Source organism: Poecilia mexicana, unplaced genomic scaffold, assembly GCF_051168715.1.
Source record: "Poecilia mexicana isolate PSO_F unplaced genomic scaffold, ASM5116871v1 scaffold_8, whole genome shotgun sequence".
NCBI classification, from domain to species: domain Eukaryota; kingdom Metazoa; phylum Chordata; class Actinopteri; order Cyprinodontiformes; family Poeciliidae; genus Poecilia; species Poecilia mexicana.
In genome coordinates this window covers 11519386-11659179 of record NW_028263377.1, presented here as the reverse complement: position 1 = coordinate 11659179, position 139794 = coordinate 11519386, and the positions used below count along the sequence as shown (strand labels likewise).

Genomic DNA, 139794 nt, shown 5'->3' with positions numbered 1-139794 from the left:
GGCAACAGAACCAGAACCTCACAATGTCTCCATCGTACTTCACTATCGAAATGATTCGGTTATAATTTGAAAAGGTGTGTTTGTTTTACGACGCAAACCGTCCAAAAACATCCACCTTTCTCTCCCTCGAGTCCAAGGAATACTTTCTAGAAAATCTTGGGAAACATCAGGAAGTTTTATAACAACTGACTATATAACTTTCACCTTTGAATGCAGATTTTTGCTCAGTCTTTTGTTGTTGACCCATGAACTCTGACCTTTCCTGAGGCAGGTGACCCCTGCAGTGGATGGAATGTTGCCGTGGGATCTTTAACGACTTCCTGGACTAGTCGTCGGTCCGCTCATGGAGTAATTTTGGAAGAGGAGCTTCACCACCGGGACATGATTCGGTTCCATTTGTTTAGTAACCCTTTGTAGATTTCTGTTCATTTATTTCTCATTTGTTCTTAAATTTCTTTAATTTGGGGCATGGTGTGTTGCTTTTAGAGTAACCAGGCATGTGTGTGACGAGTGAAGTACGTTTTGATCCCTCAATAAATGAAATTATCCTTGAAAACAGTTTTTGTTTTTACTCCCGATTATTTTTGTCAGATGTAAACTTGTGTGTTATGAAATGCTTTGTCACAAAAGTGCATTATTGAGGACACATTTTCCACATTTCCCATGTTTGTGTTGGAATAAGCAAACCACAGTTTGCCTTCATGCATTCGTGTCACACTGGAAAAATTTTCCACCTTTTAAGGCGCTCGCATGTCTGCCCGAATGTGATAAGAGTGTGTTAAAACTGTGCTAAAGAAACCAATATCCTTCCCATCGTCTAGAAAACACACACACACAAAAAGAAAAAAAAAAAAAAAGAAAATGAAGCTTTGCTCACCTTGTTGCCGAGCAACATGATGACCACATCCTTCTGGGCATAGTCGAATATTTCAGTCAGCCAAGCCTTCAAAAAGTACAGAAAGAAGAGGAGATGTAACCAAAACAAACAGGGACCACTTGAAGAATGCGCTTTCTTCTTCTTCTTGTTTTCCTCGCTCTTCTCCTGAGCTGCGCTGCATTGTGAGCGCGCTCTTATCAATCATGCCGACACTGAGTCATTCTTATCCTTGAGCGCTTTTATTGCTTTTCATTACTGAAACTGGGGAGCATGGAGCCAGGCAGACGACAGCGGCGCGTCATTTCTAAATAGGTCTGAGAGGAAAAGTTACAGGCCCAGGTGGGGCTTTTGCATGTGGAGAGGCGGAATCGTTCAGCGTGAGATTTAGGAGCAGGAGGGGGGAAAAAAATAATAAAAAATAAACAGAGAGGGAAGGATGATAAGGAAAGGAGGTGGAAGGGGCGTCTTACCCTGATGTTGTCAAAAGATGGCTTGTTGGTGATATCATAAAGTAGGAGTAACGCTGCAAAAGAAGAAGAGAACAGCAGATTTTACCGTCAGCGCCTTCATTCACGCGTGAATTTCGGCTGCTCCATCACCGACACGCTCGCACACACACGCTCACGCTCGGCGTGGAGAAGTGGAACATAAACTGCAAAGGTTACCCTGGGCATCTCTGTAGTAGGCGTGCGTTACGCTGCGGAATCTCTCCTGACCAGCTGTGTCCCAGATCTGCAGAACAAGCGGCACAATTACACAGGATCCGACAGGGAAAGACCTCCCAGCTAATCCCAACCAGCCCAGGGACGAAGCAGCACCATGGAATATTAATGATCTACAAGCGCAGTACAAAGAAAGCGCAGATCATAGTCTGAGGAGTCCTTTTTTTTTTTTTTTTTTTTACTAAATGTAATCTGATATGCACACTGCTGAAAATACCATAGCAGAAGTTTTCATACCTCTTGATTTTTTTTTGTTTTTCAAATTATTACCACAAGCCTCAACAGTCTTTGTGTTTGGAAAGACTCTCAATTAAATTTCAGTCTGAACTTTGACTAGACCATTTTAAAATAAGAATATATGATTTAAACCATCTGACAACTGCTGGAACACAAAACATGTAACTCCCCGATAGTTTGTAATTCCTATTATCTGAAGTTTTACTTATAGATGTATTTTCTTTTCATCATCTAATATTTTTGGTTTATGTCCCATGTTTTAAGTGTATGGAAAAAAAACATATGCCACTTGAAAGTAAAAGCAGAAGATAAATATGTTGCAATACATCAAATGTGTCTGGAAAAGAAAAAAGGATTTTCTGCCAAGTTAATAATTATTCTCAAACTAAAGGTTCGATTTCTAAAAATGTAATTTGTGAGATTCTGGTTCTGCAATAAAAGATAATTTGTTTTATGGTTTGCAGATCAAAAGTAAACTTCATCCTGAAATATTAATGGATTCTGGCTGACTGATCCAAATCAAATTAACATTTATTCCTTAATCTGTTTGAGAATAGCTGGTAAGCCTTTACCACTATGGCCGCCTGACAAAAAAACACATGAAATGTGCAAAACATTTCATGTTTGCACATGTTTCATAAAGCTAAATGTTTAGCTTTATGAAACATTTAGCTTTAATGTTTCATAAAGCTAAAGAAATTATAAAACTACTCAAAACAGAAGTTTAATAAATACAGCTGTTTTAAATATAACTTTTGAACACAGTGCCCTTCCTCTTCATTGGCAGACAAGCTAAAAATGTAGCTGTCATAACATTAGCATGATCCCAGACTTAAAATGTCAGAAATGTCTGCTTTATTCTAACTTTATTTTTTTTTTAAAAACGGCATGTTATTAGATAAATATTTTTTTTTCCAAAAGCGCAGCTGTTATAAATACAAATACCACTATTTAATGGTAAAATGAGTGTACCTAAAGTATTTTAAAGCTTTCCAAAATAAACTTTACATTGTGCATTAAGGATTAATTAGTGATTTATCACTTCTAGTTTCACTTTGGTATAAATAAGGAGAAACTACAGAGGCCAATTTCCTGAAAATTTCTTCAAAATAGGAAATAAAAGAGAACATTCCATTCAAATGATCAGATTATTCACAAGACAGGAAATTCAGCCTAATCAGTATTTAAAAAGTGAAAAAAAAATCTATGAGGAAAAGGCCTTTATGCTAAAGTGTGGAGGATTCATTTCATTACATTCTGCTTCCCTGTCCGTCTAAAATGATAACACAGACTTCTTAAATCTCACTTTCCTTTTTTGTTCTCGGGGCTAAATTTACTGTCAGAGTCTATTTATTACCAGAGCAGCTACTGTGTCATGTGAAAAACGTGTGGAAGAGAAACTGATGATTTACAGGAGCTACTGAAGGGAGTCTAATTTTGTCACCTCCCACTCAGTGTTGAATGAATGGGTCATGATGAAAGTGGGGGGGGGGGAGTGTGTGCGCCTTGGGTGGAATGGATTAAAAATGGCAGCCGGGCGAACCAATTTAAAGCACGTTTCACACCGACGTGTTTATTTAGCTCCTGCGACACCTACTTGGACGAGTGTTCAGCTTAGGTCACAAATCTATCAGCGAGATGAGCTGATAGGATCTGAAAGGAGCAAAAAAGATAACAGCGCTCTCACCTGCAGCTTGACTTTCAGGTTGTCAACATCCACCACTTTATTCTGCGGAAACAAGAGGGAGCGGGAGTGAAAGACAATCCGGCATATGTTTGGAAAATGGCACGGAAGCGGCTGACGAGCGTTTTTAACGGGGCGGGCTAAAAAAGCGCAGCGACTCAGCGTGCGGCAGGAGAGACAAGGCGGCTAAAAGTGGCTTTGAATGCTGGCAGAGAAAGTAATTTGCAACACCCACACAGTAACAAGGTCCCGGGATTAGACTTAATTACAGCAGAGTGAGAAAGGCGGCTGGCAGCATAACAACGGACTCCCCCGTTAATTTCCTGCAGCCCTGTAGGGGTGCCCTCTGATTTCCTGCAGACCCAAGGCAAGTCTGGAAAAGTGTACGACTCCCAAAGTGTTGCAGACGGGCGCTCTGAGAAGAGCGGCGATACTCTTAAGCATGAGGATTTCGTATTGCTGTACAGAGCCATGTAAACGTATTCGCACCCCTTGTGATTTTTCAGGTTTCGTTTCGTCACAAACACAAACCTTGATGCGTTCTGTTGAGGTTTGATGGAATAGACCAACACAAAGCAGCCTGTGGGTTTTCACTGTTGGTAATGCAATATGTTGACCGGCTTAGAACCAAAGTACATCACAGACCAGGAGTTACTGTGTCAACCTTTCAGACGACTTCGGTTTTCTGGTTCAAGTCTCCTCTGCTTCCCCCATTACCAGAATCAAACACGGAAAAGCAGCATTCAGTTTCTATGCCACAAATCTCCAATAAACTTCCAATAAACCTCCAAAAATGATAACGCACAAATTCGTTTAATTCAAGACTAAAAACCCACCAGATTAGACTTGCCCGATTAATAACTAGAACATCATAAACTTGTCCGTCTTTCCACCCGTCATCGTTCTCTCTTGCTCTTTTTCATGTCGTTTTATTTTCCTCTGAATCACATAAAGCACTTTGTGTTGCTGAAAATGTGTCATACAAAAACAGAACTTCCTTTCCTGCAGCTCCTCTAGAGTCACCAACAGAGTGTGGATTGCTGTGTTTGTCTTTTCCACATTTGCTCAGAGCTTGCGATATCGCTTCATAACCCGACTCTTCTTTAACTTTCTCCCTGACCTGCCTGCTGTGCTCCTCTGCTCTTCCTGATGTTGTTTGTTCTCTGTTGTTCTCCAACAAACCCCTGAGGTCTTCAGAGAACAGCTGCTTCCTTTTACTAATTAGATGACTTCTGATGGCATCGCTTTGAACTGGATTTCGTTTAGCCATCTCAGATTAAAACGGGTTTTTCTGTGATTTTTATGTGCAAGAATTAAAAAAAAAAAAAAAAACATGCATTCTTCTTCTGTGACTTCACAATTAGATTTTAGCTGGTGTTGGTCTACCGCAGAAAATCTTGCTAACAAAAGAAAAAAAAGTGATACAGCTCAAAGGGTGTGAATTCTTTGTGCAGCGCTGTAAATGCACCACGGTTTGGATGCAAAAGCTCTGTGCTTTCTCTTGGTCGTCATGACCTCCGAAACAGGTCGCAACCAAGAAGCAAAGTAAAAACCACAACAGAAAAAAAAAACAACAACAAATTGCTTACAAGGAGGAAGTGAGGCAAGAAAAATGCACTTCCTGGAGCACCTTATCAGTGACAGGTCATGACTAACAGCCCGCAAAAAAAAAAAAAAAAGGCCAAACATCCACTTGCTCAACGAGGAAACGCAGCAACAAACTACCTCAATGACATTGCTGAGGCTCAGTGTTGCGCGTCGAGCCGTCGGCGACAGCGAGCACCGCCACCCGCTGAAGCCTCAGCCTTGGCAGAGGGAACACACTTCAACCCTTGCATTAGTTGCCATGGGTTTCCTTTTTTTTTTCCCCTCTCCCCCCCAATTATGACGTGAAAGCAGCCTGCATGCTGAGAAACTGCTACAAGGAAGCGGGCCTAAAATAGACCGGCATGTAAAAGCTGCCAGCCTTGCCTGCCTAACCATGCAAAGAGGACATCCTCAACATATTGACTCAACTGTTTATCTCAAATTGCTTTGTTACCAAGCAGCTTCGGAGGCCTGCTTGTGAACGAGCATGGAGACAGAAAGGTAATTACACCCCTCAGCCACTTTTTCTCAATGAACGGTGTCGAATAATTATGGTTTTTAATGAATGTAAGCCAGCATCCTTTCCCCCTCCTCCGTCGTCGGAGCGTCTCGGTGGAAACTTGTTGCTTTTGTACAAGCAAAAGTGACATTTTGAGGCATTTAAAAAAAATAAATAAAAAAATAAATCTGTCAGACACGGACAATGTTCTTTTGTGTCCGCTGAGAGACTAAGCATCACTTTGGCTAATGCAACACACTTTCCTCTCAGACCGAACACCCCTATACTTGACTTGCCATCACTGCACATGTTTTTCTTTTGACAGGAGGCGACGCAAAGCTCGAGGCCCAGGCGCCTATTTGTTGTTTTTTTTCTTTCCCCACTCTTGCACAGACGAGGATGATGCACAGTAGTCATTTGCTTGAAATCCACCACCAGCCGCTGCCTTTGTTCGCATGTGTGGCGTGTCTCTTTGTGCAACAGATGCGTGTGACGAGGTAGGAGCTCATCCGACAGCAGGGTGACTCCTCCAGGGCCGAGCTGAGCCACGACCAATCTTTCCAGGAGACAGAGACGTGGGCAGGCATCTGCCAAGACATTTACGAAGCCGTTCAAAGCTCCTAGCAGCACAAGTGGTCTGTGAACTTGACTGATTGGCGAGAGGATTTGTACATTTGGTGCTATCATCGCAGAGTGACGAAGCATTCCACGTGGAAACAGGCGCTAATTGGGCCGATGGCACTCCTGCCAGGGGGATCACTTGTTGTTTTTGTTGATTTCATTAGAGAAAAAAAAAAATTACCTCATTAAGCTAAGTGGAAGCGCACGCACACACACACACACACACACACACACACACACACACACACACACACACACACACACACACACACACACACACACACACACACACACACACACACACAAGCACAAAAAATAACGAGATGGTTCACACAGGTCAGATGTATCGTTTCTCACCCTAAAGTCTATTCCAACGGTGGCTATAAAGTTTCCTCCCAGAAACGCGCCGTCTTTGAAGCGCACCAAGACGCACGTCTTCCCCACCGCAGAGTCTCCGAGCAGCATCACCTAGAGACACCCGGCCAGCAGAGGAGAAGGGTCACAGGTCACATCTGGTCAGTGGAACGAATGTTACGACACGAGGTTCAAATTATTTAAACAGAATCTGCAGCAACTGCGAAAAAACTAAATTGCACAAGTTGGTTTATAATGTTTGGGAGCAGGCATGGGTCGGTCGCTGCGGTCAAATTATATCAGCGCCTTAACTAGAGATGTACCGATCAATAGACCAAAGTTTGAAATCAATAAATTTTTCCTTACACAGCTCTGAAAGGTTAAATGCTGAAAAATGTGTATGTTCTCCCCTAGCTATTAAAGAAATCCAAACAAAAATCTCACTTTTTTGGGTGGAGATGCAATGACCAATCACTGAACATCCGTCAGCCATCAGCATGCACTTTGACGCAAGTTTAAGGAATAAAATCTGATAAAGTCCAGGAACCTGCACTGTGAGGCATTGTTGTTCCTTCTGTCAGATTAAAGCTCTTTTAAAGAACATGCAGCAGCGTTTAAATACAATAACCCCAGAAAAAACAAAAGATCTGAATCAGCAGGTTCAACCCAAAAGAAAAGCAAACATAGGGAAACCCTGACTCATGCAACTTTAATATTTATCAGAGCTTTACAAAACTTAAAAAATGGGCATCAAAGAGCATGCTGAGCTTGAAGTCTGAATGATGGGAGTTTGTTTTTTTTTGGTTGGTGTATTTAACAAGAAAATATATATTTTTTCATTAGTTAGCCTATTAGCTCAGCAAATTGGCAAGATTTCATCTGTGGTTAATTGATTGGTGCCAGGCAAAAATATCTGATTCAGTTAGGAATCAAGTAGACGTAGCAACTTTCTACAATATCCTCTTTCATTCCTTAAAGTTCTTAGAATAAAATAAATAGATTTTGGCCAGTGAGGCCATTACAGAAAACTGGAAGTAAATATTACCCAGTAAAAGGCCTGATTGGTGCATATCTAGTTCTTAAAAGTTACTTTTCAGGAAAAAGTGTCAGAAAGTTGCACCAGTTGCCTATTGTCTGACTTTAAAGTCCTGCAGGATTTGAAGATGTTACAGTTTGTGTTTAGGATTTCTTGCTGGAATCGAAACACTCAGAAAGATTTCACAGTTATCAGTTCATCAGTGAACATACAGCAAGCAATTAGTTTCAATTTTAGGTCATCTTTGGTCAGGAGAGCCGTCGGTGTCGCACTGAACGACCTCAGATCACAGATTCCAGGTCACAACCAGAGATTTAATTATGGAAACTATGAAAAACATCTACAGTCATGGAGTGCCAACTACTGGAGTGTTTTATGATGAAAAGTGACCAGCTGCATGTCCATTCATCAGTCAGCACCAGGCTACACGTGCAGATAGCTTGACTAATTAACCATTTTAAACAGGAATTTAAACAAGAATTTTAATGCCGACACTCCCCACAGCTCAACTAATGTCAACATCCGTGTTTAAATGTCTTTGTAGTAAACAACATAAACATTTGTATAGTTTACAATTATAAGATAATATCAGTCATGCAGCAATCAACGATTACGCTACATGAAAAGGCGGAGTGTATACTTGTGAAATATATCTCCGTATTTGAGCCACACAGGTTGAATAATGGGCAACAGATTTGCCTGTGTGCAGGTGACATATTGACATAAATATGTCTCATCTGAACAATTTCTTTTAGGTTCTGATTGTATGGGCTTCCCTGTCCCTGCTGAGGAAAAAGCTTTCCACAGGATGATGCTGCCACCACCGAGCTTCACTGGATAGGTGGTGTGTTCAGGGTGACGTCCACCACACACAGCATTCTGGTGTGGAGAAAATGATAACTTCCTTTAACATGTTTGCTGTGTCGATCTGAAAGGGGAATTCTTATGACTTTCTAGCAAGAATTACTTTGGTTACGCCTCTTTTGCATTGAGGTGAGCTGTGAAGTGCACAACTAGCTTCCTCAAAGTTACTGTGACATCTCTGGGTATACAACCATATATGTCCTAATACCAATTTGCACACGTCGGTGGTTTTAGCTCAGCACAAGTAGTTTCCAAACCAGAAATTCATGCGGTCAGCCTGAGCCGTATCCGCTTGGGCCAAACATGTTTGTTAGATCTATTCAACAACAAGATCTAACAAACATATTAGTGAACTAGCTACTACAAAAGACGTTCATGCAGCCTCCCTTTGCTGATTTACATGTCAAATTTTAAATATAAGGTATCACAAATTTTGTTTTGCGCAATTATTACACGTGTTAGCCTAAATAAGAAATACATTTGTAAACCTGACTTGATTGAGAATTCTAGTACTCTTGGGCTCCCCCTGTCGGTTTGGAGGACAGCTGTTCAGTTTGTTTATGCCTTGCGCTGGCTTTGATTACTTCATAAAATCCCAAACAGTAAAAATAAGTACTTTTTAGACCATTTTTGCTTCTGTCTGAGAGTAAAAATTCAAATAAAAATAAAACAACACGTAAATGTTACAACGAATATGTTGTGCTATTTCAGCAGGGATAGGAATAAAGCTTTTTCAATACGTATTTTTAAATATTAAGCGTCATCGTGCATTGAGAATCGCACACCGACCCATGCCCACAAACTGTCAGCTTTCTAATAAATAATTAGAGAAAATGATCGTTGCCAACTCTGCATTTACAGCATGCATCGCTCTCTCTCTCTCTCTACCTCTCCAAAAACTAATCAACAATAATTGCAACAGCAGGACGAGCAATTATGCAATTATTTCAGTTACATTTGATTCAAATATTACACGTCAGATGAGAGATGCAAACGAGAGATCACCCACTTGTCTGCTCGAGTCTCCAAGCAAATATTCAGGAGAGAAGCAACAAGTACACCCTTGGTAAATATTTGAATCAGTACGATTTCCCAACCATCTGCTGGCTGACTTGGTGTTAACGAAGGCAATAATAACACAAGGGAAACCAATCAGCTGGTAGTTTAAGGTCCCCCGTACTAGTGCACATTCTCCTAATGCCCGTTTGTTGCGGCGTCTACACCCAGAAAAGAACATGCAGAAAAACGACACACTTAAAACGGAAATACACACCTTGAAGGCAACATCATAGTACTCGTTAATAGAGGCGCATCTCTCCAACACATATTTTGACGTGCCGTTTTTAGCCTGCTTGTCCGTCAACGACGTCTTTCGCGCGGACATGGCACTACCAAGGAGATCCGGAGCAGCAGCTTTTGTACCTCCAAGACGCGTCCGAGGAAGAGGAAGAGGTGCGCGGTGTCAAGAGAGCGATCAGTCCCGGGCTGCGCCGACCTCCAGCCCCTCTGCTCGCATAGTAATGTACAGTATACAGACACTTCCTGCAGGGGCGGCGAGATGGGAGAAAGGGAGAAGCGGGGAAGATCACACCTGAACAGTGTTTCGAAACACGGAGGCGCACGGTGGAGAAACTTGCGCGTCGGGCGAGCTGAGGCGGCGGCGGCGCGTCCGCATCCAGCAGTCAAGAGAGCGGTAATGACAAGCAGGCGGAAACATTGCTCTGCTTTGGCGAAGCGGCGCGGCGCGGCGCATCCTGGCGTGGGCAGATAATTAGAGCTGTGGCCACAGATGCGCTGAAGGACGTCGACAGGTTCGCTTATTTGCGCCGCGTCTCTCTCTCATTTATTTATTTTTGTTATTGTTGACGCGGAGCTGAGGAGGAGAAAGGGGTCAGACTCATCCGACCTGCTGCAGGTGGAAAGGTCACAGGGTCTCACACCCACCAGAGGGGAGGCAGGAAGAGGAGGTGAGAGTTTAACATCTCAGAGCGCATATCTGACCCCACGGAGCATGCACAGACTGGACTAGAAAATCTCATTCTGCCATCAAGGGATTCTCATCTAGTCTTCTACCTTTTTTTAGTTTTCTGGGTCACAGCAGGCAAATGACCGATTACCCCACCTCTTCACTTCATACATATCTAAAATGGTCTCACAGACTCAATTTCCTGATAAAGAAGCCCGTGAATGGATCTTTTTCTTGCAGTGTTTGTCTCCCCCTAGCGGCTCAATCACACATCCAGCTGTCCCTTTCTCCTTTTGTGTTAATGACACAGGAGCAGAGATCATTAAAGTTGCATAACTGGCATGTATATGAGCTCCTGACTCCCTGCGTGATCTGAGCCGGCCCGAGGGATAAGCAGAATATGCGGCTGCTTAGGGGAATTGGGTGAAAAGAATCACTTGAAGGCGTAAAACGTTACAAAATAAAAGCTAAAGTTTCGTAGTTGTGTCAGGAAACTGGAGGCTGCTCTCCGCAGGAATCGCTGCTCCTTCTCCTGTCTCCGCACAACCAAACATTGACCTGTTCTCCTGATGAAGTCAGAACATTGATGAATGGGTACAGAGTTCAAGAGCATAGGGCTTTTGTCCATTTTAGTCTTAGTGCTTGATTGAGGTACAAACCCTGATCAGTCAGCCTCAGAGTCCTGGTGGTAGCGTACAGCTGTAGAAGTTCAAAAACGTATAAAAACTCTTCGCCAAACGGAGACTTAACGTGTTCAAAAAATAAAGTTTAGTTAATTTTGTGCTGAAAACCAGTGCAGAGAAATCAGCAAAGATAAAGAGTTTACAAGTTGTCAAAAGCTCAACATTAATGTTACCATCAGAGCAGTAGCAGGGGGTCATAAACTGTCTTAAAAGGTGATTTAATGGAAGCAAATGAGGCACAATTAAAACAGGTCTGAGAACACAGCCTTGTGGAACTACTGGAAAAGTATTTTCATTTGATAAATGATAAATAAGAAACAAAACAATTGTGATCTGTATCAGACGAGCAGAGTAACCAAAGGCTGCGTTTCAATTTCTGGACAAGAAAACGTCATTAGCCCTGAGAAGAGCTGACAAGATCTTTAAAACATGTAGGAACCTGAACTAAGGTCACAGAGCAGTTAATTACAAAAAAAACATTTATGGTGCAGTAAAATTAAATATGATTTACATTGATAATAACTTCACCTCCTGACACTTGAAATATTGTTTCCTTTCAAATATTGCGTCCTTCCTTTGTAATTTCAACACCTGATATTGCAATGGGGATTATAATTCCATATGCAGATTTTTAAAAAATAAAAAAACAGAAAACTTTATAAATGTAAAATAGTTTACTTTTACCTGAAAAAAAAAAAAAAACTCAGAATTTCCACATTGGATGCCTCTGTTTTAAAAACAGCTAAAACGTCAAGAGAGTCACACAAGTTTGACATTGCATGGTAATGCACTTTCATTGAACATCCTGTAAAAAATATACTAGCAAAACACTTTATAGAATAAAAAGTTTTCTTCAACTTTAAGCAACAATAGCCTGTATAAAGGCAGTTGCCCAGGGCAGTACTCAAAGGGGGAGGCGCCATTCATGCAAGCTGGAGAATAGCTAGCAAAGACTGAGGCAGAAAAGGTCTGAAATGTTAAAGATGAGAAATGTTCTGAAGCAGAGAAAAGCAGGAATCAGCCATGGATGAGGTTTTTTTTGTTGTTGTTTGTTTTTTTGACTGTGCTGTGAATCAAAAATGACACCTGATGGCTTCACAATAAATACGATCAAACTCTTCTTCCCAGGCTCTGGCTCTAAATCCAACTGGATTAAACACATCAAAGTGTTTTAATTTCCCCCCTCCCGCCCATCTCTCTTTCTCTCCCAGTCATTTTTTTCCCCTCACAAACTTTGAGTCACGCACGCTCTTACTGTATATGCATAAACATATGCTAATATAAAATGGCAAACCAATTTCACAGCACCTCGCTGATTCTTTTCCCTTTTATTTGTGACGGTCACAGATTTTTCAGTGTCACAGCAGATTAATCGCTCCTTAAATAACCACCCCCCACCACACCACTACACCTCTGCGTCTCGGTGTCCCTCGCCCATCAGCTCCCACCTAAAAACTTGTCACAGAGCATAAAATCAGCCCCGTCTGGCACAACTTTGTTACACGTCTCCCGCAGCACGCTGCTCGGGCTCTGTGACATTCATTAGATGCGCTTTCTTGCCAGTAATTTAATCGCAGTGCTGAGATTGTTGACCGTAATAATTCTCCTCTAACGAACTGTTAAGGATCGTAATCAATGCGGTGAGAGAAAAAGAAAAAAGAAGTGACATCCCACTCAGGAGAGCACCACTGATTCAGAGAGGATCTGCTCGGCCGTGCTGTTATGTCACGACTTAAGTGCAAACAGCCCAGCGGAGTGACATGTCCTTCTCACTGGGATGAAGTCAACAACATAACAGGACGGAGGAAAAACACAGACAGTGGGAGTGGAGGGAGGTCGTGTGTGTGTGAGTGTTGACTTACTGTGAAGCCAATGCCCACAGTGGAGGTGAATGACTCCGAGATGAACTTGCCCTGGTCAAACTGAACCAGCAGAGAGGTCTTGCCCACGTCGCTGTCTCCCACCAGGATGGTCTGCAGATTGAGTCACTCTCACACACAGACACACACACACACAACAGGAGACGTCATGCTCTGCAGCCTCGTGCTGTGTTAATCGCCCGAGGCCGCAGCGCTGTGTGGGCATGCGGAGCGGGTTATTGTACGAGTTCATCATGTGTTGCTCAGCGCGCCGCGCGCCGCTGTCTGATGCTTTGTGACAGCTGGAGGTTGGCTCGGTGTGTTCAGGAGGGAAGGACGGCGTGGCCGCGAAGGCCGGACCTGCTTCTCAATGAGCTGGAAGGTCAGAAAGAAAAAAAAAAAACTCCCAGAGGGGAACATAGAGAAGTTCTTCTTCTGCTCTATGCATGTTCATGATCTGTGCAAAAGTTTCAAAGTTTCTTCCAGACTTTCTGGGAAAATCATAGAAGTTGGTTAAAGCTATAACTCCTCATACTTTGTGAAGATTTTTTTAGAGTGTTTTCTTTTCTGTTTGGCTCCTAACAATGTTCAGAGGAATATTTTTTTTTATTGATTTCTAAAGCCAAATAACTCATTAGACTCCCGAACAGAGGGGAATATGTGTGGTTTTCTTACCTTTTTTTTGTTTTTTGCTTCTGTTCCAGGTAGATTTTATTTCTTTGATCTCAACGTGTTCAGTTTCATCCTTTTCAAACACACACACACACACACACACACACACACACACACACACACACACACACACGACACAACACAACATGTTGTCTTGATTTAGGTCAAGAATTAAGCAGAAAATGGTTGAAAAGCTACCAAGGTCCAAAGAAACTGTTCTTCGGTAATCTTATGAAAACTAAGCAAAATAAAAGTTAGAAGTTCAGGCTGCTAAAGTTACAATAGGACGGTTTAGTTTAAAGCAGGGAGTCATAGAATGGCCTAGTTAAAGTGCAGATTAACCATCTGAAACAAGACTTCTGAGGCCTCTTGAGCTACTTTGCAACTGAGTCTGATGTGGTGAAAAACTTAGACAAACAGCTGAAAACCACATGCAGCTGTATTTACAGCAAAGGAGGTTATAGGAGCACAGATTCAGGCCACTGAATACGAATTTATAACACATTTTATCTTTCTATTTGGAACAAAATTATATATATATAAATATATTAAAAAAGAAAACATTCTGCTCGACATTCATTGTTGGCCTTTGATATTAATCTCCATCCAGCTCAGATTCAGGTCTGAAAGTTGCAGGTTTGATTCCAGGCTTCCTCCTCCTCATCGCTGCAGAAAGATGAAGATGACTTTTAAAAGTTTTAAAAACATATAAAGGTTTAGTCCATTTACTTCATGGATGAGTACTTTTGCGAGGCTCTGCATAAAAACGTCTGTCCACTAATGAGCCACGTAAAGCTTTAAAATTTGTTAAATGCTACAGCTTATTAAATGTGGGGCTAATGAAAAACATATTTTTATTAGACTCTGAGCAATGAATCTTCTCTTCTTCCTCCACCACTTCCTCTGAAAGCCAGCCTCAAACACATTTAGCGGTCTGCAGATCTGAAAGCGTTGCTCCGGATGTGGGCATCAGCTGACCTTTTTATCTCTGGTTATTGCCTCTCTCGAGCCGGAGCACCAATAGAGCTACTTGGCAGCAGATGTTTACTTTTATTGTGGAAATTTATCACCTTACAGCCACAGTACTTTCTCTCTCTCTCTCTCCTTTTCACTCCACATGCAGTAAGCCAGAGTCTTCTCCTGCTTCTTATCTGCTGCCTACAAGAGCAAACGTACAGCAGAGAGTGACAGCATGCCGGGCTCTGCTGCTGGTAATACGCTCACTTTAATCATCCTCGTGCGTGTACGACATGTTGGCTTTTGATGTTCCATTAAAACGGACAAGTTGGTGAAGGTTGGAGCGGATCTAAATTTATTCGGTCCACGGGAGTCGCATTCATGCTCGTCTCTTCACTTGCACTTGAGCACAGAGCGAGTGGCCATTCATCAGATGAAGAAAGAGGCTGGGAAGATGCGTTTATCAGTGTAAACTAAAACTTTGCTAAGTGGACAACAACATCTCCACAAAGAGCTGACCACACTCAAGTAAATGAAGAAATAACATGAGTACGGAGATAAAAAAAAAAACAAAAAAAAACGCACACACCAGACAACTGGATAGTCAATACCATAAGATGACACAAAATGTCAACAAGCGTACGCACTGGCTCGCAAATGTCTGCACAGGAGACTTTGATACATAATTTCTAAACTTTTTCCACATAAACGCTGGCAGGAAGCAGTTGTAAACTCAAAGAGCGTATTAAATGTTTCAAAAGTATCTCATTTTGCAAAGATGTCAGTCAGGAGAAGGACAGAAACAAATCCATCATGATGTATAAACACAGCATGGCACAGTGAACCCAGTAAATTTAGTTTTTGTAGCTGAAAATAAGTAAACAATGTCAAAAATGTACATATGTAATCAGAAAGTGAATGCTTTTACAAAGTCCAAGTACATTTTTTTTAGATGTTTATTTGCAGTCTACATGTAGACGTCGTTTAGTCATGCTTGAAAAGCAAAACAGGAAGTGAAAAAAAAACTCAAGACCTTTCAACTAACATATTTAATCAACGAGTAACACAACTGCCCGTTTTATGGTGCAGAAAGGAAACGTGTAGGAGTATTCTTTGTGCACCAGGAACCCCGATTACCGTTATTGTTTTCAGGAATACAAATTAAACTCACTTCTTCATGTGCAGCGGAGACGCTCTGTCAGCGCTGCAGCCGCTTTGTGTTACAAGCAGCTCAGTCACAGAGAAGCTGCTGCTGAATGAGAGTGGGAAATTATGATTCATCCTGAACTACTGCCGTTGTTAAAAATGAAAAACGTACCTTTGTCTACAGAGACATGGAGAAATAGCCTTGTTGTCAGAATACAATCTGTGCAGTGTTAATTTACAGGACTTTGTCTGGGCCTTGTGATATATATATTTTTTTGTTTATCTGACGCCGTCTAGATCTAACCGTGGATAAAATATCCATGTGTAAGTCAGGAAGATTGCTCAGAGTGAATGTGTTCTGTGTTCTCTTTACGTCTGGACTAAACGGTAAGTAACTGGATGCTTGTATCCGGAGATACAAACCACGCATGTAAACATCTGCTACAGCCTGTGCATTTTAAACCATCTGTGTCCTTGGACTCCTTGTTCCGTCGGCCCTCCTTGGAAACGCAGGACTTCTCTTCCTGAATGGTTCGCCTGCCTCTGAGAGAAGTGGATGCAGAGGCAGGCGGCTGATGACCGCGAACAGCAGGAGGAGGTACAGGCCGAACCCGTGCACAAAGGAGAGCAAACGATGCGAACCAGAGGAGAGGCTGATGAGTCAGAGCGAGGGGGATGTGCTGTGCTGGGTTTCAGAGGCCTGAGTGAAATCAGAGCATTGAAATTTCATCGCTCCTGCATTAAAGACTGATTCAGACATGCTAGCATTTTGATGAAGGGAGCAAAAAAATATAAAATATCCATCTACTTTTTGGTGATGTATACTAATGGTGAAAAAAGTGGATTAGATGTTAAATCCACCTTCTGTCTTGAAATATGGCCTCTATAAATAACTAGATATTTCATAAACCAGCCCCTAATTACATGAGTTACTGTTAAAGTTTCAGTGAACATCCCCTTTAAAATGTTGTATCATGTTTCATGTTGTGACAAAAAACCTCACAACATGATACTGCCACTACCACGTTTCACTAAATGTGATGTTATTTTTTTCGTGTCAAGTTTTTAGAAATGTTTTCTTGAGAAGGAAGGCGTCAAACTTCTCATTCCTGTCATACGGAGAATACTGAAAAATCACATCTTCCTGCAGCCTCCTGTCAAATATAAAATGCTTTGGATGCTTTTTTTTCATAATCTTCTCCTGACTGATACCTTTGTAGAAGGAAAAAAATGCGTGCACAAAAGTGTAATTACCTATTTTTATTTGCTTGAAATTCACAGTAGGAGTTTTGTGTATTTGATATTTTCCCTTTTCTCATGAAGCTAATTTCTCCCCGGCATTTTTAGAAAGCACCCAAAGCTACATTTGAATCAGCTGAGATCCAACTGGTTCAGCTGCCAGCAAAATAAAAATAAATAATAATAAAAACAAAAAAACAAAGCCGGAGCCATCCGAGTGTGGCGCCTTTTGTTGTTTCTGACTGGGCAAAGTAACAAATACAAGCTGAAATTGAATCAGCGGAGCGGCAGGCGCTCCATCTCAGCTCGCCACAAAGTAATACTTGTTTCAACATCCAGTAATTACAATCTCAGATATCCTCTAATCCCGTTAGCTGCGTGCTGCCGCAGCGAAAGCCTCAATCTGTTTGATAGAAGCAAGCTTTAACCTGCCAGAGCAATCATTTCATAATCTGGACGTATTATTGTGACAAAAGCAACAAAAACTCAGCAGAGAGAAGCTGAGCCTGTTTGCCGACATCGATGCTCTGTCATCTGTGAACATAAAGTGTGTGACTGGCTTAGAGTTAACCTGCCACTGGGTGAAATTGAAAGTACTATTATTGGTTTATTAGCTCTTAGCTATAGATAAACCAATAATTTAATAACTAGAAGAAAAATAGCATAAAATCCTTAGCTTACCTTGTGTGTTAGCTCTTCATTACAGGGTGTCTGCATGTCCTCCAGGTCAATCAGATGATCCAGGCATGTCCATTGTCTCCTGCGTCTCCGTCTCACACAAATCAGATCTCTGCTCTGAAGCAGGTGAACTCAACCCAGAGACCTTCCACTCCTCACCACTTTTAAGTCGGGTTTGCAGCCCGTTGTCCCCAACACCTGGCCCTCCTTCTCTGCAGGTCTCCTTTTCCTCCCATGTGGTTCACATCCGGTGCACAGAGGGGAAAACTGCTGTGAACTGTGCACTTGAACCGGAAAACACTTCAAATATTTATATGGAGAAGCTCAGAAATGTTGCTTACAGTATTTATGAAGGAAGGAAGCTTCAGCACCCTGGAGGGTGTTTACATCATTTCTATAATCCAAAACTATTAATTCTTGACTTTTTTTTCCTCCATATTTTGTCACATTAAATTGTGACGTCTGTGGATTTCATCAAAATAGCTAGAGCACAACTGTGAAGATGAAGGAAAGTCATTCATTCATAGATCGCATGTGGGCTGTGTGACAGCGAGCTGATCACCACAAACACACCATGAAAGGCTGAGGGGACGTTTTCCCTTCAGTAGGGGCAGAGAAGATGGATGAAGCAACATGCAGGGGAATCCAGGACCTACAGCAACTCTACATGCACAACCTGCTGAGATATAAAAGAATGGGTCAGGTGAACGCATATTCAGGAGTTAGATTGATCATCTGGCTAGTCTGCAAAGAGGAACGGGCAAAAATGACTCTATATGTGCAAAGCTGTTAGACATAAGTGTAATTGTAGAACAAAGTTAATTTTCAAAGTATGCTCTCAGGGAGACAAATTGAAATGCACGCCACACTTTTCAGATTATTTAGTTAAACAAAAAACTTTAAATTCACGAATGAAGAGAGCAACGGTGTATTAGCATCTGGTCACTGGTAGCATCAACTGCTTGAAGTCACAGAATGCAACGAAGGCATCTGCAAGCGACAGAAAAGTCCCATGAGAAAAAAAAGACTAACGACTAAATAGTCGTGTGACTTGTGATTAACATATTTAAGGCCAGTATAAATATATATTTTTAATGAATTTAAGATATTTTAAGGCCTGAATTTTAGATAAGACCTTTTAAGGATGTGTGACATCCTTGCAGCATTTTGTCTGTTGGATAAAATCCTAATAAAATTACATTGCATCCCACGTTTTATCATTTTAAATTCACTGAGGATTCAGAAGGACTTAATATGTGCAAAAGTCTGCTCCTGGCAAGGACAACTCCCGTTCAAAGTGAGCCGTTTTAAAAAACACTTGGTTAAATCCAGACATGCTACAAGGTACAAACAAGTATAACAACAAAAGCTGGAATATCATCATCTATTTATTGAGTTTTCGGTGAGATTGTCTCATCTTCTCCACAGCAGCGACGGGCTCCCGTTCCCTACAGATCGGAGCGACGGAGCCGAGGATGAGTCACTGTCCGGGCTGCTCCCGACTATCACAACAGCACGGACAGAAATCTCAACCTCCTCCCAAAACCCAGAGGAGCTGCTTCATGCGACACCGAACAGGTGGACTGTCGAATGCAACACAATTAAGAGAGCAGTTTTAACAGCTCAGGGAGCCGAGAGACGAACAGACAGCGTACAGCTTCCCTCTGACAGGATAGAAAAATAACATTTGCTAAGATCCATTAATCTGCTTATTCTCTCAATAAAACCGGGGCTTCACTGAAGCGACTATACTGTGCAAGCTAAACAAGGTCACTTAAAACAACGTACGTGTTGGCCGGTCGTTATTTCAGAACACAAAAGTACAAAAGGAACTAAAGTAAAGTAAAAACACTCATTTCTGCAAGCTATTCTGCAAACCTTTTTCCACATAAAGGCAGCTTAGATTCTTCCTGATCAAACTAAAACGATTAGCATAAAAAATAATAAAATATAAAATATACAGTGGACTGTTTAAAATTTAAGGAGTAAAAATACGAAAATAAAACAGCATGAGAACAGATACGTAAGAAAAAACCACAGACCGGCATGACGGTACAGCATCTGCACAGGCAAACAGGAGGTATAACGATCTGTTGTTTCAAAGCCTACCATACAATGTAAAAGAATGACACTTTTAGTGGAAATATGTAACTTTAAGCCCGATGGCTTCAAAAAGACAGAATCTGAACAGTTAACACTGAGGTCAGTGTGTTCAAAACTAATGGAAAAAATGAAAAAATTGCTTTAAAGTTCCCTGATGGATGCAGAGACGTTGATTTTGCAAACAAGCTAACATGACATTTTGTTTCTTCCTCACAGCATAACAAAATTTAATAATAAATGTGGTTTTTAAAACTATTTTCATTATAGCGTTTAGCAGTAATGCTATATACGTTTAAAGTTTCGTCTTCGATGCTTAAAACGACTCCAGCTCGTGTCGATCTTTCAGCTCAGGTGACTGGGTTCAAATTTTCAGACTTATCTGAATGCAAAAACAAAACAAATAAACAAAAACCCTCAGAGCAATTTTGCAGCACAAAAACAATATAAAACTAACACACTGACTGAGATTTTAAAAAATGCTAGAGATATATATTTTTGACAAAAGTGCCTCACAAAAGTATTGGCACCCTTCAGTGTTTTTCACATTTTGTTGCAAAATTTAAAATCATTAGATTAGCATCAAGTTGAAGGAAGGCTTTCTTGTATCAATCTGATGCCACCAAGCAAAATCAAATGCGATCAAATCATTTTATATAGGGGTATCAAAGTTAAAGAGGCTGAAAGCAACACATCTATAAACTATTTCATATTAGTTTCCTATAAAAAGAAATTGTTTTTGCAACCTGACAAAATGTAAAAGAAAAATATAAGGGGTGTAAATACTTTTGAAAGGAAACATTAAACAGCTATTTTCTCTAACATGTCCTTGTATTTAGTGATGTGTTGGTGCAAAAAAAAAAAAAGTGACCCTGCACAGACGTATTAAAACATCCCGCCCTCGATTCCTCCCGCCGTAACCAAGGGAACGCTGCGACGACAACATCCTGTAGTAAAGTGCACTTCATGCATCTCTCCTATGCTTCAAAATAAGCACATTATTAAGATCCAGAGGTTCTACTCTCCCTTGAAATGAAGGGGACAACCGAACGAGGACCCTTGCATTTCCACTGAGACAGTTGTGTGACTGAAAATGTGTGCGGCAGCTAAAATCATACCGAAACGTGGGGTTTCATGTATCCGTTTAGCAAAACATGATAAGTTTGTCTTTTTTTTTTTTTTTGCGTTTGCAGTCAATGTGCAAATTTCCTGCAGTCCTCCCGTCGTTTCTGCCCGCGGTAGCAGCAGCTCCTCGGTGTGTGTGTGTGTGCAGACAATATCGGGTTCATTCAGGCTCTCCAGCAGTGTTTTGTGTGTTCAGTGTTTCTACTCGCGCTACCTGATCCGCCCGTCGCTTTTGACCGGGCCCAGTTCGGACTTTGGATCAGGGGAGAGGGAGCTCCAGGTAGTTTTGGTGCACAGCCCCACGGCCGAGCAGGAGGAGGTCTTGGCGGAGCAGAGGTCGCCTATCACCCAGAACGCCCCCACCAGGCTGTCTACCCAGGCGTCCAGGGGCCGGCCCACCAGCTGAGCGGCTCGCCGGGCCGCCTGCATGGCGGGCTCCTGAGGGGGCAGCTTCAGCACGGAGCTCAGCTGCTGGAAGCTCTGGTCCAGGTACAGGTTACCAGGAGGACCCGAATGGAGCCAGCTGTCCTCCTCTGGAACAGAAAAATAAATAAAACAAAAATTAGTCTGTAAAAAACCCCCAACATTTTCTCAGAATATTGTTTTAATTCACTATTGTAAGATGTCATTTATTAGTGTTGTTAATATTGTTTTCTACATTCTACAGCACAGAAAAGGTCATCTAAAATATAGCAACATTTTATGTTTTGAAATGTCTCATGCATACCTTAGTTTGAGCACAAAACATTAAAAAAAAAAAACATTTTCAATAACTTTGAACATACAAAGCAGAAGACAAATAATAAGTGACTTATTATTCCATTTACCTGGAATGAATAAATATTCATTCCAGGTAAATGACCTTCCTACTCAAATTTTATATATTTTTATACACAAAATATGTCAAAAAAAAGTTCTTCCTATGTCTTATGGCTTTTATCAAAGAAATAAGTTAGATAATTCCAACAAACCTAAAACAAGAATTGTTTAGTCTGATTAAACTTTCAGACAATGAGAGGAGAAAAGTGTCCTTTTATAAGTTGTATGAAAATATCTGGTTTCAACTGTGAATAACATTTTCCATTTAGGCTTTTAATCAAGATTGCACTTTATTACAAAACTGCTCAGTTTGAATATCAAGCACTTTCAAGGACTTTATGCATAAATCAAGCACTTTCCAAACCTTGAAAACATCAGATTGAAATTCAAGGACTTCAAGCACGCAAACAAACCGGGAAAATAACGTGTTTTAGAAAATGATTCATAGCCCTTCAACTTTTTCCTCAATACTTCATTGAGTTTTGTTAGAGTTATTATAACAGAGCAAACGTACCTCTGCGCAGCGGCTCCTTATTATTAAAAGTCAGCGGCATCACGAGGAATCGAACCTCCGCTACGCGCTTCCACTGTTTCAACACCCGCACTGTCCAGGCGCCGGGCCGTAGGGGATGCTGTAGAGGCGGTTTGTACTGCGTGTACTCTGCGTCCATCTCCACTGTGATGTCATAGGACGCTGCCACCACCTGCGCCGGGTCGATCCAGACGATGGTGGCCGTGAGGTTGGGCCCGCGGGCCCACTTCTGGACCGCCAGTGGCTCGTCTAATGGGCCGATGACGCCGCCGAAGTTACGGAAGATCCTTTCTTTGGGATCCCAGTCTGTCCCGATCTGTTACCGAGAAAAACCCGTCAGTTAAATTAGCATTTTTCTGGAATCTGGGTTTTTTTAAAGAACGTTTTGGTTTAAGTGTCATCAATGTTAAAAAGTTGCCGTGAAAACCTCCAGATTCTTGAGCCTCTCGAATTCTTTGAGGTTCGTCTCGAAGACGAGCGTCGCTTGAGGCATGGCCCACAGCTCCAGCGTCTCCTTGCGCTTCGACTCCACGCCGCGCACCTCCTGCCGAACGAGGTAGCCTTGGAAACGGTCATCGTAGAAGTACAAATGGACGGACAGAGGGTGGCTTGCTGGTTCAAACCTTCAAAAGAAGAAGCTCCTTGTAACAACATCCCGTTACCAGTCAGAGAATATTCAAAGAGGAAACAGGAAACGAACCTGCAGGCTTCTGTCTGGCTCTGAGAGGTCATCAGGCCCTTCAAGGTCAGGCGGAAGAAAGAGGTGTAAGCCGTGAGCGCCACGTCACTGAGGGAGCCGACGCCGTCCGGCTGCTCGAACACGCTCTCCCAGTACGCCTTGATGGCGACGGTTCCCGGGGCGTACTGGCCGTACAGGTGGGTGTCCAGGATGTCTATGGCCTCCTGGTTCACCGTCGACTCAAACTTTCGGGCGAAAAACGTCGGACGAGTCAATTGCTGTGGATTTAAAAAAAAAAAAAAAAAGTTTTAGGATTGAAATAAATCTAGCAGTCTGGATTTTATTTTGAGGGAATATGAATACATTTGCAAGGCAGTGTAATCTCAGAAGGATGAGACACTGCCCTCTTGTGGTGAACTCACCTGAATCCGAATGAGGTCTTGCGGTTTGAAGTCGTTGGGGGAGCAGCCGCACCAGTCCACGATGTGCTTGTACTGGCATTTACAGCCCAGCTTACGGTTCCAGTTGGTGACGCGCAGGTTGTTGTCCACCAGGGTGTCACACATGTGGCTGTTACCAAGCAATGTGTGGAAAAATGACTGAGAGAGAGAGAAAGAGAGGCAGACTTTTAAAAACTCATTTATTGAGCTTTAGTGATCCATATAAACGGTCAACTCAAATCAACACATTCATAGAGGAAAGTTCAGAATAACTTCATAATCACAGAGATTTTGAAAAACATCCAGTTTATTCATTTCAAAATATTTTTTTTCTAACATCACTCTTGCTTTAATTATATCCTGGAAAAGCTTTACACATTCACAATTCTGTTCATTGTTAATCTTATATTTTCTGCTCAATTAAAGTCCAAAGAAAAATTCAACAACCATTCTTTTTCTTCTTCTTGAGTGAAAGAGAAAGAAAGAAAGAGAAAAAAAGAGAAAACAAGAAAGAAAAGAGAAAGGCAAAAACAGAAAAAAAAGAGAGACACAGAAAGAGAAAAGAAAATGACAAAGAAAAAAGACATAGAAAGATCAACAAAATTTAGAAGAAATAAAAAAAAGAGCGACAGAAAGATAAATACGAGTCAAATGGAAAGGCTGCATGAACTGGCTCCAAACACGAGGTCTGGATTACAGAAGGTCACAGCTGTACAGTAGTTCCTCTCATGCGGCGCCGCTGCTGCACGCTGTGCTGCGCAGCTTACAGTCCTCCATTATCTCTGCTGCTAGTCTGCTCTGACTTGGCAGGGAAGTGGAGCCTGAGACGGGCTCTTTCCTCACTCTCTTACCTCGGCGGGCAGCAGCGCGTAGGTGTAGAACTGCTTCAGACCCAACACCAGCTGGTCCCGGGAGCCGACCACATAGTCCACGAAGCGGCGGGTCAGCGCGAACCAGTCGGAGCCGCCGGAGACCTCCAGGCCCTCTGGGATGCTGCGCTCGCCGAGACGCCACATGTGGTTGTCACACTCGTGGAAAAGCCGGTCGAGGCCCTGCTTCTTGATGAACCTGGAGGACAGAGCACAGACCAAAGCATTGTTGGGAGTTCTGGTTGGGGGTCTACCTTTAAGATGAGCGCGCTCACCTTGCATTCTCTCTCCCATGTGACTTGAGGAAGTTCTTGTCTCGGTGCATCGACAGAAACATCACCAGTTCATCGTTGGTCCTACAGGAGTTCGATATGGTGAGAAAAAAAAAAAAAACAGCAGATAGGAGACTTTGATTAATACAAAGGAGCTGAGTAATAAACTACTTTGGAAAAGATTTAGGGCCAGTAAGTGAAGCTCTCTGGGGACAGTCCAGGTGGACAATCAACTGCTTTGATTGGGACTCCCTTAAAGCAGTCGGCTGCCCCCAAAACCCCAGCTGGAGGCTGTTTACCGTCGGCTCTGTGACTAAGTGACCAGAACGGTTTATTAACCACGATGCTGCAAAACAGATTAATGTTTCCATCAGCAGAAATGCTACGGCTGCCACTTTCTAAAGCTGCTGGGGTCAGTTAAGAGACCAAAACAGGAAGAGGCCCTTAAAATGAAGTCATTACTGCAGAACTGGGCATTAGATAGTTACAGATAAAGGTGTTTTTAAAAATTGCTAATGTTAATTCTGCTGATTTTTCCCTGTGACTTGGAGTTCAGAGTGATGCTTCATTTCAAACACAGTTCAAAGAGTGAAATCCACAAATAGATTCACAGAGTGATGCTTTATATTAAGTGTTTATTTGACTAAAATAAACACTTAACTAAACTCCAAAGTTTAGTTTCTCAAAAAGAATTATAACATGACATAAAAGATCAATTAAAAAACTATTTTTAATAGAGAAATATTATGGTATGGATGACAAAAATCACAGGGGAGATCACTGACTTGACAGTGGACTCTAATTAACACCGTCTGCAATTAAGCCTGTCACAATAAGCAATTAATGAATCAATTAATCCCATATTAAATTAAAATGAGCTTGACAATTTACATCTTGATTAATATTTTTTGATAAAAAATTGTGTTTACAAAGAAATCATAATCCATTTTATTTATGGTTTTGGCTTTTGTGTTTGATTTTGGATATTTAAAACGTCTTCCAGTTTTCTTTACAAAATTGAAGCTTATTACTCTTTGAGAGAGTAAACTTGCATTATTAGGGCATTATCAATATATTACTTGAAAATGGCCTAATAATAACAATAGAAAGGTTTGTTTTTGTGACAGACCTTTCTACAATTAGGTATGCTACAAAAGGTCAGTGCTATAGAAGTTGCCTTCTCAGATTTATCCAAGCATATTCATAGAAAGTTTAGTGGAAGGAAACAGTGTGCTAAAAAGCATAATAATTGTAATAGTTTGGAGAAATTATTGCTACTTTTCAGTTTTAAATAAAAGCAGTTTGGCTATATTATTTGTGTTTTGAAAACCATAATACAGAGACACCATTGTCAATCTTAGACCAGCCTCTTTCTAGAAACATCCATCACTTTATTCTACATTGTTTTGCTCCGTTTCTGTTCACGTAGCTAACCTGGTCGGGAAGTCTGTGGCGCTGAGGTTGATGAAAAAGTCCCATTTCCACTCCTGCATGGTGAGCAGGTCCTGCATGCTCCGCAGGTAGGCTTTCAGGAGGCTGGCCCCTCCCCAGATGGTGACCATCCGCCAGGGAGTGGCGCGCACGTTGGGGTACTGCTCAGCTATCTGCAGCACCTCTCGATGCATGTAGCCGGACCGCTGCAGGAAACGGAGCAGATCAGACGACGTTGGCTCAGCTTCAAAGAGTTTCATCACAAAATATTAAAAAAAAAACAAAAAACAAAAACAAACGCTGAATGCTGCTTTCTACCGTGACTCATCAAAATAATGACAAAAGGGAAATGAAAACGGTTGTTTATCATCTAAAAGGAAATGCTGAACTTAAGAGTGAGCGTGCTTTCACCAGCTAAACTTGTGGACTCCAAATAGGAGGAAATAAAAGCTTTTTTTAGACCTTGGAGATCAATTAGATTTATTATAAACAGCTTGTTTTTTTGTTTTTTTAAAAAGGGTTACTCAAGGTTGTGAAGCGATAAATGGGCAGTTCAAGGGAAACAGACACCTTAAAATAGATTGTCCAGGGACATAAAGTCCAATTTTGTTAAGAGAAGAACAAATGGCGTGTAATGAATCTGCTCTGAGAAACCGATCGAGGTCAGCAGAAGTAGGCAAGAACTTTAACGGGATTTGACAAGATTAAGCAGCTTCCTGCCTGGTGTTTAGAAATGAGGCCAAATGAAAGGAAAAGGCGAAAGGAGCAGCCTAAACTCGCAGCCTTCAGCTGCAGAGTTAGCGGCTGGGTGATGAAGCACAGAGCTGGAGGTTCGCATATAACCCGAACTGTTCAGCTCAAGCAGGCGTTTCCACAGAGACAAACGGTCTCTCTCTGTGAAAACCGGCCGCCGTCTGTTGGCAGCAGAACAGAGGAAGTGACCAGGTGTCCGGCTGCAACAGGAGTCCTGCTTTCGGGAACCGAACCTGCTCTCTGCTCAACAGATTCGCCATCTGCTTTCCTTTCGAACACAACAGCAAGTTTTCTAGCAAAAACGGATTCCTGAAGAATAACCGTGACATCCCCGACTGACCCGGTTTTACTGCAGCGAGAGGAGAGCAGGGTAAAGGCAACCTCTGGGACAGAGGGAGAGTTGGTCATTTTAAGTTCACAGTAAGAAAAACAATCCCAACTGTGTTAATGTAACCAGGAAGAAGGAGCTAGTTCAGGTGTGTGCAAACTTTTTGCCTTGAGGGATAAAATTGTTAATATGAAACTCACAAAAATCTTTTTTCTTTTTCTTTTGAAGTCTACAAATACATTTCTTGATACTTTTTTTATTGTATTTGCTCAATAATAAACTAAATACGCAAGATTTCTTTTAATCAAACAAAGCATACTTTTGTACAAGAAAGATCTGTAAATCATTGCATTGAGAGAGTTTTTAACTGTTAATAATAAACCGACACACTGTTCCTTGATTTTCTGGCTTAAGATTAACGCAGAAGTCTGGTTAATAAATTTGTAATTAGTTTTGCTGTTCTAGCAGGCCAGATTTGTTTCACACCAGCTTTGTGGTCAGGGGTCCGTTAGGGCCCAAGGCCTTTTCTCTGGGTCGAGAGGTCCAGGGTTCAAATCCCGGACGAGCCCCCAATTTGTTATGGTCTGGCTCTAGAATCATAACAAATGATTGCAACGCAAGGGATAACTTAAAATTAAGATTTAACAAAAATCATGACGGGCTGGAAAAAATCGGGCAAGGAGAGGGAGAAAAGGGAAAGAACGGGCGAGGTGAGTGAGAGACAGTGGTGCATCTCAAGCTGTTCTGGAGACACTGGCCAGCTGCCTCCATTTCCAATCAGCACTAATTAGGAGCTCTGAAACAAAGATGTTAGTGAGACCCAGAGAAAAGAAAAGGCCTTGGGCCGTAACAGGTTGCACAAAATCATTCAGAGGGCCACAAACGGCCCCTGGGCCGCACTTTGGACACCCATAGAACAGTGTGGTGGTTCATCTACTGGCTGTACCTTGTCTACATGGATGTAGTAGTAATGATCTCGGTGGTATATGGCCTTGATGAGCCGCCTGAGCTGCCGTACGGCTCGGCCGTGGACCATCAGCACGAACGCCACCCTGACCGGGTTCTCCACCTTGGACAAGCTGAACTCCACGTCGCCTGCAGCCTGGACCGGCTGGGACACACCTGGCCACAGAATCCAGGTGCAGGTTAGAAAAAGATGATCATACACTATAAACAATCTAATAAAGTAAAGTAGGGCTGAAATGATTAATCAAATTAATCATGGTGAATCGATTATTGAAATAATCCTCAACTCATTCAGTAACTGATTAATCATGAACTGAAGTATGCGGACTCAAAAAAAAAACGACAATGGCTGAAAGAACAACACCCTCAGAACTGTAATCACATCAAAATTGAACAAAACATAAATACATTTTGCATTTAAGACAAAAAAAAACTTTCGTCTGTAAATATGTTCAACCTAAAACGCAGCTCTGAGCTCACCGAGTTGGGGGCAGAACTGGGGCAGCGCTTCCGGCATGAGCTGCCCCGCCTGATGTTGGCACACAATGTTGGCTATCTCCTGCCGGCACTGCTGCGACCCAGCGCGGTGCAGAGCCGACAGCGCGTCCTTGCCCACGATGTCGCATTTAGGCATAAAGTCACCGTTGGGCGCCTGGTGCGCGCCATCCACGCTTCCGGGCTCCCCGGGGATCCCGGCGGCTTGCAGCTTTGACGCGCCGTCCAGGCTGAAGTTGCGGCGGCTGCTAGACAGATCGTGAGAGACCGCGCCGTCCACCCCGGCCGTCATCCCCCTCTCCTGGGGGGTTCTCTGTCTGACGCCAGGCTTCGCCGCTCGCCGGTTGCCACCTTTCCTCTGCGGGAGGGCTGCCGTTCCCCTCTGCCTCTCAAACCTGGTGCTCCATTTGCCCCTGTTCTGCCCGGACAAAGAATTTGCTTTGTCTCTCTTGGAGTCCTGGCTGTTGGGGTCGGGCAGCTTGGACCGTCTTGTTTTTCCCTGAAAAATGAGACCAGGAAAAAAATTAAAAAAACAAGACACATTTGTAGAGGTTGATTCATACTCTGACTGACATAAGGTAAACAAAGATGGCCACTCAGGCATCAGCAGAAAGCCCTAGAGGCGATGATGTGTTTACTTGGTTCTTATTTTTGGGGTTTTTGTCTTCCCATTTCGCTCATCTGGGTTATTTTTAGCAGCGCCTCTGTGTTTTTGTGGAATTAATCTGACGAACCGGAGAGTCACAAACAATCCAGTGATTCACCACACAGGCCGCAACAAACCCCACTTGCCTCTTTTTGGCAGGCAAACTCCACACTCGTGAAATTTGGGTCAGGTGTGTGCAACATTAAAATCCAAACAGATTGTGTATGTGTGTGTTTGTGTGTGGATTATTTTGGTACTGCAGTGACTGGAGAGAAGGAGCTGTGTATTTTATTCAGACATAAACTGCTAAAGCGCCATAATGAGAGTTGCTGCATGTTGGTACCAAAGAGGGGAACCAATTAGGACTTGGACTGAGGTTCATTTTCCACTGTACTGTGCAAGACTTAAGGTAGAAATAAAAAGAATCAGGAGCACACACCACACTTTAACAAAATCCTTTGAGAGGACAAGAAAGAGAAAACTGAATCAAACCCGTTTTAAATCCTCCAGCCAAACAGCATCACAGCTTTGGCACACTGCAACGGCTTTTTAAAAATATGCACATAAAAAAAAAAAAAAAAGTAGTGAGTAGGCAGAAAGCTTTCAGACGCTTCAAATCAATATGGTAGAATGAAGGCTCGCTCGCCTCCCACCACTGGCATGCAGACTGCAGGGGGATGCTGGGAAACGGAGGCAGGCCGGCGGCAGGCCGGCAGCTCTGTGGTCGGATCGGGAGCCAGATGATCCCCGGCCAACAGGAAAGCAGCTGCCAGCCGATGCAGGACAGTCAGCTGCTGCCGGCCAACAGCGGCCACTGGATCATCAGCGAGGTGTCGCAGGGCGGATCCAAACATTCACAACATACCTCAACTGTTTTATACAACGACGAGTTTGTGCAGTTTCTCACAGGAATGTTGTTGAAAGTTTTTGTTCATCGTACTAGGGTCCGTCACGATACATTTTCAGAAGTTACTGTGGTAAACGATAATAGTATTATTTTACGAGACCATTTTTAACCAATATAATGCAAATATGCCCTATTAAAGATCAATAAAGTCTCATTTCTGACAAGAGTTTTACACTGGACCTTTTTAATTAAATATTCAAAATATATAACCAAACCAACAAATAAAACTCAGTTGAGACCAATGCACCAGATTGAAGTCCTTCATCCAGTCTTTGGTAAAAAGAGCGAGAAGAGAGAAAAACTGCAACAAACGTCAATACTTCTGTTGGGATTTTATGTGACAGAGCAGCGAAAACGATACATGGTTTCCATTTTCTCTCAGGAAAAATCAGAAAAGTATGCCATGCCCGATTTAATTTCAACCAATAAATCAGTGAATAATATATCAGTGACTAGACACAGGTGTCCACTAATTAGGTAACTTCAAATGGATAACCGAGTAGAGGGGTGGGGGTAGAACCGTTTTTCTTGAATGTCAATAAGATAAATAGAAACTTGCAGCTTCCACGTGACAAAATCTGAGTTATTGCTTAGAATGGTGGCTTAGCATATTCAGCATTCTTCAATCCCAGCAAAAATTTTATTCTGATTAATTTCCAAGTGCAAATTGCAGCTAAACGTTGACAATTTGCTATGACCCTGATTTCTGCTTTTAAAAGCAGCTCATAATAATCATAATAATCTGGATTTGATTTTTGCAGAAGTTTCTTCTTCTTTTTCTTTTTTTTTTTTTTAGCCACAAGAGAAAATCTCGTACATCCAGCACGCATGACCCGCTGGCTGAAGTTTCAATTATCCTTATCAACTGGCTTTCACGGCTTTTAATTAAAAAAAAAAAAGATCATTGTTTCGGGGCGAAAAAAAAAAAACAACAACGCATGGACTGAGAACCAGCCGAGGCAGAGACTTGATTTCCCAATTAAAAGTGGAGCGAGACCGAATCAGTATCACCATCTGCTGGAGCGGGACTCGACAACGAAGGAGGAGGGGGAGGGGAGGGAAGAGGATGAGGAGGCGGAGGAAGACTCTGTGGTTTTCGTCTGTCCCTTCTCTCTCGAGCAACAAAGGGGTTTAATGAAATGCATGTGACTGAGTGTGTTCGCTCAGGGCTGATGGTCTTTTAGCGTTCTGCATCAGGCGCGTGCAGACTTGGTGCTGACATCTGCATAGCTGTCTGCCAACACAGTGGAATACATGGCTGACCTCCGCACTAAGGAGAGCGCTCTCTGCCTCCAGCTAGGGCTTACAGGGGGTTATGGAAAACTGATTCACCCTTCCTTTTAGTCAGTAAGACAAACGGCGAGTCGTTTGACATTTAAATGGAGGCGTTTCATTGTTCAAGATGCTAGATTTTATCCTGACTAAATGGAGAGGAGCCAAGGCTTCGGCCAATTGAGCCTTGAGCTCTCTGATGAGCTCAGGGGTTTAAACGGAAATGATCTGCAGCACTAATCTCCTCTGAAGACCTGGGAAGTCGGTTGTCTACCTTGATCTGAGGCAAAGGTCACGCAACCCTGCAAACCCTCAAAGCTCCGCCCACAAATCTACCCTCCACACTTGGGGGCGTGGGGGGGAATAATGCACCTTCCACACTTTTCAGGTCATCACATGCTCAGGTTTCAACATGGTGAAGCACTCCAGGTTTTTTTTTCTTTTTGTTTTTTGTACAGGCTGAGCCACTTCTCAACTTCTGCTGGTATCCAGGTCATGTTCTTTATAAACAAATCAAGCAGCATATGAACATATATGAACTTCCAGGGTCACAGCTCCAAGGTTATTAATTCATTTTCAGACAATTTGAAAATGATATGGAGAAAGGTGAATTTATTGCTTGGATCAGTGACTGCCTGTGAGACTGAAAGACTGTGTCTAAGTGGTCAGCAGCGTAGGAGCACCACAGGGCGCTGTACTCTCACCATTACTTTTCACTCTGTACACTTCAGACTTCCAGCGCAAGTCGAACTTCTGTCATCTACAGAAATACTCTTGAGACCGAGGTGTATCATTGATAGTCCAGAAGCAGAGCTGAGAGAGCCGGTGGATCACTTTGTGGCGTGAAAACAATCATCTCATCTCAAATGTAAACAAAACAAAGGAGGTGATTGTAGATTTCAGGAGAAACTGGGTTAAAACAAACCCTATTTCCATTATGAGGGAAGAAGTGGAGGTGGACGAGGAATATAGACACATCAGTGTTTGTCTAGACAACAGACTGGACTGGAGACGCAACAGCAAAGTGGTCTATAAGAAAGGATAGAGCAGACTTTGATTCTTGAGGAAGCTAAGATCCTTCAAGGTGTGCTGCAGATCTTCTATAAGTCTTTTGCTGACAGTGCCATCATCTGTTGGGGTAACAGCATCAGAACCAAACTCTAAACAATCAATCTGTTCCGGGAACCACTGTGGAGAACTAGGAGATGATGGTGCCAAGAACAAGTTTGTATTAAAAAAAGAAAAAAGAAAAAGAAAAAGTTACAACAATAACTTTGTGTCTTCAGTTTCGATTTTAGGTTTTTCTTTTTCCAGAATTTTTCAAACCTGGAAAATATTATAATCAATATTCCATATTTTCCCTGCCTGGACATGAACTCCGGCTATAAACAGAGCCTCGGATTGATAGTTTACTTCCTATGAAGGGTCTTAATAAAGTATTCAGACTTACGCAGACTAACTGAATTACTTAATAAACGACTTCTCTATTAGATGTTTTTCTGTTTCCTGTGTTTGCTTTCCATTTTCTCTACTTGAAGGAGCCAGATGAAACAGTATGACAACAAGCAGCACACAGCCCACTGTTGCTTCTGAAACAACTTCGTTTTCATTCAGCTTTCCACAGCGAGAACCAAAAACGTACAGTTAAAACAAGAAGAACACTCTACTTCTCTCTTATTTCTCGTGGGCGTTTGTGATAAATGACAACAGAGGCAAGGCTGATCCAGCAATAGTAACATGTTTCTGCTAAGCGCTAACATAAGCTACCGTTACAGTATAATAACTCACAGTGAGCTGAGCTAAACGCCAACGGCTAATCCAAACAAAATCAGAGCCATGTCTATAAAATACTCAGTGGGACTGTTTCTCACCTCTGGTGGGCCTTCTTCCAAGCTCCTAAGACTCCAAACCACAAGTCCCTGGATCAGCAGGATCATTAAAGCAGCGGAAATCACTAGTTTATACCGTCGAAGCAGCTTTTGGACTCGTACGCTGGCCACCATTTTTCCAGCACGGCACGTTCTGAGCAGAGCGTCCACGCGGGGTCGCTCTGTGCTCAGGATGAGATTTCCGGTTCGTTTTAGGGATTCGACTGATTTGGCTCAGCTCACGAGCAAGAATCGGCTCTTCTGCTTCTCAAGCGGTTCTTTACTCTTAGAGCTGCATGAATATTAAATAACTGGATTGGGCTTTGTTAGGTTTCTGTGTACTTCTTAGGGGGCTGCTTTCCTCCAGTTTAAACTTAAACTATACAGCATGTTCTCTCAGTCTTTCTCCAAAAATATACAGATAAGTAGAGTTGCCAACTTTTAAATGAAACTTGGAGGGAGACAAGTGTGGGGGCAATTTAAAGAAGTTGGGCAAATAAATTTAAGACACAATGGCACTGTACATCTGTTCCTGACAATCAATTGTTTGTAATCATATGTTTTGTTTTGTTTTTGGCTTGTTTTATATGTAAAGTTTTATTCTCATAGCAGAAGGAGTTACAAAAGTATTTCCAGTTAAATTCTAACACATTCTAACATTATTATCTAGATATTCATTCTTCCAGTTTCACTGGTTCACTGAGTCGGTGTACAGTGGACCAAACTTATAAGGGACGAGCCAGTGTTTCTTTTTAATAATTGGTTCGCAAAACAAAAGTAGAAAGTAAAAAATTAGGGAAACATTTTATTGTTTAAAATATTAAATGAGACACAGAACCAAAGAGGTACTTGAGGCTCTGGAACAGCATGTTGCAGACCCCTGAAAACCGTGATCCTATACCTCAATCGGGCTGAAGCTAAAAGTGCAACGCATTAATTTTTAATTCATTTTTAAAGTAAAACTTGATGATCTGAAACAACTGCAACAAAAAGGAAGACATTTGCAAAGGGCCAACACTTTGTTAAGCTGCACTTATAAAGTTATCCTATCAACAGACTCAACAAAGCAGTGGATCTTAATAAAATCATATCTGAAGGCTATTGTTTGCTCTGGATTTTATTTTGGGGTGTCAGTGTAAAAGGTTCTTACAATATTTTAGTCCTACAATTTTTTTTTCTGTAGCAACTTTGAAAACCGTACATTACCTTCTAGTTCAAAATCATTATAATTATTTTATTCAGTAGTGTGATTCAAAGTCAAGGCAAACAATTTTTGCAAGGCACTGCACATACTAAATAATTTGTGATATCTATTCAGTAGAATGTAAACCACTTCTTCCATAACCTTTAATTTGTTGATCTGTCAGCAGATCAAATCTAAGGTATTGTTCTCACAGTTAATGGATTCCATAACAAATATGTAATTATTGACTTTCCTTTATGGGAGGGTAGATCTCATATTGGCTCTGCAAAAGTTTGCCACAATATGAAATCTTTTCTTCATTCACATTTTTAAAAACACAATACAAACAGCCCGTTTAGATAGAAATTCACTCATGAATACCAATGCAACATTTTTTTTTTTTTGCTCTTTGTCTGCATAGAAATCCCCTCAGGATGGGACCCCCACCGTCTCCAGGGTAACGGGACTCAGCCTCAGGCACGTCGTGTGTTAACCTGCTATAGTCTGGATGCCATTAATTAAACCGGCGGAGGAAGCAGCTCAGTAACTCGCTGTGTTTACAAGCCGTTCTCTCTCTCTTTCTCTGTGATCTCATGTGCACACACAGACACCAACCGAAACAAACCTCTCCCAAACAATCCCTGCATCATAAGTGTGTTGTATCAGTGCGTGAAGGCAGCCTCGTTTGCTGCCACGCAGCCTGCTGGAGGGCGTCGGTCAGTGCGCTTTTTACGCGCTCTTATGCTGCAGCGTGTTTACCAGGAGGAGAGGAGGAGAGTTTGGGATCCTGACTTCCAGAGCGCATGTGTCCCCCCGCGGAGATGGCAGTCGTGAAGAGGAGCCGCTAAACTGGACTTCCTCTCTTTCTTTATTTTTCTTCCCCCCTTGAGGTGTAAGATGAGAGCCTTTGCACTGAGGCTGGCGAGCTCGGGAAGATTTGTGAAAGCAACTTTAATTTTCCAAGCAGAGGAAATGTCCACATTTGCGAGTCCGACCATTGCCTCCTCACAGCTGACCTCGGATCAGCTCACGGTGCTCGTTGCCTCCTGTAAGTAGCTCATTGAACGCCAGTCCTGCTCAATATTTACTTTTCATAACTTCGTCAAACAAGTTCCAAGAAGAAAACATCCTTGATGTGCAGCATCAAGATCAGTTATGAATTTCAGCTGCTGGATGAGGTTATTTTATGTAAATCCAACTTGCTTATCACACGTTGTGATGGAAATGTGATTTTGTGTCTAATTTTTATCAATAATTGTTGAATAGCTGAACAGAGATGGACCAGTCAAAAAAAATTTGGGGGCTGACATCAGTTTTTGGTTTTATTTGAAGCGTAAAAAGACATTGAAACAGAGTGAAACATAAATGCTCTGCATGTTTTTGTCGACAGAGATAGCAGCTTTAAATTAAATGAGGGTGTTACTACATTATTCAAATTTATGCATCATAGCATGCCCTGTCTGATACTGAAACATAAATCTCTTTCCAAAAAACACCAGAGGGGAATTGTCTTTAAGGGATTTTTTTTTATCTCTCTCTTTCATTCTTATTTTGCTGGACTTTAGACAACATTTTCCTGAAAGTAATTGCTAAGGTCTGAAAGCAGCAGGTGCATTTATGGAAAGTGACTAGTAAATTAGTAAACTGGTAAGGTAAACATTCCCATTGAGTTCTGAAAAAAGGAGCAAATAGTTTTCATAAAAAGTAACTAGTAGATTCCATGAGACTTTCAGTACCACGTCGTTCTGGAGAGTCGCAGGTGAGCCAACAAAAGTACCGGCAGCTTCCAGGAAAGCTTCAGAAAATACCTTGTAAGTTCCAAAGAGCAACGTTTAAGTTTCAGGAAAGTAATGTTTCAGTTCTGAAGCATTTAATGAAACAAAAATTATAAGCAGCTGACCTGCCGATCTCTGATTAGAGAAAATCCGATTAATTGCAGATTGTAAGTTGCACCTGTGTCCAAAATGAAGGGTTTGAAAATTGATTTGTCCTTATTAAAATGTGAAACATTACACCACAACATGTCCTCATAAACAAGCAGCAATTACTAATGAACTATTTCCCTTTTTCTCTTTTGAAACAGTTTCTTCTCTGGTGTTCTTTTTCGTCGTCATCGTGCTGCTTTCCATTATTTACCGCAAAGATCCCCAGTGCTGCAAACACGGCTCCTATCAGGACCCACACGCAGATATGGTGAGTCGTTCAGAGAGGGAGCAAAAAAATAAATGAATAAATAAACACACCACGCCGTGAAAAGTTTCCCTTGTGCTGAGCTTTCTTCTGAAGGTGATCTGTACGTGTAGTGCTGCAGGACACGCTCTGACAAGAGAGAGAAGTGTGTGTGCAGCACAGTTAACAAGTGTCAGATTAAGTTTTGCCTGGCTGTGGCGAAAGGACTGAATAAGCTTGATATCATCGTTCTGCAGCAATGGATTCGCCTCTGTGAATTAGCTGCCCTCCAGAAATATCTCGCAGAGACTCGGTGATTCTAATGGAATTGGACAGAATTAGCTCTCACCGTGCATACTGATGCAACTTCACCACCGATGTAATTAAATCAGAGCAAATCACTTCTTTTTTATTTATTTTTTTACTGACACTCTGTGAATATTCCAAGCGTTCAATCTTTCACCTAAATTCACAACTGCAAACGCCTTAAGAAACTGTGGTTGAAGTCTGGAACAAGTCAGGCAGAGGAAACAATGCGTCTGGTCAGGTGTGCCTTCATCCAAAACACTGTGTGTGACAGAAAACTATTACGGGACTTTACCTTGAACACACCAATCCTACAGCGAAACGTGTAAGTGGCGGCATTATGCTGTGGGAGCGGATTTTCCTGTTGTATTTCCTGTTGCCCACAGTCAGAGCTACAATAACATGGTTTGGACTGAAGCATAATTATGTGTCAAAATTCCCCAGAGTCTGTGGAAAAACTGAACATTGACTTTCACTAAGAGTCTTTATCCAATCTAACTGAGCTGGAGCTACTTTGCAAAAAAAAAAAAAGGAAAATTTCAATCTCTATATGTACAAAGATGGCAATGAGACCTCAAAAAAGTAGTTGGAATTGCATATTTTCCAACAACTTATTATGTCAGAGAGGATCATATATATTTTTTTAGTTGTGAAAATTAACAAGTGACATTTTCATTCCTTTTGTAACTATTGTTGGCCTATCATGTAAAATACCAACAACAAAAAAACACCACCTGGGATTGAGGTTCTAATTTGGAAAAACATATGAAAATGTTTGCCGGCAGAAAACACGATCGATTATCAGCTCGGCGCACCAGGAAGTTACGTGCGGAAATGTAAACAGTTCAAAGATGGTAACTGTTCTGGCTTGAGCGCTATCTTTGGACTGCAGGAGCACAGGAAGCTGTTTCTCAGCCATGGTTTGGATTAGATAGATCTGCTGCCTGGTTTAAGGAACCAAGAGAGTCTAATTTACAGATCCAAACTGGTCACTATGGCCGCCAGTTACATCCAAACGCACGCATAAGATGAGATTTTGCGTTTAAATGTTCATAAATCCTGAAAATGATTAATCTGAGAACGCTGTTGTCTGTTGGACTTATACTTAAAAAAAAAAAAGAGTTCAGACCAAACACAAACCCTCTTTCATTGTTTCTCAGAGGGATATTTCATGTCTTCAGCCTCATAGCCACATACCTTTCCCTGCTTCACTTTGCCCCCATGAATAGGGGACAGACCTCTCTGTGGGTGTTGGGGACACAGTGGAGACAATGGATCTCCTTTAGTTTGAAGCAGTAGGAGAAAAAAAAACAAAGAAAAAAAACGAGCTGCTGCTGGGATCCTCCCCCGACTTCAGCACCGATTTTACACGGTTGTGCTTTTTCACACTGGCCGAATCAATGGCAGGCGACAAAAAGACAAACCTTCTTTTCTTTTCCCCCTTTCCTGAGGACGTTCTTCTGCTTCTTTAAAGTACAAACGAGACCTCTGCCATCACCTTTTTCCAAGTGCTCTCTGTTTCTCGCTGAAATGCGGCGAGGGGTCAAGCCAAAGGTCGCCGCTGTGCGTCTTTTTCGAGTGTGAGAAAAGTGATAGTTTGATTCGCCCAATCAGAAAATGATCAATTTAACACTTCAGAACAGCCAAATACCATAAAATGTTGAAGTAAAGGCGAAACCTGTTGCTCCTCGTACTCAGGCTTAGTGTCAAATTGACATTGTTATGATCATGACTTGCAGGGAGATAATGTTCACCGGAGTGTGCTTATGAACAGCTACCTGCCGCAGCTACAAGGACAACACTCAAAAGGCCTCTTGGACCCTCCTGACACAGTCAGTACATCACATTGTTCTCCTCACAAAGGACGCTCATTTAGACGCGAGGCAATTAACTTGCTTTTCTGTCTGCCTTTTTTTCCCCCCTGCATCCCAGCGCCACATACAGTGAGACGCTGACAGGTCTTGTTGTTTAATGGAGGGGGTGGGAGAAGGAGGAGGTGCGGAAATCGGAGGGTGGTCATGTTGTCGCCTTATTGATCTAATAATTTATGGTGCTACTAAACCGTCCGGGGCCCACAGGGATGAAACAAGGCATGAAAATTGGTCAATTGGGCTGAAGTTAGTGGCTCCCTGGCTAATTGCAGATGGGGGGAAACGACAGCTAGTAGTGCGTGTCGGGATACAGAGTCCCATAAAAGTACGTTTACCTCTTGAACTCTTGTTACTTTTGTCACGTTGCAACCACAAACTTTAACGTATGTATTTTGGGGGAATTTAGCATAAATTAGCAGAGTTTTGCACAGGCAGACTGACATTTTTACTTGTGTTTTTTTTTGTTGTTTTTTTTTTGTGTGCAAAATATAGCTGCAGCTGAATCAGGACAAAGGTGGAACATTTGTCCACAGATTCTCATTTAGATTTAACTCTGGAATTTGACTAGACCATTGTAACATTAATAGGACTCTTTTAAGCCCTTAGACTGGAGCTCTGGTTGTATGTTTTGCAGCAGCTTTTCTTCCACCCATCTTCTCAAAAATTCTCACTGCTTTCATTAACTAATAGCTTCCTTCTTCCCAATCTTCTACTTTAGCAAGATTTGTTAAATATGTGGCTAAAAACTGCCCTGTCGCCAGATTCTCCTACTTGATCCATGTTTCTCTGCGGCTTCTCCAAAAATATTCTCCAGTGTCTTGACTGCTTAACCGGATAATACTTTTTACTTTCCTTGTTCTACATGTCAGGTTATGCACAGGTTATTTCCAAATTAGGCAGATAAAGGCAAGAAAGGCTTATTTGAATAGAACCATTCAGACAAAAGGGAACAAAGATTAAAAGATGAACGAAGCATCAAATAGAAGCAAGAAAATGTGCTGCCTTGTGGCAAAAAGGATGAAAATATTAGCATGACAACATTTAACATCAGGTAACTTCTGGAGGCAACTGGTTCTATCGTATTTAAGGGTTAAGAGATTAAAATGCATCCATTCAGATTTTAATTTGCGAAAAATGATAAAAACCACGTGGAATATTCCTTCTCCTTTACAATTCTGCACTTTGCATTGATCTATGACATTATATTTCTATAAAAAAAACAAAAAAACATTGTGATTTGTGACTTAATTTGAGTGAATACTTGTTCAAGGTGCCGGATCAGCTGCATCTTCTGAAGTCACTGCTGTTGGTTTCAGGATGCTCCCCCTCAGTACTACAACAGCAGACAGACTCTGGTTGGATCTCCTTGTTTGGAGCAGACTCACATCCCTGAGGACAGCGTTACCCAGGTAACCCCGCTTCTGCGCGCGCATCATTTCTACTAAAAACAATCCTTTGCTGGAATCACTTCTTTGGATCATGACTCGGTGCGTTTCGTTTTAAAGTCATTGTTTTTGCCTCAAGTGTCCAGTGTCCTCTGTGCCTCTCAGTTGCCGGGTGAGCTGTTCTACGTGGGCCTGCCCTCCAGCTACAGCCTGCCCGCCCTGGAGGCCACCCTGCCGAGGCTCCCCTCCTACGAGAGCGTCCGAAAGAAGGACCGCCAGCGGCAGATCCACATGATGATTGCAGACCGTTTCGGCCTCAATGGACCCATTGTTACTGAGGTAGGGTGAATTACCGTATTTTCCGGACTATAGAGCGTACCATAAGCCTCACCTACAAATTATTTTGATAAAAACTGGAAACGCACCGCTCTCGGTTTTCCGTAAGGACCCAGCAGAGGGCAGCGTCCTAATAAATCTGCTGGACGCAGCCCTCCATCTCCAACGCCGAACCATGGTTTCGTTCACGCAGAGTTTATGTGCAGTGGCTCTATTTCCCTCCTGTACTGCCAGATCAATAGCCGTCAACTTAAAAGCTGCATCATATGAGTTTAAATCATTTCTCCTCGTGCCTGCTGCTAGCATGTGCTTGTTCTAAATGAAAATTAGCGCTTTCTTCTTTGATTTAATGATTCACTTCCTGCTAAAGCGCCCCCTGGTGGTTGAAGAAAAATCCACAGAAAAGCCGCACATGGACTATAAGCCGCATGGTTCAAAGTGTGGGGGAAAAAGTAGCGGCTTATAGTCCGAAAAATACAGTAATTCAAGACCTGGCCGCAACATCCACAGTCACAGATCCCGTGCCGATGAAGCCCTTAAGAGACTGAGCTTTTTTTTTCTTTTTTTTTTAATGGGATCTGGAGACAGTTGTCACTTCGGTCATGCAAGGTCAGCTCAATGTGTGGCTTAGCACTAAATAAAGATAAATTAAGGTACGTTTCTATCTGTCGCTGTTTCACTGACAGACAGTTCTGCTGCAAGAGATTAGACAGCAGTCGCATCGGGGTTATCAGGAAGCGCGATCAGCGCCTCTGCATTGTGCTCCCGCTTTTAACATTTTACCTTGTTGATCTATGGCTGAGCTTTGGGTTCGCACAACGCTCCAGCAAACAAGGTAATGAGAAAAAGGCACATCGAACATAATTAGAGGCCGAGTCCATGAGTGCAAACAGTGGCCAAGAAAGCAGCTTTGTACTCCTGTTGTCTGCCCTCCTTTTTCTTAATCAGACACTCCCTGACATGACACACACACACACACACACACACACACACGAAAGCGAGCTCACACCCGCTGCTTTTTGCCCATCACAGCAGTGGTCAATAAAGAAGCAGATATCCCTCCCGCCTCCTCCCCTTTCTGGGCTGAACGTGAGCGAGAGCTCAGATAGTGATGCCCTCTCGTTGTCCCCCATCTGTCCTGCAGCCTGAGGCAGGACGGCATGGAAACATTTGCAGCCTGGCGCTTGTGTGTGGTGTGAGACAGAGTGCAGGGTGCGGGGTTGTTCATGTTGCCTGAGGGTCCCAGAGCAATTAAAAGATAAGAGAACTCAGTAAGGCAGCGTGGATCTGCTCGATTTTATCAGGCAGATAATGAAGGGGAAAAAATCACGTTCCAGCCAGCTAGAGTGGGACCGGATTAATTGGTAATGTAAATACAAACATGTTCCTTTTATTCTTTAAAAATAGGCTTCAAGCCCTGCAGGCCACAGGATGTTCTCTAACTCCCCTTTTCCCCCACAAACGTGCAATACAGGAATTTGATCAGGAGACGTGATTGGGTCCAGCAGCTGTATTTGGTCCGTCCTTTTCATGTCTATGAATATAACTTTATTGGCACAAAGCAATGATGATGATAGAGAAAGCAAAGTTATGTGGACACAATTTAACCCTAAGCCATCTACAAAAACCACAGTCTAAACTTCTACTAGAAAAATGTATATCTCAGATAGCATCTCAGATGACTCCTGCGTTTCAGTGTTTTGTATAACTTACAAATGCAGTGGATGGAAGTAACTAAAAATCCCACTATTCTGACTCATTTTTTTTTCATTAATTGGACTTGAATCTAGATTAACTTGGTTCTGTCTGCAACAGAATTAATTTCTGTCAAATCAAAACTCAAGGCAAACACGTGTTCATAAATTTGTCTGTTTAAGCCATTGTTAAAACAAATCCCAAATATTTTCTGTGAAAAGTAACCAAAATCTATCAATTATTACCAAAAAGGTTGTTATTTGGAGAAACAAGACTAAGACCCCCTCTGTCATTTGTGATCCATACAGTCTCCTCCGTCGTACGAAGAGAGCATCCGCCAGTCTGTGGAGCTACCGTGTGACATCCTGCCATCTGACCTGGATGTTCCCCTTCCTCAGAGAGCTTACATGAGCGTGAGCCCAGGTTACACCACAGACAGCACCATTCTACCTCCTGTATGAAGCCGAACAAGCCCTCAAGCTGGAGAAAGGCTGTACCTCAGTTTCTGAAAGAGTTCAACAGAACTTTCTGATCCAGATACCTCAAACTGAGCCGGACAACCAACCCAAAGAGGAGCTGCACCCCATCTAACCAGAGGCACATATGAATACTTCAAAAAACTGAGCATTCAGAAACCAAGGTGGCTGGGACATCTTAGGAAATTGTCCAAAACAAATTAATGACAGTGTTGTGGGTGCGGTTCTGCTCATAATTATTTTATTTTTTATGTTTTTTTTTTATCATAAACCATAAAGTGGAAACACATTGTATGTTTTTTTAATTCAGATGTGCTGTAAAGCAGATATTTGTTTGTGCAGCCAACCAACAAAGAGGGAGACAAAAAGTGCCAAACACACAGTTATTTTCACTTTTAAGAAAGTTGAGCTAAATGCTCACAAAACACTATGTTCTCTATAAAAGAGGGAGGAACAACTCAAACCCGGGGAACAAACGAACAACAAGGAGCTAGTTTTGCAAAACTCAATAAAACACAACTTAAAATAACAGTCTGGGAATCATCCTCCATAGTCACCAATCAAATACTATGTTTTACAGAGGAAAACAAACGTAAAGAAATGCAAAATATGATACGAGCAAATTTCCCACTGTGCAACAATATCTGTTTTTATTGTGTTCATTTATCTCAGTGTGCGTTCATGGTTAGGTTTAGTCTTGAACTCGTCCTGTACCATATTTATTGAAGAACAATAATTTCCCTCGTGTTTCTGCTTTGTGGAAATGCAAGAAATAAACAGTTTTACTATTTTGTTGATGGGCTGTCCTAATTTAAGTTTCATTTGAATAACAGAGAATAAAGAAAACCCATGTGCACACAGAGCCGCAGCGTAAAGAGATCTGTCTGTACACGTGTGAGGAGGAGAATGTTTTAAACATAAACGGAACGGAGATTCTCTGAGGAAAAAAAATGTATAAATCGTTTGACTCCGATCATGAAGACTTCTCTTGTGATGTGGCTGTGTCACAAAATAATTGCTTTGTGTTTTGTTGTTCAACATTAATAGATGGCATTTGGTTTCAGTTGTAATGAAAATTCAATCCAATTCCCCAAAACACGTTGCTAGGAACTCTACTTTTATTATTTAATAGTGAACTTTTCCACACTGTGCCATGTTGCATCAACAAATTTATTTATTTTTTGCTATTTTATTGGTATTTTATGTGACCAACAGAAAGTAGAGCTTTACTGTGAAATTGTAGGAAAACAATATATGTTTCTGAAAAATCCTTGCAGATAAAAATCTGATAAGTGTGGCATGCACTTCTTTCAGCCCCATTTATACTTTTTCCTCTAAATAAAACAATGGTGCAACTGATTATAGCTCAACTAAAAGGAAAAAAAAACAGCACATGTGAGTTTATTTTAATATCCACTTGCATGGAATAAAGAAGAGTTGACGCAAATTTCAGATCTGCAAAGCCGGTAGCAGACTTTCAGCTTTAATTGGACTGAAAGGTGGTTCAAAAATGTATTTGCTGACAGTTCAGATCACACAAAAATATACACCAAAATGTTCAGATTTTCATTTGTAGAAAAATTCGAGAAGCATGTATCGTTGTCTGTCTACTATACAGTCTGTCACATAAAACCCCAATAAAACACATTGATGTTTGTAGTTAAAATTACAAAATGCAGAAAGAGGATATGGACATTTTTGTAACGCCATGTGTCATATCTTATAGTTGTTCACTGTGCATTTTAACCTCATTAAATTGACAGCACTTGCACAACAAATTAAGTTGTTTATAAAGATGCTTAAAATGGTAATAAAAGACACTGATTTGTTTTCTGCTATGATGTTTTCAACTCAACACCAACTGAAATAGCCACAAAAATTTAATAAATAAACATTGTTGACTCGCTCCCAGGGTTTTAAATAACTAGTAATGTATGGATTAAAAATTATTTTTTTTCCAGCTCCTTCTCCTGAGTGGAAGACAGTGTTATTATTTCTTCAGCGTGACTCAGCGTTGTGCCAATTGGACAGCCGCTTGCGTCACTCACGGAGAAAACCGAACTTCCCCGAGCAACCAACCGCTAGTTTGGTACGTAAACAAGGTCAGACTCTGCAGCACACAGACTAGACTTCTTCCCGAGCCGAACCCTCCTGCTTTTTTTTATTTTTTAAAACCAAGAAGAGACCCAACAAAAATCTCCAGAAATCTCAACTTTAAGGTAAGCTGCGCTTCAGCGATACGTAAAAACCAGCGAGGTTTATCTGCATGACGCACTGCAGGGGTGAAATTGTGTGGAGCTGCCTGAAAGAAAAAACACGTTTAATGGGACTCTATGATAGTGGGAAAACAAAATTAAGTTTGCAATGTGTATGAAGAGAGTTGCTGACGCTTCGGTGCAGATCTGCTGCAAAGTCGCTCTGCGGCTCTGTATTTATTTCTTGCGCAGTCATCAGCTGACCTCAAACTGGGTCGGGGCTGAAACTGCGTGGTCATGCTCTCCTACAGTATGAATAAGATCGCTGGACGTGCTGCGTGCATTTAAATCAAAATCCGGTATGTTTCTTATCCCGCGTGAACCGTCACTTGTTCTAAAATGTAATGTTTAATTTTAAAAAACAAAAGCGTCATTCAACCCTAACTTAGACAGTCTTCTTTATTTTCATGTTTTGTTGCTGCATCTTAATAATTGAGCATGAGGCTGGACTATGGGAGCGGCAATGATGGATTTCTGATGCGCAATCTGACTGGTTTGTGTTGCTCTGCAGATTGTAGGAGAATGTGAGTGTGGCATAAACAGAGAAGGTGTAAGGATTTCAGACAGAGAGAGGACCTTAACAAGGACACGACCCGGGCAGGCCCAACATATAAACGAACTTTGCCCAGCTTTGGGGTTCTGAAAGAGAACAGATTGACACATTCAGCAATTGTACACATCGTTAGAAAAACTTGAATAGTTTGAAAGTTCTAGTAAACGGAGGGAAACTGATAAAAAAATAAAATAAAATCCTGAGTTTTCTGGTTCCGCTCTGGTTGATAATGGCTTCTGGCTTGATAACTTATTTTTTTGGACTAATTGCACTTCCTTGAGTTTGTTTAGGTTGCAGAGGTGCTCCGAGGCATTGCTGTTGTGATCACGCTGTGCAGAAAGGTGAAGTTTCCATCACGTGTCATGAGCTCCATGCTGATGTTTTGGCCGTAAACATTAATTAACCTCTTGCACAAAGTCCACCTCCTTCAAAGAAGCATTCCTGTTTTGATCTCTCCGTGAAGAATTAATTCTGTTATGAGGAGAAACGCAATAAAAAATAATTCAAAAAAAGTATTTCAGGGTTAGGGTTTCACTTCAGATGTGACAGGTAAACTGGCTTCAGCTTGTTCAAACCATTCAGATTTTTAACATTCCCTTAAAAACTGGTTATAGGGCATTTCAGGGCAACAGCACACACTGGAAAAACAATAAATAAAAGAGGTCGTGTTTGTTTTTATTACACCTACCCATGATGCTTTTGGGAAGCAGCATTTACCTGAATCTGTCATTGGTCATTGCAGGACACGGGCACAGACATCAGCCAAGATGATGCAGTGTTTTCACTTCATGGTCGAGCCGGCCAAAAACCTGACAGCCAAGATTAAGGTCAGCGTTGTTTTCTTCAACATGTTTAATGTTCAAACTCTTTTTTTCTTTAGGTCACATTGTTACTTAAGTAGATAATTCATTTGAAAACATTGCTATCACGGCCATCTAGGACGCGCACCTTGCTTTTATTTAGCAGAAAAGAGCCAGTTGGATGTCTCTGCTAACACCATTAGAGCCTTGATGTGCATTTTGATCAGGCAGTGCAACTGCCTCCTCTCCAGATTGACATTATTACTTTCTAAAGCACTTCTGGACGAGCACTGGCATCCTCAGTGTGGGTCTTGAAGCCTCACTCTCATTCCAATGAGTATCTAACAGAAACCCCTTTGTTTGTGTTTTTTTTTCTTTTTCTTTTTTTCCCTGATAGGAGTCGAACAAGAGAGCAAAGAGAGAGAAGAAGGAGCCTCTGGATGAGGATCAGCTGTTTGTGGTGGAGCTGGCTAAAGACCTGAGCCGGGTCTGCCAGGTACAGCTTCAACACGAAAGAAGCATATTTCCAAAAGCAATCTAGAGTATTATTTTTTCCCCTCAACTTCTCAGAACATTCTTACCTATCTAAGCTGGGGATTTTTTATTTGTGTTTTCTTTTGTTTCTTTTACTTTCTTATTCTGTAACATCACATGGCACTACACAGCTAATTGTTTCGTAGTCCAACAGGAAAGCCGCCGTACAAAATAAGAGAATAAGAGAATTATCTGCTGTCTTTCCCTCTTTTTTTTGTTCATTCCTGCAGAGGTCAGAAGTCCTGGAGCACATCTGTAACCAAGATGACACTTGGTCGTCTTCTCTCTGCCGACTCTTCGTCCTGCAGTCGGCATCCATGCTGGAGAACAAGGTGCAAAGCCAAGATACAAAAAACCACCTCAAACAACAACAACATATCGCTTATTAAAACAATGACAGAGGTATGAAAGCTAAGGTGTGTACCTTAAGGTGAATTTCTGTGTGCAGAAGACACTGATGCAGACTGATGGCTGGCCAGAGATGGACGAGGGCAAGCAGCCTGATCTGATTAACGGACAGGACCTGGAGCGGGCCAAAGCTGTCATCCTTAACTGGATCAAAGACCTGAGGGCCCAGCCTGAGGTGGGAAGCTTAAGTATGCGACTAAACCCTTCCCGTTGTACCGAACCTTCAAAATAAAAGCTGTTCTTTCTAATAAACGCTCAGCAAAGCGTGTGGCCCGGAGAACCAGTCGCCAAGATCCTGGAGGACCTCCAGTCAGCCTGGCGCTGGGGGCGCGCGCCCAATCTCCTGACTGCTATGGAGTTGGTTCTGTGGACTTTAGCGTCTCAGCGACCTGACAAGGTAGCAGCTTGTGTTGTGAATCACAGAATATACTGAACATTTTCGGGGCCAAAAATTTAACAACACCCCTGCCCCCCCTTTTTTTTTTGTTTTGTTTTGTTTTTGCAGAACACCATCCCACAGCAGTGGCTTTTGTGGAAGCAGAGAACTCACAAGATTGGTTCGTAAATCACTCCAGAATTTATTCTGATGCGGTTTAATGAAACGAAATGTTCGTTTTCATCGGTTTCATCGTTTCCCTTCCAGGTGCCATATCCTACATTCCTCAGCCAGGTAAATGAGACCAAGAATATCAAAGTACACACTTTGAAATTTTTATGGCAAATCTCTTCAAGGGATAAATAGAAACAGCTTAAATTTATAGATTTTATTCGATAAGTTACAGATTACTTAATAGAAACTATTTCCAAGGAACACAGGAGTTATATTGCCATTATAGTACAAGTATGAAAATATTGTTTTGCTCCAAAAAAAATCTGGAAAAACAGACATGATTTACACCAGAAACATTGCTTATATGTAGAAATATCTGTGAAATATTGCTATTTACAGCATCTAGCACTCTTATCGGCACTCTAAGATAGAAATTTAATACAGATTCAACTTTATTGCATGAGGATGATCCAACAGTAACATAAATAAATATTAATTTGTGTTCATTTATTCAGAAGAGGAAAAACAACCCATTTCAGAAGTGCCCTGGCTGTGTACTGAAGTTTAAAACCGGTTAATTAGGCAGCCAAATAGAAATGAGAGTTTTTCCTATGTAAGAATTATTTTCTTAATCCTCCCAAGTCTTTATACCACAATGAAAGAACAGACGACCATGATCTCAAGAGATCTATTTAGCTTGTTTAAAACAGCTCTCACGCCCCTTAAGGGCCCTGGTACACTGGTCTTTTGTGTTTTCGAAGCAGCTAATTAGATGAATTTTAGTGTTTTCCAGAAATTTTCCTCACATGTATCAGTTGCAAATGAAAGTTCTGTTCATGCTGAGATAAATCTTTTTTTTTTTATTGTTATTGTTCTTGTAGTGTGGGACTGGATTGGAGATGCTGCAGGTACTTGAACACGTTTCCTGAAAATATTTTGGTCAGTTTTCTGAGTCGTCTTTGATATTCAAACCGTCTTCCTTCCCGCCCAAAGTGGAGGTAACTCTGGATCTGGACACGGCCAACCCAGACCTGCTCATCTCTGCCGACGAGAAGAGGATGCGCTGCGGCTTCGAGCGGAAGGATGTTCCCAACTACCACCAGCGCTTCGACGGGTGGTGGTGCGCCGTCGGCCTGCACGGCCTGGGCTCCGGCCGCCACTACTGGGAGGCGGAGGTGGGTGAGTGCGACTGGCGGGTGGGTGTGGCCAAAGAGTCGGCGCTGAGGAAGGGCTTCAAGTCGCTGAACACTAACACCGGGTACATGACCCTGCGGCTGGAGAGGGGCACCGAGTTTAAAGCACTGACGGTCCCCTTCACCGCCTTGCCACCGGGCCTGATCCCCCGTAAGGTGGGCGTCTACCTCGACTACGACAACGGCCAGCTGTCCTTCTACGACGTGGACAAACACTTGCACATCTACACCTACAACGAGACCTTCACCGAGAAGCTGTTCCCGTTGTTTGGTACAGTGGAGATTGTTAGGGATCTGGTGATCCGGTCTCCAGCACCTAAGACCCACTGTCTCTGCCCCACATCCTGCCTGTGGGCCTAGGTTCCTCCACCACCACCCACCAGTCAGGTTTTCCTGTATGAGCCAGTAAAGTTAGAGTATAAGAACCCAGAATAGCGGTGCAATCCTGATATAAATGACCACTCTGTATGCTGCTTCTGCTTTAATGTGACTTCTGCTGCTATTTTCTCAACATAGAGTTAGAGCACCACCCTCTGGTCTTTTGTGTTTTCAGACATTTGAGCAGAAACTCCAATGTAAAAAAAAAAACTTCTGTATTGTGCAATACTAATATGATAACAACAAAGCACTTCTGTGAATAAAGAATAAACCAAATTCAGTTTTAATTGCGCTGTTTATTTCTCTTTTAAGACCTAAAGGAAGATCTTTAAATTATTGAATTTATTTATTTTAGCCACTGTTGGTTACTGTTTCCTTCCCATGTTCTTTTGATCTTATCACATCTTCTGATATAACATCAGTAATCAGAATTATCTAAGAAAAATAAAACAAGCACCATATTCATGAAGAGTCCAAGTCTATCTACAATTTTAATATTGCCCAGTCTCATCAATAATATAACTTGAAAACTGATGGTTTTCAAGTTAATTAATTAGTTAGGTAGAAACTCTTGTTAGATAACAAGTTTCTTACAATCAAACATCCTGGAATTTGGTACTGGTTTCTGTTTTAGAGTATTCAATTTTTTGCCCAAAAGATGATTATGTCTGCAAATCCCAGTAGATCAGCAGGTCCAATCAGAGATAAGCCTGCCAGGTACCAGCAGCGCTCGCCTTCCTCATTCTGAAAGCATTTAAAACGGGGAAGACACAATATCAGATTTTCTAATATTGTGCAGCCACAGTAAAGCGTGAGCCAAGCCTTGTTATAATTTCCATAGGTGGTATTTTGACTTTTGAGAATTTTAAGTCTAATGAACAATCACATAGTTTGCTCTAACAATGCTTTGTACAAAATAGACATTTTGTCCTTTAGAAATTAAGTATTTAATCATCTACAATTTACACTAAGCTCAATTTGTTTTAAAATTAAAATACTTACACAAATAAGGCCAATTTTTTTTAGAATTCATCCCAGTATAATATAAAGCTGCCTTCATTCATTCATTTTACAATATTTTTTTATTAATGTTGAAACTTGACTGAAGTGCAACAAACAGCAGCCTAAAAATCACAGCAGGTCATTGTTTGTTTATTTATTATTATTATTATTTTTTTTTATGAATGTACAACAAATTCGTGCAACAGGAAGCAAAGGTCAAGAATCACGACAGGTAATTAAAATTTAAGGCTAAAACAACGTGTGTCTTAGCAGGTGCACCTAGCTGGACCAATCAGAGCTCGAGTTCACTGTTACTAAATATGTCATAGTTGACTTTTTCTTTATTTTCGGTTAAAGTTGAAAATAATCAAAGTAAATAACTTAATGGCTACAATATATAATGTCAATGAGAAGAAATAATTACTATCATTACTTTTATTTCCTCGTCTTTTTATCCGACTCAAATGACGTAATAGGTGTGCGACGACGAGAGAGTTGTCTGTAGTCGGACGAAGGATGTCAACAAGTTTAAAACAGGCTTTAAAATCTCACTTCGGCTTCGACGGCTTTAGGTCTAAGCTTCAGGAAGATGTTGTTAAGGCTGTCGTTAGTGGTAAGTCAAATACAGCCTACTTAATTCATATTTTCTTCTCAGTTTTTGTCTTCTCTCTTTCCTAGCAGCAGTGCTATCCCATTCAGTACATGTAACATGTGAAGCAGGCTACGAAAGGAAGTCAAACTGTCTTTCATTGTTAAAAAATTTACTTTTTTTTTTTGTCTTGTTTTAGGTCAGAGGGATGTGTTCGTGTGCATGCCAACCGGAGCAGGAAAGTCTCTGTGCTACCAGCTGCCTGCAGTGCTGGCTGAGGGTATTACTCTGGTTATATCCCCGCTAATCGCTCTCATTCAGGTCAGACTCTTCCCTCTCCACATACTGATTCTGCGGGGCAATCTGCGGAATTTAAAAACAAAAGAAAATCTCATCAAGTTTCTGTAAATGCTATCACACGACAAAAACATTACTACAGAATGTTATTGCTGTTGTATTTTCTGAAATGCCTCTTTAAGAGGAAGAATATAATTTGATCATATACAGAGCCTTGCTGATCACCCTTTTTGATTAACACTATCTACAATATAATATCTACTGCAGTCTAACACCCACTTCTAACCAATAAAAGTTTACTCTGGTAGAGTTCGTCTATTTTATTGTGTGTGCAGTAATTTTGGTAGGTTGATAGTTTAAGATTATACGTATTTTCTCAACCTACATGAAAAGAACCACAGACAACGTATATGAGTTTTCAACCCAGCTTTCATGAAAAGAGAAATCGCAGCGTACAGCTCCTGCGAGTCATTCACTGCAGGTTCTGATAACTTTCAGTTCGGCCTTGCCTTTTATTTTCACAGAAAGGAGAGATAAGGAGGTTGTGTCTCTGCACACAGGTCATCAAGTCTTTTTCTCATGAGAGCGATTTCTCATAGGAACATTCTGTTGTTAGAGATAATCATGCTACAGAGACATTCTGTAAAATGTGGGTCAAAAAGTGTCAACATAGCAGTGATTCACACACAGTAGGAAACTAAGAACCAGTAATGCAAAACTACTAATGTAAGAGTGATAACAACTCATAATAATTCTAACATCTCCCTCCTTTTTTATCATTCTTACATATAAGTGGGAACTATCTAAAATCAAAGAAAAAAAAGAGAACAATAAAATGCAAAAGTCTGTTTTTTTGTTGTTGTTTTTCAGTCTAAGGAATACAAACACACGCTATAAAAAGAAATGTAATGTATAAAGGAAACAGTAGGAAACCAAATATCATCATGTGAGCCTCAGTTCAGTTCATCTTCATCCGTCTGGAAGGGTATGTAGTCCTCATTGGTGTCAGAGGTTACGCTGACCAGCTGATCACGGCAATGTTAAACGTCTTTGGCATCATGCTACAACGTGCCACCAAGGTCCCGAGGAGAGCCAGGAAAGAAAGTCAAAAGGATGTGACTGTTTTCTTTGGATTCTCTGTTATTTTGTCACAGCACATTGGTTCAACTTTTTCTGTAAAGCCTCTCAAACTAGAAAGGATATCCCTGTTAAAATAACTAGCTTTTTGACATTGAAGAGTACAATTGAAAGGATTTTTTTTTCCTATTAAAAAAACAAAACTATTAATTTTTCTTTAGTAGAAATCACATTAGACTAGGCAGTACCCACTTTAGCTGATATAGTTCTTCAAAGCTATTCAATTCTCCACACAGACATTCAGGTAACCATACAGATTTTCCTCCTAAGACAACCAGGTCATTCAAATTAACCAACAAAGTTAGCTCATCTTTTTCAATGTTAAGATTACCGCAGATTAAATTGATGGTGTCGATGTGGGGTTTTGTTTCACATTACACACTGCTGATACTTTATTTGAACTGCATGATATTCTCCAGGACCAAGTGGATCACCTAAAGGAGCTCAACATCGCCGCCTGCTCCATCAACTCCAAGCTTCCGGTGGGCGAGCGCCGTCTGATCCTGGCTGACCTGGGGAGCAAGCGGCCCAAACTGAAGCTGCTCTACATCACTCCAGAGATGGTGGCGTCGCCCTCTTTCCAGCCCTGCCTGACGGGCCTGTGTTCCCGCGGCCTGCTGTCCTACCTGGCTGTGGACGAGGCTCACTGCGTCTCCCAGTGGGGCCACGACTTTAGGCCAGACTATCTCAAACTGGGCGAGCTGCGGGCTCGCATACCGGGAGTTCCCTGTTTGGCGCTGACGGCAACAGCTCCCAAGAACGTTCAAGAAGACATCGTTCAGTCGCTTAGGCTGCGCTGTCCGATGTCTTTCGTCACACCCGTCTTCCGCAGCAACCTTCACTACGACGTGATCTTCAGGGATCTGCTGCCGAACCCTTATGCTCACCTCCATGCCTTCATCAAAAAAGCTCTGGCTATGCCCAGTGGATCTGCTGAACAGGTTTGTAAAATAGAGCCTTGAGTGATTATAGTAACACATTGTACAAACCTGGTGTCATTTACCTCAGTGGTAATGATGTGAAGCAGCTTTGGAGTCTTTTTTTTTTTTTTTAATGTTGCACCTTTATGTCTCCCACTTAATTTAAAACGTGTTTTGAATATTCTTATTTAATAAAGAGAGACGCGCTGAATCAATCAGAGAAATGCGCATTTGGCTTTTAGTTATTTTATTAGAAAGCAAATTGAACAGTGATTCTTAAAGATCAAGCTAGATCTCTATTCAATTCTGTTTAATATGTCTTTAGTTCACACAGTACCTCCCGTTCAGCTGCCTCTACCTAAGGGAGTTTTTCCCTCGTGCTCATGACAAAAAAAAAAATCTCATTTTGCTCATGTCCGGGTCTGCAGCTGCGCCCATGCTTGTTATCAGTTCCGTTTCTACCAGTAAATAAGCCAAAGTTTTTAATTTGTCTCACCAAACTCTTAAAAGTTTTGATCGGTGAAGACAGAAAACTCTCTAAAGCTTTTTGGCAGAAACAGACAGATGTAATATGTTTTAACTCTGTCCAGAGTTAAAGCAATAATATGCCACAACTCCTAATTGATGAGCAAATTTTCTGTCTATATGTATTTAAATCAGACACAAATGAGATTTGTTTTTGTTTTTTTTACCCTGTGTTCAGGGCTGTGGGATTGTTTACTGTCGAACCCGGGATGGCTGTGAAACGGTTGCTCACCAGCTGAACAAGCTTGGAGTCGTAGCGAAGGCTTATCACGCAGGTAGGATGTTTAAATGTGTCTGAGGTTTTTAAACCCCACGTGCATTCTGGGTTTCAAGTGACAAGACTCTGGACTTTTGTAGGTATGAAGGCAGCAGATCGCACAGCGGCGCAGAACGAGTGGATGCAGGGGAAGGTGCTGGTTATTGTTGCAACCATCAGCTTTGGCATGGGAGTGGACAAAGCCAACGTCAGGTAAGGCAGCAAATATCCTGCTTTTGTTTTTCCTGTTCTCTTATTTTTTATTTTTACACGCGTGCTGACGTCGTTGCAGATTTGTCGCACACTGGAACCTCGCCAAATCTCTGGCGGGTTTCTACCAAGAGTCCGGACGAGCAGGTAGAGACGGTCTGCCCTCGTTGTGTCGCACGTATTACAGTCGGAAGGATAAGGAGCAGCTACACTTCCTCATTCGGCAGGAAGTCACCCGGAGACAGGTCGGATTAGCGGCAGAAGAGCTTTAGAATGATGAAACTTTAACACCACAACATTTGCCTGAAGGTTTCTTTAATTTCTTTTAGGAGAAACGAGGCTCTTTTAAGGAGACTGACAAAGCAGCCCTCACGGATTTGGAAGCCATGGTTTTGTTTTGTGAGCATGAAGGGTGAGAGACACACAAATCCTTTAGAAACAAAATTTTTATTGTATAAAAATCACTTTACTACATTACGATGCAGTAAAAATCTCACGTCGGTATACTTGAGCTCATTAAACAGTTTCAGATATAAACATTATTCCCTTCTTTGAATATCCAAGTTTCAATTTCAGAACAGCAGGGGGCAGACTTGCCCTTCTGTTCCCTGCTTCCAGTGAACACTTTAAAAGGCAAATTTATTTTAGAGGCAAATCGCCTGAAAGTCTCAGAAATATCAAACATAGTTAAATTTACAGCCGTGCCTTAGCTGTTTTAATTTTTTTAATGCAATTTTGAGCCACAAGGGAGAGACTTTCATTGTTTATAGTGTTATTTGTTGACACTAATGATTCACTGATTATTGAGAGTAGCAGATGTGACAAAATGAATGCATCAGTGTTTAGGTTTAATTGCATAACTTTTTTTGATTTATAGTTTTGTCAAAAATGTTCTCTCAACACAGATCTTATAAATTCCTCCGTAGCGTGTTTTGTTTGTACTCTAATCCGTCGCTTTCAGATGACATTTCTCCTGGTTTCCTCTTCCTCACTGGAAAAACATCACCACATAAATCTCCAGTTTATGAGCTTAAATTGGAACAAGAGATTTTGCTATCTGATCCTTAAACAACTTTCAGCTGTGTTCCTGTGTTGTGCTTTTTTTATGTTTCTCAATTCAAACATTGAAATTAATCTATTATAATTTAAATCCTGAAAACAACAAAAAAATTGGAAAAAAAAAAGATTAGAATCTTTTTTCCTCATAGTGTATCCCAACATGCAACTATTTACTTGCTTATAAAGTTAAAACATCAACTTTCCATTCTAGTATTTCTCACAGAGGAATGATACAAGGTCAGTATAAATCATTCTCAAACAAATATGGCTTTCCGCTCATCTAACACTGAGCAGCTTGTGTTTTTTTAAAGACCTGTAAGCCTGTTCGGTGCTGCGTATTTGCTTATAAGTCAGCTGTTTCCGGCCCCGCTTTCTCCTCCTGGTAGATGAGCTGCTCTTGCTCCGCAGGCAGGGATGCTCCAAGGGAATGCTGCTTCTCCTGAAAGCCTGGCCGCATTAACAGGTGTGATTTGTTAGCCTAGAACGCAATCCCAGAGTTTGTTTTGTTGTGCTGTGGCACCGCCTCCTTTTCTGTGCACACGCTGTGCAGCTTATGTCCGATTTCTAAGCACAGAGGTGAGCAGATCGGCAGGAAAAACCTGCCTGAAAGTAAAAATGCTCCCTCAGACGTCGAGCTCGTCCTGTTTGGACTTACAGCAGCAGCAGCAGCAGTGGCTCACGCAGGTGAGCACCATCATGAGAATCACCATAACTGTTGGAAAGTTATATATATTTTAATATATTTTAAAAATTCCAAGAAATGTGTTTTTTTCTTAAAATAAATAAATAAATAAATAAAAAAAGGAGGCATGACTCACAGATGAAGATTAGGAGGATGAAGAAGCCTCCCAGCTCCAGAGGGTGGGCACTGGGCAGACTTTGAAGCTTGAGCCAGACATTGTTCAGGAGACCCACTGTCTCCTCTCTGGCATCCATCCTGCTGAGGAGACCGCAAAGCACAAAGGGCATGTCTGAGTCACATTAGAGTGTGTGTCTGCTATCAGTTTCTGTACACTGAGGAAAAGGAAACCCAGGAGTTTTACTGCCTGTGTGTCTGAAAGTGAATCTACTTCTGGGCAGATTTAAACACAAATGTAACCCAGTGCAACAATAATCATACTCATTGAACTTTTTTTAATATCCACAAAAAAGTTGTGTGCTCTTGTGTAACCACTTTTACTCTACCTCCAATTAAAATCCAGTGCAACCAGTTGCCTTCCGAAGTTACGTGAAGAGTACTGAAACATTTATTTGATCAAATATCGCCACAGATGGCTTCTTAAAAGATGTAGACTTGGACTTTAACTAGGCTATTCTAATGCATGCATACATTCATTTTAGCTTTGGCTGAAAGATTTTTTTTTTTTTTTTTTTTTATTATTATTTTTTGCTCTGCTGGAAGGTGAAACTCCACCCCAGTGGAGAAAACATAAGACATTGTTAGCTCTGGTTTTGTTTAGAGAAACACAATTACTTGTTTAATGTTTCAGATTTGTATGCGAAGGACATTTTTAGGAGCCGTTCATGAGATACAGTTGCGCTCTGCTTTTGACACCAAATTAAAAGAACGACAAAGATAATCAAGCTTTTTGTCGTAATGTCAGAGCTCATGGAGAGATTGAAGAGTTAGGAATAATTTAGTAAAGTGCTTTAACTATAAGTTTAGCCTTTTCTGCCTTGTAGTTTCACACTGTAATGTGCATAATGGAAGCAGATTTCAGTTGTTTACTGTTGCTGGTGCTGCCGTGTTCTTGCTGAATTGCTCACATGGGTGTGACGCTCTATTTCCTTTTGGGGTTTTAGATTTATATTACAGTTTAAACAAAAGCTCTACAATTATTAAACCTACATGTATCGAAGAGCCTTAGCTGAGTGTTTTCCTGTCCAGAGACACGTGATCATTGAAAACACTGAGAAGCTGGCGTTGCTTAAGTGACTTTAAGCACAAACATGTGTTTCTCTGGACAGCATGTACCAAATATAATCAGAAACAGCTCTGAGCAGAGCTGGGTTTACTGTAATTTTAGACTTTTTACTTACATTTTATTAATACATCGAAACTGAGAAAGGAGTCAGATTTGTTCGTTTCACTCCTAACTTTTAGAGACTGGAGGTCCAGAACAATTTATTTGCTTTTTCCAAGAAAAAAAAATGCAGGATTCTTTTGCCAATTGGGGATTTATTTCACTTAGAAACAACCTTTATGCACAACATACTGCAGTAAATAAGTGATTTCCATGCAATTTGATGCATTCTACTCTGACTTTATAGCATATGTTTACAATTAAATCCTTATTTTTAAGACATTCTTCAAACTTTTTCACAGCTGTTGCTATTTTTTAAGTCATATTGATGCTGAGAATTACTGAAAGACACCTACCTGTGAGAATCTCAGCAGTTTTCCAACACTTAGTCAAGTCCACACTGAGTGTCAGAAGTTCCTGAGCGAACAGAAGAGGAGGAGGAGGAGGAGGAGGCAGGGTGGAGACCGTGTGAGCATGCTACAGTGTGTTCCCAGGAGCAGTTCCCCTGCAGAGGGTTTTGTTTGGCAGAACTAGTTTGTTGGTTTGTTGCTGTGTGACGCTGCTGCAGGTCCTAAAGTAGGACGGAAAGTCATCTTATACCTTTGCTCTTGAGTTCTTCCTGTTATAGCCTCGCCTATCTCAGAGGCTGCAGTTTTCTCTTTGACAGTCCTGTCTGGGAGGGACTGCTGCTTTACACTTACTGCTGCCCTCTGGTTTACTCCTGCTCTGCAAAGCTTCCCTGTTCACACAAAAGGAAGTGGCAGCGTTCCTGTTTCTAGCGTTAGGGTTGATGCGGCTGATTCCCAAGCGGGCTCTGTGGCTGCGAGGATGTGTGGATGTTGGCGGTTATGTAACCGTGGTTAAAAAGTGAGACTGTCTGGTGTTTTTTCTAACAAACTTTATAATCTGAATTTTATGAGGACATTTTGTGAAAGTGAGTTTTGTGATACACTCATATTTTTTCTTTTAAAAAAGACAATAATTATTGACTGACGTCATAACACAAGCATTGATTCTAAATATGCGATGGTTACACAATAGCTGATGATCAATAAGGCTCTGCTGGATAATGCAGGGACATTAGCTGAACCTCTTTCTCTCCTCTTTTATCTTCTCATCTAGGGATGCAAACGGTTAATAGACTTACGGTTAATTGTCGATTAATGGTTTATTAGATTAAAATTGGGTCCAGTCGACTCACTAATAATGTCCACTTAAGCCTTCTCTTAGTGTTGTAATTTGGACGTCATCCAGATGAGGGCGCCTCTGGTCATCCATAAGTGCAGTCAGTTGATACAGAAACAAAGATGGCGGGACCATACCAGAATGGGAAAGAGAAACGGTCCAATCAGATTCTGCTTTGGGATGCAAAATGCACTTTATGCTGTTGTATTTTATCCTTTTGGTTCAGCAGCTTAGATGTTCCTGTTTATTTTTTATAAATATAAAGTTTAATGTTACTCAGCATTTAATACAGCTGACACTTACTGATGTTAAAATGTAATTATATATTTATTTAAATTAAGCATATTATGAAAAATTTAGCAGTTCATGTTATGTAAATACGGTCAACCCTGTATATGAGAGAAAACTCAGGCTTTTAAGAAAATTGCTGGTCAATCGGAAAGATCCTTCAACTTTAGATCATTAGCTCATTAATCAATATCTCGCGTCCTTATTCTCATCAGATGTCGCCATGCCAACATCTCCAAGTTTTTTGGGGACAAGACGCCGAAGTGCGCGGGCGCCTGCGACTTCTGCCTCAACCCCAAAGTCGTGCGGGCCCAGTTGGAGCGAGCAGCCGCCCTCTGCACCAAGACCGAAGAGGGCCAGAGTGGAGAACCCAAAGGGCCGTTCGGGTTCATGCCGGAGCAATACGAAGGAGGGAAGAAGGGCTACGGCTTCGAAAGGCAGGGCGAGCGCTTGGTTGCGCTTTCTGAAATGCGGTTTGAATGCGACTTGGTGTGAGGTAATGATGATAATGACGCTGCCTTCTACCTCTGCAGATTCGATGAAGGGGAGGGAGGAAGTGCTGAAGAGGAGACCAAGAAGAGGAAGAAAGAGTTTTCTGACCTCTTCAGGAAGCAGATGAATCTACGGAAGGTGACTTCTGATATTTATTGAACAATCTGATGCCTATCTGAGCACATCACAGTCAGACTTTTTCTATCTAAATGGGATTTTTTTTAAATGTATTCTTAAACATTAAAAATGCATAGAACATAGAATCTTGGAGCCTCTCTACCATCTGTATGCAAGCTGTTAGCGGCAAAGACTGACCATTCCTGTTGGAGCCCGTCTTGTGAAATCACTCCCACATGTTTGAGAGAGCTGGCACGACGTTCGAGTCAAACTGCTCTAAGCGGCGGCCAGCCAAACCCTTTACAGAACAACATAACAAACACAGGAATGTCGAGACGGTGAAAGAACAATGAGCTGAATAAAAACCTGAACCCCTTTCTGTCAGTGCAGTCCGATAGAAAAACGACTGTCACAGTATCGTTTTCACACGGCGTGGCTGAAAGACGTGCCGGTGTGAAAATGCTAACTCATGTTGATGCTCGTGTGTCTTCAGGGCTCTGACGGCCTGAGGGAGGACTTTGTTCCACCAGGTACCGCCAACAGTGCAATAAGACACTGAGACGAGTCGAGAGGTTTATCAGTGGTGTAACAAGTCGTTCCTGTTGTGCAGATGCTGACTGTCCGCTCAGAGAGGCCAGCAGCCAGAGGATCCCCCGGCTCAGCGTGAAGGTACATGACAGAACTGGAGCACATTCCTCTCCCGCATTCATTAACGAACGCTCGTTAACTCACAGGCGGGACAGCAGGTGTCTGTCCAGCCGCAAAAGTGTGTAGACTTTAATTGAAAATGCATTTTTCCTACATCTGTCCACCATGTAGTTGCTCTTTTGATACAAGATTGTGAAAAATGTACTTTTATTTAGGTATTGCCTCACAACGGACGTTCATTTCATATGAAAAGATTAAGACATGAAGTTTAATAAACAGGTTTCCAGGGTTAATCAAAAAGTACGGAAAAAGTTCAGTTCCTTCCTGCGTTCCTTCCTCTACAGAAAATAATACAGTAAATAAAAGGTGAATTTTAGTTTTTACATTTTAAAAACATGCCACAAAGCAGCCAGAGAACTGCAATAAGTACATTTTGACAGAACAAATGCAAAAAATTTATTTAGTAAACCTGAGTCTCGTTGCAGACCAGAGAGCATTGCCTGTACCGCCTGCGAGATGCTCTGCGTGACCACCAGGGGGCAGAAGACATATTCAGGTCAGAGGATTCAGATGTTCCCAACAAGCGTTCAGCTGAAACCCGATAGAATAAAACAAATAAGAGTCTTCCTTTATTTCCTTTCTGTCTCTCAGCTGCAGCAGTTTGATGTCAGCGGTGGATTTGGAGTACGAGGTTTTCAAAAGCTGCAAATCTTCCAACTTGTACAAAGCTGCCATCTTGAAGAAGGTAGACTGACAATGTCTGCGCCACTATATGAGCGATTTTAAAATAAAACCGGGCGTGTTTTTCATTTAACTCATCTGTTGTCCTGAAGGTGTCGGAGATTACAAAATCAGCCCCTCAGACGGAAGAAGGCAGCAGCAACGACTCCAGAGAAACGGAGACGAAGTATAAACCCGATGGAAATTCCTCGTGTTTATACCCAGAGGAGCTGCAGGGCTTCACCTCGGCCTCCCAGATCTACTCTGTACGAGTGGCTTTTTTTACACAAGCATCGCAGAACATCAAGCACGATTTAATTCTCCTCCTTTTTGCTCCAGATGAAGCGGAAAAGAGTGGGAGCGGGCCAGAGGGGCTCCTCTGACTGCTTCCAGTCCGCCAAGGACCTCCTGAATCCCGTGTCTAGCAAAGCGACGGAGAACGGGGGCTTCATCGCCGACTCCTCCGCGGAGTCGGACGTCAAGCGGATCAGGGTGAAAGAGGCGGAGACGGCACCGTCCACCAGAACCGGAGCCGTCAGCCCGGCCAAAGCAGGCAGAGTCATGAGCAGGAAGCAGCAGAAGATGGCAGAAGCGGCGAAGAGTTCTCGCAACATCTCGCAGTACTTTGTGAAGAAAAAACCCGCGGAGGAAGAAGAGCAGCGCCCGGAGGCAGGTGGCTTGCCGTCAGAGACTCTCAGTGAGGTTTGTGAAGAGAAGTCGAGGCAGGAGCTGCTTTCCCTGCCGAGCGATCCTGCGCTTGAAGAGAGCGAGGATCTGATCCTGATAGAACCCAAAAGGGAAGTCATCGTCTTGTCCGACGACGAAGAGCAGGAAGCGGGAAGAGAAGCGACTTTGACTCTGGTCGAAGACATTCCTCATGAGGACACGACTACGATCACAGAGTACTTAATCCTCAGTAAACATTTCTGTCAAACTTTACTGGTAAAAGTCTTTTTTGCAACCTTAACTACATTTTCACCATTTTCAGACCAAACCAACCTAAAGAGGAAGAAGAAGAAGTACCTGCTAGTCTGCTTTTAGTTCAAGAGGTAGAGTGTCTTACAAAAATATTCATAACGTCTCATTATGGACACACACTTTAACATGCTTTATTGGAGATTATTGGTGCTCTCGGCTGTGAAGTGGACGGAAAATGATGCACGGTTTTACATTATTTTACCCATAAAAAAATCTGAAAAGTGTGGCGTGAATTTGATTTCAGCCCCCCTTTTGCTTTGATACCCCTAAATAGAATCCAATGCAACTGACTGCCTTCAGAAATGACCTTCACTGGTTATTCAAACTGTGTTTAATTTAACATCAGTAAAAATGCAGATGTTCTGAGAAAGCATCAGAGGTTCGTTAGAGAACACATGTGAAGATGAGAAAAACAGCAGACACACCAGAAATAAAGTTGTCTGAACAGTTTGTAGTCACTAACTTCACCACACACACAAAAAGAAACTTAGATTCTTGGATTTAACTACAGAATAACTCAGGAAAAAAATGAGCATGAAGAGCGATCAGGTTTTGAAAAGTTTCCTGAATTTATGAGGGAGAGCAAAGTTAAACGCTAATGCTTTTGTGAAAAAAAAAACAACTAAAAACTAAAACAGCAAACCAGAAAGTGATGGGCCCAAGCCAAAGAAAAACTCACTTCTAGACCAATAGATTTTATCTTGCATATAAAAACCCCCTTCTTTTACCATCTATTAAGTTGAGAGCTATTTAACCAACTATTATTGGTTAAATACTTCTCTCATATTTAACCAAAAACACCCAGTTTCCACTCATCATTATTAAATACTCCTTAAGATAAAGGTTTGTTTGTGTAGCAGGTCAGTAATATGAAACATTCAGCTTTTTGGAGCGGCCTAGTCAAAGTCCAAGAAGGACTTAAGCTGCTTTTGCCGGAACGGGTTTCACTTCTCCTTCTGATTCTTAGTTATGCACTGCTTCGTGTTGGTCCATGATATAAAAATCTCGCTTTCTGTGCAGGATTTACGTTTTTTAATTAATTCTCGGCGATGAATGACAGTGCTGTGTGTTTGCAGGCTGCAGACGAGGTGGAAGCGGAGCAGAAGGAAGCGGAGCAGAAGGAGACGTCTCCTGCGGCGAAGCGCAGCCGGACGTTAGGTTCCAGCAAAAGGAGAGTGACGTTCAACCCGGAGGTGCAGGAGAGGTCTCTGCCGCCGCCCGGTGACCCCGGTAACCTCTGTGACCCTGTGAAGGCCGTGACGCTGCAGGAAACGGCTAACATTGTGGTCTATTATCTCAACCCCTATTATACTCAGGGAAAGTTTGCCACTAAGGTGTGTAGAGTTCTATATTAGCAAATTAGAACTAAATTGAACGTGTGTTGAATAGATGTGTGAATGCTTTCACAGGTTCTGTTTAAGTCTTTTGCGCGATACTTGTCTCACCTTCTTACAGAGGGTAAAAGTCGTGAAAAAAACCAAGGTAATTAAACACTTAATGCCATATGAACATTTTTTTTGTTTGTTTTTGTCATTGACTTTTCAGTAACTATAACCTCTGTGTCTGCAGTTAAAAGTGAAGTCAAAGTTCTCATCAAAACGTTCTTCAGCAGAGTCCAGCGCTGCGAGAGCGAGGCCGACTGGGCAAACCTGAAGAGACCGCACAACTCCAGAGCCCCAGAGAGCAAGGACTGATGGGACATGCAGTCCTTATCCTGTGTCAAAGCCTTCTTTATCAGTGCCTGTCTGGAACCTGCTGTTGATCTCAGGCCTTTTATTCAAACAGCTTAAAATGAAGGGCTTTCGCAGCTGCTTGCACGTCATGTCGAGACATGAGCAATAAAACTGACCCTCTGTCAGTGTAACGATGAGACAATTGCTCTTAATGTTTTAGCCCCCTCGAGTCAAGTCATGCAAGGTGTCCGAGTCCGCTTGGATCAGCAGCACTACAGCCTGATCCTCGACTTGAATCCAAGAAGTCGACGGGATTTCTTTTCTTTGTGTTTAAAATAAAAGCGTAGCTGTGAACAGATTACACGTCACACACAACTGTATTTAATTTATCTGGTTGAAGTGCTATCATAAGCAACAAAAGATGAATATGTCGAAAAGCCCTTCATGCCTGCTGTTCAGTACAGCGGAGGAGCCATCATGATGTGGGCCTGTTTTTCTAAAGGAACCAGGGGGAACCTTGGTCGCTCAAACGCTTTGGTATTTGAAATGCATGCCTGGCAGAAAACAGGAAATGATGCAGATCGTATGGTCAGATATGACACAAAGACAACCTTGTAAGTCCATTTCGGTTCTCAGACCTAAATCCTCTGAAAAATCAATGATGAGCTGAAAAGCAGAGAGGATTCTGGGTGATCTACTCAGACTGGGAAAAGAGGATGAAAGATCCCACCGAAGTACTAAGAGCTTCTCTAAGGGAAGAAGTTTGACACGCTCACTCTCATCTTCGTTATGCATCAACGTCGTACTGTAACGGTTAGAAGCTTTCGGACTAAAGTACCGCAGTGCTTCCTGATGGAAAAGTGACTAGAACAGAGTTTAATAAAACAGAGGGTCCTGTTCTGAGGACCACATGTTTACCAAATCACATAGCAGCCTTCAATGTGTTTTATAAAAAAAAAAGTTGTTTTGTTTCTAAAATGCTTTAGTTTGTATTTTTATGAATTCGTGAGTATATATATGTCTGTGTATTTAAAATAGAGGGGGATGAAGCCACTACTTGATTTTAACACAAGGGGAAAGCTGCATCTCACTGCTGGGGCTAAAAATATATTTTAGTCGTTTCCTCATGTTGTATTTGTGCTGCTGAAAATCTTTTATTTTTTTCTTCTGTAAATAAAAGATTGTTTTACTTTTACTGTTGGTAATGGCAGAATGCGTGGAAGAAAAGCAAAAACAAACATAAAGATTCATTATTGTTTATGATAAAATAAACTATAGGCAGTGTGTGTCTCGCATGGTGAAAAAAAAAACAACTCTTGGTTTCTGATCTCTAAATTGAAGTTTATGGAAGCACTTATCAAATCCAGTAAATATTGATGTCTAGACATCAGCTCCCAGGATTCAGGTTGCCAGGATACGGTCAAAAACGATCAGCTACAGAGAAAATGATGCAGTCTGTGACAGAGAAGAACACGCTTACAAATAAGCATTAGAAAGGCAGAAGACTCATATGAGATGCATAAACGAAAATCAGTCTTATTGACATGAGCTTAGGTTAGCAGGCATTTATATAAAAAAAGCAAAAAATAGAGAAAAAAATACATTTGGTGGGATTTTAGAGAAGAAAATAAGAGTAATCACAGGAAACTTCAAAATCACAACTAGGGATAAAATTATATTTAAAAAAATGTCTGGTTCATTTTTATCCGTGGCTATCTGATTTGATCAAGTGTTCATGTTACAAAATATGTTGAAAAATAGTTTTTTTTAAAAAGTAATAAAATAAAATATTGATGTGAAGATGGAATAAACTGTTTTATCTGGTTTCCTTAACCCAGTGCTTGGTTTACTAACTTGTTTGATGAATAAATATTTGTTCTAACTTTAGAAAATGTTCAGCCAACGAAAAAAGATGAGAAAAGGATTGTCTTTTAAGGAAAACAGCAAATAGTGTAAACTTGGATGTTGCATTGTTTTGCTAAAATAAAAATAATAAAAAAATAAGGGTACGTTTAATTTAAAAAAAAAAAATCAGATTTATGCTTTTATCTAAACTTGCAGTGGCACGTTTAGATATGAGCCACATGGCTCTATAACCAGGGTGAAATGGTCTGAGGGGAATCACAAGCACTCTCTCAGTTACACCAATCTAATTTTCTATTGTTAATTTGCATCTCCAAAAGCTCTAAAATAACTAACAGAGCAATTTTCTTTCTTTGTTTCTTTGTTTCTTTCTTTGTTTCTTTCTTTCTTTCTTTCCTTCTTTCTTTCTTTCTTTCTTTCTTTCTTTCTTTCTTTCTTTCTTTCTTTCTTTCTTTCTTTCTTTCTTTCTTTCTTTCTTTCTTTCTTTCTTTCTTGTGAGCGGAACAACGCCACTACTAATCCAACAACCTACTGATTATTGCTCTGTGATCTCTACGGAGCTCGTATTTCCCACGGCTCGTGAACGCAGCAGTAGTTGGTCACCGGGCTGCTGGCTGCCAGTCTGCGTCTTTAAAGGACGCCGCCGCAGCAGCAGCAGCAGGGCCCCCGCTAGCAGAGGCTCCCTGAACTACCAGCGCTGCTGCTGCATCTCTCTGGAGCCTCCAACACCTGCAGGTGGTTTCAGAAGCAGCAGCTGCTCTGCCTGGATTTAAGCCGGATCAAATCACTCTGAAGAGGCAGCGCCGCTATTGTTTTGTTTCTGTGTATTTGCTTCCACTTCCGGGCGGGTCTGCTCTTCATTGCCGGTGGAAGAAGGAGGAGAAGGAGGAGAAGTTCACCCGGCATCGATGCTTCGAGCTGGGAGGATGGAGGAGTTTGTAACGGAGGAGGAGGAGCCGTGGTACGACCAGCGGGACCTGGAGCAAGGTGAGGTCATCTTCGTGGTGGTGGGTGGGTCGCAGGGTTGCAAAATGCAGAATGAATGAATCTCTCTCCCGGTCTCATCCTCCGCTAATTATCGGGATCTTGTCGGGAAGGCATCCCGGAATAACCCTGCGTGAATGCTGCCTCTGTTTTCAGCTCCTTCCTCCGTCCTGGCACATCACTGTACTCAACGCTGCTTGCTACTCCAAGCTTGCAAAGCAAATATCTCCTTTTGTTTCGACATTATTTTAGAGATCCATCCGCCATTCTCAATCAGAAATATACATTTTGCTAATTTAGAATATGCTGCCAATGTATGGAATACCACTTTACCATTTATTCAGACCATCCTCCAATATCAAGTTACTTGGATGCACAAATAAGTTTTATTGTACCTTCCTGTCCAGATACTCGATCTGATATTGGTTACATTTATTTTTTGCAGCACAACAGGAAAACATGACAATGTAGTATTACTGCTGGATGTGATGATTACATGGATCAGCTGTGGACGTAAAGGGCTGCAAAGATGGCCAAAAACAGGCTTTTGGAAATTTGAACACATCTGAAATATTATCGCCTACCAAACATCGCATCTAAACAGTCCTGTGCAATAACAACTGGGATATGATGATATATTTTGCAGCTACAGTTGTGATTTAAATTCTCAAGCAAACAAAGTGCAAGACATTTGAAAATGCATCGAAAGAGACGTGAATAATTTTATTAAATGAACTCTAAACGTGACTTATATCAGCTGCTGGTAATGACAGCTGAAAATACGCCACATAAGGCAGATGTTGAGATGGTGACATAAAGTTAAAGTATTTGTAGACTTGACAGCTATGAAAGTTAGTTCTCTTACGATTTACATGTGCGTTTCAAATAGATAAGCTTTAGATATCTGAAATGCAAATGTGAGTCGTATCTTTAGATCTTAAAGTTAGGAAGAATTTATACATAAAACAAAAAAAATATCTGGAGACAAAATCCTAATAAACATGGCTGGTGAAGATGGACTTTAGGCATCAAAAAGTAATTTTTTTCTCCTATGTATAGATTCAAAACATCACAGATGATTACAACCATAAAAACAAAGATGAAATATCTCGTTATTTTAATTTTTTTTGTAGATATTCACAATTAAGCGACAAATTAGCTTTTCACTGTTACAATTTAGCCAATTATTCTTTTGTTTTTGTTTATTCAGAATAACACTGGTAAGGAAACTGGCTGCATGGAGTTAAAGTGTTATATTTCTGTAGTGCCTTTTTTTTTGTAGAAAATGGCTTTATCTGACTGGATTTCTTGTTTTCTTCTGTCCACTTAGTTTTCCCTCTTGGCATTATTCTGGAGTTGAATGGCCGAATCAATCGCAAAACAACTTGTCTGAAAAACTATCTCAAATGTTTATTCTAGATAAAGGGGGAAAACGTAGTTGATAAATGCACCTGAACGCAACTGTTTACTATCGAAATGCATCTGAAGAACCTACTTGCGATTTTGAGGCTCTTGTGCAAGTATAATTGACTTGCGACCGAGATCAATCCTTCCCTGATGATTTAAATGGATTCACTTTAATTGGAGCAGAGCTTCCTCAGAGGCGAGATGAGAGCGTCCTCAACATCACCCCATCTCCTGATCACCTGCTGACCCAGAGAACCAAAGCGGCTTTGCATCTCATCACCACATTACGCTTCGTCGTCGTCGTCGTAAGAGGAGGAAATCAGGTGGATTTGACTCTCTGATGTTGCCATTATTCCGATCTGAGGTCGAAAAACATTAAATGTCTGAGCTGAGTAGAGCCCCTCGCTCCCTTCCCCCCTCGGGACAAAACGGGAGCAGAGATTTTGACGCTTCGGGGTCAGAGAGTGGATGGTGTTGTTATCATCATCATCCACACAATCATGGAGTTAGACCCCAGAAACGACGCTGTTATGCAACATCTTCGCCGCCGGCTCTTCTATTTTAAACCCCGCCGTGTTGATTACGATTCCACAAACCTCTGAAGTGTGTGTGTGTGTGTGTGTGTGTGTGTGTGCGTGTGTGTGTGTGTGTGCGCGCAGAGGGCGTTTGCATGGTGATGCCATGCTTGTGCTGCTGCCGGTGCAGGGGGGAGCCCGAGTGTGATTCACACATCCCAGCGGAGGAACACGAGCAGCAGAACATATCTGATGTTTGGCCTTGTTTTTTTTTTCCTTTTTTTTCTCCTCCTTAAGGAGTTGCGTAACCCCCGCATTCGAGACTGCAGCCTGCAGCTGCTTCCCTCAGCGCAGAAGCAGAGATGAGCACTAAGTGCGTTCGATAAGTCTCGAAGATTTCCGATGCTTTCAGTAACGATGCTGTGATAAATGGCAGCTCTGAATTTCGTACCAGTAATCTGCAATAATCTGTAAGCGTGTTCCTGTCAGTGCTCGTCGCTGTGGTGAGGAAACACTCCCGAAAATGTCAGCGATTCTCTTTCTTGCCGTCTTTTCACTCCTCTAGTTCTGTTTTTTTTTTTTCTTTCTCCGGCTATGAACTCCCACCAGGGTTCTTCTTCCTCCAGTTTGGTCCAGTTTTAATCCTCTAAGCCTGGGAAAGTGCTGTCTGCAAACCTCTATGGCACAATCGTCATTTAAAAAAAAAGAAAGAAAGAAAGAAAGGAAAAAAATGTGTAATTGAATTGATAGTACTAGTTCAACACATGACGCTAATGAAATAGCAAAAGTTTAGTTTTTTACATCAACCATGAAACGGCAGCATTTATCAAAAACATATTAAAATAGGCACAGATCACGTTCATGCCAGTTATTTTGCAGCTAACAGTTATTTTGATAATTATTCTACAGACTGTTTTGACGATTAATCGCTCATTTAAAAATTGGCACATTCTACAAATTGTTCACTTAACCCTTGTGTCTAGAAATGGGGTCCAACCGACCCCACACACCAGTCCTCTCACGCACAAGGGTTAACCACGTATTGTGTACAATATTAGAAATACTTTAAAAGATGCAAATAATTCCTTTTTTTTAATGACAAAAACAAATTATTGCTAAACTTTGTAACCTCCAACTAAAAAAAAAAAATTCTAACAGCAGCCCTAATGTCACCATCAGTCCAGAGTAGTAGTAATCTGTTGACTATTTTATGGATTAAACTGATTAGTAACTGGATAGCAAAAAGTACTTAATAGATTTTTTTTAATCCAAATTTGAACCAGGTGAAACTAAAATTGTCACTGGTCTTTTTCTTTTTTAAATCTTAAACGCAAAATGTGTATATTTTTTTGTACAGAGAGCTAAATTACTGCTGTGAATATGTTATTCTTTCAGCAAAACAGTTTTTTTTGTATGTATGCTCCAGTTAACAATTAATCAATTACTAAATTATTCGACAATCATCTTCAATAACCGATTAATCACAATGAATCCGATTAATCACTTCAGCCCTATTATTTATGCGAACAAATCTGCAGCCATTTTCTTCCTCCTCCGTGTTTCACTGAGACAGACTTTCCTTACCGTCAGCAGCTGCTCTGAAAAAGCGGCGATGTTGTTGCTCTTCTAAAAGCAACCACAGATCGTCTGTGTTTGTTCGTTTACGTCCGTCTTTCTGTCTCGGCTCTCGTTCAGACCTGCATTTGGCCGCGGAGCTCGGCAAGACTCTCCTCGAACGCAACAAGGAGCTGGAGGACTCTCTCCAGCAGATGTACATCAACAACGAGGAGCAAGTGCAAGAGATAGAGGTACGGCAGTCTCCCCAAGCATCCGTTTTTTTCCCCAACCATGTTCATTTTTTCACGTTTCAGGTCAGCGAGAACTAAAGATTTTTAGTATTTTTATTTTCTACTCATTTACAAGTTTTTGTTCTCATTCTAACTGCACCAATTTACTTGAATCATTTAGTCAGTTCTAGTTGCGGTTTTGGGTTGTTGCCTTTCAGCAAGAAGGTCTTAGGTTTGAACCCTGCTGACAAAATTTTTGTGATTGCTTCGAGCCGTCCAAATGGCTCTTTGCGTTTTGTTGCGTTACACATGCACGATGAGACTGGAGCGAGACGATGTCCTGATGTCCTCTCTGGACGGACATCTTCTATAAATCGCTGCCCGCCACCTCTTCACGCCATCGAACATGCTTCGCTTCGCAGTACCTGTCCAAGCAGCTGGAAATGCTGAGGGAGATGAACGAGCAGCACGCCAAGGTGTACGAGCAGCTGGACGTGACGGCCCGAGAGCTGGAGATCACCAACGAGAAGCTGGTGCTGGAGAGCAAGGCCTCGCAGCAGAAGATAGACAGGTGACCGCCGACCCATCCAACAGCCCATAATGAGATGGTTATTGGTGTATGCTGAGTTTTGACAGCTATTTTCCAAAGCAGTATGCAGAAATGTTGTAGAAAAACGGGGAACTTAAGCAGCAGCAGTGATTTCCCTCATGCTCATAAACCCGTTAGAGATTTCAGAGAGCCATTAACCTACACAGGGCTGGTATGTCAGGTATCAGGGAAGTTGTTTTTTGTTGCTGTTCCTCTTGCGCAACCGCTCGTAACATGTTCAGAAATTTCTCTAATCGGAGATTAGACATTTACAAATCATGTTACTGGGGCCAACGGCTAATTATAACCCACCCACCCTCCACAATAGCTGCCTTTGTTCTTTCCGAGCAGATTAATCTGAGTTGTGTTTGTGCACTCAGGTTGACGGGCACCATGGAGACCCTGCAGAGTCAGGTGGACGGTCTCACGACTCGGGTGGAGGAGCTGCGGACCCTGGAGGAGCTGAGGGTGCGCAGAGAGAAGAAGGAGCGGCGCAAGACGGTCCACTCGTTCCCCTGCCTCAAGGAGCTCTGCACTGCTCCCAGGTTGCTGCAGCACACGCCGCAGTTTCTGTTCACCTCATTTCTATCCCAGCAGGACACTAGAAACTTTATCTAAAGGAAGTTTACAAGGCAAACTTTAAGTCATATCCGTTTACTGGAACCTTGTTCAAATCGATCCTCTTCCTGCCAATATAATGCAGTTGCGTGCAGATCAAATTATTGCATCCGAATCAGATGATCGTTCGGTTAGCAAAAACTGCTCCGTCTTTTAGGAAGCCCATCTGAACGCAACGAGGTATTGACTTTTCTCGCATTTATAACAAGCATCTAAGAAAGGAACTGCTAAGCTTGAACACTGACTAAACGCTCCAGCTCAGAGCCAGGAGTACTTTCTATGGGAACAAAAACAGATCATTTTTCTTTGATTATTTCAAACTATATTCTCTCTATTATAAAGTAGTCAGAATAAATTAAATGAAACAGTTTAGGAACCATTTAAACCAAAAAAGCTACATTGACATGTAAACCCGCAGGTCCTGAAGAACATAAACAGATGCAGAACCAGATTGTGAATGTACATCATGAGGGGCCTTTGGGTACAAAAGGTGTTCTCATTAATAAGCTTCGCATGGAGTGTGCTTATTACAACGAAGCGCACCCCATGCATTTGTTTCTAAGCCAGTGCTGTGACGCTTTCTTTAGATACGAGGACGGGTTCCTCTTGGCCAACCCTGGCAGCGTCGACCTGGTGGAGCGGCAGCCTCTGGACGAGGAAAACGACCGCCTCAGAGACATCGTGTCCTCCCTGCACTCGGCCATGGCCTCGGAGCGGTCGAAGCGGGAGAGCGTGGAGCGGGAGTGCGCCGTGGTGCTGCAGGAGTTCGAGCAGCTGGAGCAGCGCCTGCTGGGCGCCGAGGGCTGCAAGCTGCGGGTCCAGGAGCTCGAGGCGGAGCTGCTGGAGATGCAGCAGCTCCGGAAGTCCAGGGTGTGCCTCATCGGGGACATGGAGGACGGCTTGGAGACACTGCTCGGCAACGGCCCCGAGACGGACACCCCGGAGGAGGAAGGCGGGCTGGAGGAGGGCGGTGAAGCCGAGGGAGGAGCCGGGCAGCAAGGCGGAGGCCCGGTGCGGAAGAGCTGCAGCGACACGGCCCTGAACACCATCTCGGCCGCGTCCGGCCGGCGCCAGGGCGGCTACCCGCTTCAGGGCAACGGCACCCGCAAACGGGGCATGTCCATCCTGCGGGAGGTGGACGAGCAATACCACGCCCTGCTGGAGAAGTACGAGGAGCTGCTGGGGAAGTGCAGGCGCCACGAGGAGACGCTGTGCCACGCCGGGGTGCAGACGTCGCGGCCCGTCTCCAGAGACCCCTCCGTGAGGGATTACAACATGAGCTCAGCGGAGCCTTCCACGTCCGGGGCCGGCGCCGTCGGCCCCCCGACGCCTCCGCAGACCCCCTCCACCCCGGAGGCGCTGGAGGGCATCAGCAGGCAGGTGGAGCAGGTGGACAAGCGGCTGAGTCAGAACACGCCGGAGTACAAAGCGCTGTTCAAGGAGATCTTCTCCCGGCTGCAGAAGACCAAGAGGGACATGAACTCCCCGAAGAGCCGAAAGACTCACAAATAAAACTGAACTCCCCCCCTCAACCCCACAAGAAGAACCTAAATGCACTGAGAAAAGCTCAAGCTAATTTACAAAGCATTACCTCACAGTTCAGCTGCTGAAGTATAGGAAACGCTGCTTATTCATGTAAAACTGCCAAACGTTATTTTGCTGCGCAGGACGTCTTATACAGGCCAGAGATCAGAAGGTAAAGATGGTTTTGTTTTGTTTCTGTAATCGAGATGTCGGAGTGATTGACTGTTTCAATAATAAGCCAAATGAACCTAAAGCAGAAAGCGTGAGGGGCTTTGGACATTTCCAGCATGTACTTGTTTATAACATCACTAAATGCTTAAAATGAATAAATAAAATCACAAGCTTTAAAACTCAAGCAAATCTTAATGTTTTATATTTAATTTTCTTTTCCTGGATATGATGAATTCAGAGAGTTGGCAAATAAATTACATCTGAAGTTTACTTGCACACACTGCAGGACCATAATTATTCATACAGCTTCTTTAATATCTCCTCAAAAAGTCTCAGTAAATTTAATTGTGTTTTTGTTGCCATCAACAAGCTTCAGACAAAAGCTTTGGGTGGATATTTAGCCACTCCTTGGGAATGTTGGTAGTTTTCATTTACATTGTTTACGTTCTTGGCACGGACTTTCTTAAGGAGTTTTGAAAAGGTCAATAGAGGTCAGGGCTTTGGGAGGGCCAGTCTAAACCAACGTTCAGTTTATTTTACATAACATCTAACCAAAACAATGCTATCATGCACTTTACAAAAAAAAATGTTAATACATTCAGCAATTAAGATTTCAATGATTTAATTATTTTAAAATGCGTTTAGAAAAGAGAAACAGAAAAAAATAAAACTTGTGCACCAATTTTTTTTTCATGTTTCAGATTTTCTATAATCAGACATTTAATAGAACATAAATCTCAGAATCAAGCCATTTCTGATCAGATCTACACAGTAAATCACAAATTAAGACCAAAGTACTGGATGATAATCTAAAATCATTTAAATGCAACTTCTGCGGTTTGAACAAAAACAAGCGACACACACACACACGCCCAGTCTGAACACTTTAATTTGAACACCAGAGATCCGTAAACTGTAGGCAATACAGACAGCACACAATAAGTTTAACCCACCTCACCGAGAAGAACCGTCAGCCCCGTGACACACGAGGCTAAACGAGGCCAAACTGACGTTCATTTACATATGGAGTGTATAAAACGAGAAAACACCTAGCATGGCCAGCTGTGTGTTCAACCGCTAACGTGCTTAAAGGCTGAGGTTTGGGTACTGATTGAGAGACGATGGGTCTGGAGGCACAGTCAGCAGAAATAATCTCCACGTCGTAAAGTGAACGGTTTAACGCGTCCTGTATTCGATTCAGCATAGAAGACACAGCGATCGGGACTCTTAGAGTTCAGTTTTAGATTTTTAGACCACTACAAAGAAAAATGAAGAAATGAATGTTATCCAACAAAACGTGTAATGGAGTAATTAAACCTGAAGCAAAGACAAACTCTTAGCTCTGATTCCATGTGTTAAAACAGGCTCACATACTCAGAAGGCAAATGGCTCAACTATTTTTTTCCTAGATCTTCATAACTGCTATTAAGGCCACGTAGATGCTAATAAAAAAAAAGAAAATAAAAAACCTGATTGGGTGAGAACGAGCGGCAGCTAAAGCTAAATGGGGCTTGTGGGGTGGTTAGAGGTAACTGTTTCCCCCTGTTTTCTGAGTAGATTATATCAAGATCCAAACTATTTGGAAGTCCAACTAGTTTTAACGAGACCCAAGTACGTATAATCTGCTCAGAGGCTTTAGCTGGGCTCTGTCCAAGAGTTACGTCCAGCAGTGATTGCTAAATCTGCGCTAGCAGGCGTTCTGCGTGCTGCTGCCCGAGGCAGACCATGATGATTACACAGAACAATGAAAAATGTTAGGAAAAGAAAGAATTGGTGGTACAGGGGGAGAGGAAATCCTACACTGATGGTTTTTTTTTTCTCCACCGTTTTCTCTTGTATAACAAACCATCTTGAAAATCTGGATTGTGCACAGTTTGCTTTCTCCATTTTTGAGGATTTAATACTTTATCAGAAAAGGGTGGGTGTAAACGAATTAATTGTTACAATTGAGGGATGATGATGAATGACGTGATTAAAAGCTAGAAACAAAAGGTGCGAGAGCGGAAGGGAGGGCTGTGATGGACGGAGAGAGCAGAAGCCTAAGACGACATAATGCGGAGAGAAATCCTTGGAATGACAGCAAGACGAGGAAAGGCTGGAAAAACGCCGAGCGGGGAGGAAAGTGAACGAGACGCGGCGGAGAAAAAAATCAGTCTTTCCAGTCCTTCTTGATAGCGAGGCTCCACTCCCAGGAGAGATGGTCGTACTTGTCGTCGTCTGTGAACTTGGACTTGATGTTGTAAGTGCCTCGGGCCAGCATCCCTTTGGGGGCTTCCTCCAGGGTGGTGAGGAACTCGTATTCCTCGTCCGGTCTGGGGCCATAGCTTCCCACCATGTAGTCCGACTTATCCACTGCAGACAAGAAAAGGAGGGAAAGGAGACAGTGGCATGAGCAGAACATCCAGAATCTAGAAAAGGAGAATCCTTCTGACCACTTTCCTTCTCCAGATAAGATACTGACAGCTCAGAAACAGTCCAAACATCCCCACCTTCCGATATAAGTTGCTCTACACAGATGCATCTGAACAAGTGAGTCATAAAAGTTCATTTCCATAATTCAATCCAAAAACAGAAACTTTGTTTGGACAAACATCCCTTAGCAAGTTGCACTTTGACCCCGCTGTTTTTCTTGGCATTAACAAACTTCTGCCATTGGTCTGGCTTCACATCTGACCATTCTTATCAGAAATGATGGGACTCATTGAAATGTGTTGGTTTCCTGGTATTGAAACCAACACATTCACTTTTTTCATTCATCAAACTGTGAAAAAAAGGGGAAACATGTTCTGGAAAATACGTTACATCCAAGCCTGCATGCAGAAGGGACTGGTTCATATAGCAAATGGTAAAACTACATGTTTTGTTTTAAAACTCATAGAAACAGGAAGCATGTTATATAAGGGATTCTGATATTTCTCCACCTGCACTGAGTTTTTGGTGGCTTTAACTTCGAATTGCAACCAATTTAGAATAAAAAAAAAAAACACAAAACATCTTTACCTTTGACTCCTTTCCTGAATGTTTGCTGATTGTATCTCAGACCTGAAACGATCTCTTTGTTCACCTGCAAAAAGCATCATGCATTATGCCTTCAGCAATCATTAAAAGAAAAAAAAATCACCATAAATTTCAAAACATCCAGCTGTTCTAGACTAACAGAGATGCACAGAATGAGAGAACCATTACCTTGAAGTTGATCTTTATTCTGTACTCAACTCCCTCCTTCAGTGTGAATGGGTGCTTCTTGAAGTTCTCCAGGTCTCCTGAAATGTAGAAAATAAAATAAACATTTATTTTAGATATTAAAAAAAACCTTTTCTAAACACTTGGAACAAATTGTTTGCTTCAGTCTTAAACATTCTTCGTTTTCGTGAGATGGTGAGTGCACCGTCCACCAGGGGGCGCAGTGAATAAAAACAGGCAGCAGTTTTCCTTCCTTGTTATACCCATTTTGACCACTGAGAGGGGACAAAGTGCGCCATCAGGAAGTGGCTAATTAACCCACTTCCATAAGAATCTCCTCATTGCTAATTAGCAGGCTAATGACGCAGCGTCTAAATTTGCGCAGAGGGAAGGGACTGCTTACTGTCTGCAGTGATTGGACTTCCTTCAGTATGAGGACAGCGGTAATGCTCCTCCTCCTGCCCTTTGACCTCTAAAACCTGCAGCTGAACAGTACTTACCCTGCAGGTCAAGGATCAAGGGAGCGGGTGCATTTTCACACATCAGCGTCATCCGTGTCACCTGGACATTTGGTGCAGTGGGATCTAGTAAAGAGAAAAGTTCAATAAATGATGGGCGCCGTGCGTTTTCTTCCTCTAAAAGCACTCATTAGGCAACATCTTCCTTCAGCTGATTATTTGGACTTCACATTGTTGTTCTTCAGACACATCCTGAGGACCGTTTCCTTTTTCAGCCACAAAAAAATAAATAAATTCCACAGAAGTTTGTTTTTTTTGGGGGGGGGGGAGGAATCTTAGGATGAACAACAACAGAATAGGACATAATTGTGAAACAAAACAATAAATACAAATTAAAATCAGAAAATGTGGTGTGTATTTATATTCCCTCTAAATCAATAATTGTTAGAACCACCTTGCGGTGTAATTACAGCTCCAAGTTACTTCTGGTTGCTCTCTGCACAGACATTTTTGCCTCTTCTTTGCTGCAAAGTAGCTCAACCAGATTGGAATGAAAGAGTCTGAACATTTTTTAAATTCTTCACTCAAATTCTAAAATAGATTTCCGCTTGGACTTTGATGGGTTACTTTGGGGAATTCACATTAAAAGGGGATTAAAACCCAAATGATCTTTATTAGAAAAGCTCTCATGTGCTGGTCAATCACATAAAACCTAAAAGAGCAATGCTGTTTCACTGTGAAGAGCTCAAAAGGTGCACACTTTTCCAAAACACTGTAAAAGTTTGGCATATTCAAAAACTGCCTGTAGTGATGGCATGCAGAGATAAATGGAAACTTCTGACATGTGACATCAGTTTAATCTCATATAAGCATCTTTGTTTATATGAGGAGGCCCTACAACACATGGAGGTATTAACCCATCATTAAGCCCAAAGCAAAAGAAGATGGAGGTGCTGTTTGGCTTGGCAAAGCCTTTGCAACACTCGGATGTTTGCATGATGAAGTAGATGGGACTCATTGCTCTCTGTCAGGCGGGATAAATATTCGTATGCGAGGATGTCGATCTCAGTTGCCCTGTTTTCACAACAAACAGCTGACATTCGATGATGGAAACAACCGACGGGCCAAACGGAGCGGATAAACGAGTCGGGTCGGCACGAACCTGCGACCACGGCAGCCTTGCCCAGCAGCGCCTCCTTGTACTTCCGCAGGCTCTCGTCATCTTTGTCCAGCTCCTGGATCTCCTGTAAGCTCTTCTGTGCAGGAGGTTTGTAGTTTATGTCCGATTCTTTCTCCTCGTTGGCCGCGGCGATCTCTTTCAGCTGCTCCGGTGTGAGGTCCTGCTCTGCCATGGTGCGCTAGACTGTGGCGACAGAGAGGGAGGGAACGATAAAAAATGGAGGAAACGGAGGGGCTCCGTTTTATTTTTTTAAATGAAAACTACAAGTGAAGCAAAGAGTGATGGCTGCTGAGAGAAACCTCTGTGAACTTTGACCTGAGGACACAAGCTCATGTACAAACAAAGGCAGGTTTACACAATGAAGCACAACATAATTTAAACACTTCTAAGCACAATTAGTCATAGTCAGGTTGGTTTAAATGGCATAACTTAGACTAGCAACAATCACAAAGAATTAATAAAGTTGCATTAAAAAAAAAGAAACCTCGTCATTCTCCATCTATAAAGGCATCAACTAACAAGCAGAAGGTACTTTAATTAACTTTTACACTTTGATAAAATCAAATAAAGGTCATTACATGTGTTTGATGCATTAATGACCTCGAAGTTCCTTTTTTTATTATTATAACCCACTAGCTCTACGAAAGATCCTGCAGCAGCGCCTGCATTTTCTCTTGTGTGCAAAATACAAGGATCTCAAAGAAAAGCGGAAATCGGTATTGACCTGAAAACTTGATCGGTACATATCTTGTTGCAGAGCCCTGGTAATGTTGGAGTAAAATTAATGAGAACAGCTGGTGAACACATGCAGAGCAAAACTTAATGAGAGCCAAGCAACACCTGCAAACAACAGCTGGATTACACTGCAGCCATAATGTGGTTCTTGACTTATTCTGGTTTAAGACCTGAAGATGAGAACACACAAATCAGCTTAATGTTTTTATTTTTTACTTTTAGGGTGGTAAAAAAAAAAAAAAAAAAAGCATTTCCTTAATTTAAAGAAGTCACCCTCAATATGAAGCCTACAGCAGATTTACCTGCTGGCTCCTTTCAGCCAACAAGAAAACACCCTCAAGCACCTCAGTGACGTTTTTCCAAAAATTCAATGTTGAAAAGGCCCGGCTTCACGAGTCAAGCAAGGATTTGAAAAAAAAAATAAAACAAAGGGTAAAGAGTTGATCAAGAGCGAGGAAGATCTGCGACTCCATTAATTACATAAAATGGGTGAGAAGGAGATTGGTGCTGAATGTTGGTAAAGCTGGAAGCAGAACTGTTCTGAAGAGAAAGAGGAAGGTGTCAGGACAAACAGTTTCCTCGTGTTACAAATTACTCTTCCCCTATGAAGACAATCATTTCGCCCTCTAATTTATGACTCTCGTTAATCCGTTTCACATGCCAGGCGCTGTTTGTCAAACACAGACAGTCAAACAGACCTAAAACTCTCAGAAGGCAAACAATGGCGACTGATGCCAGCTGATGAGGCCAGCTGCACCTGTTCAGAGGAGGCAGGACACTTGGGAGTCCAAAGCAAATACGCTGCTACTCATCTGTGTCCAAACCTCCACACATCTGGCGATTAGGAGCTCTGAACGCAGCTCGGTTTTCCCAACTAAGGGCCTCGGCGCACCCAAAAAAAAAAAAAGTCCAAAAATTCCTTTGAAAACGAGTGCATGTTTGGGCTGGTCAGCGGTGCGAGATTGTTTGGAGGGAAACCAGGAGCAGATAAGGCAGCGGTGCTGTAATTTTCGTTCTTCAAGAGCTTGGGGAGCAGGTTGCTGGCTTTTTTTTTCTTCTCTCTTCTCTTTTCTCGCTTCCTCTGCTTGACTCGTCTTGCAGCAACGCAGTGCAGCAGCATACCAAGCTGTCCCACAGCAGGAAGTGCTCAGTCAACTCAGCGACACACAACGCTCTACTGGAAACTACTGAAGAGGTCGCGCAGTTTGGTTTGAACTTCCCCATCTTAACTTGGATGTTTGTGTGACCACTGATCCCAAATTGTGCACTTATTTTAAGACAGTCATGTTCTCTTTTTGTTGTTAAAATTAACGCAGGCAGATGAGATAAAACAAGAAGCAGGAGCAAATACAAATCTGCTTAAACTGCATTTTTAAAAGGTCCTTTTAATGGGATGCAGCAGAAGGTGCTCGGTAGCCACACACAGGTTCTTAAAAGACTTTCACTGAACGCGCAATTTGACACGAGAATGGAAACTAAAAGAGCAGCAACCACCACGCTTTTTAAAAATTGCAGTGACTAAAAACTACAAAATTTTAAAGTTAAAACGAGCTCATCTGTAAAGCAGCAGACTGCCGGCTAGCATGGCTAACCAGGCAGCCTTTACCAGGTGGCGAGTATATAGTTAAAATAAGCTGTAGTAACATGTATGACTGGAAATTACAAAAATAAAACTGAATTTAGCTAGTGTTTATATTTAAATACCTTTTTTTTTTAATTAAAATACCCATAAATGACTGGGTTTTGTTAAACATGAATCAGCCTGATTTATGCAGTGTGTTGAGCCAATTGTTTCTAAAGTGTTATGCAATAATGACAATATATCACATTACTTAGAGATGCCTTCTTAATCAAATGTGGCATTGCTGGTTTAGTCATTTAAAAAGGCCCACATGCTCCAAATAACAGTCAAACAATGCTGACATCATCACCTTTACAATGACAGCCATTTTTTTCTCTCTCTCTATCTCCCTCTCTCTCCAGTCTCCAACAATGCGAGCTGTGGGTAAAGTTGCCAGAAAGAGGCCCTGTCATTGTTGGGCCTGTTGGGAATAAGCCCTTGCGGTCATGGGACTGAACGTTCTGCTGAACTTGGGAGTCTCGGCCGCCACCTGAACAGCTCCGCAGCCTGGATAAACTGTTTGCCTGAGCGGACTGAGCAAGCAGCAGAAAGTTACAAACACTCCAGACTTGGCAGCGGCTCAGGCGGGAGATTAGGCCCGTTCCTTAGGAACGACGCGGAGGCTCTCGAGACGTTGAGTTATAGCTGAGGAGGCGTTTTTGTTTTTCTTTTTTCCCTGCAAAGTAGAATTCTGCTGATTAAGGGAGAATTGTTAGCAAGTGGGTCAGCTGTCCTTTCTGTCCTTTTGTGGACAAACTGCTTTGACCGTCACCTGAGACACAGTCTCCCCCCCTGCGTGGCTGTAGCGTCCATGTTGCTAATGCGAGGTATTACATCGATACCCAAACTGATCAAGCACTACCGTTTGAGAAAGTTCAGTTTTCACAGGGCTGAGCAGCGATCATAAACATGTTATTCTCCTTTAATAAAATCATCAAATTGCCTCCATGTTTTATGACCTGCTACCTTTTTAACGCTGCTTCTGATTTATTGTGAGTATACAACATGCAATTTAATCTCTGACAACCATGTCTTCCTTATTCACCGTCATTTACAAAATGTTTGAAGTACAGCTAAAACACAAAAGCCGGTCAGGCAAGATTTCAGAGCTCCATCCACAAACAAGTCTGGCGGGGTTGGGTGTTTATGTTCACGCTTTCCATTAAAAGGTCAGAGACAGACTGGCCAGGAAGCAACAACAAAAATACGCAAATGAAGCTGAAATAGTAACTGTAGTAAGAGTTGAGATGCACCACTCGAGCTCTTCCTTCCCGGTACAGATTTCTGTGTTTTCTTGGAAGTCTGGCCCGTCGGTTCAGTTGTTCCATGTGACAGAAAATACCATCGACTGCAGGTTCTTTGAGGGAGGTGCTCGTTTTAAATCAAACATAAGACTAAATTACAAGGTTACAGCAAATCATGCACCCAGGCAATCATATCTGGATTAGATATATTCTTCTGTTACGTTTATTTCAATTAGAGGAGCAAACCTCGTGCTGTTGGGTGGTGTGTTTATAATCTGAAAATGGCTCTAAGTTTTTGTTTTGATACATTTAAGGGCAAAAGCCATCTGTGATTTTTACCAAATGACTGGTGCATCTCCATTTCAGTTTCAGTTTTGGATTCTTGATGCTTAGACAACGTTATTGAGAAAGAAAGAAAGAAAGAACAACTTTAAAGCGAGCTATGGCACCTTCTGCTTTACAAGTGTTCAATGTTAGACTTTATGTTCAACATAACCACTCAATTTTCCCCAACTCAGTGAGAATAATCAAAACCATTGTGACTTTAACACGGCCGTTAACTTGGTGGTTTTGTTCTTTCAGAGCCGCTGTAACACAGACCGCTACAGGAGATTCTTGCCGCCCACAGCCATTGCAATCTACAACAACTCTTCAAAGAAACGTTGATAATATGAGTTGCAACATTTCATTTCTCTCTTAGGAATAATAAAGGATTTTTGAAGCTCTAACCCAACTTTTTTGTTTTTTTAGAGAGCAGTAAATGCGTTTGTGGGGATCTATTTTTATGCTTTAACAGATGTATTGCCACACTGTTTTATCATAACAGTTAAGAAGAAAAAAATATAATGATGCAATTTTAAACCCAACAGCAACCCCTCAGTGACATAAAAGCAGCCACAGATGCAGACCTAATGTTGTGAGTTTTGTCCAAGATGACTGAATATGCACTCAGCAGGCAGGAAGGGACTCAACGGGAAAAAGAAAAGTTTGAAATCGGACATTTTGGTCCTCCAGCTCATAATTTACAAATGGGAATGCTCCAACAAGGAATAAAGCTCATATTCACCTTAGTGACAACAGAAGAACACGAGTACTGTTGCACTAATGGTGACTAGGGAACCTGTATGCTGTGACATTTAGCGGAGCTATGCAGCTGCTTTGATCCTTTCTGGTCTCTTGGCGCTGAAGTCTCTTCATGCAACACCGAGTGTAACCAAGACCTTTGGACCCGTCTTTCTAACAAGCGCAGCTATGCTTCCTCATTACGCTTCTGCTGTATTGCTTTTGCAAGCATACTGCCATGGCTGCAATCATGTTTAGGTAAACCCAAAATTCGACATTTGATAAGGTGGTGATAAAATCGAGCGATGCACGTTTAAAAAAAAAAAAAAAAAGAGAGAGTCTTGCATGCCAAGGCAGCGCAGCAGCGGCGGCCATTTTCTGCTGTCAAGAAGTGACTGCAAACTTCCTTTTTCATATGAGGAGGAGCGCAATGATTCACATCCTTTGGTGTATTAAACCGCAGCAGCGCAGAGATGAAGCTCAGCTCATCTTCTTCGTACTTCTAAAAGACGCTAAAATCAACAAAAGCCGTTTCAAATGCAAAAAGAAAAAAAACAAAACAAAAAAAAAAAGCACTGATACTGATGCTTACACCAGTACACTAAATTATGTTAGTTCCCAGTAAGTTGAGGACATAGAGCAGAAATTGCCCAAAGCTTTGAGGAAGTGTTGCAGCGCGAGCTTAGAGCTGATGCAATGCAGAAGAGCTCAACGCCAAAAGACCAGGGGGGTTGAAGAAAGAGGCGACAGGGTATTTTTGGACGAGAAGGTCTGAAGTGGCTTGATAACCGCCATACATCTGTAGGAAAGAATTTGATTAATTTCGGGTAATAAACGTCCACATAAAGAGCAGCCTGTGGGAACCAAAGATGCAAAACACAACTATTCCGGGAAGGTCCAGAACAAAGAGGAATAAATAGATCCTGAATAGCGCCTGCAACTAAAGGAAACCGGGAGAGGATGGGGGGCAGAGGGGAGCTCAGGTGCAAACTACGAGACATACAACGATTAATTAATGTAAAAATGAAATATGTAAAGAATACTGAGGCTTATCTCAACTTAAAATTGTTGCATAATACCCCACAACTGGTGGTGGGGAGCGGGGGGTTGTTTCATATTTTGGCTGTTTACCAAAGCTACAGAAGAAAACCATTTTCTAGCTGTCAAGCTGGCCTAACACAAGGACAGACGCTTCATTGTATGCGGAGGAGGCCGTCATACCTGTATACCTTCCCCTGCGAGGCTGAACAGAAACAGGTCACTGACATGATTGTTTAGAGAGGCAACTAAAGAGGGCTGCTCTGGCACGGGAGGATGTGGGAGGAAATGTTTCCTACAACACAAAGATTTTTTTTAAGCCTACAGAAGAATATTAATTGAGAAGGACTTACTTTCCTCAATTGGAAGGTCAAAATCCAGAAAACAGATCTTTATCTACTTCCATTAATCAAAATTCACAATTCTCACTCTACAAATACACGAACCAACAGACCATACAAATTCCTGAGTTTATTAATAATCAGATAATGGTTTGGCTAGCAATATAAGGTTATATTTATTCATCAACATTATCTCTTTTTATTAACCTCGTGTTGTAGGAAAAGAAATCACAATTGGCTTTTGTAGATTTTGATATTGGTCTTGAAAAGCCAGATCAGTCCGTCAATGTTTTAAACTTTTCAAATTTGGTTCTGACCCTAGCATTCCTCACACTGAGCTGCTAGGAAGTTGAAACATTTTTGTTATAAATACAAAGCTTTTTTTCCCTGCTTAAATTCAACCTTCTTTGGTCTATCAGCATACAACAGAGAGGAAAGGAAACGCTCAGTAAGACATCCGGCCATGCAAGCTTGCAGATTTTCAAGCTGAGCGGAAGTCAAAATTAAAAAGTTTATGGACAACCAAAGATATAAACAGATGTGAAGCTTACAGTAGAGCTGAAAAGAACCCAAAACCGTTATTTCCTCAACAGGAAGGAAAAGGGAGGATTCACGGTTTAAGAGATCTCTTGTACAAATCTATCGGCAGCCATTCAGTGAAACACAAAGTCTCAAAATCAGGGAAAAAAAAGTCGATTGAAACCGATTTGATCTGAGCAAGTTGGCCTTGGGCACTTCACTGCGGAGGCTTTCAAAATAAATAAAAAAACAAAACAAAAATGGAGGCATGTTTAAGGTGTGAACTGAATCAAATTTAAACAAGGCTGAGTACCAGGAAGTGAGTTCAAATGTTCTTCGTAAAGCCAGCCACATGTCAAGGGCGTCACATATGCATTTCTTTCTTAAAGTAAACCAATGTAGTCGCTTCATTTACACTTTTTTACCTTGCACTGGTTAATGCATGCGCTATATTATAAGTTTATTGTATTCAGAGGGCACACTTACCTAACCGCCTACACCCGGAAATTCACAACCGAACCGTCTACGTTCCCCGTTCAGGGCGGATAACTTAATGAGTCACTAATAAACTTCATAATAACAGTTTGAAACACTGATACTGACACAAAGTCAATTTAATTTGAGACGAAAAACTACAATTTTTTCGACGGAAACTTTCGTTTTGGCAAACAACTAGTTCCGTTCAAAAATGTTAAAATAATAAGTTATAATTCTGTCCCGAAGGAAAAACATTACAGATTTAGCAGTAGCAGCTAAGTGTTGGTCGCATTAAATTAAGTCAATAAAAGTCTCTGCAGGGTGTTTTCTGTATAGTCTTACCGTTTCACTTGTAGTTGGCTGGGCCAGTCTCCTGTGAATGAGAGTGAAGCGCCGCGGCGGAGGAAAATCTGAACAACAGACCACTCACTGCCATTTCCGCATAATCTCCTTCAAAATAAAAGCATGCAAACAAAACTACGAGAAGAAAATCTCCCACTGTAAATTCTTAACTATATTTTATGAAACAATGCGTCAAACCTATAAAGAATCACACGTTTAAACTTACAATTAGACGATTTTTGCCACATCTTATAATATTCACGAAATTCATAGCTTTCCTGTATTTTATTCATTTAGAAAAACAAGCCCCAACATCTTACGTGCCCGAAGCAGGGTGGTTGTTGAATGAATTGCGCCTCTTGGGAGTCCCTTCATTTGAATAAGAAGGATCAGCGCGATGAAGATGAACTGAATTTAAACCAGACACCAATATCTTTATAGTCAAGTAGACATAAATATAACTAGTAGAAAATTGGTTGCGCAACTCATGGTGGCTCGCTGTGGACCGTGGGCGGTCTGCCATGTTGTCTGTATCAAAAACAGCCACAGATTCTAAATGCAGAAGCTTTACTTAAATTTTACTAACATCGATTAAATAAAAGCAAACAGCATGCTATCAAGTTTATTTACTAAAAGAGAACTTGTGAGGCACATGCATTGTAAAACACAACCCACAAGTTTTTATAATCCCCTATACATAGAATACTAATTGTCCTTAATATTAGGATTTAGCACTGATTATCCCAGTGTTTGCTCATATTTATATAATCAAAAGGAAAAAAATAAAGCAAATGTTTTGAATTATATTAAAAAACGCTGTACAGCTTAAATTCTAGTAGCTGACAATGACTGGACTAAATTACTTTTCTGGTTGATTTGAGGTGAGATTTGCATTCTAAACTGTGGAAACACTAGAAATAACGTGATTATTTTTAAATAAATATTGCTCTTCTGCTTTTTTAAGCAGAGATTTTGGTATGCAGAAGTGTTTGAACGCACCCGAAGAAAATGCTAAAACATTTTAGGGATTTAATAAAAACTTGATACTCGTTTTCTTCCAGAGTGGAGATTTACTTTAATCCTGAAAATCTCACCGGAAGTGGTTCTTGCAAACCTTTAAAGGAAATGCTTCCGGAAACCATCACTGACATTTCTGAGTTTTACAAATTTGATCTCTTACTGTTCATGTCACAATTAAGTCCATTTCAACCCAACCATCATTTGCACCAATGCGTTTCTTGTACGTCTCCTTATATGGACTCAGAAGTGGTGCCAGTCCAACAGAGGCCATACTAGAGCGGGAAAATCTTAATACAGGACGACACCTAGTGTCTGTATTGTGGCATGACAGAATTCTCGGGTCTATTAAAACCTTCAGTACTAGACATCAGTTAAACCTCCCAACAAGTAAAAATATTTCCACAAGCATCCCAAAAGATTAATTTTATATTTCGCATAATCGAACACCAAATACATACATTTTAAAACACTGTCAAACTACCAGTGATGAGGAAATTTTTTTTCACAACATATGGTGGAACATTATATATAACAAACCAGACATTACAAAATTCATAGATGCATAAATCCAAGACTTTTTGGTTAATATACACTGCAGGTTTTATTACAAGTTTCATTAACTACAGGGCAGAGGGGAGCTGGGATACCCCAATTCAAAAACCTACAGTCAAAACCATTTTTTTTCCATCAAAAAAAAAAAAAAAAAAAAAAAAACAGGTAAAAAACACTTTGGAGTATTTAAAAGAAGAGGCTGAAACACTTTCAAATCACATCAGAAGACAAGCGTGTGTAAAATATTCTGCACATTTGTAACAACCACCCTCTTCTGCACAGAAAGGAAGGGAAGACAACTAAGAAGAGCTTCATTTCTTAACTGGTGTCCATCTGGTAAAAAAAAACAAACATAAAAAACATCAAGACAAGTGTAAAACATTACCAAACGAGATCTACTGTATTGTCAGCTGGACATACCCTGGCGTTGTAGGCGTCTAATTGTGCATCAAGCTCCTCTGCTGAAAGCGGTTTGCTTCCGCCACCTCGGCCACCACCCCGTCCTCTCCCTCTGAAGAAACCTGAACCACGGCCGCCTCGACCTCTTTGCATGCCAAAAGTGCGATTTCTGTTCATGCCCCCGACTACGACCAACCTGAAATAAAAGGGTAAAATCCAATGTATCCATATTTTCTAAATAGAATATTTGATGAGTTTGCATACAGTAAAATGTACAAATATCTAATTTTTTTAAAATAACATTTAGTGCATAAATAATGCATTTATTTAGTGTATGCTTGACTGTAGCAAAAAATGCATCTCAGGCAAAAAAAAAAAATCTTCCAATATTAACGTGAAATACTCAAGCACTTTCTGCTAGCCTTAGCATCAGTACAATGTTTTTTTTTTTTACATTAATTGGTTAATGAATTTATAGAAAAAGTTGCTATGAGATTTTTTCTTTCACACCAGGTGAAGCCAAAACGATGCCAAATGAGTTTTGAGAAGCACATTTCTACAGAGTTTTTTTTTATCTTAAATCCAAAATCTATACATTTTGTACAGTTTCAGCTTAATTATTGCTCTGATCGTGTTATTTTTCAGCAAATGGCCTTTAGAGCCTGCATCCTCTGGTTAATTAACCAATTACTAAAATTGAAATTTCAATAATCGATGCACTGTTAATCATTTCAGCTCTAATCAGAACATTGCAAAATGTTGAGAAATTTACCATCAAATACAGAACACACACACAAAATTATGAATAATGCTGCAAGTTCATAGGAACAAAATGCCTTGGTTAAAAATAGAAGTAGAACAAGTTATAATGGCAACATGAGTGTTGCAAAGGGGTGAATTGATCAGACTTCTTAATCATTGAATAGCAACCCTAACTCACCCCTGCATAGGCCGCCTCTGTGTGTCAATCTGTGATGTGACGAGTTGAATGTTCATTGGCCGCCCTAAAAAGACAAATTGAACACCATACATAGAAAACATCAATGCATTTTGTAGGTTTGAGAAAAGAAAACAAAGCAGCAGAATTTCTGGCCAAATATTTCCTCTCACTTATTGTTTTTCATTGGCTAGTTTTAACACAGGGCCAACCTAAATCCTCCAGCTATAAATACAGGTAAAAAAAAACAAAAAAAAAAAAACCAGCACATTTGCAGAAAGAGTAAAGACGCAGAATAACTTAACATGACAATATACTCAAATTCTGGCCACACTACAGACCAATACTAAGCTTTGATCTGAATCGTACCGTCAAGTGGGATGCCATTATATTGCTTCATGGCCTTCAGTGCATCTGCTCTCCTCTCAAAATGGACATCAGCTGTTCCCAGGCTTCTTCCTGAGCGATCGTAATGAACGGCAGCCTTCTTCAGAGTCCCAAATTCAGCAAAAAGTTCCTAAAAGAAAAAAAAAAAAAGAGTGAATTTGTATCTGTTTGACAACAGAAAGAGTAGGCAAGCAAGGACCGCAAACAAAATGTAACATACCTGAATGTCTGCGTCTGAAACACCGAAGTCCAGATTGGAGACTAGAAGCTTCCCTCCAGTTTCCACACCACCTCCTCCGCCAGCGCCGGCACTACCATTAAAGCCTCCGAAGCCATTGTCGAACATGTCGTGCTGCCACTTGTCGGGGAGCTGTTTAGGCTGCAACAGACGAAAGAGAACGCACCTGCTGACTTCAGGATCCCCTTGCCTCTCTGTCAATCACAGAGTCCACACGTCTGGGTGTTGGGGCAAGCAGGGGCTCCACTTCCAACATGGCCAGGGTGGTCAGTTCCCTTAATGTAAGAGGGGTTGGTCCCCAAAACGTTCCCTGCCCACCCCATCACTACAAGCAAGCGAATCCGTTCAAACAGACAAGACAGCTCATTGAAAGCAAGGGGATATAGTGGAGAATTACATTTATAGGACAGACAGGAACTGAACCTTAGCAACATTACAAAATCTCCGTAAGCCATGACTGCCCAAAGTCAATAAAGTAAAAAAATAAAATAAAAATAGTGCAAAGTGAATTTCATAGCCCACACCCAAAAAACAAAACAAAACAAAAAACCCAAAACTGTACACTAAACCTGAAAAACTGCCCATACTAGCTACCAGAAGTTCCCATTGTTGTGGTGCCATCTGCGCCTCCTTCAAAAGGCCCTCCAGAGAGGCTCCGTTGATACACCGGGATCTCCAACTGAAGCAGCCGCCTCCAGCGCTGAACCGCCCGTCCTCGAGCACCGGAGAGTTCTTTGTCGTCTCGTGAATGTGGATAATGTCCATATGGTTGAAAAAAAAAATGGAACAGGGCCTCATGCCCTTCTTTTTACTAGCGTGGATTACGTGAGCGTCCATTTTGAGACCACGCCATTTTGACTGGGGCTTTGTTTGGGGTTTTTTCCCCCCCCCCCGAGGCACTCTTTAATAGCCAAAGGATGGAGAATTGCCTTATATGGAATATATCAGGGTATTAAAGTCCACTTTTCCATCCATAAGAGCCAGGGAGAGTGGTTGAAAAGCCTTCAGAACAGGCCTTGATAAACCCGCCAGCCACTCCCAGAACAAAAGGCCGCCTGGTCGACGAATAGGGAGAATCACGGTGCTCCCATTAGTAGGAAAAACTCATCTGAGGGTCAGCATTTTCGATGATGTGGTTTCCTTCTTTCCAATGCGAGCTGGGGAGCAGTTATCGCCTCCAACGTCTGGCTTTAAATTTCGGGTTGTGGATTCAAAATGGCGCCGTTGAGGCCTAGCCATCCGCTCTTCTTGGAAAATGGTGTAAAGCCATTTGGCTTGTGGGAGAAGGGACGCATTATAACAAACAACTTCCATTCATGCTTAACCGCGAACTACAGAGCTTCCCCATGAAGGAGAACTCGGCGGCTAGCTTTCATTTTTCGCTTGACTTAGCAAGCTGGCAAGAGGATTAGCTAGAAGCAAACTGAAGGACGTTAACCGGGAATTTTCAGCTGTGTCGAAGGTTTTTTTTTTCCTTTGACTGCTTATTCCTCTAACATTCTCATACCCTGCTGTAAGGCGTCGGCCTGCCTCTAGCGCGGTTCAGGTTCTGTCGATTCCTCATGGGGCCGGATCCGCCGCCTCGGCCTCCAAATCCTCCACCGCCGCCGCCTCCAAGTCGTCCGGGGCCTCCTCCTCGGCCGCCGCCTAAGCCTACACGGCCACCTCGGCCGCGGCCTCTTCCTCCCCGGCCTCCACCTCTCTGCTGCCTGTTCTGCTTGATAATCTCATCTAGAGACATATCCATTTTATCGGCCATTACTCTGCCCAAATAATACTAAACTGTGAGGAAAATATAAAATGTACACCCTAGACTCTTTTGGTCCCTCTCCCTGCCCTTTCACAGCACTGCACCGTCGACTGAACACACACAATAAGCTAACGGCCACACAATATAAACAGCCTCATTACGTAACACGTATATTCCGACGTCAACACGTCCATCAACGTAAAGAGAAAACGCGCCCTCTTCTGTCTGGTTAAGTGCATTTAGCCTGACTACCTGACTCTTCTCTATGGAAGAGTGATATTGAAAGAAAACCATGAGATATCGTTGTACCAGAAGTCATGTTAAATGGGATATAAATTTGACCAGCATACCTAGTAGTGCAAAACACACAATCCATAATACACCACTTCCATAAAAAACGCAGAGAAGCTGGTCACAGCACATAACCTTCCAGTTCATTGTTTGTAAGAAAATCTCAATAAAATACTGCTTGCAGTTGCTGCATTACAAAATGAGTGAGTATTTTTGTAGGAGACCTTTTTCATTCATGCACATTTTTGAAGACTCAGTAAGGAAAGTCGCCATTTTTACACTTACTAAGACAAATTGAATACCTTTTGTTACTGCTTTAAAAATCTAGTCATGATCACCTAAATATTTACACCTTCCCGTCATCTCCAATCTCCGGATCCATCAGTCTGTTTACAGAGCTTAAATAGAGCAGTGCAATCTTGCTAATATATATCACTGGGCTTGAAATTACAGATGTCCTACAAACAGAATTCAGTCTTTAATTTTAACTTCACCTTCATGTAATCCAAATTTAAATTTACAGTCAAAAATGTAATTCAGTGACGTGGGACTACAACTTATCAATATTTATGCAGGATCAATAGATGCAAAGCTACTGTAAAAGTATTTTATTCAACATTTTTGTTTCAAGGCTTTGAGCAGAGAGGTTAACTAAGGGCTGTAAAGTTAAATCCACCAAGGGCAAGAGATGGTTTAATCAAAAGGTTGGCCTTCTACATTGTATTTTGGCTTCCAATACTTGCCCATGACATGTTTTCAAATGTGGTCGTTTCACAATTTATCAATCTATTTTCCGGAATGAAACAGAAGAGAAGTGATCCCCTTTACAATTTCTTCCAAACATATCTAAGTAGTTTTACTGTTGTTTAAGACTTTAGTCTTTGTGTCCTGTTGGGCTTCGCTCTGTGCTTCAGCAGCAGTTGTCAGCAAATTTTGATGAATCCCCCCGGAGCAGTCTCATCCACACCACAAGCATCAATATGAACACTTTGATACCTGAAAAGATGAGAAGGGAGAATCTGTTCCTCTTGGAACCCCAGTTTTTTTTAGTCATTGTCAACGGAAAGAAAAAAAAACAAACAGGTTGCTATGGTCCATCGTATACAAATGAGATTTGTATTCTGTTAGACTTGCCAACAGGGTCAAGTTTCTGGCTGTCAGAGGGCAGAGAAATGAAAAGTCCTTGAGGATAATGGATGAATAATAAAAAAAAGTAACAGGAACATGACAGAAAAAACTAAGACTTCTTGGAGTCCTGTGTGTTGCGCCTTTTTAGGTCACTCAGGTCCACTGGTGTGAAAGCTGGAAAAGCAGACAGGAAAGAGGTTGTTACAGCTGTCGACTGGTTTAATCCATTTCGAATGACATTAAAAAGCATATTTATATAAAATTTATTCTGTTAACTTACAATGTAGGTTAGGATTTGGGTTTTTCTCCACATACTCCTGTGGTCCACGGTCATTGCGTTCACTATTTTGTGTTGATCTGATATCTCGGAGCACACACTGCCAGGCTGGGAGGAAAAAAAAACATAAAGAGAACAGGATAATATTTGTTACACCAAGGAGCCACTTACAAGGACACATTGTAAAATAGAAGAAAGTTAATTTTATAGAATATTCGCCATATTTAGTTGCATATTTGGCAGAGATGTATAAAATGAGTCTTTACTAGAGAGGTATGATCACACACTGATACATTTAAATTTACTACATTTATTCATTTGGGAAAATAAACCTGTTATAAGATGATTTTAACAAAATCCCCAGAGGCACAATTATTGGTATCCCCCCCAACCATCCATTTAAAATAAATATATGATTTTTAGGATGGTCAGAGCTTCTAATTAGTAATCAATGATCTTCTGTTTTTCTACCCAAAACCTTGGTAGAAAGCAAAGTATCCCTCCACAGAAAACATTGTGTCAATGGATCCTTTAGGGATAAGGACCCCAATCATTTGGACAAATCAAAGCACAAAGCGGTCACCAGACACAATATCAATTTACTTCTGTGACAATCTTGAGTCCAAAAGTTGGAAAAAAATATTGTATGGACAACGGTTCAATTACCTCTCAGCAAGAAGAACTGGTTCCAAGGACATAGAAAACAGATATGCATATAGGAGCAGCAACTCAATGTTTGTGAAATAAGTTCTGTTTCATAGTTCACTGAACACAAAATTTAAAACCATTTTCCAAATTATCTTCACAGCAAAACAGCTATTGGTTCAACTAGAACAACAACAAAAAACATGTCTAATTGGCTAGTTCGTAATAGTTTGCAGCCTTTTTAAAGTGTGTAAGATGTTGAATCAACATCAACACATCAGCCTGTAAAAAAAAAAAAAGACACTGAAAGAAAAATACAGATTGAAACATTTTAAATTTCAAAAGGCGCTTTACTTCCAGAAGATGTTTTTGTAAATGTCAATATGTTGCAAGAAGGTCCGACCAAGATTTTTCTCGGGCAATGGGATTCAACTTTAGTCCCAAGATAAAAATATATATATATGATTTTGATACAAAATTGTAGAACACAGTACTTACTATCATGTATAAAGCGCACATTCTCCTCATGTGCTGGAGTAAACAGCTCCCCACTGTTAGTCGGAGATCTGGGGCTTGAGGTCCTCTTGTAACTATTCACCATCCTGGGAGCAGATGAGCTTCACACATATACAAAGAATAAAATCAGCAATTAACCACCAAACTACACTTTAAGTACAGTTGACTATCAAGCACTTTACTACCATAACGTATGCAGACCTGGTCATTCTGTTTGCAGTCTGTACTCGCTCCTTGCTCCTCTGTGGTGAGTGGATTTAGAGGGTTGCAACAACTCGAAGTCCTAAACTTAAAGCCCAACAGAACCATTGTAAGTATTTTATCATAATACTGGACATTCATTTTAGTTTTGCATACAATACAAGCAATTTCTTTTGATCAAATCCGACAGGTATACCAGCTTGCAGCCAGAGTTAACAGCTCCTTGCTAGCTAATCATCTTAAATAAATTATTTTATATAATATATATAAGATATACACAGCAGAAGTATTTAATGGCTGACATAGTGGAGTGTTTTATTTAAATCTACACTGAACAATACGTCTGCAACGTAAGGGGTTAGCTAAAAAATAAGCTTTTGTTTACGTTTTGACTCGAGTATCTTCAATGATGTTAGCTGTTGGTAACAGAGAAATCATCACAAAATTTTGACAAAACTAAACTTAACTAATACTGTTTTCTGGCATAGGCGTCGCCATGCTGTTATCATATGGGGTGCAACCAAAACATTTCAAACATAGTCATTTTACCAAGCTAACAGTAGCCTTGCAGCTAACTCGTTAGCGATTTACATTGTTAGCTTGTTCCAGCTAATATGTCTGAGTTATTACTGATAACTCATTTGTTAGGGCAAGCTCGCCATAACAATACGTTCATGCTGTCCTTTAAATAAGCGTTAAGATAAACAACAAACCTTCGTTGATTTCTTTCCTTTATTTCTTTATTCAAAGACTTAGTACGCCAAAAGATGTAGCTAAAAAAATCGTTGCCAATGCCAACCAATCACTTCCGGGAAGAGATGCGGAAGAGATACGAAAGACTTTCAAAACAACTAATAAAATTCTAAAAAAACAATAATAAATAAACCAAGTACAAACATAAAAACAAAATTATTCTTCTTCTTATCATTCTTCTTCACATTTTTTTTATCTTAAAAAGTTAAAGTTAGGTTTACTTTTTTAAATTATTTCTTTACATTACCATACCTCCGTTTCCATTGAGAAACCTTAACAGGACACAAACTCTCAACATGTTTTTATGCAAACTTAATTTGTTTTTATGTCCTTTTCACTAAAACTGTTGACTACTCTGTGTTGTACAGTGACAGACATATTCACACAGTCGTTCACACATGCACGGAGTGCTTTTTTTATACTCTGACCATCTCATGTTTCTTGAAATCCACTCTGAGGTTTCCGGTCCTTCCCAAGGACAATTTGGACATTAAGAGCCAGCAACTGGACCATCAACTATAATTTTATTGCTTCAGTTTTTCGAGGTTCATTGTTGCATTCCATAATAAAACTGCTACAGCCTTTTATTTGTAAAAAGTCCTTTATTTATAAAAAGTACAAAAATAATAATTGTACTGAAAATTATAAGACTTCAAATTTTCTGTCTTTTTACAACAAATAACAGTGAAATACATTTGTCAAAATGCTGTGGAGGTGCAAGAGCTTTCACAAAACAAGACCTGCATTTTTAAGCTTTCTGAACAACATACAAGTAGGTTGTACCAATCTGATTGATCCTCTTTCTGCCCAGCAGTGAGGGTGCACAATGTTGTACAAAACACTTTATCAGTTCAGATTCTTGTGTAGATTGAGCCATGATTTGAGAGCACACAGTTTACAGCCTGCGGATAGGCTAGCACAAACACAAGTGATAAAAGATTTTAACAGAAAAACTCTGTGTTCATTCTCCAAAAATGAACACATTATTAATTTTGAACTAGAATTTAGAAGGAAAGAGATTCAGGTTGAAGGACATGCACTGAGTCACGTAACAGACAACCACACAATCTTATTTACAGCTCTGATATGACAGTTATTAGAAATATGTCATAATTTTACAATGAACTAAGATACAATACTCAACTGCAATAAGGTGTGTGTTGCATAAGATGACATTTTAGAAACTGAATAACCTTCTGAGACGATTTGCACTTCTGAAAATGTTGCTTTCCAAGACCGGAGGCATTGCACAAGCCACAGAGAAATGCTTCATCGGTGTTGCTACTTGTTTTATTTTTACGACATTTAAGCCTTTTCTCTCCCTCGGGTCCACTTGTTCTCACACACAGCCTGTCTCAAACAGTTTAGCCAGCTCTTTGCAGTCTGGGTCAATGAGGTCTGCGGGCTTTTCTCCGCTTTCGTTCTCCGCTTCTGTGCTTGCTCCCATTGACAGGAGATACCTAGAACGAGCAGAAAAATACTTTTACAAAAATCAAACAAGAGGTTTTTGCGATCTTTCTAAATGCATTTCTAGATTCGAGTAGCTATCTGTGTGGCCTTGTTTCTGTAAATTCGGCGCAGAAGCAGAAATAAGCAATGAGTTTCTCGCCTCGGAGGAATTTAATCATAGGAAGATTTAATTGTTGCACATCCAAATAGTTGACATGGGAACGTGAGGATATTACCTGGCAATTTCCGGGTAGCCGTCACTGCAGGCCATGTGCAGTGGTGTCCAGCCGTCCTCGTCTCTCTGGTGGACATCGGCGCCATATTTAATCAGGAGCTTCACCACCTCCAGGTTTCCCGTTAGTACGGCTTCATGCAGAGCAGCCATACCTGCACATATGCAAAAATCAATCCCATGCATTTAGATATACACGTCGCTCTTCTGCTAGTAAATATAATTTCCAAGACCAGAGGTGCAGATGAGCACCTGCCAGGGGAAGAGAAAAAGACTTCGCTCACCAGAGTGGAACAGTGTGTCCACGCGGACCTTCCTTGCTCTCATGAAGCGTCCGATTTGCTCCAGATCCCCTCGCCTGACGATGTCCTGGAAGATGATGTCATTGGGGAAGTGCACAGTCCTCTTTGCAGGTGCCACAGGTATTACAGGTGCAGGGCTTTCCTTCGCTTGAGTGCGACGTGTTGAGGTATATCTTGAAACCTTGCTGTACGAAGGGACGTACGTCGACGCAGCTTTGTAGGTGGACGTGTAAAATGATGGGGAGTAATAAGTGCTACTCTGTGTCGTTGGGGTGTACTTTGATACAGCGGCGTACGTGGATGTCGGCGTGTAATGCAGCGAGGGGCTGTAGTAGGAAGGTGAGTGGTACGCCGGTGTGTACTGCGAACTTCGTGCGTAGGTGGACACCGGTGTTGGGTAGTTGTACTTCATCTTTGCGGATGTCGCACCTCCTTTCTAGATCAAAAGGAGGGAAATAGGAAATCCCAGAAGGCAGAACAATCCAAGGGAAGAGTGGTATCCTTTACGATGCGTCCTTTTTTTTCCCCCTTATAAAAAATACCAACAGTTTTCAAATCTTCAGATTCTCTTATTTTATTTTTTTTTAGCAGTGTATGTCCTCTAGTCGAAGGTTCATTTCGCCTCCGTCAATCAGAATTTGTCAAACAGCATGCCGACTCTTGCACAGAACTGTGGTCTAATGGAGCCACTGGGACTGCATCCCTATATATGCTCTGTAGTGCTATTTTAGGGCTTAAAATCCAATGACTTCAGCTTAGAAATGAGTGACCCATGGCAGGCACCACCCACTTGGGTCACATGCCCACCGACACTGTAACCGCCCCTAGATCATAAAAATGTTGACAGCCACAAAGCTCACTTAGCTTTTCCTGAGCCAAACAGACCTAGAGTGCTGATACAAACAACTAAACAACTATAACTAACATCTCTGCTACACTACGCAGGGAGTAATACTGAATTATTTTGTTTATGCATGATATACAGAATAACAGAATGATTAAAAAACTGATTGCAGAGCAGCTGTACAGGAGTAAACAACAACACATGATCTAAAAGGGACATGTTGTTTGATATGATTACATGCAGTGACCTGAGGTCAAGAAACAAGATATGTTTTACATCTTCTCAAACTGTGGTTTAAGTATCACTGACGTGACTTGGGCAAACTTGCAGCAATACTCTGAGGACATTTTATGTTGTAACTATTTGACCAGTAAACAACAAGAAGTTCAATCCACGCATCAAAATTAGAAAGAAAGAGGATTTGGGTGATTTGAACGTATAGCACGGTGAGAAACTATTGTTGGAGAGCAGTAAAAATTGTATTTGCTTTCCTGTGGCGTATTGCTCCAAAGAACTTGTGTATAACATATTGCTGCACAATTCAATTTGTAAATCTGTCCCTTTAACAACTGAGGAAAAATAAGTTGTCCTCATACTGTATGTAAAATGTGCAAAGTGCTCCAATCTTTACACTGTAAGTGTGAAAACTACCAGGACAGTTGAGCTGTATCAACAGCTATGATAATTTTCCAACACTAATGGCTGGTATGTACCCTAGAAAACTAAATGCTAGAATTGATACTAAATGCAGAAATCAAAGAAAAGTATTAGTTTCTATTAGTTCCAGGGCATACATTCACGCAAAAGCAGATTTTTCACTATTTGCATCTTTTTTTTTTTTTTAATAGATATGTTGTTTTTTTGTTGATGATTACAAAAAATATGACACATTAAAGTGAGAGGAAATTCGGAAGCCATTAAAATAATTCTCTAATTTTTAGAAGAAAAAAAAAACAACAACTGTCATTTTACTAGGGCTTTAACATCAAGAGTGTATTTTAGTACTTAGTATTTTAGGAAGTACTAAATACTGCATCTCTGAAAAAATGAGGAGTCCAATGAACCCCATTGAAAACCTCCTGGTTATTTCACCAAATATTGATTTCTGATCTCTTCCTGAGTTAAAACATCAGTATTGATGTTTCTAAATGAATATGAACTTGTTTTCTTTGCATTATTTTAGGTCTGAAAGTGCTGCATCTTTTTCGTTATGTTGCTCATTTCTCATTTTCTGCAAATAATTACTAAATCTTTGCTTAGAATCTCAGAGACATGCCTATAAAAAGTAAAATCAGAGAAAGTGAGCATTTTAAGTGGTCTCTTAAGATTTTTCCAGAGCTGTATGTACAGTCCTCTTTTCCAAAATGTTGTAGAGAAATGTGGATTTAATGCGATCCACTTGATAATCAAGTATGCTGTCTTTGTGTAGCTGCAGCCTAACGCTTTTTCACCTTGAGGACCGGGAAGGCTTCATGTGAAAACAGGTTGAAGCGGGCTGACACCGGACTGTTTGGTGGGGCGAGTTCTTGAGGCAGCTGTTCTGTTGTACAGTGTCTTATTTGGCGATGCCCGGGTATTCCTGACGCACCTTTCAGCGTCTTCAGTGGCACTTGGCAGCGATGCGCTCACCAAAAGAAATGCGAACTTCTGCTTGTCGGGAATGTTTGTTTGTCGCATAGCGGAGTGAAAGTCTCACACGTTGCCGCTTCTAGCTAAACATAGAGTCAGACTGCACCCCCGTCTGACCAAGTCGTCCTTTAGAGCCAACGTTGGGGTTTGTCAAATTGCCAATCTGACAAAGTTATAAACAAGCAGAGTGACTGAAATTCGAATATCAAACATGTCTCCTTCACATGCTGGCACCAGGTTTGTCGTGTACCATTTGGGTTACAGGGTTAGTTTTTATTGACTACATTAATATTTGTTTTTGAGCCCTTTTTATAGGCCCAGTTATTAAAAGAAGGTATTTTGGCTTCCTGCCTCCAACGGGGTCATTGTGCACACAACATTTCAAAAACAGGGACGGGAAAGCAGCCAGTCACATGCAAGCGAACACACACACCACTGAGGCAACAACGTTCGATACGCATGTTTCATACCGTCCTTATTTAACTTGTTTTGTTGTAAGTTTTATGAATAGTTCAAAGAAACCCCTCATGTCAATTAAGCTGTTTCATGTGTATCCTGACTGAGTAAGCTAACATTGTTAGTAATATGTTGTGCTCTGATCCTCTATAACAGTTTTAACCTCAAGTATAAAATAAAAAATGCAGGCAGATTAAAAAGCCAAAGAGAACATAATGTAGTTGGTGAAATGATAGTTGGTACGAATAGCAACAATTAAACTACCCTCTGTTCTTAAGAAACAATCAAACAAACAAGAATATTCAAGGTCAAATGATATTTTAAACTTAAAAATGCAAAAAAAAAAAAAAAAAAGAAAAATGAATAATTGACAGAGTTTTTCACTGTATGTAAAGCAGATCAGTATTTATAAAATAAGAGTCTATAAAAAAGGAAAGTATAACCATATCTAAATGGTAACAGCTCTGTCTTGAAGCCTGTGAGAGGCTGTAAAACATGTCTTCAGACCCTATAGGTGGTAGGTGTTGTTTGCAAGCAAAAAGTTACTGATGTAAGAAAATGCTCGGTTGAAGTTTTTTAGGGAAAAACAAAATTTTATTTTGGAACTAGTTTCTTACATGTTGTTTTTAAAATATCTAACATCTGTATCACTCTAGTTTAAAGTAAACCTATAAATGAAACAAGAACCGTTTATGTGGAGAAAAGTGAGAGTTGTAAAACCACCGGGTGCCTTTTGCTGATATAAAGTTTTGTGGTGGAAAGTTGTTTGGAAAAATGAGAGTGCTGCCGTCACCCGTGAGCAGTAAAGCATTAGTGCTGGTAATTCACAGAGCAGAAATGATTAAAAACTAAATTCAATGATGCCATGAGTTTGATGTTTTGGACAAATATTTTGTGACTAGCAGTCATTTGCCACTTTGACTTAATTGCAGAATCTTTTTATAGCGTTTTTTGTGGCCTTCCTTCTGCTCACTGGATAAAACACCTTCTAAACCTTCACATTTAAACCAAAGACTGTTTTGTTTTGCTGCTTGTCTCTTGCGTGGACACAATGCTATGCATCAATTGATTGCATTCTGGTTGCCTTGTGAAACTCTTTGTTTTACAATTTCTTAAAGTATTTATTCAATTTGGACATGCAAATTATTACAAGTATTAAGAGCAACAGATTACAGTTTGAAAAGAAAAAGTTGTACAAGTTGTACGTCCTTGAATAAAATAGCCACATTCTAAATATTCAAACTTGTTTCCAGTTCTGAGAGTCTATATTTAAAATATATTGATTCCCCCACTTTTACCGATGTTCAGGAATTCCTCTGTATCTTTTTGCTCTGTTTTTCAGACAGAGAAGGAGGACAGAGACAATGGAGGAAGAGCCAAGGATAAGACAAATTTTGTAACAATGGTCCTTTGGTAAAACTAATCTATCTGCAGAAAATCCAGCTGTAGATTCTTTAAAGCTTTGCTGAGATTGTTGATGGAAGTAAGAGGCAGGTTGTTTGGGACTTTAACTTCTAAAAATATGAGCTGTGAAAAATCCAGTCTGCGCTTTTAAAGGTCAGTGTGACTTCTTGCTCAACGCTTTTTTAAGATATATTACAAGGCAATGGGACAGCTCTTGTATTTGCCATCTTAAACTGACAGATCTTGCAAGAAATACCACCCTCCACTCCCAATTGGTACATCACCATCGGCTTCTCCGAAACCTCCCTGCTTTTCTAGTTACATGTGATGTCCGGAGCAGTGCTGCGGTTCCGGTCAGTCAACACACGAGCACACCTGGACCGCTATAAGCGCAGTGGGGATTAGTCTGAGTCTGGACCTGAATGGCCCACTGGAGGACACTCGCTCAGGTCGACGAGTTTCAGGTTACGGCACGCGCAGAGGGCAGAAATGAGGGAGTTGCCATCTAAATCTGGAAGCAGTAATCCCACGTGGGTTAGTGAGAAAGAGGGGACGCCATGATGTGTGCTTCAATAGAGGTGATTCCATTATGGGAAATTCAAAGCGAAACGCAACAGCCTCCTATAAAAAAAAAAAGAAAAAAAAAATCTCTGGCTGCTACTTTGCTGGTGGTTTAGATTACAGCATTTCAAATGTGATTTCTAGGAATTTGCTAGAGATCTTCTGCTGAACTCATGACCAGATTCCTGGCAGCCTCAGTTTTATTTCTGTCTGACTCTACAACAGAGTTTGCAGATTAGATTCTTATTTTAGCTTCCAAACGTACTTTTTTTTTTTCCCCCGCTGGTTGTAACATTTTCCTAGAAATTAAAACCACTGAGGCAAAAAGCAAAGCTCTCATTTTACCTTCTGACCCTCAGCTGTAGTTGATCAAAAGAACAAATGACTCAAATGAGCCTTTGAGAAACTGTCATCCAAGCTGCTGCTTCCTCGCATGAAAAGAGGTTAGTTGAAGTGCTTTGGACATCTGATTAAAATGCCTCCAGGATCCCTGTTTGGAGTTTCTTCTTCCCAAAGAACCTGGGAATGCCTTGGGATTCAGAATGATTCCTAAAGATGTCACCAGATAGAGGGATCTCTATAAAGAAAGCTTAAATTTTTTTATTTTTTTTTTCCTGAAAATTCTTTCAGTCGTGGCAGAATATGTTGCTTTTGGCCTCCTGTTGCTATTGGTTTTCCGACAGATTTTATTTTTTTCTCCCAAAATTTGGTCAAGCACAAAGCAAAGCAAAAAGTTGCTTTTTGCATTTACTTAGACTATTTATGTCTGATGGTAAATTATGCTCTGCCTGCTATTAACGGACACCTTGTCATGACTTTATAACCTTGGCCAGTTCATCTGCATGTAGGCATAAGTCTTTACGGAATTTTTAAAAAGTATGTTTTTCATGAGTTGCATATTTCTGTACACTGGATTTAAGCTGAATTTTGCTTTCTGCACACTCCTTATAGTTTCCAGTGACCTGTGTCATCCAAAATTAAATCGCTCGCAGTACAGCTGTGAATAAATTGTCCCATGAGAAGGGGTGCAAAGCTCTTCATACACAAAGCTGCAGCTGTCCGGGGTACAATGAGACCGGAGGCACTTGGAGCGGCTGATTGTGCGGGGATAGGGTTACTTTAGCTGGAGTCCACATCCGTGGAAAAGGAGAACGGAGGTTAAAAGTTTGCATCGGTGTTCCTAACTTTTTAATGTTTCTGTTGTTGCACAATGGATGTTTCAGTAATAAAGTTGCCATGTGTTGGCTGAACTTCTCTCTCCCGTTCAACCTGGCTGGAACAAGGTTGTGAGAATTAATTTTCAAGATTCATCGAGGCTTAAGCAATTAAAAATTGAGGACATCAAACAGGTGGGCTGACGTAATGTCTCCTTTACATATCAAATGAAGGGCAATTCTGTGTCACACAACTGAATGACCTAGACCGCTTTGTTGCCACAACATGAAATATCATATTAAATTTGATCTCTTTCATGAATATAGATTATGCACCAAGTTCAGACAGTGCTTTGGACATGTGCATATTGTATGAATGGCTATAATTCATATTTCACCCAAGTCCACCTCAGAAAAAGCTTTCCAGCACAAATCATGGCTTTGTTTCTTTGTCTTTCTACTCAGTTGTGCACCAAACAAAACAAAAAGATCAATTTAGTTTTTTTATTTATTCTGCAAGACAAGCAGCAAAAAGTTTATTAATTGTTCTTATTAGTGCTATAATTTTTGATTATTTGGTTAACTAACTTTACTTACTTACTACTTAGTTTTTTTTTAGCAGCTATATCCAGCCAAAAAGCATGTTATCTAAAACTTTTAACTTGACTTCACCAGTGCATTTAACAGTACCCGCCTTGCCATAATGTTGCATATCCACTTGTGCCATAACAAGATGCATGCAGGTAAATAATTCTCCAGCAGAACATTTCTGTGTATTCCATACTGTATTTTACACACCTTACATAGGCACCATATATAAATGACACACACATGTCACTGGAAGGAACTGACGCACGCTAGACTGTGCAGACGCTCTGTATGAACTAATGAAAATTCATCTTGGTATGGTGAATGCTTGGAGACGCTGGGATGCCAGGGGAGTCGGACCTATTTTGTTACATCTCATTACCGGAGCGACTGGAGCTCAGCGGGAAGAGTCGCTGTGTTGTAATTAGAAAGTTGTAGGTTTGAGACCAACGTCCATGTGCCTTCAGGCAAGTCACTTTAGCCTGTGATGTCTACCAATGTGTGAATGTTCTGGATGTGTAAAGGTGCTTTGAGTGGAAAAGTGCTCAGCAAGTTTGAGCCTGCTTATTTTCTGACTACTTGGTCAGACCATGGCCTGGTAATGGTTAAGAATAGGTAAGCCAGAAAGAGGGGCCAAAACTCATAACTGAAAAGCTAATTTATTTCAGGAACTTTGTCATTAAGTGAAACATTAATTACACCCAGCCAGATGGTTGACAGCCTTTATTTCTGTTAATTGAGATGATTTTCCACATACAGGTAATGAAAACCTGACATTTCAAATTTGAATATCACATCCGAGCAATAAAAATACACACCTGTAGCACATAAATGTGGTTTTAATGAAAAGTATGTTTAAAATCTGCTTTCAGGGTGTTATTTTCAAAAAGTACTTGTAATCTGACAATCAAGCCCGATCTGAATATGTATTTTAATTTATTGAATTCAACCATATCTTTGTAGACATGACAGGACTTGATGTTCAACAAAATACGTTTAATTTCCTGAAGTCCTGAAATTCTTTTGGTACACCAACATACAAATATGGCAAAATAAGAAACAGCGTGACTACAGTCTTATGTAGAAGAAACAAACAAACAAAAAAAGGCTTTAAATGATTTATCTTCAGAATTCTTTCTTTGCATTCTTTGTGTTTATTAGGACAGATTTATAAATGCGTTTCTTGTAACAAAAGATTTGCTCTATCATATGGTCATATCATATGGTCTATCATATCATAAAGGTGAAACATGTGCTCAATCACGTTGTGTGACGTAACTGGTGCAACCATGTGGCTATGATTTATTACCACAGCTGGACATACAGTATTATGTGCCTTTATTAGAGAAATGCATTACTCTAATAAAATATAAGACACTTTGTGCTGGTTAATTGCAATCATAATTGTCGCCTCTATAAAGCCACATTAAGCAGGAGAGTTTAACTGTGGCTGTGCGCAAGTGATTGTAAATATTCAGTTGCAGAAGCGAGACAGCAATGACCTCGCCGCTGCAACTGAAAATCAGGAAAGGCACCAGCTCTATAAGGCCAAAACTGGAGGCAATTTATTCCCAGAATGCATTTCCCAGGGGCCATTATGCTAATTTTAGCACAACAGCCAATGACAGTTGAAGAGTGGTGCTCCAGATCCAGAAGGGGCTGGATCTGATTACATGGTCGTGACAGAGACAGAGTACGTGCGGCGGTGAAGGAGGGTGAGCAGAGAGCTTCACTCTGACTCAGACGAATTTATCTAACCCTGACACACGTAAGCAAAGTCAAGTCACCTTTGCTTTTGAATCAAACTTTTTGACACGATACACTTTGGTAATCATGTGAAAAGTATTGCTGGGCTCTGGGTCTTGCCTTGTATAGTAAATCCTGCCAGAACACCTGACCTCATATGTTGTAACTACGGTACCCAACAGTACTAGATCCGTCATCTCCAGACCACACCAGGAGCCATCCTTGGGCAGAGTGTACAGTGTCTGGATTGACCCTGAGCAATGCAGCAAACACTCCCCAGTCAATACCTCCAAGCACAGCTAATTATGTGTTTTGCATCTTTAGTACGTTAATCCACCAGTGCAAACCCTCTTCCTGAAGTTTAATTTCACTCCAGCAGCTTTCTAATGGTACAGTATCACTCATGCGCCTAAAATTTACGTAACACAGTATCAATTACTGTTCACCTGAAGTTCAGAATATACTGTTCCCTGCTGTCAGGTCCAGTCTTCTGGCTAAGTAATGTGACGAATATAACACGAGTGGAACGAGGTGCAGTTATGTATTTATTACAAGTGTGTGTTTTCATTCTGGCACCTCTGTGGACGCCATGCAGCCAAGAAGGACGCTTGTCATTGCGTGGACGAGCCGTTTGAGGTTCGAGGGGGTGGTGCACACTCAAAAAATATCGCAAAACTCTCTGTTGCCACATACGCATGGATTCATTAAGTCGGTTCATATTCGGTAACTAAAGTTCTGAGATCAAGGAAGAGTACAAACCTGGCAAGTCTTTGAAATGCTGTAATTAGAATAAATTCACATTTAGAACTATACAGATGATAACACATGCTAATGAACAAGTCACAGCAGCTTGTGAGTTAGTGGAAGTGCTCTCGTTTACACCGGTGTAGAGTGTTGCAGATTTTCTCAGACATTTGATCTGTTGAGACTCTGTAAGAGCTTCCTGTCAAAAAGGAGATTCCCATAACCCAGACGCTCTGCAGCACGTGAGAACTAACAAAAGTCTTTAAGCTTGTTTGAAAGGTCTAATGTGCTTCAAAGAGATAAACAAAAAAAAAAAACTACTCATGCTATTTTACGCTGTAAAGAAAGTTTTATTGTCTTGAAAAGTATTTGCTTCCTTACTGATTTTAAGACTTAGATAAATCTAAAACTATAAGCAAAGACAGTGTGCGTAAATGCAAAGGGCAGAATATGTAAGATGATTTTAATTGTTAAGGGAAAGAAGTTATCCAAATAAACCTGGTGAAAATAATTGTTCCATAAACATTTTTTACTGCTTTCCCCAAGAAGTTCCTTTTTCATTAACTTTTTGATTCTTGACTAAAACATTTGGGAGTGACAGAAAAGCCAATTTTCATAATTCTTCAAATAGGTTTTAATGTATAAACACTGGACTGAAAATATCATTTTACCGACACACCATCATTAAATATACCGAGTGCAAATAGAGAATGTGTCTGGCATTTGACAAAGGAAGAGGCTTTATATTATTACACTTCTACGTGACATATTTTCTGCTCTGTACATGCTTACTGTGCATAAATAGAAGGCTGGTTAATTCGTTTGGCAGTTGATGTCTTAGATATTTTTCTGTCTTCAGTTTATTTAAACATAAATTAACTTGAGGAGGTTTGTAACCTCTACTGAGCTAAGCTACGATGCAGTGAAGAGTGCATACGCTCTGCTAGTCCATGCACAGCCAGGCTTACGACTATTGCAGTTTTGTATTTTAAAATGATTAAGCTGTTAGTAAAATTGCAAACAGGAAAAATCCTTCAATTCTCAATAGAGAAATGGATCACGAAAAGGGGAAATATACCATAAATTATTGCTAAAATTAGGTTCTAAGTTATATTACTTGAGTTCTGTCTAAAGTCTCCCTAAATTGGTGTTTCATCACTATGAGTTTGCTCTCATAGTGATGAGAGCAAACTCAATCATCCTTGGTTTTCCTTTTCTTGAAGAAATAGTGTTTATCTAATCACCACATTTAGGAACATATACAGTCAGTTATAAATACTTTGCTACATCGTTTTACTAACAAATCTTTTGGGACAGGTGTTTTCTTTCTAGGTATCACAGTTATAATTCCACCTATCTGCATGTCAGCCTTTAAATTCTGCCAACAGTCCTCATAAGATCTGATCTGATTGACCTGAAACTTGTTGGCTTTGACCTGAATAAGTGTTATGTCATTTAGTTTATGGTTAGATAATGGAAAATGAAACTGATCCCCTGATAAAGTGGCGGCAGCGACAGACTTAATCACATTAAAGATGATCACAGCCAGAAGATATAGTTTCCGCTCAAGAGCCGCCTCTAGTATGCCCTCTAGTGGTGAGAATGATCATTGCAGAATCTAAGTCAAGGTTTCTTCTGCTTTCCTGCGTTTCAGAACATCAAATACATTTTAGTATCAGACAGTGATAAACAGAGTAAATACAAAGGCAGATTTCAAATTACACTTTCTTTTATTAAGTGAAATAAAGTTGTCAAACTTAAAGTGGCTCAGTGTAAAACTACAATTGCCCCCTCGTTAAGTTATGAATTAACTGTAGCAGTTAAATTTTTTATTAAACCAGCCACACCCAAACCTTATATCTGCCTGAACTGTAGAGTCAAGAACCCATTTAAATAGAACCTGTCTTACATCAAGAAGTAGGGTAAACAACACATCATGCAAACGCATCTAAGGAAATTTAAATTTGTTGATATTTATCAATCTAAACCCACAGTAAGTGCCATCACACAACAAATGGAGAAAATCCCGAAAGTAGTCGAGCACCCAGGTTTCTCCAAAGACTCGAGAAGGTAACAAAACATTCTGAAAGGACACTTAAATCAATGCAGGCCTCCGTAGGTTCAGGCTTCAGCAGTAACAAAGAGACTTTATTAGAAAGGTTCAAGGCCAAATCAGCAGCTGATCACAAAGGCCCATCTCTTCTCATGTTTCCTAAAAACATCTGGTTGATCCCACAGACCTTGTTAAAAAGTACAGCGTGTCCCGCTACATTTTGCAATCAGCATGGACAGGTTTTCAGAAACCAACATCACTAGCCATCCACTGCAAGTGCAAAAAAAAAAAAAAAAAAAAAGAAAGTTAAATCCAATATGGGAGACAGACGAAAAGGCATGCTGACCATCCCAGTCCCTCGTTCTACTGTAGACGACTCTTTCGGGTAAAAAAAACTATTGTGACACCAACTAACCCCTAAAAACTACTACTACTGATGTATTTTCCAAATAACAACATTGTATTTGAAGAAAATTACAATTGATCACCTACAAACAAATCCCAGAAAAACATAATTTTTTTTATTACAAAAAAAAAAATGTTCCCACCTTTTTGTCTTATGCCTTAAGAAAATCAAAAACACTTTGGAAAAACATCCTGACATAAAGGATCATAACTGATGCATGGAAGGGTTAAGAGGCTTCTGCTAAGAAGAATGAACCAAAATTCCTTTGCAGTGATGTGTGAGGTTCATGATCGTCATCACAAACCCATGATGGCTGTTGTTGCCGCAAAGGAAGACACAACCAGGTTTGGGTTTTAGGCCGTAGTCTGGACAGCTTTTCTCAAGAAATAAAATGACCATTTAAAAACAAGTTATCCACTGCTGATATTACATATTTGGATGATCTGAAGCATTTTGCACATGAAAGTAAATCTAAAACGGTAGAAAATGTGAGAGATAAATACATTTGCATAGCCCTTCACTTAATCGTCTCATTTAAGTTTTAGTCTTTGTGGTTTAAAGAGACACCTGCTGTTCCTCCCTTACTGAAAACAGAACATGACACTTAATAGCAAAACATTTTATTCATGTGGTCAAAAAGAGGAACCTTTTAACAGAATTCAGCAATAATACTAGAATATAATTGTGCAATGTTTCAGCTTCTTCTAGTAAAACAACAAAACAAACATCAGCTGAAACAACATGATGGGTGAAAAGAGGAACAAATACGTTTGGTGGATCATCAACAGTCAGGCGCCGGGTCACAGGTTCCTTCCTCCGGGTCACCAGTGTGAACGTCAGTGTTGTTTTCAGAATCGGTCGTGTTTTCACGTGTCAGGCTCTGATCGACGACCTGACCGTCGTCAGGTTGGTGATTTCCGTCATGGTTCAGCTGCGCATATTCCACTGGTTTCTGTTGAAACGCAACACTCGGATTAGGAAGAGTGAAAATAAAAGAAATCTCAGAGTTCTTCTTAAACAAATCATGAACAGCGATTAGAAAAAACTAAATAACAGTAATAATAACAGATGAAAATTGTTATATTCCTTGCAAAACATAGTGAAGGATTACAGGACTGATGGTGTATTTTTTTTAACTATAAGGCAGAAGCAATACCAAGATGGGTTTCGTGGAAGGATGAAAATAATCCTAAATACTGGATTTTTTTTGTCCTGTAACTCTTCTGAACTCTTTTGGCTGTAAAGATAAGCTTGGAGGAAATGAGCTAGCGGAAATGTGAGAAACAATGCATCTTCCAGTGTTAAACAAAGGAGCACGCTTTGACTTTTGTGGCAATCAGAAGTTTAAATTACACATCACTATTAGTGAAGTAAAATATGTCCAATTAAATGCCAGAGAACTGAAAGAAGACATAAATTATATAAAAAAACAACACTGGTTTTCAAAAATCTATGAACCTCTGTTAAAATTACACGTTTTTGTGGTGTAAAAAACAATTTCACACTAAATTTGACATATCTATAACGGGTGTTTTTCAATCAAAAACAACCTGCTGAAGAGAAAAAATACTAGAATGTAAAAAAAAATGCAATTGTCTTGGCTTCGCATCTGTCATCATTTACAGAGATTCTGATTAATCCGAATTTAAGTTCACCTGACACCTTATAACGTTGATGAAACTGGACATTTCTCAATTACTGATAAAAGACAGATTGTGCTTTAGCGGGCTGCCGAAAGGCTGAGTCCAACGCCGGTCATTTGCATCAATGACCTCAGCTTGTGCGAGACTCAGTCGCTCCAATTTGGTGCTGACTGACTTCCTGAGTCCAACGCCGAACAACACCGTGGCTACAATGAGGCACGGTGGTGGCAGGTTTATGCTCAGGGTCTTCTGATGGATCTAGGACTTTTGTCAAGGTTGATGAAACTGCAAAATGTTCTAACCATCAGGTAGTTCTGAATCCAAATATTCCGGGCATTATTTGTGAAGAATACATTGTCACATAAAAAATGTGAGTAAAGTTTAGACATGATTTATCACAGCCTCATCTTTCTACACTTCCAAGGACCACCAATCTGTCATCTGAAAATGTAGTTTAATAACTTTTCCTTCTCTCAGATTGTCTAGCGTAGCCGAAAATTAGTGCAAGGACTCTGAAAAAAACAAACAAAATAATAATAAAAGAAAAACTGCATGCATGTTTTTGGGTGTGCATGCATGACGAATATCAAATGTCACTTACACCATCAGGCACCTCTGGGACACCTGCAAAACAAAGCCAAAGGACATTCTCAGGAAACAAAAGGAGAAGGATATGGAGAAGGACTTACTTAGCAATCATAATTTCCACAAGCAGCGCTGTGGTTCCAGGAAACAAGGAGCTTCTCAGGATGATTTAAAATGCATTGTAGCCACTCGCACAGCTTTTAAACACAGGCAGGTTTTATGGTGCACAGAAATAGCGTTTCCGCTTTAATTTCAGCAAAAGACACTGATTCAGCAAAGCAACACCGTTACTGGACAATGGGCAGCAGCAATCTCCTTGGCATCGGACAATTAAACGGTTGGTCACCAAGTTTGAACGAGAGCGCAAACTGTTTGCGTGCATTGCTCAAACAGGAAGTTCTCTCTGACGAAAGCAGGAAGTGGCCACCTGGAGACTGAGCCTACTGTTTTAATGGGTCATTCTTTCACTAACAATGAAATGTCCACAGTCTCGGTTGATCCTGTTTCCTGTTTTCTCTCTCTCTCTTTCTCCCTAATGTCAACAATTTTTCTGTTCACTGGTTTGCTAAGAAGGATTTCACTAAAGTGAGCGACGACTGCCATACCTTGCTGGGAGTGTCGGACTTCGCTGTAGATGTTGCCCGTGCTCTGCTTCGCTGGAGCTAACATGAAACAAAAATATTAGTCTTTTAAAGAATATTGCCGTGTAAATTTACGTATGTGTTTTTTTTTTAATTTTCTGCATGGATGCAGTCTCTCACCTTTGGTTGGGTCTGCGTCTTTTATTTGAACCTCAGTATATTCAGGTTCAGCCTGTTTTTCTGGTAACGTGCTGCTGTTCTGGTCATCCGACTCTGCACAACAGTTTGGCCAAAGTTAGTTTTCTCTACAATAGCATTCTCAATTTCCACATATTTAGATGCCAGCTGTTGACGCACCATACCCACCAGAACCTGAGACGTGGTCGCTCCAAACACTTTTCCCCATCATGGTTGGGGTGGCTGCATAGGGCAGACAAAAAACATCAGCAGTGTTGATTAATAAAACCTTCTTATCGCTCCAGTACACTGCATTCCACTGCATTGCTTTGACGGATGACCAACGTTACCATTTGCATCAATGACCTCAGCTTGTGTGAGACTCAGTCGCTCCAATTTGGTGCTGACTGACTTCCTGGGGTTGGGTTGAGACAAAGCACAATGAACAGAGGGCGTTTCAGACATGTTTTGACCTTAGGGAGCATATTTCATCATAGCTTAGTGCAAATCTTAACAGTACTAACACGAATAAAAGCAGATAAGCACTGTGACACACTTCTCTGTCACATTTTGGAGGGAGGGCTTCGTGAAACAGTGAGCGCACTGCCATGTATTAATGACAAGGCGTTGACTGAAGCTGTTTTAAACAGAAAACTGACTACTAAGACTTTTCCATGGTGTAACAGACTGATATCTGAGCTAGGTGTTCCTTATGCAACGTTTCTCAGTCGTATTTTCACCTACCTTGTACTTGCATGCTTTCATTCTTTGAAAAGTTTCTTACACAGTTCTTAGTTTTGGAAATTATAGCTATTGAGAGTCAGAAGTCCACAAATAAATGTAGAAATAATAAAGCGTGCCCTTTAAGAGAGGTGATCTTTGGATAAGTCCACGAGGAAATACCACTTACACTGACAAGTTAGCCGTTCTTTTCCTCTTAAAATGGAAAAGCCGTGTTTTTAAGGCAATCACAAGGAAGAGGATGATGAGAAGTATGAAGCAGAAGACAATGATAAGTGCTTTCTTCCACCCTGCCATTTTCACTGTGGAAGACATTTTTTTCAATTACTGAAAGACACTTCACTCATAATTATGTGAATTTGCGCGCCGCTCTAACTTGTTGTAACAAACCTTCGACTGTGACAGGTTCACTCTGTTTGGGTTCATCAGCTGGGTTTGAGCTCGTGCAGTAGTATTTCCCAGAGTGTTTTTTATGGGCGTTAGGCATGCTGTGGTATCCTTCTAGCTTATTGGTTGAGAGGGAGGCCAGCGCTCCATTGGACTCTTGGTACCATGTGAAGTTGATGGGTCGACTGCCTGCCTGTACAGAGCAGACGAGTTTCATACTTTGTCCCTCAGTGATGTCCTGGCTGGGCTGAATGGTCAGCTGTGGTTTTGAGGTGGGCTCTGCGCAACACAACGTGTGTTAGAAATGCACATGTTCTGAGAACAAACTGAAAAAGCAACATTTACAACAACTTACCAATAATATTGGTTGAGTTCAGTAGTTTCTGCCCTAAAGCTGTTTTAGAAGGTGTACGTGGATTATTACTTGCATGGCATAGAAATGCTTTTAAATCGGAGGTCTTGTGGATTGGAGGTACGTCAAAGGTAGCCCGGTCCTCAGATCTGCTCACCTTCCTGATCATCTTCTTCCCGTTATGTGTAAAAAGGGTGTACACGATGGGAAAAGTGCCTGTGTGACTGTGACAGATCAGTTGAAATCCCTTGCCTACAAAGATTTTGCCCCCGACCACATTCAGCACCGGATCTGAAACAGGGACTGGGAACAAAAACAAGACAAAGGAAAGAATGAAAGTCAGTTCATTAACTGTTTGAATCAAACTTTGATTCAAACAGTTTCTATTTATCTGGTAGTGGCCAAAATACATGATCAGTTTAACAGATTGAAGCCTGAGCTGTTTTGTTTCATACAAAAACTCAGTTGAGTCCATCCAGTAGCTTGAAGGAGATTTGTGTCTTCTTCTTGTGCTGACAGGTTTATGGAGATGCTGATGTTGCTTTCCAGCAGGACTTGGTACATGCTCAGACTGGTTACTGTACTACTTCCTGTTTATCGTACGACCATAAAGCCAATCTGCTTGATTGTGCTGCAAGTACAACAGAAATAGACCAAGCAGAAAATCTAATAGACAGAATTTGGGGTTTTCGTTAGCTGTAATTCATACTCATCACAATACACTAATATACTGAAATATATCAGCCTGCTGTATATTGAATTTATGGACCATCTAAGTTTCACCAGCTAAGCACAAAATCTGGTTCAGACTGTTTTGGTAGTCCTTTAATGTTAAGTCAGTGATGTTATAGTTTAGGTTAATATGTCGGCTGGCAAATCTAGAAATAAGATAATTTTTACTCAGCCAGAAAGTTTGTTTTGTTGAAATTTGAAATGCTTTCCTCAAATGATATTAAAACGATGTGGACATAAACTGGAGTCAGTTCATAAATATCGATGGGCTGAAAAACAACGTGGTTTTGAAAGAAATAATTTATCTGCTTTTATTTATCTTATTTTCATTGAAAAAAAAAATGTATCTAGAATTATCTCTATCTTTCAAGATATATGAAAACGAAACCTTGACTAGCATTAAAGCATTCAATACCTTCAATACCTTCTAACAATTGCTGACCAGCTTTTTGTACATTTTCACATGGTACTTTGACAATTTATATTTGGTAATAAACTCTAAGTTTTTCCAGTCTTTCCTTCACCATAATCTTCAGCTGCCTTCACAGATTCTCTAGCGGATTAAAGTTAGCCTTCTGGATGGGCCACTCCAAAATTTTGATGTTAAAGAAAAATATAGCTAAAATTTGGGGCATTTAAAGGGCTTTAATCTGCACTTTGATCTCTGGTAAATGTGGTTAGTAAGTGAGAATCATTGAATTGATTCAAACTGCATACATCAGAGGACTTACCTTTAGCTTTAACAGTAACTGTTTCGCTCTCCTTATGAAAAGAGGTTGAAATACGAGTGCCCTCAACTTTACAGGAGTAGATGCCGTTACGGTTGCGGTCTGCAACAGCAACATATGTGGCCGAACTGATCAACTGGGTGCCATCTTTGTAGAGGTGGTATTTCAAAGTCTTGGGGTCAAACATCTGAGGAAAGAAAACCTTGACTGAACAGTTAAGTCTGAATCGTTCTCCTTCAAACACGTCCACAGGCTCCAAATGCAGCTGGGGCTTTGAGAATACCTCTGTTGGACAAAGGAAACAAAATTCATGCACAATATATAAATTGTTATCTTATATCGTGCAGTTGCAGCAACAGTTTACTTAGTGCTACATTTCGTCATGAGGAGAACTTGCCTTTGACTTTGAGGGTTTTATAGTTTTCTTTTTGGACGTTTCTCCACTCTGTCTTGCAAATAAGCTCTCCAGAGTCTGTCGGTTTCGGTCTAAATCGATGAATGAGAGGTTTACCAGTGGTTCTATTGAGAACAGCCCGGTCCTTTAAAAGGAATATTTCAATGTCCGCTAGATGAATCTGCACTTTGCAGGTCACTTCTATTATGTCTGGTTCATAGATATCGTTGGGTAATATAGTCATGTCCGGGACGATGTTGAGCTCTGTGAAGCAAAAATTAAAAAAAAGTAAGGCACACTCATTTTCTCTTGAAGCAGTGATGTCTAGTGGAAACCAACAACTTCATACAAATACCTTTGACTTTTACTTGAATCTCATTGCTGACGTTAGAGCTTGTGGGACCTGAGACCAAACTGATCTCGTAGTCACAGGACAGAAAACAGTCCCCTATGTGGCTGAGTGTCACAGTGGTCTCTAGAAAGTTATTGGTGCTTCGTTGCTTCTTTATCCGCTGCGGCTGTCCATCTCTAAATGTTTTGTAAAAGTTGAATGTAAGACTTCCTTTCTCATCTGGAGCACTGCAGGTGACTTTGAACTCCTCACTTTCATAGGGTGTTGAATTATTAAGATGAAGAATGGGGGTTTGTAGGCCTGAAAGGAGGAAGCCCATAGGGACAGTGAAAATCACTTGAAACGTACACACATACCTTACAAAAGTGTTCACACAGAGTCAATTTTTGTTTTAAATACATTTGATCGCTATAAGCTTTTGGATATTTCATAACGATTAGCAAAAGACTAACATTAAGCAGTGGATGATTGTCAAAAGGAAGGAAGAATAGGTTTTATTTTCCTTTTCGCCAATAAAAATTGTCAAAGTGTGGCATGCATTTGTATTCAGCCTCCTTGAGTCAATAGTTTGTACAGATGGCTTTCATAAAAATCACATCTTCAGGTCATTGGGAATGTCGTATAAGCTTTTGACATCTAAAGAAAAAATGCTTTGCCCATTTTTATTTGGAAAATAACCCAAAGTTTAATGTTAATGGATGGATGGTATCTAAATAATCTGCATGACTTCACATGTTATGAACCTGGACCAGGATGGACTTATACAGAACCTGCGTCCAATGCTTAGCTAATATTTGGCATCAACCCCTCAGACCAGAAATGTTCACAGAATTAACAGGAGTTGCAGAACCCATAAAATTAGGCTATATGCAGATGATGTGTCGCTTTAACTCAAAAATGTTGTGCGGTGCTGTGCAAACATACCTTTGACGTCAAGTGTCTTGGTGTTGCTGAACTTGCGCTTGTTTTTCACAGAGACTTTGCACTGGTAATTTCCCGAGTCGACTGCCCTGGCCGGGTTGATCTCATAGTAAGTAGAGTCTTCTGTGGTGTTGGCTGTGTGGATTTCGACACCATCCCGCATAAACTCGAAAAGGTATCCCAGCTGAGAGATGTTGCTGGAACTGACGCGTGCGTCGCAGCGAATCTTCACCTCGGTTCCACTCTGAACATTGTCTTTAGGCAGGATCGAGAGACCAACAGTGTCTATAATAAATGCTGTGGAATCCCGTAGAGGCACACAGAAGCAAGAAAAAAAAAAAAACAGTAGAGGTAAACAGTCAGAAACAAGAAGGAAGAATGACTGATGCAACAAACACAACAAGTGGGAGGAAGGAAACACTGTTTGGTCCCATGTCTGCCTGAGGAGTGCTGCTACCAGCTTCCACCTTTTTTTCAGCAACTGAGTTTTTACAGAAACAAGCTGTCTCAGTAACTATTACTTTTACACATAAATATAAGTTGGGCACTCTACTATTAGTTACGGAAGTAATATTTTACATTGGTTAAAAATAGAAAACTAACTTCTAGCATAAGTAGGTCAGCGTCATAATTAAGCTCAGCAAAAACAAACAAACTCAACAAATGTCTTGAAAACTATCTGGTTGAAATACTTTTCAGGGAACTTAAGTTTCCTGAAGGCAATTAGCCTGACTTCAGAACAAACTTGGTAAAAGAGCAAGCCTAACTGCCTCAGGAAGATTTTGAAAACATTATTAATCTTTGACATATTTTCTCTTTCATTATTGTAGCCTGTAGTAAGTTGAAATCATTTTGGTGATTCTAACTAAACTGAAGCAATCAAGGTTTGGTCTGATTTAACTTCAGACAGTGAGGAAAAAGATTGGTCTTTATCCAATGCATTTGAACTGGTGGTTACAGCTGTATTAAAATTTCCAATGATATTTCACTAAATTGAGATGCACATGTTGTTGTTTTTTTTTTAATAATGAACATTTTTTATTGTCCCTGTATTTCCTTAAAACATCAATTGCTTACATACAGTATCTTTTTTTTATTATTTCAAGGACATGCCTAAAAAAAAGATTCTGCTGTAAATTTTACAACTCCCTTTAATGAAGCTCCTTATTCTACTGAAGTGAAATAATGTTTTTTTTTTCTTTATTTTTCTTTGAAAATCTATATAAGAAAGCTGTTGCTTGTGTTTTTAATGCGCGCCCAACACTTGGTACAGAGAACTTCGGGAAGGAAGAGGGTGTGACGGAGATTTACTAAGAAAACTAAATGTTAAGAAAAGCTTTGAGAGGATAAAATGTGAACAAATTTTGTCCTCCACGTTATTTTCGTTCCGTTCAATTTAAGACGATGTGAAAGATTTTTGAAATCTCATACTTGATATATAAAAAAATAGTTTGGATGGATTGAAAATACCATAAAAATACTTTTTAGATACACAAAAAAAGCATTACTTACATGACTCTCCTCTGGCGCACTTCACTGTATTAGCTAAAAAAAGAAACGAGAGGAAGGAGAACAGAAAAGTGAGAATCCAGGGATTTCGTTTAAATCATGCATTATTCTTTATCCGTAAAGAAGCACAGCAGTGGATTCTTACAGACGAGGAGGAGGCTGGAGAGAAGCAGCAGCAGTAGTGATCCTGGGGGTCCGGAGCCCATCCTGAGTGAAGGCGGTTCGCTGCTGTGAGATCAAAATTCAACTCCTGTGAGCAGAAGAAGAGACAGAGGGACACTGGAAGGGACGGAGGAGGACCTTGCAGTGGGAGAAGTGGAGTGTGTATAGAAAATGAAGACTGTCTGTGGGGGCGTTTCTGTCACTAGAGGCGTGCGGCTTGTCTTATCAGCGTTGACTGCCCAGAAGCGTACGCTGCTTCCTCAGGAACCCAGCATTACTTTGCTGTTTTCTTTAGTTGTGAAAAGAGGAGAGAACAAAAAGAAGAACCCGCCAACCCGCTGAACTCACATCCTCCTCGGTTTTGTCTCGGAACAGGAGGCTTGTGTTAAGGAAATAGAGAGATCTTACCAAAGGTGAAAGGCTGAGTCAATCAAGAACGAATCAAAAAGCATTTTGATTATTATTTCATTAAGCAAAGAAAATGAGCAATGACTCACAGCTCTGGAGTCTGCTGTAACCGTGAACGGTTCAATCTGAGTTCGGAGAAAACAGTCTCCCAAAAGCAAACCCCCCACATGTGCTTCCAGCATTTATGAATAAAATTGATAGATTGATTGAAATAAAACAAAGATCTGTCATGACACTTGTTTCCTGGAGAAACAGCAGCTGAAATATAAGTTGTGTCACAATCTACCAGTTTTTACCAAACGTATTTTTATGCTATGAACTGTAGATTTTGCAGACTAACCTCAAACCTGTCAGACAACATGAAGAAGGATTAAAACAAAAAACAACGACAACAACAACAACAACAAAAACCAATCCAAATTGTGCCCAGATCTAAAGAGGAAATGTTGTGGACGTCTATCAATCAGGAAAAAGTTACAAAGCCATTTTTAATTATGACTAATAGTGACTATGGAGAATCACAGTGAACCATGTTTAATTATCTGAAACACTTCAGTTGACAAAGTAAAGTGCTGGATACCTTTTCACACCAATTTGACCTGAATTAGTAAAAAAAAACAACAACAAAAAAAAAACAAAAAAAAAACAAACAAACAAACAGTGTGTTTTCATTCTACAGGTTCTCTGGACTCTGGGAGGAAACCCAAATTATCCTGGAGGGACTACATATCCTTTCTGGCCTGAAGGAATGAGCTGGAGAGAAAAGCCAAACAAAAGGATGTCTCGGTTTCCCTCCAGGACCTGTCGCCCCCAGCGACCAGACATCGGCCAAGCACAAGACAATAGAAGGACGGATGGAGAAAATGTTTAATCAATAACAATCAATCAGTCCCAGGCAAACAAAATTAGGTGAATGGAGTCTAAACTAAATAAAATAAAGTATGAAATTGAGACTATTTGAGACATTTTCAAGAGGAAATATGTACAACATGACTTCCGATATCAGTCCTCTGGAGAGTAAATTAACCCTGTTAAATCAAAAAAACTGTTCCTGTGAATGCCAAAGGATTTATTGAAAATCTGTTCAGAAATCAAGTTTACTAATATTTACAGTATGCCTATGTGTTTCTGTGCATAAAAAATAAATAAATAAATAAAAAAATGCCTGGTGGAAACGTAGAATCAGAGACAGGGTTTTGTTTTCCCATTACTGACTCTAATTAGGATGACTATAAGATTTTAACAAGAAAAACTTACAGCTTATGTGTCCCCCCCCCCCCATTGCACAACAAAACTGATCTACAGCGACTGCTTAGCAACGAATGCAAACATAAGATAACGAACATTTTTAAAGGGCGCAAAGCAATTGAGAGCATTTTTTAAAATTTTACTTCTTGACACTTCTGTAACACTTTCATAAAGAGCGCCTCATCCTGAGATTGCTATGTTACAGCTAGCATTTCTACACATTATCTTTTATACATTTTGTCACATGCACCAGTATTCGTGGAGTTCACACATTTAGATTTCCTCCTCTGTTGTTGTCAACTTGCATGGTAACTCCGACCGCACACACACACACACACACACACACACACGGAGTGTTTCAGCTACATTCCTGTTTTCTGTTTGATCCCACGGCGGCTTCCTGAAGTCAAAAGGGGGGTGGCCCATCCTAGACGAGGAATCTGCAATTGCTTGAACCAACTGCATGTCCTGTAAAAGAGCAACATATTTTATTAAACATCTCTTGAATCAATGCATCGTTTGGTAGTCGTGTCTTTCCCTGGAAGCTGCTGCAGGCTGGTGCCGCAAAACAAATCAGTCATCTCAAAGGGTCGAACCCTGCTCTGACCCAGCAAGATCTGAAAACAGTAAACCCAGCTATTAATACATTTTGCAGTAAAAAACAGAGACCAGTTACATCTTTTGTTTTCTACCATTCCTCACATGTTGCTGAAGCCGGATGCTTGCACATAAAGCCACTGCTGGACATTAAATCAGACTAAGCTTTTGTCATTGTTCATCTGCAACACCTGATGTTGTGGGACTTTATGTTGGCATTTGTTTCCACATGATGTCATTTATTTATTTTTGTTTAAATGCATCAGTCCCTCCTGCAGTACAACACCTCATCTGAGAGTAAAAAGTGAAATTAGCAAAACCCTCCCCTACTAATAAGCTAACACAGAGAGAGGACGGTGTCTTTAGTTTTTGAAGGCCTGGTTTCTTAATGCAGTGCTGTGCAGCAGCATGCAATCCCTCACTATGACCACTAGGAGGCGCTGAAGACTGGCAGATGAAATGTGATGGCAAGCTGCTTGCTCTCTCCCAAACTTCTCCATCGTGCTTCTCAGTCATTTTCTCTGTTTTCCAAATAATTTCAGTCAATTAAAATATCGGTAAGAAATGCTTCACTGGGATGAGATCAGGTATTTGACTCGGTAAACAAGTTTAAGTATTTATTTCTGCATCCAGTGTTTGATGAAAGAACCTGTGTGGTTAAAGCTGCTGCTTTAATGGATGACTCACTTGCTGGGGATTACTCTTTTTCACATCATTTTGACTCGTCACAATAATACTTTGCAGGCTAATTATATAAACAGCACTGACCATTTTGTAAATCAATACATTGTTATTGATGTTTCATCTTTTTCTAATATGGAGCTACAAGCCTTTAGCTAAGCCACTGTGAGTAATGTGACTCATAAGTTTCCTACCTTGTTATTTTTTTATTTTGAAAAAAGAATAGCTTCTGGAGACAGAGGTGCGGTTGTCACCCCCCAGCATGATAACAAGGATTTTAAATGTCTTCTGCTTGTTTGCGTTTCCTTGAACTGCTGCAGTTCAGATTACTCAAAGGTAGTTTTGTAGATTCTTCACCCTGATGAGCATCAACTTTTTCTTTAAGAAATCTAATTTGATAGGCTTGTGCCGCAAAACATTTCAACTCCGATATGTTGTGAAGGTCTGGATTTAATGAAGTAAGGCAGGTATTCAAACCTGACTCCAATTAAAATGACAGAAACAAACACTGCCTCACACTCAAAAATATGTCAACATGTAAGCCTTGATATCCACATACCTTTAGAAATTACACCGTTTAAAAAAAGCATACAGACAGGTTTTGATGTATTTAGCTTAGTAATTATAGGACTTGGGAGTACTTTATATAGAAAAGGAAAAACAAATGGTGCATACAGTTATTGCTTCATCCAGAAATGAGACAGTTAAACACAGAAGCATGAAGCCATTGGTACCTTCCATGAAAAATGCTAATGATAGCAGTAGGGTTATCCATTGCTTTAGCCAGGAAGCAGATGAATACTCTGTCAAAATGAATGTATTACATTGTACTGTACTGCATAATTACCATATTTTCAGTTATTTAGAGCTTTGAGATTGTAGAAAGAATGACAACACTGAGTAAAAACCCACGCAGAAAATTAGCTTTTAGGATATGCTTGGTAAAAAAAAAATCGAAAAAAAAAAAAATGAGGCTGGGAATAAAATGTAGCTTTTAAAGTGTAGCGAAAGCCCTGTGAAAGCGTAAGTCACCCAACTTCAGTAAAATTTTGAAAAACTCCACCAAAATGGGCGGGGCCAAGAGACAACGATGAGCGGAGGGAGTCAGGATGAGGGAAAGACCATGTCACTTCGTCACAATATTTAGAGACTTCTCAGACCCATGTTATGACTTTTTTTTTTCTTTTCAAAAATGCAAATCGTGACTTTTAAGTTTTATTGGAGACGTCTATGGCGAAAACGAGTGAAAGCACTCATTGCTCTGCAATAACTGTCCTCAGAGTGAGAAGCAACCGCTACCATTGGCCACGCTCTCTTCCTAAAGCATTAATATATTAATCCCTGACATATTTCCAGTCACCCTGCAGCAAACTGGCTGCAGCTAGAGCAGAGGAGACCCACTCCACTCTGCGTCCACGTCGCACCACGAATCACACGGGCGCCAAGAAATGCTGTCGATCAAATGCTCGCAAATGCTTGCTATTCAAACTCCTGGTGAGTCTGAGTGAGACTGTTTTAGACGCGAACATCAACCGTGCTGTTGTAACCAACAGGAAAATTCAGCTGCAGTAGCCACCATTCGACCTAAAGAGGGCAGCACTAAGTTCTGGTTTTTGGTAAAATATATATATTGCAGAATTGAACACATTTACATGAAGATAGCAATTTAGACAGTTTAACTGCAAAAACTAATAAACAAACAAACAAACAAAAAAAGATGATTTGTGGGTTAATCACTTAAATTCATGTAATTAATTAAGAAAGAGTGAAAGCGACCAGAATGTTTTTCTACCAACTTCTCCACATTTTGGCCTTAAGGAAACCTCCCTCCTCTGTGACTCTCAGAATGAGTGAAAGGTCCTGGATGATGTGCTGTGACATGGAGATGTTTCTGCCTGTGGCACAACAGCCTGCAGGAAGCAGGGAGCTTGTTGTTACAAGGCAACACTTTGAGGCCACCTGCTCTACGCAGCATCCCATACAAACTCCCATCACTCTTTATTTCACTTTCTGTGAAATAAGAGCTCATCTGTCATTGTCACTGTGGTTCACAACTCTAGTTAAAAATAGTGGGTCTTTTTTTTGGCGATATATATATATATATATATATATATATATATATATATATATATATATATATATATATATATATATATATATATATATATATATATATGTATATATATATATATATATATACATATATATATATATATATGTATATACATATATGTATATACATATATATATATATATATATATATATATATATATATATATATATATATATATATATATATATATATATATATATATGTATATACATATATATATATATATATATATGTATATACATATATATATATATATATATATGTATATACATATATATATATATATATATATATATATATATATATATATATATATATATATATATATATATATATATATATATATATATATATATATATATATGTATATACATATATGTATATACATATATATATATATATATATATATATATATATATATATATATATATATATATATATATATATCGCCAAAATATATATATATATATATATATAACTATATATATATATATATATATATATATATATATATATGGGTCTATATATAGACCCATATATATATAACTATATATATATATATATATATATAGATAGTTATATATATATATATATAACTATATATATATAGTTATATATATATATATATAACTATATATAGTTATATATATATATATATATATATATATATATATATATATATATATATATATATATATATATATATATATATATATATATATATATATATATATATAACTATTCTTTGGCAAATACTCATGATTAACTTACTCCCAGTCTTGATTCTTTGACTTTTACCTCACTTTTATAAGCTAAATCAATAATATATTAAGTGGAAGGCTTGGCTGTGACAGGCTGCCTGCATCCCTCAGGGCTCCAGGGGTAAAAACAGGCCACACACCCCAGGATTTTCCTCCACCAGCGAGGGCCACTGAATAACAAAGAAGGGATGCAGAGAGGAGTCATGCTCACTGTTCCATACTGCAGAACATTAGCAGTGAGAACTGAGGGACGTGTGCATGACAGCTGGTTTTAAAGCATATCTGCATCGAGCCAGGGTGTGCCAAATGTCCAAAAAGCTCCACAGCTCCTGCTCCTGCTGCTGCTGGAGCCCCCCCAATAAAAACATGAACCCAAAGTTTCCTCAATATTCCCCACTGTTCCTTTCTGTTTTTGAGAAACTAAAATTAGAACCACCCTGCTAAATAACCTTTAACCTAATTTGAAATTGTTTAGGCAGGAGAATCCCATGGTGTGCGATTCTCAGGAGTTATAACGGAGACATAAGAAGAACAAATCTTCTTATGATTTGTTCTTCTTTTGTCTGCAGCCGTCCTCAAGCTGTTCATCTCGCGTCTCAGGATTAGAAATTCTTCATCTCAGTTCAACACACACGTTTAAGACGTGACAGCTGATCACTGAACTGTGTTTCAACAAATTGACTAACAGACATAAGCAGTGGGAAAGGAGTGACACCCACTGACCAAAATCTAAACAACAATGTGCAGCTGCATTTTCTTTTCTTTCAAAGACGGGACAATCTCTCTAAAGTGTGTAAATAGTTTAACCGCGCACAGTTTGTTGACTGGTGGTGGTTGTTGCACGAATGGAGAACAAGGCAAGCTTCGTCCTTTGGTGGCTTCCAAACCAATCAAAATACAGAAAAATATCTCAATATCCTTGTTTGAGGATTCCATAAAAGGAATAGGAAAATTATGTAGTTGTAAAGTTTAGTTTAATCAGACCACAAAACATGTGTCCAATAATTAAGATCTTTGTCTCTGACAGCAATTGCCATCAGTAATTTGTTTCCCTCCCGCCTCCCCCTGCTCCCTTTGAAATAACAGCTTCTTCATTTCTGAGTTGCCATGTTTGTACAGGAGTTGTGTCACTGTGAGTAATGACTCTTGCCTCTGCAGCTGCAGCTAGCATCACCTTGGCTTTCATGCATTTTTTGAAGATATAATAATCAAAGTGCATGTAAACTTCTTACACAGAAGTCTCTCTCTTAAAATCTTCTGAAATAAATTGATCAAAAGAAGGAAAAGTGTAGTTTGATTTAATGCCAGACTTTCATATCTCAGTTTACAATGCAACTTTCCTGAAATGTCGAGTCCAAGAAATCCCTTTAAACATAACCTAATCTGAATGGAGTACAGAGGAATACACAAAATGAGACGAGGAAAGAGAGAGCAGGCAAACAGCTGGTATGGACTTTAGTGACAAGGAAACTCCTCTCATGCATTCTGGCATGGGTGCTGGGTTATTCTTAGAGCTAAGTGCTGACACATTAAAGTCAACGGGATTCTGCATAGCGATGAGAGAAGACGGAGAGAATCCTCACGATCCGTCATGCAGGGCTATTCTGAGAGCTCCGCTCTCCAGAGGCTGACACAAGAAAGCGTTCAGGCAGCCAGTGCTTGAAAAGTGGGAAAACAGCGAGACCGTAGTGCATACACAAACGTGCATCGTCGTAAAACATGTTTTGTGACATTCCTCTGTGATTAGGAAGTGCAGAATGATCTTGTCAAATCAGCACCCCTAAAACAACATTGCAATCTTAGCTTTTTCAGAATAGATTTGGTTAAGATCTTTGTTGCATGAGGTCCTTTGCTGAAGTCAACAAGGATTCTGCATATTGATGAGATGAAGTCATCAGACAGGCTGTTGCTCGATCGGTGTGAGCGTCGACGACTCAGACATGTTGAATCTTCTGCAGCCGTCCTCAAGCTGTTCAGCTCGCGTCTCAGGGTTAGAAATTCTTTATAAATATATAAAACTGTTCAGTGGAGTGTTAAGCTATGGTGTTCCACAAGGCTCAATTTTAGGTCCCACACTTTTTAATCTTTAAATGTTGCCATTAGATATGCAAATTGATTTACGCACATTGTTCTTTATTTTTTTCTCACTTCTTCTAAAGTTTCTGTATTTATTAGCTGTGAGAATTTGAGACTAAAGTCAAATATCTACTTAAACTTAACAATTAAAACCGAATCTAAATAGTTGTTGTCACCTGAGGTTGTCTATTTGTACCGTGGAAAGAACTAAAATTTGCAGGATACCAGCCCTACAAGACTGACTTTGGACCCGACTGTCTTAGGTGTTTCTTTTCATCAGATTTTCTTTTATCCTCCAAGCTCCTCAGGTCTTCTGCAAAAGATTTTGTGTTGAGACCAAAAGTGAGAACTGAAACGCGTGGAAGGCATCTTGTTTCTACTTTGGCCCTCAGCTGTGCAACAGCTATGCTGAAGAGGTGAGGGCAGCTGAGAGTTTATTTTGATTTTAAAGTGATTCTTCTGTTGTTGCTTTTTTTTTTTTAACTTAAAGTTAAATATTTATTACGTTTTTAAAATTTTATTGCTCAACCTAAGTTTATGATGAGCAATTTCAGCAAGTCTTATCTTCTTCATGTTTTATGATTTCTGTCTGCATTTATGTTACGTTTTTTTTTTAGCAAGTTCTGCTCTGTCTTTTTGATATCCACAAATAGTTTAGATTTGATCACAAACTGGATGGTCTTCGTATGTTTCCTGATTGTTTTAAGGTTATATTTTTAGTGTTTCTATAAGTGGCGATTTTAGTTTCAGTCAAACCCAAATGAAGGAAGAGGGAGAGAGATGAAAGGAAAAGCTTTAATTCTGAAAAATGAAAAATGAACTCAGTTTAAAAACTGAGACAGATGGAAAATGACAAAGGAATGTGATGCGGTAGTTAGTGGATGTGGAACAGCTGCGGCAGGAGGAAACTGAGGGAGAGACTACTCAAAGTCTGATCTTAACGTAAAAGGATCTACAAACCAAAAGCCAAACCTACCATAGCAACAACCAAATGGAAAAAAAGACAGATAATCTTGTTTTCTAGTTCCTCTCTTGAAACTCATATAAAATCTTGAGTCTAACCAAGAGGCCGGTTTCGATGTTTTTCTGTAGTAACCGTCTCGATATGTTTTAAATCATTATGTTGCTGCTGAATCTTGGCTGTTCATCCGTTCCAGTATTTACTGGATCCATTTTATTTTATATAAATGCCTCACTGGAGCTTTAAAAAAAAAGAAGAAACTCTAAGCCCCATTTTCTCTAAAAGGAGCGTTCCTGACTGCGGCCAACATGTTCTGTTTCAGCTCCATCACTCTGTGAGACAGGCTTCGATAGATACTCATCTGTAAACTCCTGGAGCTGAATTTAACGGACAGGATGCAAGTAAAGGATGCTTATCTGATATTTATGCAGATGCTGCTTCGCAGTAAGACGGCAGATCTCTGCTAAAAACACTGCGCCCTCTTCCAATGGTTTTGAGATTGATTTTATATATTTTTTTGTGTGTGTTCTCACTCCATTAAACCTTCTTTCCTAGAGACCTGAAATAACAATTACCTGAAAACTCTTTGGTAATTGTGAACATTTGTTGTTCTGCTCAGGGAGCCAGTAGCAGCTTATCATATTCAAGGAGGCAAAGCATTCATTAAATCTGGCCTTTACAAACAGTTGCTATTAATAAAGCACAAATATGCAAAGCTAAACAACATCAGACATGCCTTGTTTCTTCTTTTCTCCTCAGTGAGACATGGAAAGGTCCCAGTTTCTGTGGGTGTTGAGCTTTGAAGCAGAATCGCGAGTCTGACGGAGAATAATTTATTCCACTGGTCATTTTGCAGGTTATGTCCGCTAGAACATTTCTTCTGAATCCTTTAGGTGCAACATAAAAACCCACCCTGATGCTTATAGGCTAGCATAAATAATAGATGCCGGTCAGATAATTGAAATCCATTTTTCACCCACTGTTTTTCTGAGTCACAGCACAGACCTGCACATGTGTCAAAACACACTCTTTTCCACATTTCATTTGTAGAAATAGCTCCCCTCGATACATATTATTTCTATAATAACCAGGCTGTTTTCATCCGCCAGACACTGGATGGCAATTTACAAATGACCACTGTTTATGCAGAGAAGTCTGTCTCTTTTTTTTATTCAGTGTTTTAGCCACCACACGACCTGACTGAGTTGAGTTGAAACAACAACAGTTTATCAAAGTCTATAAAGATGATAGCTGTCTGTCTCTGCCAATGAGTTTGCACTTTGCTGATGCTGTTACAGATGCTCAAAGTTGGTTTAAGGTAAATGAGTAAAATAGCAACCCACGTTAACTAAATATTTTAAAATGTTTTCTGCAGGAAACTAAAAACAGCCCCAACTCCTAGTTCACTTTAGTGCATCTTCAGTCAGTGTGGAACGTTTCAGTCCAGATTGGACCGATTTATAGTGGTTTTCCTGCCTGTCTCAATCTAAAGTGGACTTTCATACCAGTAAAGGTCTGCTATTTGTTGTCAAAGATGCTAAATGTGAGCCCCTCAGACAGCGGCGCCCTGAGTGGAAACCCACTCATGGCACATGTAAAGCCAATAATTGCACAAAATGTACAAAATTTTATACGTCTGTATTATTTTTTTTAAAGTGGGATCAGACCAACTGTTTATTATTTGACCAACATTGACATAGCGGTGATCATATACGCTTGCATCAAGAGGTGAATCTGGAAATGATCTACTTGATGTACATGGCTTACATGTCAGAACAGATTCTGGTTGAGCTCTGATAAAACATTTAGTTTTGAGTTTATTTTCAATTTAACCTTCGTCTCCGGAGCGTCGATAAGGAACTACTCATCATTTACCACAAGCCAAGAGGCAGAGCAGTTATTTTACAACCGATTTCAACTTTAGGTAAAATGTGTTGAAGTGTTGTCAATGCGAATGAGTCTGAATTTTACTGAACATCATGTCATTCTCTAGTAACAAACACAGAGAATATTCATTACATTCAATCCTTTTAAACTGAAAAGGTATTATGTTCTAAACTAAATCTTTAAGACAGTTCATAATAGAGGTTCATCAAGATAAAAACAGACTGTATGGCGTAATTAATATGCGTACAACGTCCTACGCAAGTTGACTTTACAAGCCCACTGGAAGGAAGCGGTAAGGTAACATAAGCTCAGTCTGGGTTGAGCAAAGGTTTTTCCTGTGTTAGAAATAAAAAATAAAAAAAATGAAAGAGAGACCTCTCTTACTCTTTCTTTGACCTTGTTCCGTAAACAAAACTATTACAGAGAAGACCATGAAACTGACAACACAATCTTGTTGAAACACACCTTTTTTTCTTTTTTTTTGTTTAAAGTACATGACCTAAAGGGTCCTCCAGATCTGGGCGATGTTTTGTCCGCACATAAAAGTTGGTATGCAATTTAGCTGTTCAACAACTCCAGCTATTGTGATGTGTCCTCTGTTTACAAAGAGGCATTCCACCTTGTTTCCTCTCCGGCAGAAACATTCGCTGGGGGGAAAGAATTGAGGCAGAGAATAAGCGCAGGATGACCTTGGTGCTTCGGAGCCGGCCGCACTTGGAAACAGTTTGTTAAATGACAGCTGGGTTTTTGTCTAGTCAAACATTTTATATAATAAAAGTGTAACCACAGAAACAGCCTGCGATGATGAGGAGGAGGCTGTCTACGTGTTCGCAGTGAACATGAGCGTGGATGAAAAGATGAGAGTGGATTCCTTTGATTTCGCCGGTTTAATAGGAACCACCGCTGGAAAAGGGCGAACCTGCTTCGCGCTGCAGAGAATCAAAGAGTGAGATGACGACTAAGGCCGGGCTGCAGGTGTGTGGGGCGCATCCCCCCTTCAGATCCCTCCGTTTCTATATTTCTTTGCCCTACCTTAGATGAAAAGCGTGAGTGGCAGCTGTAGATGAGAAAGAGACAGTAGTGGTGTGGTCTGACCAATTTTTTTGGATTTTGGATTTTTTTTTTTAAGTCATGATTTCAAACTGGGAGTCCAGCTCATTTCCCTACAGCCAGCCTCTGAATGCACTACATGTTAAATAAAAAGCCTTGAGTTTGTATTGGGTTCATGGCTGATGAGCTTTGCATGCATTTTCATTGATGTTATTTTTCATTGAAGAAAAAAAAAAGAGCGACAGATCATTACTGGTGTCCAAACTCATTCATCTGCTAACGACTTAATTTCCCATTTATGTTCTTCATTTGTTTATGCACATCCATTCTGCATACATTACATGTGATCCGATCATGGTTGCATCTTACATTTGGTTTATTAAGTACTACATCATGTCACAGTGACATGAAAAGATCAGAAACGTGACTTGAAAACTGTGAAGAAATTCAGCTCCGTTCATTTATACAACGCCAGTTCATGGAATCCAGTCTAATTTCAATTCAGATGAATCCAGTTCAACACAATCAACTCTAACCCAGCACTATAATCAGACCCAATAAGTTTTATTAAGTCCAACTTCAAATTATTATAAATCAAAATTTATTTCCTCATTTAAAGTCAATAGATGATAAGTCAGCTATGGAAGTCGAAGTAAACTTTTAGTTTTGCAGGAATCCCTCATCCAGACTGAGAAAGTTGTGATGACGGAAAGGAACCACGAAACATCCACCAGAACCAGGGTCCGGTTGAGCAGCACAGAACCACAGAGGCAGGTGCGCTTTCTGCAGGAAAGAAAAACAAAGAGTACACAAAGTTAACAGAGGTAACATCTATGTTCAGGGCTAAACACACAAACACACAATGTTCAGGGCTAAACACACAATCATTTAGTCAGGGGTGAAGAAGACATGGCAGTAAAAGCTCATTGAACGGCTTTTGTCCAGGAGAGATGCAGAGTTAAAGACAGAATCAAAGGGCTAATTGTGTCGGCTGTGGAAAGGAAACAAACTGAGAGCAGAATGTTAATGTGTGCAATGGCTCAGTTTATGGCCCCTTCTAGGAAAGAATTACATGTAAAGCTGGGCAAAGCGTATTCTAGAAGGAAGAGTAAAAAAAACAAACAAGAGAGATAACACAAACGGAGCAGTGTAAGAGTAAATTAGTCTGGAAAAGTGGGTGAACATGTTGTCTGACAGCCTAGGCCTGAAGCAGCACAACTATATTGATAGCTCAGTTTAACTTCTAATAACTGCCTTTATCAAAAAGGAAAATGTTAAGCCTATTAAAAGTAGACAGGGTGTCTGCCTCGTGGATAAAAACCGGAAGGTTGGTAATGATAACTAAAACATTTCATCTACTTATAGAAACTTCAGGAATCGCCAATAAACCGTCAGCCTGAGAGCGAAGAGCTCTGTTGGGATCGAATGGAATAATTCACTCTTAAACACTGATGGAGCTTAATAGACGCCAAATGTAAACAACATTTTAAGACTGACTGCAACAGCTGGAAGAAATTGTGATTTATTTTAGATCAGAAATTATACGAAAACAAGTTCCTGTTTCAGTTAAAGTTCATATGGCATCCATCTCTCAAATCCTGAAAAACAATGTACTTAAAGGGAAAAGTGCATAAAAATTATCTCTATAATGTAAGGGGAGAACGCACCAGATTTAGATGACATATGTCAAAACAACTGTACCGATTATTTTCTATTATTAGTCCCCAGACTTGCATGTGACACCTCTAGACATTCCTCTGTTAGGTGTTTTTTATGTACCTACTTCAATGGGGGCGACAATAAAAGCAAGGGAGAAATGTTAAGACTGAAAAGAGACACTCTTTGCATGCCAAATCAAAAGGATAATCCTTTCAGTGAAAAAAGAGATTATTCTCTTAACCCACACGGACTTCCCCGGAGCATCCCAGAGGAAGAGCCTTCAGTAAGGTTCTTTCAACTAAAGCAAAGTGGAAAGTCCTTCACATGCAGCTCAGATCTGGTCTGCACCAAAGACTACGGATGGCACTGAAGACCGTCCAGGAGAGGACATGCTGCGATAGCTTCCAATTAGCGTGAATAAAATCTCATTGTTTTAAAAGATTGGCACTTCCCTTGTTGTTTTCCATAAAGCATTGTGGTTTCATCATGCTGCTTTTATGAGCACAGTATTTTCAGCTTGTTTGATGAAATTGCCGTTTTCGAACAGAACGTGTGGTTCACACGCCAATCTTCCAGATTATTTTTCCCTGCTAGAGATAATTTCACGTGGCTCTTTGGTTGACAGAGATCAGTTGTTTGGAATTTATTCAGTGAAACTGATATGAAATATTTGCCTTTCATGTAGTAGATGGATCAGGTTGACATGCCGATTCCATCCGCTCAAAGCAACTTAAACTGAAAATAGTTGTATCCATGGCATACGCTTATTATTTATATGCTCACATATAAATAATAATTAACAGCATCATATGTATTCTGGTTTAGTAGACATTGAGTTGTTGCATGTTTTGTTGCCATCATCTCATCTACTGCAGAAACAAACAGGAAACAGTGTCACAGGCCTCCATTTATGACATCAAAGCATGTAACTTTTATAAAAAGTATGTTTTTCTTTTCTTTTTTTATTGTTGTGACAGTATAAGACAAATAATATATGAAAAAATCAAGCTCCTCCACCCCTTCCCTGAGGTATCATTGCAATATCTAAAAATGCTCTGTTCTCTGTTGATAACAGCCAATCAGAACCAGGAGGAGTCAATCATCAATGCTGTCAATCATCCACGGGCACATGCTGCTCAATGTGCTAAAGGCGGAGAAACAACTTACCATTACAGGAAAACTGCTTACCCGCCGTCATGCTAACTAGCCTGAGCAGTCGTGGCAAGCTCTACTGATGGAGAGAAGCTGTAGCGTAGCAGAGAGCAAGGGGGAGAGTATGAGTAGCACATACACAAGCATAACTGACAGCGCTAAGACCCTCCTTGTGGCTCTGATTGGTCGTTTCTGAGCTGTGGATTTCTGTAATTGGCACTTGATTTTTTTTTTACAGATTGTCTGTCTCATACTATACTGCCATGAGACGGTAACAGTTTCAACAAATATGTAAAAAAACATATATTTTTAAATAAATGTTACACACTCTAGGTTTAACGTACATCTGTAAGTCGTAGGACTCCAGCATGTCTGCTCACTAAAGGTTCTTATCAGTCTAATGCATATGCACAGATAGTGCTAGGTGGAGCTATTAAAATGAAATTCAATTCTGTCTGATTAATAATAGAAATATTATAACTCTTTTTATATGGGGATAAAGCTATCAACATTCTTTGTGAGAGTAAAAATTAAACTTGACAGCTGAATAGAAATCTGGAATCAGATTTTATGCCCTTGAAGGTTCCACTGTGAATATTTAAAACCATCACAGCTTTTAAGTGAATTTATGATCGGTGTAGTTTTGAGCTGCTTTCTCTCTCTGTCTATCTGTCTCTCCACTCATCCCCCAAAGATGAATTCAAATAGATGAAAATGAATAAATTCTGCGACAGACAAAAAAATAAAAAATTAAGGCAAGAATTTACCAAGGACACAAAAATCTTGTTTAGACACCTGAGAATAAGAAAGAAAGGAAGAGCTAAATAACTTACAAATTCGTCAAACTGTTTAAAACATTGGAAGTAGTAGAACATATCAAGAAGGAATAGATAATTTCTATACCAGAAGAAGAAAACTAAGAATAAAGGAGCTTACTTTTTAAACATTTTCCAACATGTAGCCTCCATCTAAAGGTATCAGATTTAGTCATTGTGGGTTATTTCTATCTGCAACCCCTGGCAGTTAATAATATAAAAAAAGTCCAAATTTGTTTAAGGAAATTATTCAGCAGCAGAAGAACTACACATTGTGATATTTTATTCACTAGTGAAATATCTGAATATTTAATTGTGTTTCCCCCCCCCCCAGCATAAATATTCAATATAGTTAAATCTCTATAATGATGAAGACTTAGATTTTTTGCTTAATATTTTTAAAGCTTGCTCATACTGTACCATTTTTCTACTGTTTGCAGTTGTGCCCTCATTATTTTGCCAGAAATAATGTGTGTGTTACATAATCATGGCATAATCATGTACTCCTACAAAAATCTGTAAAAATAAATATATTTACTACTTTCTAAAAATGTACTTTAAGGCAGATTGTAAATATTTCACCTGTGTATTTACAATCCAGTATAAGTAGCAGTGTTTTTCCCGGTGACATTACTGGTTCCAGATCTCTGTTTATAGTCCTTGAAAAAATATCTGTAGACAGTTTTATCGACATTGAGAAGAACACATTCAACACTGAACCAGTATGAGAGCTTAAACATTCAAACTATGTGTAAATATGCAACATCCTAAATGTACATCTGATAAGAATGAGAAAATATGAGATGGACAAATTGCAGGAATATTTTTATGACACAGGGAAAAATTAAGAGGATCGAATGCAGGGCCTTGAGGTACACCAGCATTAATATCAACAGAAAATGTTCATCATCTTAGATACTGATTGGTTAATTTATGTGTTTAAAGAAATGATAAGAACAAGTGGATTCATGAGGAAACTCCCTGATCATCGTTCTATGATAGGTTTTAAATCAGCCATGTGATTTTATTCCATCATTCATCATTTACTGAACCTGTATCCAGAGCTGGCTGATGCAATTAGCCTTAAATCTACACCAACCTCTTTTTGAAATAGAACCTATTTTTTGAAGATTAATTCCCACTGATTGGATTAAAAACACAACGCCTAACCAGAAAGGCAACATGATTTATTATCCAAATCCCCTCTGATGTAAGCTAACTCCTAACACCTGAAGGTTGTTCCATTCTGACCCTCTTACTGTCAGAAAGCTCTACCTGGCTGACAGACTGGCTGGAAGTGTGTATGAGGAAGGGAAGATTGGTTGACAGCTTTGGTTTTAAGGGTTTTAGGTGCTATCGCTACTGGAAAGATTGTGCCTGCTGTAAATGAATGTTCTCTTGTTAACATAAAGAATTTATGTGAGGGATACTCTGGCTTCTGTACACTAGAAAACTCCCTTTAGCAAAGAAAACGTCTGATTATTCAAATGAAAAAAGAGCTAAACAAACACAGAAATAATGGAGATGGTGCTTTAAATGTAAGAAAAGTTTTAATCTTTCATAAATTTATAAATATGAAATGAATCAGCCCATAGAGTTTATTGGTAAAGCTTTCTATCCTATGCAGCTGCCTTCAGATAATCAGAAGTCAATGGATGGATTGATTGTGTCTTCTTGAGGGGGAAATGCTAAGCTAGTAGAATTCGATGCTTTTAAACCGATAAATACATAGAAAATGCAGATAAGACTTAATTTATTCAAACCTGAGGCAGGTTTAGGTTTAACATAATTTTTATTGAACCAAGAAATCTTTAGCTCCCTCCATAGATTTTCTCTTAGATTCATGCCTTGACTCTGGCTGAATGCTGAACATGAGTGTTACTCCCAGCCTGAAGAAACATGTTGGTGAAATGAAAAGACTTCTTCAAACCTGTAAAGATTACTGAACTTAAATCTCACACAGTGGTGAGAATAATTTCAGGCATACTGCTCTCATGTGCCTCTATTTCAGTTGGGAGTCAGATCAGAGTTATTACGGTTTTTATCTGTGATACAAATAAAAAAGAAAGGAATAAGAAAAGATGAACCGAGAGTTCGTCTTCCGGAAATGTTTTCATCGTCTTCTGACTGTGAAGTGGCAAATTACTGCATGAGATAAGGTAACCAAGCCCACTACATGTAAAATAGTCTCACGTTTGATATGCAGAAGACACAGTACTCTAGATTTATAAATAGCTCTTATTAAGACAGAACAACACGCATGGCAGTGAAAACATTTGAAGCGGAGAGACCTGGAAGAATGCATAAGTAGCTTCGTCCAGCTGATCCCAGATGAAGATCAACTGTGTGTAAAAAAACAAAACAAAACAAAAAACAAGACATCAGAATTCAGTGTAAGCTAATATGTTGATGTAACTCTCGGAAAAATAAGATTTCGCTAAAATGCAAAATTAAGCAGCACCTGGAAATTGTCTTAAATAAACTTGTATATGCATAATCAGTTTGTTTTTAATGTATTAATTCATGATATGTGTAAATTATTAATGGGAATCTGTATCCAGTTATATATATGTTATTTTATATTAATCCTTTTCATCACTGTATGAATTTCTTTTTACCCTTACCAGGAGGCCGTCCCTACACGGCTACGGATCGATCAGAACCAATCAGAAGTTGGGGTCAAATTGACAAGCCATAATAATGATTGTCAAGTTAAAATTATTTAATGAAGAACTGTAGAATTGTTGTTTTATTTGACTCTTCACAATTTTCCTCCAAACCGTTTTACTTCAGCCAATATTGACATTTTAAAACTAACAAAAATTAAGACAAAACACTAATGAGAAATTTGTTCTTCATTGCCTTCCAATTCTACAAACACATTGATTAAAAGCACTTTTTTCACAAGAAAAGCAATATTACTGTTGTTTTTTATTTCGGTGCTATAACACTCAAGAAGAAAATGAAGAAATAAACAGATTTATCACATTAAAGGGCCATTCTTTCTCTCTGTGCTCTTTAGGAACTTACCAGTCACAGCACATAATTAGAAAACTGTTCAGTAGAGTAGACGACAGAGGACTTCAAGAACCAGACTGACACCTGCTGAAGTGTCTGCAACTCATAATCACATCCTGTGCCTCTGATTCCTAATCTGAGATCCAGTGTAAAGACTGAGGATTTAAGCTCTCGCTGGATGAGACGACGAAGCACCTCCTCTGATAATAAAGTGGAGCTGGTCCTGAATTATTAATAATAAGTGCTTTCCTTCCAAAGAACAAGGCTCAGCACCCCCACAGCAGGTCCCCCGAGCCGTCTGGGCCTTAAAAAAATCCTAACCATGCCACTTTGTTCAGCTGTGAGTCTGATATCCCTGCCTGAATCTGCACTACAATCACGACTTTCCTCTAGTAGACACTGCCGATCTTCTTTTAATGTGATTAACCTCAAACAGGCCGGCATCAATGTTGATGTGTCCCTGCAACGAGATAAGAAAATTGATACCCGATATTTGTCATGCTTCTGTGAACAACCCTTACATTTAAATCACACAGTATGGACTTTCACCAAGGCGCAGCACAAAACCAGATGAATGACAGCGAGTCAAATTAGGAGAAAATGTGATGGGAGAGCAGAACGTACATTAAAAGAAAAACAAACGTAAGACTGCAGCCTGAACACAATGAATTACACAGACGCCCCGACTGATCAACTTTTTCTACAACAAATACCTGCAAAATGGGTTCAACCCATGTCAGTACAGGATTCATTTTACTAAAGAACTGGTTTACAACCACAATCCACCTTGTGATCTTTCAAAAACGACAGGAAATGCTATGCAAAGCATCATGGGTTTGAGGAATAAGGTGGATACTTTTACATAATTGTTTTAACAGATAAACTTGGCATCTCCGGTCATCTTGATGTTACAAAGTTTCCGGGGTTTCCCAGTTTGCTTAAAGTCGTAGTAATCTCACCACATGTAACTTTTTATGTTTTTGAAGAAAGAGACTTGAAATCTTCAGTCGTTTTGTTTTTGAACCCTTGATTCAAAAATAAAAGTTACGAGAGTGCCATACGTGGAGAAACACAATCTCTTGATAAACAAAAACATCTTTCTGGAAACTGATTAAAAATGTTACTCCCTTACAGTGGCTTCCCTCACATTTATCTTTACTTTCAGTTCCTATGTGGGCTGTCAGAGCTCTAATTCCCCTTTTACTTTGAAAAGAGGAACATACAGGTATGTGAGAAAAATCTGCAAGCAGTCCTGTGTTTTCCTGTGAGGAGAATGTCAAAATGCATGTGGTGAAGTGTGCAAAACAAGACTGAAGAAGAGACGAGGGGTTTTTCCAAGTTTCCCCTCTCACAGAGACTCCCACTGGTTTCCGCTAGGAAGAAACAGAAGAATTGTGTTTGTTGATACCACAGCAGAAAAAATCCCCACTGATTTTGTCTTAGGGACGATTTCAAAAGGCAGCAGAGTATTCTGGCATGTGCCTGAACAGGCTTTGGTCAGTCCACTGCAGGGAAGCATGAAATATCCTCACGAAGAGAGGCAACAATCCAGCAGGCAGTGACATGCGGCGTCTTCTGGGAAAACCCCCAACAGGATTTCCACCCAGCAACAAACTTTACTGTGCCTTTCATATTCTTATTAGAAAGTAGATTCCAGTGATGTTTGTATATAAGACTTTTACTGCAGTTTGGAGAAGAAACTTCTGGTGCGGCGTCATTCGTCAGCACCTTTATGACTTTCGTAAAGCCCCGTCTCGCACCTCAAAAGCGTATAGTTTTGAAAAGGCTCTTCTCTCACCGCTCATTTTGCTTCAGTGTGTGCCTAAGCTGACACTGTCTGGAGCCATGGATCTTCAGTCATCACATTTGATAAAACGTCAGTGTGAAAACACCTGAACTGTGCCCATCGGCAAGGCAGATGATGGGATTTCTGTGAGTCTTTTGAGTCCGAGCCCAGAGGGGCTTCCAGTCCTCCCCTTCTTTCACTCGTCTCAAAGCCTCTGCAGCACAGAAGTCGGATGGGATTGAGGAAGCGGAGGGGGGTTGCTTTGCAAAATTGTGAAAACTCGAGCTGCTTATGATTCTGATTAAGCACACTAGCATACTTTTTTTTTTTTTTTTTTAAATAATCTGCTTGAGCATCAGTTGTGGAGCTCAGCATAGGCTTTCTGAAAACCTGTCTGTCCATCTATAATTAAAGAGAAAACCAGAAGTTGTGCCTTTTGTAGTTGCTAACAACATTTACTACTGGAGACATATGACGAAAAAACTTGCTGCTGTAAACGCAGTGAAAAGTTTGACAGGTTTGAAAACAAATCCATGCAACTTTTTATTTACAAGTATCAAATAAACACTTTGAAGCCGCACAATTCTGTGTTCACATGTTATATCAAATTCCAATAAAATTAATTTGCTTGTTCAAATGGACAAAATGTGAAAAAAATAAAATATAAAAGTTAAAGTTACATTTCATTGAATTCTGGATTTAAATGCTGCAGTAAGATAGTGTTGAAAACTTCATGGTTTCATGGTTTATCCCATAAAATCCAAATAAAATAAAAATCTACACATGACGCATTGACAGAAGATGCTGCTGTCACAAAGGGCCTTTTCTGCCCTCCAGTTGTTTTGCATGGTTGAGCCGATTTCCTAATCACGAAAAAATTATAACAGTGCAGTGAGAAATTACGATAAGTTAAGAAAGAGGCATAACCAAGTAGTCAGGCGTTTCTCACCCACTGGCTCTGTGTGTGCTCCTCTCTGGCTGACAACAGCTCTTTTTTGTTTTCGCCGCTTGCGGGCTTCCAGCCTGTTTGTGTGCAGAATATGTAAGCTCTCCTCGGCACTCGGCAGAGGAACTAACTCAGCTGTTGTGGCTCCTCGCCACGCAACACTGCAGGCACGGTTAGGCTCGTGCATGCCTTGATTTCTGAATGTCTGTAAACATAAATCCAAAGCAACGCGATGTTCCTCGACGAATCCTCCGGTTGTGCAGCAGCAAAAAGGTCACGTCTCCTGTACAGGTCACCTCCGAAAGGGTCGACGGTTCAAGAATTTCCCCCCCAACTTCTCCACTCACAGCCGAACGTCGCAAATGCTATTTTAATGACGATTTCTGCAGCTGTTTTCTTCGGTCAATTAAAGCAGCGAACCCGTTTGACACGGCACCAGCAAAATAACAATGCGCACACATGAAAGAAGTCGGGGCAGAAGGGGCTCATGGGTAGGGTTCACGGAGCCTGAGGGAGAACAGCCTTTTGAACATGAACATGTCCTTGGGATATGAGGAGACTCTTGACTAAATCATGACTCTTCACATCCAGCAGTGCTGTGCCAGCAGAAACCTCTGTTCTGCTCCGCTCTCATGCTGCAACAAAATGCAGGGAAACCTCTAATGGCTCAGAGAAGACAGCTTGAGCTTCACAGCTTATATCTGTGGGGCTGAATCCCATTAAAAAACAAAGACAGCAGCATATTTGTGCTGCTGTATTTTCTTATAGGTCTATTTGTATGGATCTTATGTAATTGCACATCACAAAGTATTGATGATTTTGATGATATTTTACCGCTCATTACTTAGTTGACTGTATGATGTTTTTTTATTTTATGAGGTAAAACATTTTTAAGTGCCTTGTTTCTGAAATGCGCCATACAAATAAACACGACTAGGATGTGATTCTAAAGCTGAACAAAGTTTATTTTTTTATAAGCCGCCTCCTTCGCTCTTGTCCTCCTAAGTAAACTGTTGTGCAACCAACCGTCTTCACCTAGTTAGTAAATAAGCCTATGTGTGTAAAACCACTGGCTACCCTTTAATTCCCACTTCAAACTCACTAAGCAAAGAGAGTCATAAGGGAGCCTGTTGTAACTTCAGAGGAGCTGTAACAGTATGCTAGCTCAGGTGGACAGAACAACTATTACCTCTTTTCCCTTTATCTATGTATCTCACTTCAGAAGAAAACTGGGAAGAAGACAGACATGATTTTAAAGGAAACAATAAAAACACACATTTAAAAGTCTTTCACCGACCATGCAGACGATACAGCAAACAACAGCAGGAACATACTCTTTTTTTCTTCTTTTAGTCTACATGCAAACTGTTCATTGTGAACGATAACACTGTTTCAGCTTGAACACACTGTCCACACTGTGAACACTGTATATTTTTCTTTTGCAGGGACAAGAGGGAGATAAGATGTAGGTGGATGGAGCTTTTGGGTAACGCTGTTAGACGTTGCAAACAATTAGAGACGATAAGGCAGGTTCACCTTCTAGCAGGACAGCAACTCTGAATTGATGCATTGCTGGTTTCTGGAATGGCCCAGTTAAAGCCCAGCTCTCAGTCTGGCTGAGCCGGAGTTATTTCACAATCACAAATGGCCAAGAA

At 40.5% G+C, this 139794-nt stretch overlaps 12 protein-coding genes and 2 long non-coding RNA genes across 18 annotated transcripts in view; 5 read left to right on the top strand and 9 right to left on the bottom strand.

Moving 5' to 3' along the window:
• LOC106906918 (ras-related protein Rab-37) overlaps nt 1–10343 on the bottom strand; it is an 18390-nt gene extending 8047 nt beyond the window's left edge. The window contains exons 1-6 of the mRNA XM_014972393.2: nt 9755–10343; nt 6585–6695; nt 3524–3565; nt 1543–1609; nt 1348–1400; nt 878–943 (exon numbers count right to left, since the gene is read on the bottom strand). Of these exons, the coding sequence (XP_014827879.1) occupies nt 878–943; nt 1348–1400; nt 1543–1609; nt 3524–3565; nt 6585–6695; nt 9755–9865 (450 nt within the window). The 5' untranslated portion in view covers nt 9866–10343. The remainder of the gene's footprint in view (nt 1–877; nt 944–1347; nt 1401–1542; nt 1610–3523; nt 3566–6584; nt 6696–9754) is intronic.
• Nucleotides 10344–19051: 8708 nt separating this feature from the next.
• Nucleotides 19052–33340, bottom strand: xylt2 (xylosyltransferase II). The gene is made up of 11 exons (XM_014972377.2): nt 33187–33340; nt 28476–28989; nt 27976–28151; nt 25952–26154; nt 24521–24601; nt 24228–24444; nt 23359–23535; nt 22958–23214; nt 22685–22880; nt 22240–22573; nt 19052–21439 (listed from the first exon to the last, which is right to left on the bottom strand). Exons 1-11 carry the CDS (start codon nt 33316–33318, stop codon nt 21117–21119), a joined length of 2610 nt encoding a protein of 869 aa, XP_014827863.2. The 5' UTR covers nt 33319–33340; the 3' UTR covers nt 19052–21116.
• Nucleotides 33341–34652: 1312 nt separating this feature from the next.
• On the top strand, nt 34653–43332 carry LOC106906928 (uncharacterized). Its single transcript, XM_014972404.2, has 5 exons — nt 34653–35414; nt 36450–36559; nt 40029–40121; nt 40263–40436; nt 42437–43332. The coding sequence occupies exons 1-5, from the start codon at nt 35264–35266 to the stop codon at nt 42587–42589; spliced, it is 681 nt and encodes a 226-aa protein (XP_014827890.2). The 5' UTR covers nt 34653–35263; the 3' UTR covers nt 42590–43332.
• A 1336-nt stretch (nt 43333–44668) lies between these two features.
• LOC106906881 (butyrophilin subfamily 3 member A3) lies at nt 44669–49551 on the top strand. 2 transcript variants are annotated; one of them, XM_014972364.2, is made up of 10 exons: nt 44669–44823; nt 46155–46239; nt 46610–46708; nt 46977–47078; nt 47195–47329; nt 47414–47551; nt 47660–47711; nt 47798–47824; nt 48586–48612; nt 48698–49551. In XM_014972364.2, the coding sequence occupies exons 2-10, from the start codon at nt 46180–46182 to the stop codon at nt 49255–49257; spliced, it is 1200 nt and encodes a 399-aa protein (XP_014827850.2). In that variant the 5' UTR covers nt 44669–44823; nt 46155–46179; the 3' UTR covers nt 49258–49551. The 2 variants fall into 2 exon arrangements, with proteins under 2 accessions (XP_014827850.2, XP_087864377.1); XM_088008251.1 differs by lacking the exon at nt 44669–44823 and adding an exon at nt 45070–45158.
• Nucleotides 49552–50182: 631 nt separating this feature from the next.
• recql5 (RecQ helicase-like 5) lies at nt 50183–64590 on the top strand. The gene is made up of 18 exons (XM_088008249.1): nt 50183–50890; nt 51066–51187; nt 52720–53241; nt 53924–54020; nt 54103–54214; nt 54294–54456; nt 54541–54623; nt 58983–59397; nt 59870–59906; nt 59987–60045; nt 60510–60580; nt 60676–60769; nt 60858–61010; nt 61084–61646; nt 61733–61793; nt 62799–63056; nt 63132–63204; nt 63292–64590. The coding sequence occupies exons 1-8, from the start codon at nt 50794–50796 to the stop codon at nt 59260–59262; spliced, it is 1476 nt and encodes a 491-aa protein (XP_087864375.1). The 5' UTR covers nt 50183–50793; the 3' UTR covers nt 59263–59397; nt 59870–59906; nt 59987–60045; nt 60510–60580; nt 60676–60769; nt 60858–61010; nt 61084–61646; nt 61733–61793; nt 62799–63056; nt 63132–63204; nt 63292–64590.
• On the bottom strand, nt 54640–57860 carry LOC106906874 (uncharacterized). The gene is made up of 3 exons (XR_001415453.2): nt 57651–57860; nt 56089–56210; nt 54640–55982 (listed from the first exon to the last, which is right to left on the bottom strand). It is a non-coding gene; the product is annotated as an uncharacterized LOC106906874 (long non-coding RNA).
• LOC148157983 (ATP-dependent DNA helicase Q5-like) lies at nt 59613–63416 on the top strand. Its single transcript, XM_088007681.1, has 11 exons — nt 59613–59714; nt 59870–59906; nt 59987–60045; nt 60510–60580; nt 60676–60769; nt 60858–61010; nt 61084–61646; nt 61733–61793; nt 62799–63056; nt 63132–63204; nt 63292–63416. The coding sequence occupies exons 1-11, from the start codon at nt 59613–59615 to the stop codon at nt 63414–63416; spliced, it is 1596 nt and encodes a 531-aa protein (XP_087863807.1).
• A 749-nt stretch (nt 64591–65339) lies between the features above and the next one.
• On the top strand, nt 65340–73042 carry cdr2l (cerebellar degeneration-related protein 2-like). Its single transcript, XM_014972247.2, has 5 exons — nt 65340–66245; nt 69860–69972; nt 70374–70522; nt 70921–71085; nt 71746–73042. Exons 1-5 carry the CDS (start codon nt 66167–66169, stop codon nt 72668–72670), a joined length of 1431 nt encoding a protein of 476 aa, XP_014827733.2. The 5' UTR covers nt 65340–66166; the 3' UTR covers nt 72671–73042.
• A 682-nt stretch (nt 73043–73724) lies between these two features.
• On the bottom strand, nt 73725–85203 carry arhgdia (Rho GDP dissociation inhibitor alpha). Its single transcript, XM_014972272.2, has 6 exons — nt 85054–85203; nt 77657–77857; nt 76537–76620; nt 76040–76116; nt 75854–75917; nt 73725–75205 (listed from the first exon to the last, which is right to left on the bottom strand). The coding sequence occupies exons 2-6, from the start codon at nt 77844–77846 to the stop codon at nt 75003–75005; spliced, it is 618 nt and encodes a 205-aa protein (XP_014827758.1). The 5' UTR covers nt 77847–77857; nt 85054–85203; the 3' UTR covers nt 73725–75002.
• A 1278-nt stretch (nt 85204–86481) lies between these two features.
• Nucleotides 86482–90470, bottom strand: alyref (Aly/REF export factor). Of its 2 annotated transcripts, none has more exons than XM_014972258.2 (6): nt 90094–90470; nt 88569–88727; nt 88331–88478; nt 87965–88028; nt 87046–87220; nt 86482–86958 (listed from the first exon to the last, which is right to left on the bottom strand). In XM_014972258.2, the coding sequence occupies exons 1-6, from the start codon at nt 90343–90345 to the stop codon at nt 86944–86946; spliced, it is 813 nt and encodes a 270-aa protein (XP_014827744.2). In that variant the 5' UTR covers nt 90346–90470; the 3' UTR covers nt 86482–86943. The 2 variants fall into 2 exon arrangements, with proteins under 2 accessions (XP_014827744.2, XP_087864376.1); XM_088008250.1 differs by lacking the exon at nt 90094–90470 and adding an exon at nt 89181–90080.
• Nucleotides 90471–91220: 750 nt separating this feature from the next.
• Nucleotides 91221–94234, bottom strand: mcrip1 (MAPK regulated corepressor interacting protein 1). Of its 2 annotated transcripts, none has more exons than XM_014972282.2 (5): nt 94108–94234; nt 93395–93481; nt 93176–93294; nt 92036–92140; nt 91221–91929 (listed from the first exon to the last, which is right to left on the bottom strand). In XM_014972282.2, the coding sequence occupies exons 2-5, from the start codon at nt 93400–93402 to the stop codon at nt 91865–91867; spliced, it is 297 nt and encodes a 98-aa protein (XP_014827768.1). In that variant the 5' UTR covers nt 93403–93481; nt 94108–94234; the 3' UTR covers nt 91221–91864. The 2 variants fall into 2 exon arrangements, with proteins under 2 accessions (XP_014827768.1, XP_014827775.1); XM_014972289.2 differs by having other exon boundaries at nt 93395–93476; nt 94108–94210.
• Nucleotides 94235–94729: 495 nt separating this feature from the next.
• Nucleotides 94730–96960, bottom strand: ppp1r27a (protein phosphatase 1, regulatory subunit 27a). Its single transcript, XM_014972235.2, has 3 exons — nt 96113–96960; nt 95833–95983; nt 94730–95607 (listed from the first exon to the last, which is right to left on the bottom strand). The coding sequence occupies exons 1-3, from the start codon at nt 96540–96542 to the stop codon at nt 95487–95489; spliced, it is 702 nt and encodes a 233-aa protein (XP_014827721.2). The 5' UTR covers nt 96543–96960; the 3' UTR covers nt 94730–95486.
• Nucleotides 96961–106967: 10007 nt separating this feature from the next.
• Nucleotides 106968–118654, bottom strand: pecam1a (platelet and endothelial cell adhesion molecule 1a). 2 transcript variants are annotated; one of them, XM_014972210.2, is made up of 15 exons: nt 116963–118654; nt 116821–116853; nt 115312–115605; nt 114391–114687; nt 114039–114299; nt 113645–113926; nt 112185–112484; nt 111833–112108; nt 111612–111744; nt 111052–111116; nt 110882–110944; nt 110705–110797; nt 110549–110605; nt 109960–109982; nt 106968–108667 (listed from the first exon to the last, which is right to left on the bottom strand). In XM_014972210.2, exons 1-15 carry the CDS (start codon nt 117021–117023, stop codon nt 108497–108499), a joined length of 2409 nt encoding a protein of 802 aa, XP_014827696.2. In that variant the 5' UTR covers nt 117024–118654; the 3' UTR covers nt 106968–108496. The 2 variants fall into 2 exon arrangements, with proteins under 2 accessions (XP_014827696.2, XP_014827704.2); XM_014972218.2 differs by having other exon boundaries at nt 110891–110944.
• Nucleotides 118655–135156: 16502 nt separating this feature from the next.
• Nucleotides 135157–138790, bottom strand: LOC106906683 (uncharacterized). Its single transcript, XR_001415416.2, has 2 exons — nt 138143–138790; nt 135157–138056 (listed from the first exon to the last, which is right to left on the bottom strand). It is a non-coding gene; the product is annotated as an uncharacterized LOC106906683 (long non-coding RNA).
• Nucleotides 138791–139794: the final 1004 nt, after the last annotated feature.

Excerpts from the sequence above, each read along its gene's own strand:
- cdr2l (XM_014972247.2), top strand. The coding sequence starts at position 66,167 with ATGCTTCGAGCTGGGAGGATGGAGGAGTTTGTAACGGAGGAGGAGGAG. Across the intron at positions 70,523-70,920 it reads TCGCAGCAGAAGATAGACAG|GTTGACGGGCACCATGGAGA; the intron begins GTGACCGCCGAC and ends TTGTGCACTCAG. Across the intron at positions 71,086-71,745 it reads GAGCTCTGCACTGCTCCCAG|ATACGAGGACGGGTTCCTCT; the intron begins GTTGCTGCAGCA and ends CGCTTTCTTTAG.
- mcrip1 (XM_014972282.2), bottom strand. Across the intron at positions 92,141-93,175 it reads TGTGCGCTTTATACATGATA|CCTGGCAGTGTGTGCTCCGA; the intron begins GTAAGTACTGTG and ends TTTTCCTCCCAG. Across the intron at positions 91,930-92,035 it reads CCCAAATCCTAACCTACATT|CTTTCACACCAGTGGACCTG; the intron begins GTAAGTTAACAG and ends CTGCTTTTCCAG.
- LOC106906928 (XM_014972404.2), top strand. The coding sequence starts at position 35,264 with ATGAGAGCCTTTGCACTGAGGCTGGCGAGCTCGGGAAGATTTGTGAAA. Across the intron at positions 35,415-36,449 it reads CACGGTGCTCGTTGCCTCCT|TTTCTTCTCTGGTGTTCTTT; the intron begins GTAAGTAGCTCA and ends CTTTTGAAACAG. Across the intron at positions 36,560-40,028 it reads AGGACCCACACGCAGATATG|GATGCTCCCCCTCAGTACTA; the intron begins GTGAGTCGTTCA and ends TGTTGGTTTCAG.
- LOC148157983 (XM_088007681.1), top strand. The coding sequence starts at position 59,613 with ATGTTTGAGAGAGCTGGCACGACGTTCGAGTCAAACTGCTCTAAGCGG. Across the intron at positions 59,715-59,869 it reads AACACAGGAATGTCGAGACG|GGCTCTGACGGCCTGAGGGA; the intron begins GTGAAAGAACAA and ends GTGTGTCTTCAG. Across the intron at positions 60,770-60,857 it reads AAGCTGCCATCTTGAAGAAG|GTGTCGGAGATTACAAAATC; the intron begins GTAGACTGACAA and ends GTTGTCCTGAAG.
- xylt2 (XM_014972377.2), bottom strand. The coding sequence starts at position 33,318 with ATGGTGGCCAGCGTACGAGTCCAAAAGCTGCTTCGACGGTATAAACTA. Across the intron at positions 24,445-24,520 it reads CATGGGAGAGAGAATGCAAG|GTTCATCAAGAAGCAGGGCC; the intron begins GTGAGCGCGCTC and ends TCTGTCCTCCAG. Across the intron at positions 21,440-22,239 it reads TAAGGAGCCGCTGCGCAGAG|AGGAGGACAGCTGGCTCCAT; the intron begins GTACGTTTGCTC and ends TTTCTGTTCCAG.
- arhgdia (XM_014972272.2), bottom strand. The coding sequence starts at position 77,846 with ATGGCAGAGCAGGACCTCACACCGGAGCAGCTGAAAGAGATCGCCGCG. Across the intron at positions 76,621-77,656 it reads CAAGGCTGCCGTGGTCGCAG|ATCCCACTGCACCAAATGTC; the intron begins GTTCGTGCCGAC and ends TCTCTTTACTAG. Across the intron at positions 75,918-76,039 it reads GAATAAAGATCAACTTCAAG|GTGAACAAAGAGATCGTTTC; the intron begins GTAATGGTTCTC and ends TGCTTTTTGCAG.
- recql5 (XM_088008249.1), top strand. The coding sequence starts at position 50,794 with ATGTCAACAAGTTTAAAACAGGCTTTAAAATCTCACTTCGGCTTCGAC. Across the intron at positions 50,891-51,065 it reads TGTTAAGGCTGTCGTTAGTG|GTCAGAGGGATGTGTTCGTG; the intron begins GTAAGTCAAATA and ends GTCTTGTTTTAG. Across the intron at positions 54,457-54,540 it reads AGGAAGTCACCCGGAGACAG|GAGAAACGAGGCTCTTTTAA; the intron begins GTCGGATTAGCG and ends AATTTCTTTTAG.
- pecam1a (XM_014972210.2), bottom strand. The coding sequence starts at position 117,023 with ATGGGCTCCGGACCCCCAGGATCACTACTGCTGCTGCTTCTCTCCAGC. Across the intron at positions 116,854-116,962 it reads CTCCAGCCTCCTCCTCGTCT|CTAATACAGTGAAGTGCGCC; the intron begins GTAAGAATCCAC and ends TTCTTTTTTTAG. Across the intron at positions 114,300-114,390 it reads GATTCAAGTAAAAGTCAAAG|AGCTCAACATCGTCCCGGAC; the intron begins GTATTTGTATGA and ends TTTGCTTCACAG.
- ppp1r27a (XM_014972235.2), bottom strand. The coding sequence starts at position 96,542 with ATGAAGTACAACTACCCAACACCGGTGTCCACCTACGCACGAAGTTCG. Across the intron at positions 95,984-96,112 it reads GGACACACTGTTCCACTCTG|GTATGGCTGCTCTGCATGAA; the intron begins GTGAGCGAAGTC and ends GCATATGTGCAG. Across the intron at positions 95,608-95,832 it reads GGCTACCCGGAAATTGCCAG|GTATCTCCTGTCAATGGGAG; the intron begins GTAATATCCTCA and ends TGCTCGTTCTAG.
- LOC106906881 (XM_014972364.2), top strand. The coding sequence starts at position 46,180 with ATGATGCAGTGTTTTCACTTCATGGTCGAGCCGGCCAAAAACCTGACA. Across the intron at positions 47,079-47,194 it reads CATCCATGCTGGAGAACAAG|AAGACACTGATGCAGACTGA; the intron begins GTGCAAAGCCAA and ends TTCTGTGTGCAG. Across the intron at positions 47,552-47,659 it reads CGTCTCAGCGACCTGACAAG|AACACCATCCCACAGCAGTG; the intron begins GTAGCAGCTTGT and ends TTGTTTTTGCAG.
- alyref (XM_014972258.2), bottom strand. The coding sequence starts at position 90,345 with ATGGCCGATAAAATGGATATGTCTCTAGATGAGATTATCAAGCAGAAC. Across the intron at positions 88,479-88,568 it reads TTTCAGACGCAGACATTCAG|GAACTTTTTGCTGAATTTGG; the intron begins GTATGTTACATT and ends TTTTTCTTTTAG. Across the intron at positions 88,029-88,330 it reads TAATGGCATCCCACTTGACG|GGCGGCCAATGAACATTCAA; the intron begins GTACGATTCAGA and ends TTGTCTTTTTAG.